This window comes from Erinaceus europaeus, chromosome 17 (genome assembly GCF_950295315.1).
Source record: "Erinaceus europaeus chromosome 17, mEriEur2.1, whole genome shotgun sequence".
In the NCBI taxonomy this organism is placed as follows: Eukaryota; Metazoa; Chordata; class Mammalia; order Eulipotyphla; family Erinaceidae; genus Erinaceus; species Erinaceus europaeus.
The window spans coordinates 78,170,860-78,314,120 of record NC_080178.1 but is presented as its reverse complement, the minus strand read 5'-3'; the positions used below and the strand labels follow the sequence as shown (position 1 = coordinate 78,314,120).

The 143,261-nt window shown below is 46.6% G+C and overlaps 1 protein-coding gene across 5 annotated transcripts; it reads left to right on the top strand.

Moving 5' to 3' along the window:
- The first annotated feature begins 27,214 nt into the window (after nt 1–27,214).
- TEAD1 (TEA domain transcription factor 1) lies at nt 27,215–110,329 on the top strand. 5 transcript variants are annotated; one of them, XM_060177174.1, is made up of 11 exons: nt 27,215–27,334; nt 29,802–29,864; nt 29,954–30,016; nt 46,343–46,477; nt 48,165–48,211; nt 49,006–49,067; nt 49,624–49,748; nt 70,230–70,403; nt 92,008–92,148; nt 98,921–99,073; nt 102,838–110,329. In XM_060177174.1, the coding sequence occupies exons 1-11, from the start codon at nt 27,221–27,223 to the stop codon at nt 102,949–102,951; spliced, it is 1,191 nt and encodes a 396-aa protein (XP_060033157.1). In that variant the 5' UTR covers nt 27,215–27,220; the 3' UTR covers nt 102,952–110,329. The 5 variants fall into 5 exon arrangements, with proteins under 5 accessions (XP_060033157.1, XP_060033159.1, XP_007521213.2 ...); XM_060177176.1 differs by lacking the exons at nt 29,802–29,864; nt 29,954–30,016 and adding an exon at nt 45,410–45,421; XM_007521151.3 differs by lacking the exon at nt 29,802–29,864.
- The last annotated feature ends 32,932 nt before the right edge of the window (nt 110,330–143,261 follow it).

Sequence of the window (143,261 nt, the reverse complement as noted above, 5' to 3'; positions counted from 1 at the left end):
AAGATGTCCTTGAGGTGTAGGTGGGAAACTTTTACCAATGTTTTCCTCTAAGTATTTGATTGTTTCTGGTCTGACATCTCGGTCTTTGATCCATTTGGAGTTGATTTTTGTTTCTGGTGAGATAAAATGGTTCAATTTCATTCTTCTGCATGTTACAACCCAGTTTTCCCAGCACCATTTATTGAAGAGAGCCTCCTTTTTCCATTTAATCCTTTGGGCCCCCTTATCAAAGATTAGATGTCCATAGGTGTGGGGATTTATTTCTGGGCTTTCAATTCTGTTCCACTGGTCTGTATGCCTATTTTTGTTCCAGTGCCATGCTGTTTTGATGATGGCTTTTGAAGAGTTTCCAGGTTGACTTCTCAGGCTGGTGTGTCAGGTTACAGTTCACTGTAGGATTTCAATAGCAGCATAACGCGGGGTGACCACACCAGTAACGATTTGGTTAGAGTTGACAGGGCTGGTATTTCGGTAAGGAATCATAAAAAAGGTATTTCAAGAAGTATGGGCATATCCTAGAGGTACCAGGACTAGGAGAAATGTGGGTCTTAAAGAGGATGCAAGGGGTTTCTTATAGTCGTAGAGAAAGTTAAAATATCAATAATTATTATAGCCAGGTTGGTAGGGGGGCTAAGCATCTGTGTTATTATACTTGACTTCACTCTGATCTGAAGGCTTCTAGTGGTATCCGAACCTCCGTGTATTTTAAATACTCACAAGGTCAAAAGGTCTTGACCTCTCTGGCCCTAAAGCTGGAATTGATTGAGATGTTTGAAGGGATTTATTTTCCGATACATTTTTAGAGATCTGTGAGCAATTAATCCCCTTATCAGAGCATGACCATTTTGCAAATCTAAGATAAATATTAGCAAGAACTAGTATTTGTGCTTAGAGCTGTAGACCACACTTCTTCCTGAAAAGATGGGGCTAGGGGGCTATGAGGACTGCAGAAGACTTCCATGCCTGAGGTTCTGTATTCTCTAGCTCAGCCCCTGCACCAGCGTAAGCCAGAGCTGAGCAGTGTGGTACTTTCTCTCCTCTCTCTCTGTCTCTGTATCTCTCTCATTAAAAGAAACAGATAAACTACTTTAAATTATGATTAGAATAAACTTGAGACTTCACTCCATGTCTGTCCAAATTAGTTTTTTCTGTCTAGCTGAGCACTCCGCATGGAGAGGGTGAGGGAAACCGCTCCACGGTAGAGACATACCTTGGATGCGAGAGAAGAGAGGTCATGGGTTCCATTCACAGCACCACATGAAATGGCAGGGTGGTGAGCTGGTCTTTCACGCCCCTCTTTCTCCCCCCCTTCTCTCTCTCTCTCTCTCTCTCTTTCTCCCTTCCCCCCTCCCAACAAGAAGAAAGGAAAATCATCTTGGATCTGAATCCTGTTGAAAGCAAAGTTAAACGTCGGTTTTACCCATCTGCTCAGTGTTAACGATCAAATACACTTCAGAGATAAATCTTAACATCTGAGTAAAAAAAAAAAAAAATCAATACAAAAGAAGGGATTATTATAGCTTGGTTTCAGCATGAGAAGTTCCTCAGATTCAAGAGTTTTCAGTTCTTTCCAACTCTAAACTTAAGTGGCTGGGCATTGGACATGCACTTTGACTTCTGTTGGCTTTAATTTTCTCATTTGCAAAAGAAAAAAAAAAAAACATGTTGAAATTGTTGGATAAAATTGCCCCTGAAGTGTCTTTCCCGAGACAAACACTTCTGACTCTCTGTAATTAAAGCTGGAAGAGAGTTCCTCTGAGTTCAGGAATTACAGTTACAAGTAATTTTATTGTTTTTAGGGGTTGGTTTTAGTGATCATATTTTGGGATCATGAGGCTTGGGTAAATGAGAAACCACACACATGGCACAAAAGGATTTCTCCAACAACAACAACAACAACAAAATGTGTGTGGCTCAAACAGCTGGAATGGGCTGAATTTTTTCTTGACAGAAAGCATGTCACTACACTAACTCTCGAGTGACTTGTGAGCACTGATTTTTGGTAGATGTGGGACAATTCCCCAGTAAATATTTAATTTCAGAATGATAGTTCCTTTCCAACTTGTTTATTAGTGATTTAATCTTGATTTACAAAATGACAAGATAACAGGGCTATAGCTCCACAGCATGCCCACCACCAGAGCCCTGACTCCCTTCACCGGGAGCTGCCGCAGTCCTCCCAAGGTTGCAGACGTGGCTTCATCGTGATTTCCACAGCTCTCTGTCTGCATCTGTGGTTGCTCATTTTTCTTAAGGCCCAGTCTTCCCTTCCTTTCCAGGTCACACCTACACCCATCATCCGTCCATCCGTCCGTCCATCCATCCATCCATCCATCCATCCATCCATCCATCCATCCAGGTGTTCTTCCCCTTTCCCTCCTCTCCCTCTGGTTCTGGGTGGAGTTCAGAGTCCTCCAGGCATCTCCCCCCCCCATCACTTCTCCCTCCCCCACGGGGAAGAAAGAGAACATACAGGGCTGAAGCAAATACACCTCCTTTCTCACTTTTCTTCTTCCACTCCTGATTGCTTTTCCTGTATATATACTCTCTGGGTGTGCTGGTTTGCTCTTGGGACTCAGCAGTAGGCTCTTAACTGCTTGACCTGTATCTCCTGTTCATTTTTAATTAACACTATATATATGTGTATATATATATATATACACACACACATATATATTTTTAGATAGGACAGAAATGGAGAGAGGAGGGGAAGACAGGGGGAGAGAAAGACAGACACCCGCAGACCTGCTTCACGGTTTGTGAAGCGACTCCCCTGCAGGTGGGGAGCCAGGGTATTTATTTATTTTTTTTTAAGATAGAGACAGAGTGGAATCGAGGGACAGAATAGAAAAGAGCCCAGTGCTAAGACTTCCTTCAGTGTGGTGGGGGCCAGACTTGAATCTGGCAAAGCAGTCCGGTATCCAAATGATTTATTTTGCCAGCCCCTTAACTAGCTGTTTTTTTTTTTTTTCCTTCTTTTTGCCTCCAGGGTTATTGCTGGGGCTCAGTGCCTGCACCATGAATCCACTGCTCCTGGAAGCCATTCCCCCGCCCCCTTTGTTGCCCTTGTTGTTGTAGCCTTGTTGTGGTCATTATTGTTATTGTTGATGTCGTTCGTTGTTGGATAGGACAGAGAGAAATGGAGAAAGGAGGGGAAGACAGAGAGGGGGAGAGAAAGACAGACACCTGCAGACCTGCTTCACTGCCTGTGAAGCGACTCCCCTGCAGGTGGGGAGCTGGGGGCTCAAACTGGGAGCCTTACGCCAGTGGGTCCTTGCGTTTTGTGCCACGTGTACTTAACCTGCTGCGCTACCGCCCGACCCCCTTAACTAGCTCTTAATCTCCAACCTGCCACATCCAGTCTGCATGGGTATCATTGCCGTTCACAGAGGGATTCATCTCTCACTGTCTACAGGATTTCTTCACGGCCTTAGTCTGTTATCAGCTGTAATAGGAACTATGGCTCCATTATCTTATCACTGCCTATCTGTGAGTGCACCGAGTTACGGCCCCCCTCCTGGACCTCTCCTTGGCTGCACTGATCCTTTCAGAAGCCCAGGTAGGATGTTTGAGATTCCCTTTTGTGGGCACATCTAAGGGCGCTGTTTCATCGTTTGCGGAAAGCTGTCTAAACTCTTGGCATCACCGTCTCATTATGGCAGACCGAGCTCATCTTTCGCTGGGCCATTAGCTGCTGTATTTCCTAAGTGGAGCTAAATAAATACCCCCAATTACTCACTTCCACCGAAGAACCTGTAATTAAATCGTAGCGCAAGGTCGATCAAAACTCATGTAGGATGGGTGGAATGTTTTGAGTATGAGTGTTTCTCTTTCCCGTCTAAGTATTAACCAGACTTGACTCTGCGTGGCTCCTGCCATCAGGTGGGACTGGGAGTGTGAAGGAGCATGAGTGGCAGGAAAATGGCCGTCTGCTGGCCCCTGATGCCTAGGGCTTGGGTTCAGCTGACCTCATCGTGACTCTGCCGGTGTCTTGTACATTAGCAGGGATGCCCAGCTCTCTGCAGATCTTTCCTCAAGGAGGGAGGGGCCTTATTTACATCGGAAGCCACTGGTTCTTAGAGGCAGGAGAAAGGACACAGACTCCATAATACTAAGAGCTCCTTTAGGGAGTTGGGTGGCAGCGCAGCGGGTTAAGCACAGGAAGCGTAAAGGGCAAGGAGCAGCGTGAGGATCTCGGCTGCCCACCAGCAGGGGAGTCGCTTCACAGGCGGTGAAGCAGGTCTGCAGGTATCTGTCTTTCTCTGCCCCTCTCTGTCTTCCCCTCCTCTCTCCATTTCTCTCTGTCCTATCCAACAACGAAGACATCAATAACTACAACAGCAAAACAAGGGCAACAAAAAGGAATGAGTAAATAAATAAACATTTTTTAAAAATCTTGAATTACACTATTAACCACAAATAAAAGGTGACAGAAATTGAGGGAGGGAGAGAAACACACGTGCTTCTCTTGAGTAGCATGACCTTGCAGGCGGAGCAGGGTAACCTGTACTGTGGCTTCTCCCCATGGACAGCGACCCTATAGCTGTCACAGGGAGCGTTGTGCTAGGAAATACCCTACCTGGCCTTCTCTGGTTTGTCCCCAAGCCAGATGTGTCTGAAAACAGAAATGGAATCCATTTTCTCTTGTCAGGTCATAGCTGCTCCTACCTGCTGAAGCTTCTTTTAGCCTGGAAATGTGCTAAGAGCAGTGCAGGTGTGAGAGCAGCAGGTAGGAAGCCCCGTTGTCGAGGAGCCGCCTCAGGAAGCGCAGCCACACTGGGTCTGCCTGTTTCCACGCACACCTGCGGGAGGGTGGGGCAGGCGATTATGGGAAGCTCTGAGATTTTAGTGCATGGCTTCTGCCTTCTTTCATTCCCGTTTTGGCTAAAGCTATGCCCATAGTGGCTACTCAGGAGCCTTTGACTTTTGTCTCTTTCATCTTCAGCACCGCTCTTGAGGTATGGTGAAGGGTGGATGCTGGCTTGGAAGTTATCCCTTCACCTTAGTCCGTGTAGATACTTTGACATTGCTTTTCCTCAGAGGAAACTGATAGTGCGTGTTGAGCTTGTGTTGTTCCTGAAGGAACTGGTTGAGAATTCTCTCGGGCTTTTTCCAAACCACCCATCACCCCCTGCTCCACCTTCCACTCCACGCTTTCTTTCCACAACCATCCTTCTTTGAAGCTACTCGTGCTTACTTGGCAAGTCTGCCCATCTCCCTTTGGTTCACACCTTGGGGACTCAAAAAGAGTTTTCAGATTTCAGAGAGAGATGGAAGGTAGAGGGACAAAAGCACACGGCGCTTCCCGGCTTCCTCTGGAGCGCTGGTGTGTGGAAGGGATCTGCAGGTAACTGGAGGCTAGGGTGGTGGCCCTAGGACCTCGGGGACGCACACGTTGGTGTGGGATTTTACATGACCGTAAACCAAGAAGATCTGATTGACATTTTAACAGAAGCAGTCAGAGATCGTCATGGAGGTGTCACAGGATGACATAGCATTAGATTGATTGTTCGGATAATCGAGGCCCAGGAAGGTTCATCATTTTCCGTAAAGTCGGTGACTAGCAAGAGTTCTGGATTCTACTTTTCTGTGCTTCCCTGTTCATATGAAGGAGTTAGAAGGAGCTTCTGGAAAAAGAAAAAAAAAGGGAAAGAGTAACATGGTCTCATGAAGTCTTAAGTTTCCGGCTCCGCATGTTTAAGAAATGTGGCCAGTTCTTCCGCAGGTGCTGAACTCTGATGAACAGGCTGATTGATCCCAACCCTCAAACAGTTTCTACAGAGCAAAGAAAAAGCGAGATTAATGTTAATCATGGGAGCCTATTACAATGAATGATCACTTGTCATAACACATTATAATATTACAGCAAATAGACTTAACTCACAGACTATTCTCAGAGGGCTCTTAACTCCTTTTTAAAATCATACACTGAGCTTCCAGCATGGCTGAGTTGCAGATTTCTGTGAGGCTGTCACTTTTAAAGATTTTATTTTATTTATTTTCCCTTTTGTTGCCCTTGTTGCTTGTTGTTGTAGTTACTAATGTCATCATTGTTAGATTGGACAGAGAGAAATGGAGAGAGGAGGGGAAGACAGAGAGGGGGAGAGAAAGACAGACACCTGCAGACCTGCTTCACCGCCTGTGAAGCGACTCCCCCTGCAGGTGGGGAGCCGGGGGCTCAAACCGGGATCCTCATGGCGGTCCTTGTGCTTTGTGCCATGTGCGCTTAACCTGCTGTGCTACCGCCCGACTCCCAAGGCTGTCACTTTTAACCAAGCCAGAGTTAGCAGAATTCCCTGTACTGCTTCCCATGACTTAAAAGTGAAGTTTGTGGGGCTGGGTGGTAGCACAGTGGGTTAAGCACTTATGGAACTAATCCAGGTTCAGATCTCCAGCTCCCAGCCTTCATGGGAGGTGAAGCAGGTCTGCAGGTGTCTTACCCCTCCCCCCACCCCTCCCCCAGTCCTCCTCTCCTCTCTCAGTTTCTCTCTGTCCTATCCAACAACAGCTATGGCAACAAATATATATATATTTGTCCTTTCTCAGGCACTCCCTCCTGGGTCCTCGTGCAGTTTCAGAATCACTAGTTTTTGTCTGGCAAACATGTGTGGGGAGGGCCTTCCCTCCCCTCCCCTCCCCTCCCCTCCCCTCCCCTCCCCTCCCCTTCCCTCCCCTTCCCTTCCAGCTTCAATTGTGTTTATGCCTGCCTGCCTTGTTCAATAAGAGGCTTTTTGGGTTTTTATGCCATCAAGAATGATAGGGATATAAAATAGGGGACAGAGGAATGGGGAAAAATTAACTAATCAAGTAAAAGGAAAACATTCATGCTGGACTTAAGGGAGTTAGAAGATTCAGAGCCTTCCCTAACTTTTAACAATCGAAACTGTGTTTGTCTAAAGGGAATGGTGTGTTTTCTTCCCATTCCAGCAAGCCGCTTTCAGAAAACGTCTTCTCAGTCAGATGTCCTGCAAAGTCAGTCTAATTTCACTAAGCTAACTGCCAGTCAAGTGTGTAGATCAAGAGTCTTGGAAGTTGCCCTGTGGGGGGGGGGGGTGTGTCACCAGGTCCCTCCCCACCTCTCCCCCTTCAGCTAATTGTTTATCTGGGAGGATGCAAATGGCGCTTTAAGTCGCCCATCCTGCCTGGCAGGCAGTCTTGCATTGTCCTCTGTCTCATTGTTGAGTTTGAGCCATATGAGACTCTTGGTCTCCAGAGGGAGACACATAGATCTGGCTATGTGAAACCTGTGTTCTGGGGGGTGCTTGAACCCCGCTTTAAAGAGAAGGTTATGTAGGCTGACTTGTACATCCCTCAGAGTAGGAATGGAGATGGGTCCCCATTTCCTGACTTTCACTGTTTTCACTGTTTGAGTAGAGGTGACAGGACTTGCCCCTTTGTTCTCCCAGTGTCTCTGAAGTGCTGTGAGTTCTTAAATACATTTTTTTTTAAAAAAAAGATGTAACCAAATACTGCTTATTGTGAGCAAAGTCATTATCAGGCGGCAAATGGAATTCAGCATACATAGCTTTGTCATGGTTTCTGAATTTTAATTAAACCAGTCTTAGAGTAAATTATAAATGTGTCTGCTTTTGTTGTGACAAGTGGCATTGGCAAACTATTAACCCGGTGGATTAATATTATTCACAGACGCTAGATGTGTTCTTCTGCCCAGGCTTTGGATGTCTGATATTAGCTTTAATTTTGGTTTATGCTTTAAAAAAAAAAAATCCAGAGAGAAGAATAAAGTTGTGTGACCACATGAAATAAGAACTCCACGTATGGAATATTCCGTTGTTGATATCTTGCTACCACAATTGTATGTGTTTCATCTGTGGCACTGAAAACTTTTTTCTCCCCCTCCACAAACCAGATGTCTCCGTGGTCACTTTTTGGGTATCCGTAAAGACTGGAGCTGGGCTAAGTAACCAGCTGTTGACTACAAAACCTAGTTGCAAAATAATGATCAGCCCATGTCCCCATTAGATCATTTCCATTTTACTTAATAAATCACCTTGTGGTTGTGCTTTAAATGGTCATTTTTGTTGTCTGTTTCTTTATATATATATCTATCTTTATTTATTCCCTTTCGTTGCCCTTGTTTTATTGTTGTAGTTATTGATGTCATTGTTGTTGGATAGGACAGAGAGAAATGGAGAGAGGAGGGGAAGGCAGAGAGGGGGAGAGAAAGACAGACACCTGCAGACCTGCTTCACCGCCTGGGAAGCGACTCCCCTGCAGGTGGGGAGCCAGGGGCTCGAACTGGGATCCTTGTGCTGGTTCTTGCTCTTTGTGCCACCTGCGCTTAACCTGCTGCGCTACAGCCCGACTCCCTGTCTGTTTCTCTCTCTCTCTCTCTCTGCCTTCAGGGTTATTGCTGGGGTTTGGTGCCTGCACTATGAACCTACTGCTTCTGGAGGCTATTTTATCCCTTTTTGTTGCCATTGTTATCGTTGTTGTTATTGTTGTTATTGCTGTCGTTGTTGCTGGATAGGACGGAGAGAAATGGAGAGAGGAGGGGAAGACAGAGAGGGGGAGAGAAAGACCCCCCCCCCTGCAGTTGGGGAGCTGGAGGCTCGAACTGGGATCCTTACGCTGGCTTTTGCGCCATGTGCACTCAACCCACTGTGCTACCTCTCAGTCCCATTTCTTTTAATTTTTTAAAATTTTTTAATTATTTATTTCCCCTTGTCTTTTTATTGTTGTTGTAGTTATTGATGTTGTTGTTATTGATGTCATTGTTGTTGGATAGGACAGAGAGAAATGGAGAGAGGAGGGGGAGACAAGAGAGGGGGAGAGACAGGCAGGCACCTGCATACCTGCTTCACCGCCTGGGAAGCGACTCCCCTGCAGGTGGGGAGCCGGGGGCTCGAACCAGGATCCTTATGCTGGTCCTTGGGCTTTGTGCCACGTGCACTTACCTCACTGTGCTACCGCCCGACTCCCCCATTTCTTTTATAACTAAATTGTGTAAGTTGTTTTCTTTGATCCTTTTAACCTGAATTTATGTAACCTGTAAAGATGGATATTTTATACACCTATAAATAATAAGATGTTACAGGTCAAAGATTTTAAATTCTTTCAAAAAAGTTTTTGAAAACTTGGAAGATAAAAAAATGGATATTTTTGGATTTGTTCAGTTTTCAGAAATTAATGTTCTTTCTGTCAGTTTATCTCCCTCTGATGTAGTTCAATGCTTTTCTATTTTAGTGTTTCAGGTAAATGTTAAGAATCTGATTAGCATCTTGGGCAGGGGTAGATAGCATAATGGTTATGCAAACACTCTCATGCCTGAGGCTCCAAAGTCCTAAATTCAATCCCTTGCACCACCATAAACCAGGGCTAAGCAGGGCTCTGGTAAAAACAACAACAAAAAAAGGAATTTAATTAGCATCTTTATGTTAGACATTAAGTAGTTTTTAATAAGACAAGTTTCCATTCCAGGATAAAGTCTTTGATTTTGTCTTTTTTCATTCTGCAAAAGGGACCTCAGATCCATGGGTTAGAGTGAAATCAATTCCACTTCAAAGCTTTTCCTGTAAGTGTGCAAATTCCTGTCTGACCAGCATAGTCAGAGGTGTGTGTGTGTGTGTGTGTGTGTGAGAGAGAGAGAGAGAGAGAGAGAGGGAGAGATATGAAGGGGTGCAAGATAATAAGATCACACTGTTTGTTTGGTCTCCAAGTCTGATAGTTGCTTGCATGTCTTAGCCAGGGATTAAATTCTTAACACCTCCGTGATCATCATCAGATCTTGGAGGCCAAAGGGTAGAGGAAGTGTGAGAGGAGCTGGATATCCAAATTCGGCAGCAGAATAATCTCGCCGACAATAAGGCAGTGGAGCCCTTGACGACTGCAGAGTTTCTAGATCAACACCAATATTTTTCCAGGGACGTTAAACCTCTCTTAACTTCTAAATTGGATTTGTCCCTGAATGAAGCATCAGCTGCTATTGGACAAGGCCATAAAAGCCAGCCGGCTGGTCCTTTGTAGGCAGGAGTTACCCAACGATTGATATGTTTTAGCACTTCTGGGATTATTGTGATTAAGAGGAAACTATTTTCAATGAGAGAGCAAAGGGGGTAAGGACACACAGGCACAGCCGGGAGAGCAGCATGCCTTTGCCCCAGAGGAAGTCACATGGCGGCTATTTCTGGGTCCCTGCCCTGATTGATGGGTATGAAATCTTTACATGAGGAAGCCGTGTCCTGCCTTCCTCCCGTGGCAACTCTCTGCAGGGCAGTAGCATTTGGAATGCCTTGGACTTGCGGACTCTTTTTTTTTTCTTCTTTTTTTATATTTATTTACTTATTCCCTTTTGTTGTCCATGCTGTTTTATTGTTGTAGTTATTGTTGTTATTGATGTCGTCGTTGTTGGATAGGACAGAGAGACATGGAGAGAGGAGGGGAAGACAGAGAGGGGGAGAGAAAGACAGACACCTGCAGACCTGCTTCACCACCTGTGAAGCGACTCCCCTGCAGGTGGGGAGCCGGGGGCTCGAACCGGGATCCTTACACCGGTCCTTGTGCTTGGCGCCAAGCGGACTCTTTTTTTTTTTTTTTTTTTTTCCCCAAGCATGCCCGTGTGCTCACACGGCAGCTGAATGCATTTGTTCGCACACACTGGTTAACCGAGTTAACGTGTAGGAGTCTCAGTGTCCTTTGGTTCCTGAGACCCTCACTTAAGCTCAGTAACACACTTTGAATATAGACCGACGTGTGGTTTGGGAATTGCTCCTACATGTGCGCTGGACAAATAGAGGCTTCAGGGCTAGTGGTGGCACACCTGGCTGATCCTATATTTTGCAGTCTGCAAGGACCCTGGTGCGAGGCATCAGCCCCCACCTGCAGGGGGAAAGCTTTTCAGGGGTGGTGAAGCAGGGCTGCAGGCCTTTCTCTCTCTCCCTCCCCCCCTCTTTCCTCCTTCCCACTAGATTTCTATCTCCACCCAATAAGTAAATAATGATTTTTTTAAAAGTGTACCACCTCACTTTTTCTTTCTCTTTTTTCTTTTCTTTTTTGCTCTTCCCTTCCCTTCCCTTCCCTTCCCTTCCCTCCCCTCCCCTTCCCTTCCCTCCCCTCCCCTCCCCTCCCCTCCCCTCCCTTCCCTTCCCTTCCCTTCTTTTCTCTTTTCTCTAGAACAGGCTTGTTCCAAGAACCACCTGCTCCCAGGAATGGTAGAGCCTTTTTGTACAAGTCTTAGAATAATGCCAAGGCAGGTCCCTTCCAAGAGCAGCTTGTGGGGTCGATGGAAGTCTGGACATGCGCAGGGAACGGTCGCCTCTCTGGCCGTGGCCGGAGGCCGAGCCCAGTTCACGCGTTTACGGGGCACACCGCAAAGGCAAGATGCAGCCCTGCCAGGTCCTGCAGAGCCCCTCTTGGAGCCTGTGAAAAGTAGGACTCATCGGCAGCAGAGCAGGCTTGCAGCTGGCCCCGTGCTCGCTTTGATCTGTGAATCAGGCCACACCATGAATGCCCTTATTGTCATGTTATGTGTACACAGTGTGCGAATTATTGAAAATAGGGAGGCCTGAGCCTCATCTGGTAGAGATTACAGTGCCGGCATGCTGGGCGAAGGTCTGTAATTGAAAATCCCCAGATGCTGTTTATTTGGCCTTTGTCACATGACCTACTGCAGGAAAATTGCCTGAACGAAACGTCGCCTGCATAGAGAGGGGGCCTGCCCTCCCCACCCCCAGGCGCTGCAGGCGCAGTCTGTCCACAGCTGAAACACCTGCCCAAAGGATTTTTTAAAGGCTTAGAATAGATTCAGTCATAGCATTTAAATGGAGAACATCTTGCTTGTTGGTTTAAACTGCTTAAGCAGTTGTTGACTTGTGGAACCTTCTATCCACACAAGGGTTTGCTGGATAATTTCATTTTGAGGTATCTTTGCAAAGAAACCTTCAGAGCTTGGAATCTGCCTTTTCTTTAAAAAAAAAAAAAAATCGAATTCTAGATTGAATGAGCTACACCATATAAATGAAGCCTCATCCTCTGTGTATTTCTTTTCTTTAAAAAATCGCCTTGCCTCCCCAGAATATGTCCTGGAGTTCATCTGCATGTCACCAGTTCTTTCTTACCTTCTCTACCAAAAAAAAAGAAAAAAGAAAAAAGAAAAGATGTTGCATAGAAAAAAAATTTTTTTTTCTTAACTGAATATTGTCATTCTCTAAGTGGGCCGTGAGTGGTGCCGGCTGCAAACTGAAATGGGTGAAGGGGACGCAGAGGCAGAGTAGACGGGCCCCCTTTTTAATGAGGAGGCTTCACAGGTTCTTTATACAAGGGAATAACAGACAGGCCGCGCACTGTCCTGTGTCTGTCTTGACTGTGACTGCCTCTTCTTTTCCTGGGGCTCAGAGGAAGCCGAGTCCCATGGGCAATGTCCTGCCATCATCCCATGACCATTCCAGTAGGTCATGAATTCCTTGAAGACGGGAAACCTGTCACCGTCTTCTTTATATCCGTACAGGCCTGCCAGCAAAGTGGCTTTTTTGTACTTTCTGTTCATTCCTTTCTCCTGTCTCTTCAAGAATTCAGTCACAGTGGGGGTGGGGGGGTGGCGATGCCATATTTTATGCAAAGACTTTCATGCTTGAGGCGCCAAAGTCCCAGGTTCAATCCCCAGCACCACCTTAAGCCAGAGTTGAGCAGGGCATTGTTTTTTTTTTTATATTTATTTTATTTATTTATTCCCTTTTGTTGCCCTTGTTGTTTTATAGTTGTAGTTATTATTGTTGTTGTCGTTGTTGGATAGGACAGAGAGAAATGGAGAGAGGAGGGGGAGACAGAGAGGAGGAGAGAAAGACAGACACCTGCAGACCTGCTTCACCGCCTGCTTCACTCCCCTGCAGGTGGGGAGCCGGGGTTCGAACCGGGATCCTTATGCTGGTCCTTGTGCTTTGCGCCACCTGTGCTTAACACGCTACAGCCCGACTCCCAGGGCATTGTTTTAATTTTTTAAAAAATGTGGCCACCACTTCCTTTGTATCGTGATGTCACTTCTTCAGATACCATTTTCTTTTAAAAGAAGGATCAAATCAGTAGTACCATTCATTAAGTAGCACACTCTGATTGTTGTTGCTTATTATCTTTATTTATTGGGTAGAGACAGCCAGAAATCATGAGGAAAGGGGAAGTTAGAGAGGGATAGAGACAGAGAGACACCCGTAGCCCTGCTTCACCACTTACAAAGCACGTACACTCAACCAGGTGTGCCACAGCTGGCAGAGGCACACTCTGAATACAGTGCTGGGGCTGTGGGCACGGCGTGTGGGTGCTGCCTGCAAGAAGGTCCCAGTTTGTCTGAGAAGATGAGCACGAGCCAGGGGCAGGCAGGAGAACACGGACCTGAAGTCCTGAGCCCTTTCCTTTGTAGAACATGCCACAGAGTGACGCTCTGGTCCTGTCTGTCATTATCAGTAGTAAATATCTGTTTTAAAAGTACGCACAGACAGACTGCATTCTGGCAGGTGCTGTGTGTTAGAGGGACACATGGCACAGAGGTACCAGGGAATTGATGGGGAAACAGGGTTGGAGCTGGATCTTGGCAACTCAACAGCTTGTTTGGTGGTGGTGGGGGGGGGGGGCAGTGAGGCAGTGGAGTGGATTGTGTCTATGACCAGGAAAGAGACAGGCAACGGAAACAGAACCCAAAGTGTCATGATAGCATCACACAGAGAGATAGGTGGTGGAAAGGCAAAATAAGTGGAATTTGTTCTTTTTTTTTTCTTTTTTTTTTTTTTTTTTTGGCAGGAGGGTGGTGGGCAGAGACAGGTCGATTCTTAAATCTAAAACTCAGTGGACAAAGGTGATGCGTTGGATTGGTTTGAGCCCCATTGAAAACAGGAGCACTGTTTCCTAAGCCCTCGCTTTCTCCTTGATGGTTGGCCAGGGCATCTTTGCTACTTCTGGTTTTGTGATCAACTGGACGAGAGCCTTTGGGTCAGTGCCAGCAAACATGACAACCACGGGAGGAAACAGCTTTTATCTCAGATTCTTCTGCGTTTCCTGTCATCTTGCCTTCTGTCTGCTTTCTGTTTCTGTTGTGTGACTTCCTGCCATATCCCCCCCCCCAAACAATAAATCTATTGGGGAGGGAGGGAGGGAGGGAGAGAGAGAGAGAGAGAAGGAGAGAGGGAGGGAGAGAGAGAGAGAGAGAATATGTACTATGGGAAAATACTCCATAGACTCTTGTAAATAATTGCAGGGTGTGCACGGGAGCTGGATAATGACATCCTTGGTGGAGTGACGAGGAGTTGAGCTTTTATCTCCTATTCTAGGTGGTGAATGGAGAATGGAAGGGTCGAGGCCAAGGATGTAGCTCAGAGGCAACGCGTAAGCCTCGCATGCCTGAGACTTCATCACCCCTCCCCACCAGTGCACACGCCCAAGTCAGTTCACTCCACGGTTGGGTTGTACCGGCTTCTAAGATTTTGTTTGCGTTAAGTACTAAATAATGATCTACGAGAATTTACCATCTTTTTTAAAAAACTGTTTTTAGAGCTATTGGTCTAAAGTTAGGAAAAATGAACTTGGAGGATAATAGTGGGTTCATGGCCACTCTACCACTCACCAAAGACTGGCAAGGGGCTCGCTTGGACAGTGTGCTGTTTCTCTTCCACTGTGCACAGCTCTCTCTCGTAAATAGATACATAAAATAATAATTACAGTTACTGTTTGTTGTCCCTGGGGCTTCCATCTGTGCTAACCATTTGAGAGAGGGGGAGAGAGAAAGAGAAATGGAGATGGGGAGAGATAGCAGGGGCGTGGGTGGGGAGAGGGAAAGAGAGAGAGCAAGGAGTACTGAAACTTCAGTACCCTAGCACCCCCATGGGGAGTACCAGGGGTCTTACTCTGGCTTTGAGCCCATAACAAAGCATCCCCCCCTCTGATCTGTCTTGCCAACCCCTTGAGCAAATTTCGTAACGTCTTTGGATCTCAGAATCAGCGTTTATTCAATGGGTGGCAAAGGTTCAATGAATCAGCATATAGACAGCCCTTGGCACAGTGCTGACTTTCGATGGGCTATTTGTGACATTGTTATTGCCTGTCTTCTGACTACCTCACTTGGTCTCTGCCCTCCCATATGATATTAATCCATTTAGCTCAACCCCTAGATGTCACTTTCTTCCCTTTGAATGCATTTTGATAAATGCCCTTTGCAATTATGATTTACATATCATTTTTAAAAATAATTTCTAAGTGCCTAGACAATCGGATTTTTTTTAAATTATGTTTTCTTAGAGTGGGTTTTACTATGTGTCATTTTTATTTAAGGCTTGCATAACTGACCTTTGCACAACTGTCATTGAAGAGTTACAGAAGTTGGTGCTTAGTTCTGTGTGATAGTTGTGTTTTTACACTAAGCACTAGATTCTAGAAATCTGGTAGGGGACAAACTATTCAGTGAGATGCTTTCAGCCTATTCACAGAGATAATTTTGCAACATGCCACAAATTAGGAGAATTCGGGGCTGCACTTAGCCCTTGGCAAAGACCTAATTCCTGTAATTTCATTCAACAACAAAAAAAAATCTATTCTAAATTAAAAGATGATTATAGCAAGTAAGTAGCTTGCATGATACCCTCTTAATGTTACAGTATCACAGTAAAGTGCTTTTTCTACTTGGAAACAATTTTGATGGCCATAGCATTTTCAAAATGTAGAGAGATGCAAAGATTGTGAGAACATTTCCTTTGCAGGATGGAAAAGACCCTCGATTCCGACAGCATGGGATACAGGCACTCCCGACTGGAATGGCCCTCAAGGCAAGGAGTGTCTTATCGAGTCCTGGTAGGTAGGGCCTTCTGGGTCTCAGCAGTAGAAACATGTAACATCTTAGTTGTAAGATGGGAGTCCTGAGTCCTTTTGTTGCTCCTAATGTAATGCACTGAATCACCCGCCCGGCCAGGTGGTGTTCTCTGGTTGACACAGGGGAGGAAATAGAGGTCCAGAGAAGTCACTCAGGCTGATCCCGTTCCCATGACTGATAAGTGAAGTTCAGTTTCCCCAGAAAGAGCAAGGCAGTCATCCCTTACATCTGAGCTCAATAAAAGTGAGACAGGTCTGTAACTGGACCTCCGTTACTGGTTCTCCGTGAAAGACCAGCAGTTTTTAGCATTTTGAATGTGTGGATTTCACACTTCTCTAAGGCCAAATAATTAATAAACAGAGTGTTCTGAGCAGAGTTTTTCATTAACAAGACTCTCTGGGTTAATGTTGAGATTAGCTCTTCTTTGGACCGAGGCCATATGACTGCGGCATCTGGAAGCTGGGGGAGGGAGAAGAAGAGAGAGGCCAGGAGGGAAGAACATGTACAGGTCACACTCGTGCACGGCTAAGGGCGCAGAGCAGAGGTCGGGGAGATCGCACCGCCTCTCACTGAAATAGCTGTGATTGTAAAAAGAGAAAAAGGACCTGTTGATTTCAGGGGTACTGGCAGTGGTGACCAATTTCCTTATAGTTGTTTTTAATTTTTTTTTTTTTTAGAGCTCATTCATTCATTTGTTTTATTTATTCAACACCTATTTAAAGGAGACGTAGCTGAGATCAGAGAAGGCCACATGAGTTCTTGCCATGAGCAGTCAGAGTTATAAGAAGGAGATACATAGTGACTGCCAGTGCGGTAGCCCCAGGATACATGCCGAGAACGCGAGAATCCGAGGGGGAGGAGGTGAGTTCGGTTGAGATGGTTCCCAGGAGACTTTGATCCCAAGATGGTGGAGACACAGACCCTCCCTTGAGAAGCTGACACAAGGAACCCTTCTAAGGATGGCAGCCTGTGGGTTAACATGCAGCAGTCAGATCTTGAGCAGCCACAGTTCCCGTGTGCTAATTTCCCAGCCGATTGATTAATCGAGATTGCTCCCCACATTACGAAAGATACTGTAGCCAGTGGCCTTTTGTCGCTGTCGTCGTTGTTCATTTCAGTTGGCTTTATCTGTTGTAGTCTTTGCCGCCCACGGATCCGGAGGTGAGCCCCAGGCGCCGGCTCTCTGTGCCCAGTGCTCTGTGTGTTACACATTTCAGATGGGCTCTCAGGGAAGAGAAACCACCTGAAATGAACCTTCGATTTTGATGGGAGTGTTGCCTCTGTGAGAAAAATCATTGCTTCATAGAAAATGAGCCACTAGAAAAAGATAGACTTCGTATGTATCTTCCTCCCAGAAATAATCACAGTGAAAATAACTTCTAGCCAGCGCACGGACTTTGCATTTAGCACATAGCATTACACTGCTTGCTTACTTCTGTTTCTCCCCGACATTCTGTAGTCAGTGACAAATAGGTAGTTTATTAGCTCGTCCACTAAGATGAAGGGCGAGTCCGTCGTTTACGGGGCCACCGACTTCATCATGTCATTAACTGCCGTTAACTGATAGGAACTTGGAGAAGGTGGGACTTGGGTCATTGCCAGACACTTTGTAAGCCAGCAAGGAGTCAGTTGGCTAACCCAGGCCTAGCACAGCCAGCCTGTGTGTTTTTTTTTTTTTTTCTTTTCCCCAAAGCTGTTCACCATATGCCCTGAACAACTGCAGACACGTGATTTCAGTGACTTGACACTGCCCCGCTCCTGAAGGCCGTCAGTTCAGTCTGTAAACCTTCAAATCAGGAACATATAATATCAGCCCCTGACAACCCAAAACTGACTTCCTGCTCCTTTCTAGTGATTTTCCATGTTGATGCTGAGGTGTTGGTCAATGATTATACTGGGGGTTAACCAGAACACCGACGTCTAAACTTCGTCGTGGCAGCACTGTGGGACCGGTTCAGGTATTCTTTCACTTCGTTCCACCCTCCCCCTACTCCATTCTCCTCATCCAGTCTTCAGCCCATCCACAGACTCTTCACCAGCACCTACTGTTCGGGTTACATGTGTGTCGGGGGTGCGAGAATGGGCAGAGACCTGATGTATGATCTCAACTCCCATGGAGAACATTCTCGAAAGTAGAATTCATCATGTGGTCTGTGAGCTAAGTAGAACATAGCAGTTGTGGCATGAACCATGAGTGAGTGCAGTCACAGTCAAGAGTAACTTGACCCCTGTGCTCATAGGTGAGAGCCTTTCTCCGTTGGTCTGGTCGTACGTGAGATCCTCACAGACAAAGATGTCATCTTCCTATTCCCATCATCATCCCTGCCCATCGCCTGTGCTCTGTAGGGACTGTTGGGGGCTGACTAGTGAGTGGAAGACTGGTGGACTTCAGTGGACTGTCTTTCTTTCTCAGGGCTGTTGGCACAAGGACAGCACTGTGGGAGAAAATGGTCAATGATTAACTCCTCACAGGTTAGTTAATGAAGACTCTCTACTGCCCGCAGCTGGCCGTATCCATGAAGATTAAGCCTCCCACCTGTGGGAAGTCAGGGCCATTAAACTTATGGGATCTGAAGTCCTTCCCCTAGCCCAGGGGGTGGTCCCAAAAAAACCAGTAGCACAGTGGGTTAAGCGTGTGTGGCACAAAGCGCAAGGACCCAAGGACCCAAGGACCAGCTTAAGGATCCTGGTTCGAGCCCCCGGCTCCCCACCTGCAGGGGAGTCGCTTCACAGGTGGTGAAGCAGGTCTGCAGGTGTCTGTCTTTCTCTCCCCCTCTCTGCCTCTCCCCCCCTCCATTTCTCTCTGTCCTATCTGACAACAACGATGACATCAACAACAACAATAACTACAACAATATAACAACAAGGGCAACAAAAGGGAATAAATACATGACAAAAAACTTAAAAAAAAAATCAGAACTTTCTGCACAGCTACTTTAAGTTGGTAAATTTGTATGGCCTGCAAATTACGTAACTATCTAGGATCTAGGTAGCGTTTGGCAGGGGGAGAAAGAAAGGCCTCCTACTCCTGCCTAAGCACTGGCGCTAATTTCCTGCATGTTTCTACCTCTCTGCTTTTTGGTTGTGCTGGCTGTCATATCCTGAGGTATTTCTTATATCTCAACTGACTGAAAAGTGCCTGAGACTAGAAAGTTTCCTCCCTTCCTTCCTTCCTTCCTTCCTTCCTTCCTTCCTTCCTTCCTTCTTACTTGAGAAAGTCCTTAAACTGCTCCTTGTTGGGCTTGGTGGCTGGTGTTGGATGACAGAACCATGCCTCCTGAAGTCACCTTGTGGAAGACATCTTAGTCACCATTCTTCTGTTTTCACATTATGAGAACAGATGAACACTGCCGGTTCTTGTTCGCAACGATTTTGTGATTTGGTTGATGCCGTGACATGTTACCGGTTAAGGACCAACAGCAGAGAGGTTCAGGTCAAGGGCAGTGAATGTTTAGGGGAAGGGAAGGAGGCCCTTTCCAAAAGGGAAAACGTGTGAAGGCTGAGGCATTTGAAAGGTGGGCACAATCGGACCACATCGAAGTGGGCAGAGATGGTATAGGACATGGGAAAGACGGTTTGCAGACACAGAGCTAAGAAGGTTCAAGGTGGTGAACAGGCATGGCTCTAGTAATTGAGTAGTGCCATTGGGCCACGTGAGGGTGTGTGCACGCGCAAGTAAGTAAACCTCGACTTGTGGGGCTGGGTGGTGACACACCTGGTCAAACGCACACGCTACTGTGTGCAGGGCCCCTACTAAGGATTTGGGTTCCAGCCCCCGTTCCCCACTTGCAGCAGGGAAGCTTCATAAGTAGTGAAACACATCTGCAGGTATCTCCCTCTCCCTCTCTACTCCTTCCCTCTCAGTTCCTCTCTGCCCTAGCAAACTAAATAGCAGGGAGAAAGGGGAAAAGGCTACCGCGAGAGGTGGATTGATAGTGCCAGCCAGCGCTGAGCCCTAGGGGAAAAGGCTACCGCGAGAGGTGGATTGATAGTGCCAGCCAGCGCTGAGCCCTAGTCATATCCCTGGAGGCAAAACAAACAACAGCCCAAAAAAAAAAAAAAACCCTAAAACCTGATTGCAGCCACAGCACTGGCTTTTCCTCCAAGTCCATATACTACAGTTCCTTCCCTGAGCAGTTAAATCCTCCAAGGGTGTTGGCCTTAGGACAGACTCCAGCCAAGGCAGAAGAGGGAGGAATCTATTGTTAATTTTTTTTTTTTTTGGCCTCCAGGGTTATTGCTGGGGCTGCACTATGAATCCACTGCTCCTGGAGGCTATTTTTTTCCCCTTTTGTTGTCCTTGTTGTTTATCATTGTTGTTGTTGTTATTGTTGTTGCTGTCGTTGTTGTTGGATAGGACCAAGAGAAATGGAGAGAGGAGGGGAAGACAGAGAGGGGGAAGAGAAAGACAGACACCTGCAGACCTGCTTCACCATTTGTGAATCGACTCCCCTGCAGGTCGGAATCCTTACGCGGGTCCTTACGCTTTGCACCGCGTGCGCTTAACCCGCTGTCCCCCTACTTGTTTTTTTTGTGTGTATGGCTCCCTGACTCTGTTCAGTTACTGAGTGCCTCTTACAATATCGAAGCTGGGTATCTCTGAGCTACAATTTTCAGCCACAGACCCTCTATTTGTAGCGCCTCAAACATGACTTTGAGGCCACATCCCATTACACGCACAGCCCACAACAACATTAACCAGTCTCCTGTCTGGGCCAGGCCAGACACAGTGCAAACTCCATGCTTTGCTGCCTGAATTTCTACGTTAGCAGGAAGTCTCACTGCAATCCACAGAGGAGCAGCCGAGGAGGGGCTGACTTTCAACTATGTTATGGTACTGAGGGTGGAGGAAGAAGAATAAAATAAAGGCTGAATTGCCGTGCCTGGCGAGGATCACAGGATAAACGTAGCAGGGCCGGAGCTCTGTTTGTTCTTCCTGCTGCTGACACTTGTGGGACAAGTCAGGCAACCACAACTGCAGAGTCAGTGGCTGGAAGAAATGATAGGTATGTGTTTCCAAGGAGACTTCATGCTGCGGAGAAGCATGGCGTCGTGACACTTGGTGGTGATGTTTTTATAGAGAAAAGGGACAAGGTAGGTGCTTTGAATATCAGGAGTTTAGAACGTAGAGACTCTTGGATTTAAGAGAAAGACATGCAGTGGTTTGAGGATCTGAGGGCTAACAATTGTTTGGTTATTGTTAAATTTTTTTTGGGGGGTGGAGATTTTGTGCTGTGAGTTTAAGAAAATGTTCTCCCCTCTGTCTAAAACTGCCTTCAAGGGGCGGGACGGTGTCACACCTGGTTGATCGCACATGTTACCGTGAGCAAGGACCTGGATTCGAGCACCCCACCCCACCCCACTTGCAGGCAAAAGCATCACAAGTGGTGAAGCAGGGCTGCAGGTGTCTCTCTGTCTCTCCCTCTCTGCCTCCTCCCTTCACTCTCGATTTCTGGCTGTCTCTGTCCAATAAATAAATAATGATAATAAAAGCAAATTTAAGATAAAAAAATGAAAGAAAATGGCCTTCAAGCTACCCCCTTTTTATTCTTCCACCAAGATCAGGCTTGACTCAAGTAATTAACAGGCACATGGAAGGTATTGGAGAAATGTATTATCATACTTGACATTTATTTTTGAAATGTAGCAACCAAATGATGTGAGTGGGTGTCTAGAGGATAATAGATGGGAAAATATGACAAAAGCATAGAAAAGGCAAGTGGTAGCATTGGGGGCGGGGTGTAGGAAGGCATCTTGAGGAGTTAGGACTTCAGGATTAGTGTAAGAATGTTGGAATTGGGCTGAGGTAGATAGCGTAATGGCTATGCAGAATATCTCTCATACCTGAGGTTCCCGAGTGCCAGGTTCAGTCCCCTGTACCACCATCAGCCAGAGCTGAGCAGGGCTCTGTTTCGTAATAATAATAATAATAATAATAATAATAATAAAGTTTAACATTAAGTTTCTTTAAAGTAATTTTTTTTGAAATGTCTTTTTAAATTTTTTATATTTATTTATTTTCCCTTGTGTTGCCCTTGTTGTTTTATTGTTGTTGTAGTTATTAATGTCATCATTGTTAGATAGGACAGAGAGAAATGGAGAGAGGAGGGGAAGACAGAGGGGGAGAGAAAGACAGACACCTGCAGACCTGCTTCACTGCCTGTGAAGCGACTCCCCTGCAGGTGGGGAGCCGGGGGCTCGAACTGGGATCCTTACTCCAGTCCTTGCACTTTGTGCCACCTGCGCTTAACCCGCTATGCTACTTCCCAACTCCCAAAACTAGAATATTTTAACTGAATCAACACTACAGCTATAATATTTTAATTTTCTTTCTTTATTTATTACCAGAGTACTGCTCAGCTCTGGCTTATGGTGGTATGGGGGGTTGAACCTGGAACTTGGGAGATTTAGGCATGAGAGTCTTTTTAGATAACCATTATGCTATCTACCCCCTCCCACTTTGATATTTTGAAGTATGTAATATATATGATTTTTCAAGTAAGTAATTACTTTAAATAACTTGACCCTTGCAACAGGGCCATTTATATTTCCAAGTTGAATGTGTAATGAAGTGACTTAGACTTAATTTGGGGCACAATTTGAGTCTTATCTGCTGTGTGAAGACTATCAGAACACTTAAGATTAGATTTAAGGGATGTCTTTCAAGCTAAACAATCCAAATATTTAAAAACTTAAATACTTTCTAAAGTTAGTACGTAGCTTAAAATATCTAATGGAGCCTAACTGTTGGTAAAATAGATTAAATGTAATCGAGTGGTGCTTTGAAAGTGACTGTAAAAATTATGAGATAGATAAATTGACTTTAAACATTAAAGATGTCACTTGGTGTTTACAATTTTTTTTCAAATTCTTAAACAAAACATTCATTCTGTTATTATTTTTTAATAGTGATTTACAAGATTATAAGACAGTAGGAATATAATTACACACACACACACCCCACACACACACACACCCCCGGCACCGGAGTTCTGTGCCCCCACTCCCTCTAATGGTAAACGCCATAGTCTCCCAAGGTCATAGATAATGGGGTGTGTGTGTGTGTGTGTGTGTGTTTCAGGTTCCTGAAATACACTTTTTTTTTTTTCTAGAAAATGAAGCGAATCTGAACACTGTGTTGTGTGCACATAACCACCTTAAGGTCATTTTTAAATTCCCTGTCAATAAAACAAATAACATTGTGTCTTCGTATTTGTCTTGTATTCCTTGCATTTGGCTGCTTTAAAGTTTGAATCCTCTGTGCTCTTTTTTTTTTTATTTTTTTAAAAATTTTATATTTATTTTCCCTTTTGTTGCCCTTGTTTTTTATTATTGTTGTTATTGATGTTGTCCTTGTTGGATAGGACAGAGAGAAATGGAGAGAGGAGGGAAAGACAAGGGGAGAGAAAGACAGACACCTGCAGACCTGCTTCACCGCCTGTGAAGTGACTCCCCTGCAGGTGGGGAGCCGGGGGCTCGAACCGGGATCTTTCTGCCAGTCCTTGTGCTTTGTGCCACCTGCGCTTAACCCGCTGTGCCACCGCCCGACTCCCACAGCTGTGCTCTTTATAGTGGGGCATGGAAAAAATATGTAGCCCCAAGGCAGTTGTTCTTCCTGACTTGAAATTTGCTATGAAGCGAGCTTAGGAGTTTCAAAGGCAGTCCTGGTCATGGGGGGAACAGGAGCACCGTGAGCTTGCAGTGAAGTGACAGGCAACTGTACTCACGCCCGGAACGTGGCAAGTTCACCAGCAGGGCTTGTCCGAGAAAGACATTTTTTAAGATCCTGGATCAGAGTGTGAGTTGACATTGTTTAGACACTTTTTTTTAAAGGTTTTTTTTTTTAAAGTTTTATTTATTCATTCACGAGAAGTGATAGGAGAGAGAGAAAGAACCAGGCATCACTCTGGTACATGTGCTGCCGGGGATTGAACTTGGGACCTCATGCTTGAGAGCCCAAAGCCTTATCCACTGCGCCACCTCCCGGACCACTGACATTGTTTCAAATTCTAAGGAATTCTGTTTTACAAGGTCTAGGGACTGGTTGGTGGCAAACCGGATGGCTGTAGAAAGACCCAGGTACTAGTCCCTGGTTCCCACCTGCAGGGGGAAAGGCTTCGGTCATGTTGAAGCAGAGCTGCAGGTGTCTTTCTTCCTCTCTCTTCTTCCCCATTTCGTCTCAGTTTCTTTCTGTTTCTATTAACAAAAGGAAGAAGGGGCGGGAGTCGGGCAGTAGCACAGCGGGTTAAGCGCAGGTGGCGCAAAGCTCAAGGACCGGCGTAAAGATCCCAGTTTGAGCCCCCAGTTCCCCACCTGCAGGGGAGTCGCTTTACAGGCGGTGAAGCAGGTCTGCAGGTGTCTGTCTTTCTCTCCTCCTCTCTGTCTTCCCCTCCTCTCTCCATTTCTCTCTGTCCTATCCAACAAAGATGACATCAACAACAACAACAATAAAACAACAAGGGCAACAAAAGGGAAAATAAATAAAATAAATAAATATTAAAAACAAAAAAAAGAAAGGGAGGGAATGGACTCTAGGAGTGGTTATCATTGAGCCTCAGTTATCATTAACCCTGGTAATGATTTTTTTTAATTTATAAAAAGGAAACATTGACAAAACCATAGGATAAGAGGGGTACAACTCCACACAATTCCCACCACCAGAACTCCGTATCCCATCCCCTCCCCTGATAGCTTTCCCATTCTCTATCCCTCTGGGAGCATGGACCCAGGGTCACTGTGGGATGCAGAAGGTGGAAGGTCTGGCTTCTGTAGTTGTTTCCTCATGTTTTTTTTTTTTTTTTAAGCCACATCTTTTAGGCAAATGCCGATGGAAATTAAAAGTTAGGCACATAGGTTGAAGTCGGACACATCAAGGTATTCTGTCAGCTTTCACGAAAATAAGCAAGTATGGTGTAGGAGACATCTTTGCCACCAGAACAAGGTTTAAATGAAATTGCACGTAACTGAGAAGCCTGGATTTAGCTCATCTCGACCACTCAGACAGCTCTAAGCAGGATGCACAGTGAGGCCTCTGGCTAGAGGATGCTTGGCCTGTCTGCAGACAGTGCCGTTCAGCTCTGACTTGTGGTAATTAGGTGCTCCTGGCTGGGCTCTGCTGTGGGCGAGCCTGTGAGACAAATTGCAAAGTCTCTACAGCCATCTGAGAGATGGAGAAGTAGACCCAGTGACACTACAAGGGGATATTGGTTGTTCTCAAAAGTTTGAAAGAGAATACTTAGGAAAGCAATCCTCAGAACTGAATTGTGAAGTCGCTTCCCTGTGGTTAATGAGTTAGTTCAGTCACAGAGCTGGGCTCTGAGAGATCCCCTCGCAAGCTTTTCATCTCAACTTTTCATGAAAAGGCTCAGAAGAGGAGTGAAGAAATCAATCTCTCTCTCTCTCTCTCTCTCTCTCTCTCCCCCTCCCTCTCTCTCTCCCTCTCTGGCTGGGCAGAGACACACTGTGTTAAGTGCACACAGTGTGAAGTTCAGGGACCGGCACAAGGATCCCCGTTTTGAGTTCCCAGCTCCCCACCTGCAAGGGGTTGCTTTGCAAGTGGTGGAGTAGGCCTGCGGGTGTCTGTCTGTCTGTCTGTCTCTCTCTCTCTCTCTCTCTCTCCCTCCCTCCCTCTCTATCTTCCCCTTTTAGTTTCTCCCTGTCCTGCTCAAAAAAAAAAAAAAAATGGCCACAGGAGCAGTGGTTTTTAGTGTGGGCACAGAGACCCATTGATAACCATGGAGGCAAATAATGAAATATTTCCCCCCCCCCATATGGAAAAAGACCACAGTTTATTGTGGTTCCCTAAAATTGAGTGCAGTGTTAGGCTGCACTAACAGAGGTAAAGTATTTGGGATGAGGGGCTCATAGATTTTCTCTGGGGGAGGGTGTGGACTTAACCTCAGCAGGACCATCACTACAGTTCTGGGCTGCAGGCCGTGGAGTGAAAATAGAGAAAGGACGACCGTAGAGTGGATGTGAGACTATCCAGAGCTCGTGACACATAAAGGAGTAAACTAATTTTAACTCATGTGTAGCAGGAGGGTCTAAAAATTGTCACAAATTTCTGAGAAGCAGTCCCGTGCATAAGAGACTAGCTTTCTTTCCTCAAAATAAAGGAGAACAGAACAAGTGGCGTATTTGTATTCTTGAGAAATAGAGACCACCACCTCTCAGACCTCTCTCATGGAGTACTGGGTATCCACCTGGAACTTCATACATGCAAGTCCTGTGCTATATCAATTCACAATCCTTCCGGGCCAGGTGGTGGCACACCCGGTTGAGCGCACACATTATAGCGTGCAAGGTCCCAGGTTCAAGCCCCCAGTCCCCACCTGCAGGGGGAAAGCTTCATGAGTGGTGAAGCAGGGCTGCAGGTGTCTCTCTGTCTCTCTCCCTGTCTGTCTCCTCCTCCCCTCTCAATTTCTGTCTCTGTCTAGTAATAAATAAAAAAATAAATAATTGAAAAAATTCACAATCTTCTAGGTCCTGTCCTTGTTCTCGTTAAAGGAAAAGATGGGGTGGAGTTGGGAGCCTGGCGGGTAGCACAACCGTTTGAGCGTCTGTGTTACAGTGCACAAGAACCCGAGTTTAAATCCCCAGTCCTCACCTGCAGTCTTCACTCTCCCCACTGCACGCCACCGCAGTTCCCCTCAGGCTGTAGACATGGGCCAGCCATCTTCTCTACAATTATCTGTCCACGTTTTTTGTTTTTTTTTTAAATTCACTCTTTTTTTCCCTTTTTTTTTTCATTTTTAATATTTATTTATTCCCTTTGTTGTTGCCCTTGTTGTTTTCTGTCCACGTTTAGATGTAGTGGCCCGCCCTTTCCTCCTGATTCACTCCTCTCTTCCCCTCCAAGCCACTCATGACAACATAACTACCCCCATATATGTCCCTCTCCTTTTCCTTCTCCCTCTTGAACCCAGGTCCTTGTGCGCTGTAATTCATGTGTGCCCCTTTATTTATGAGAGTGGGAGAGAGGGGGGGGAGAGAGAGAGAGAGAGAGAGAGAGAGAGAGAGAGGACCAGAGTATCACTCTGCGTGTGCAGTGCTAAGGATCAAACTCAGAGCCTCTTGCTTTGAAGTCCAGTGCTTTACCCACTGCCCCACCTCCCAGGCTACTCGGGTCCATGATTTTTAGTGGCCTCACCTATGGGGAAGTCCTCCTTACCAAGGAGGACGAAATTTGGAAACCACAACTTGCACAGCACCCTGTTTCTGTAACTCGCACACCCATCATTCCCTGTATTTTGTTATTTATGGAAGTGACGGCCTGTTACTGATTGAAGCTCAAGATTGTTGGTCTCTCACCCCAATGCCCCCTGGTAAAATGTCTGCAAGTCAGTCTGGTTTTATTTGCTAGCCTTCAAATGATAGCTACGACTTGGAAGTCCCTGACTCTGAATTCTGATAATGTCTTTAGTAAGCGACCTAGCTTATCATCCATTTTTCTTTCTTTCAGGTAGGAATGAACTGATAGCCAGATACATCAAACTCAGGACGGGGAAGACAAGGACCAGGAAACAGGTAAAAAGACCTCCCTGGAAGATGTGCATGTCCGTGAATGGCCCAGGAGGCATTTTTGGCTGCAGTGGCTGGCTGTGCTTTGGCTAGGAGCCTAGGAGCCTCCCACTGGAGTTCCCTGTAAGGACGTCTGTGTGCAGGTGTTTGGAATTGGCTCTGTCTCACTGCTGATCGTATCAGTATGTGATATACCTCAAAGTTCTTTGTATATACATATGGGAAAGTCCTAACTGCTAAGGACAGTGTACCGGACTGTTCCTGTACTGTATCTCGAATTGCTTTTCTTGCCCAAACTGTGCATCTGCTAGCATTAACCAAAGCTGCAGATACAGACACACTTGCAAGCTATGAAGCGTTGAGAATCGTGCGCATTGTCAAACGCTGAAACAATCACATATCAGTCATCATTCTGATGAAAAAGTAACACCAGCAGCCTCGAGAATTGGCCTGAATACAGTAGATACCGAATGATGTACGTCCAGGGAACTGTAGCTTCTTAACCTGTGGCTTTTCCTTAGTAGCGGCTGTGACTGAAATGATGAAGTTACAACTTTAATACCTTTGGGCATTATCATTCTTCTCGGCCCTTTGTTAGGGTTCCCTCTCTGATGGAAGGCTGAGGCCCAGTCTAGAACTGTAGTCCATGAGAAATTGATGTTTAAATGAAAACAAAACAGAGAGAGATAAGAAAAAGTGATCAAATAAATCTATCCAAGAAATCTCACGGGGGAGCTGTTAACAGAAACAAAAGAAGATGAATTTTTAACATTGACTATGCTGGTTGACACGGCATGGATTTTAAAGACTACTGTCATACAGGCAGGCGCAGCTACGGTCTCCTAACGCCTGGGCAACAGATTCCATTTCTCTGCTCAGCGATGAGCTGTTTTCATGATCGTTTATGATGGGGGGTGGGCCCCCCCTGGGCCCCCCCACCCCCACCCCCACCCCCACCCTGCATGCTCTATCTGCCCCAGCTTGGAGCCTCGCTGCTGAGTCAGCACTGAGGGGGTGCCGGTGCCCTCCTGCCACAGCTCTGAGGAGGAGGAGGAGGAGGAGGCAGAACATTGTCTACTCTGGGGGATAGTCTCCTCACCCCCACACAGCGGCCATCATCAAGTCAGACAGTCATAGAGCAAAATTTGGGTGAAAACAAGTAAAAAAAAAAAAAAAACCAAAAAAACAGGAGCTGGATGAAGGGGTAAAGAGGATGGGAATGTTCCTGCTTCTCTGTACTTTAGGGGGAAAAAAAAAGAAAGAAAAAGCAAATTGGGAAGAATAAAAAAAAAAAAGGAATCACTGAAACTTAAAGACAAAATGAACAATCTAAGATTTTGCACTAAAAAGAGCCAAGAAAGTATATGTGAAATGAAATAATGGCTTCACAGACTGAGTCACTAAATTTTCTAACGCAAGGTTCTGAAATTTCAGTTCTGATGGAAAGTGTTGGGCCTGGCTGGGTGCTGGTCTGTGAGCTCTGGGCATGTGCCCAAGCCCTCCACTGGGGAGCTCTTCTAAATTTAACCAAGTTCCACTGAGAGATGCAAATTTGTTTACCCAGTAGCTTCATTGTGTTTCTGAAGCTGGGCCTGGCTTGGGTTCCTCACCCCAGCATCCTGGGGAGATTTGAGGCTCCCGGCAGTTGGTGATACCTCTCCAATGCGAATCCATGTGGGTTTCAACCCAGATTTTGACAGGATGGCTGGCTGGCTGGCTGGCAGGCTGGCAGGCTATATTCACACTTTTTGCTTTATAATAACGTGCAAATCCACTTGGCACCCAGTCAATACCCCTAAAAAGTGGAAGGATGAATGATATGTATAAGGGCAAACAAACAAACAAACCCAACTCTGCTAACTGGGTCTTTCCGTTGTATCCCTTTGAGATCTCATTTATATGCCCGCATTATTTTAACATTTGCCACAGAATCCAAAACTCTGAATGAGATCAGAATACAGGCAACAGCCTCGGCTGTTGGATTCTGTAGAACATGTCTTCTGGATTGAGGAAAGGGGACTCCCCCCCCCACACACACTGATAACCTGATACGGAGAGAAGCTACAAATATTTTCATTTACCTTTCATCTCACCTTCTAAAGCTGTAACTCTGCGCTCCCCCTTTTTGAATCCCCTACCCGTGGTCTCTTCCCGGGTGACAAACGTGAGAGCAGCTTGAACTTTCCTCTGGAATCAAGTCACTGCAGTGGTGACCCTGTCTGAAAGCTTAGAGCAGGGGGGTGGGGGTGGGGGGCTTGGTCTGGCCGGGACTGTATTCCTAACTGCAAAGCTTTGTCAAAATGCAAATAACCTCCCTCCACCCCCCCCCACCCCAGAAACCCTCGCAAGGAGTAGCGATTTTATATTTGATTTCCTTTTTTGTTTTGTTTTTTTGTTTTGTTTTGTTTTGTTTTGTTTTCTTTTCTTTTCTTTTCTTTTCTTTTGTTCCCCTTCATAATCCCGAACAATGTAGGTGTCTAGTCATATACAGGTCTTAGCAAGAAAGAAAGTTCGAGAAATTCAAGCCGCCATTAAGGTACGTCTGGCTTGCCCAGTTGTAGGGGGCTTTTCATCTCCATGGTTACAGGCTTCTCCTTTGTTTTCCTCCCTTCCCCTACCCTGCAGGTGTCTAGTCACATTCAGGTTCTTGCCAGAAGGAAATCTCGTGATTTTCATTCCAAGCTAAAGGTATGCGCTTTCCTGCTTTCCTGCTCCTGGTTGCTATGCATCTCACTCCCTGTTTTCCATGGTGACTGGAGCATGCCTGGTGCTGGGATTCTTGTAACCTAGTTTCCTCGCATGTGAGAGCTGTTTACATTTCTTTGTGTCTAATCTCTCTGTTTCTATACTAGCCTCACATTAAGCTCAGGGTGCGTGCGTATGTGTGTGCGCGTGTGTGTGCGTGCGCGCGCGCGTGTGTGTGTGTGTGTGTGTGTGTGTGTGTGTGTGTCCCTAATAACAATGCAATGCAGCAGGCAGCTGATCTCGATAACTTTTGAGCATGGAGACATGTTTCTTTTTTTTTAATCTACCCACTAAGCAGCCCTGGGCTGGGAAAAGATAAAGAGTTCTAGGACGCCACGTTGATTTGAACAGAATAATTTCCAGAGTGGTTATCATGAAATCACTTAAAATGTTTTTGTTTTTTTAAATCATTCTTATTTGTGCTTCTGATACATTTTCAAGAAGAGTCATGGAAAATTGATCTGTTTCGTGTCTTCCTCTCAGACAGTATTTTCCACCAGATTTCTTGCACTCTACTTAATATTGCTCCTAAGCATTAGAGCAGAAAGCTCAAGTGTGGCATTAAAAACCAGATTGATCTTAGACATGGAAAATGCCTTAATCCAATCCATGATTAATTAATTCCATTTACACTTAAGTATAATTTTTTTCACATGTACCTCATTTTCCAGTCTTTCAAGGTTTGTTTCCAGCTAAACCAGAGGCATGAACAGATTCCCGTTTACAAAGTTTCCCCTTCCTAAAATGTGCAGTAAACAACATACGCATAACTCTCAGCTCTAGATGTGCAAAGTCTGCACAAATGAGGTCTGTAGTAAAAATGGATTTGTAAGTCCCAAGTTTATTGATTTTCTTTCCCCTATACATCAAATACAATTCCGCTTCTCGTCTAAAAAAAGCACCGTATGGTTCCACGGCACTGGGACCCGGCCCAGAGTCCCCCGCCATCCTCCCCATGCTAACCAGGCTGGCCGTGGAGTTGGGGCAGTGACAGGCAGGAACATTCGCAGTGGGCAGCATGCTGGCTCGCTTGCACGTGTGGCTGATGGTGGCTGGCTTTTCGCTGCACTGGCTGAGCAGTTGGAAGACTAAGATAACTTCCTAGACCCTGCTTTTTTTCTTTTTTTTAACCAGAGGTGCCACCCTTTCTATGTGGATGTAATTACCCCCTGTGTTTGCTCCAATTCTGACTCTGTTTTCTGTTTCTGAACTAATGACTTAATGATGGACAAAGAAGTTGACAGGCATCCATTTTCATGTTTTCATCTGGGATGTTACGAACGATTCTATTTCTGTGTGGTCCTGTGGTTCCTAGAGACTCCAGAGCCTCTGCCAGTGATGAATGAACCTCTCCTTTTCAGAAAGGGTCCCTGTGGGATGTGGGAGACATTTTCCTTTTTCCCCCTCAAGTGGTGTTTTTTCAGACTCTTCCTCATTGGAACGGTTCTGCCATACATACTCATACAAATTAACAGTTGTGGGAGTCAGGCGGTAGCGCAACGGGTTAAGCGCACGTGGCGCAAAGCACAAGGACCGGCATAAGGATCCCGGTTCAAGCCTCTGGCTCCCCACCCGCAGGGGGGTCACTTCACAGGTGGTGAAGCAGGTCTGCAGGTGTCTTTCTCTCCTCATCTCTGTCTTCCCCTCCTCTCTCCATTTCTCTCTGTCAATAATGATGACATCAATGGCAACAACAATAGTAACTACAACAATAAAACAAGGGCAACAAAAGGGAATAAATAAATAAATATAAAAAGGAAAGAGAAACTTTATTTAAAAAAAACAAATTAACAGTTGCATTTTTTTTTTTTTAATGATAATAAAAGGCCCCTGCACCACCTACAGCCCCGCCCTGGTTTTCTTTGGGAAGGGCTCAAAGAGGACACAGAGACAAAGCCAGCAACTCTGATAAGTGGCTCAGCATTGGAGCTTCCAAGAACTACCTCCATCTTCTCAGAGCTCCTTTCCTCCTGCCCGACTGCACCACTCTGGGAGAATTGAATTCTGTCTCTCCTGCAGAGCCAATGGCAGTTGGGCATGCTAGGTGCGGTACCTGTCATGCCCACCCCATCCCTAGTCAACAGAAACGGGATGGGGGTAGATGAGGATATGAAGGCAAGTCCACTGCTGGATAAGTTTAGCAGACAGAACCAAAGTAGTGTGGGCTGGAGACCCAGAAACATACCCCAGAGTTTGGGAGCCAGGGGGCAAGAGCTAATGTGTCCAGAGCCTTCTTTGTGTTTTGCCACTTCCGCTGGGAAACATGCCCCCTTACTCAGATTGTTTTTTAAAATCTCTTTATTGGGGGTTTAGTGGTTTACGGTCAGCAGTAAAGTACAGCAGTCTGTGCATGCGTAACATTTCTCAGTTTTCCACATAACCATTCAACCCCCACTAGGTCCTCCTCTGTCGTCCTGTTCCAGGACCTGAACCCCCCCACCCCCACCCCAGAGTCTTTCACGTTGGTACATCTTCATTCAGATTTCGATGGATAATATCATAACCAAAAAACGACCAAGAGGGCCAGGTGGGGGCGCACCTGGTTAAGTGCACAGAGTATGGCGGGCAAGGTCCCCGCCTGGCTCCGGCCCCCGGCCCCCACCTGCGGGGGGACAGCTCACAAGTGGTGAAGCAAGGCTGCAGGTGTGTCTCTCTGTCTCCCCCTCCTCTCTCAATTTCTCTCTGTCCAATAATAAATCAATAACTGATATTTAAAAAGAGTGAAACACCAAGCCTAGTAAGGGATACGTTTATTTTTGAACTCTGGTCTCTCTGAACTCCCCTTCTCTGCTCCTTCGGTCAGGGTTTCAAGCAGGGGGGCTGGTGTCTGTGCACCTGTAGCTCTGCTGTCATCTCCCCCCCACCACCCCCCCGTGCTCCATGGAGCCAGACACACAGCGCTGGCCTATGTCTAAGGTGAATTTTAAACCTGGAGCCTCTGATTTGGAGTTGCTGCTGTGCTGATCACTGGTAATGGGGGGGGAGCAGGCAAGGGAGCTCTGCTGGGGCCCTAGCAGCGGAGGCTGCTGTGCCACCACCCAGTGGGCACACAGCTGGCACACACACGCACACACATCCACACAGATGGTGCCGCCCTCACCTTCCTCCCAAGGCTGTTTTAGCCGCTGCTTCCTAAGCAGCCAAGACGACCAGGGAACGAACAGGCCTCGGTCTGTTAGCCTTGTGGGTAAGCCGGCTCCTCAGTGCTCCACCTGCATTTCCCCGTTCAGCCCTGGAGTCTGGCAGGCAGAGGCCAAGCATCCTCGCCGAGTTCACTGTGGGCTCAGGCTGACCCCCGGCTTCCCACACCAACCAGCGAGACCCCCTCACCAAGGAAAGTTGAAGCCATCTGTTCCAGGAGACAATCAGGACAGCTTCTGGGTGGGCGGTGAGGGTGGCAGGAGGAATTCATGACAGCAGGAGATACTGTGGAGTGTCTCAAAAGGTGAAGAGTGCTTCCCTGGAGAGGAGGGCTGGTGACTGACCATCTCTGGACCTTCCTGGGCAGGCTCCCCTCAGCCACACTGTCTGTGCCTTCACCTTCACCTGCTCAGACATCAAAGAGCTTTTCTTTTCTCGGGGGGTCAGGGGTGAGAGGGGGTGTGGGAACAGAGGTCTTGCCCCTCTGGTGAGGATGGAAACCAAGTCCGCATTTTCATGTCCTCCCTCAGAGGACATGAAAAAGTGTGCGCTTTACCGACAAGCCTCTCTTGACGTCCCAGGGAAGGATGTGAGCAGCATTTTTGGGTTGACAACTTTCCAGCTTTCCTTAAGTACAAAGAAACCTGTGTTTCAGAGAGAGGTCTTACTTGAAGTCTTTAAATCTGTGAGTGAAGGGTGTTTTAATAGACACGCACCCCACCACCATCACCCCACTCCCATCTCAGCAGTGGACTCTGACAGTTTATTGATGGAGGCTTACGGGATGCACGCTGCTTCAGGCAGCTTCTGCGTCTCCCTGAACATTCGTGCTGTCTAAGTTCTATAGCCTGCTCCGCCCCGTTCCTTGGAGGAACACAGACTCAAGGAGAGAGTGCTCCTTTCCACGCCACAGTCGCAAAAGAGCCATCCTCGGCGTGAAGCACTAAGTCCTTCTAGAACTCGGCTTTCGGCTTCTGCTAACAGCAGCTGCTCAGCTGGGGCCAGCTCAGCCATGGGTGTGTGAACTTCCACTTCTGTAAAATGACTAACTTTAATAAAAAGTTTTCACATAGCGCTGCTGGTTAAGCGCAGGTGGAACAAAGCACAAGGACCGGCATAAGGATCCCGGTTCGAGCCCCCGGCTCCCCACCTGCAGGGGAGTCACTTCACAGGCGGTGAAGCAGGTCTGCAGGTGTCTGTCTTTATCTCTCCATCTCTGTCTTCCCCTCCTCTCTCCATTTCTCTCTGTCCTATCCAACAACGACATCAATAACAACAGTAATAACCCAGCCTAACCCTGGCGGCAGAATAGATAGATGGATAGATAGATGGATGGATAGGAAATGACAGTCCCTAGAAAGTAACAACAGAAAAATATTTTATGTATACATACTTAAAAAAAAAAAAGGAATAGAAATCGTGGTCCAGGAAGTGGTGCAATGGATAAAGCATTGGATTCTCAACCATGAGGTCCCGAGTTCAATCCCTGGCTGCACATGTACCAGAGTGATGTCTAGTTCTTTCTCTCTCTCTTCCTTTCTCATGAATAAATAAATAAAATCTTAAAAAAAAAAAAAGAAAAAGAAATTTAACAGATCAGTGACGATATAGAGTGAAAAGAATGTTTACTTTTGAGTATGGGAGAATCACAGAGAGCCTCAGACGTCAGACGTAGAGGGAGGCAACAGATTTCCCAGAGGTGGGGAGGAGGGGGAGGCTCTGAGCAACCAGGGAGAACACCTAGGTGGAGGCAGGGCTTGGGAAGTGAGGAGTGAGGAGCCCAGTGAGAAAGTCTTGAATCCTCCCACTGAGGTGTCAGGTTTCTCTGTGGGTCCAGGGATGCACAGGGCACTTGGAGCCTGTTCAAACTTAACATTCTGGGCAGAGCTCTCCATCCATTTTCCCAAGATAGTTAGGAGGGAGCAAAGATGGAGTAGGGAGACTTAACTCAGGGACTGCTTCCAGTGTCTGCGTGGGAGGACTGCAGGCTGGACCAGGGCGGGGTGCACACCCAGCTTGGTCTGTGAGGCTCGTGGTCCTCATCACCATCTGTGACTGGGTCATGAGTGCAGCTTTTCATTCTTCTGTGTACACCCCCCGCCAAGTTTATTGCTGGGGCTCAGTGCTCACAGGACTCCGTCATTGTTTGTTTGGTTCTTTGGTTCTCTTTTTCTTTCTTTCTTTTAATTTAAATTATCTTTATTTATTGGATAGAGACAGACAGAAATCGAGAGGCAAGGGGGAGACAGGGAGAGAGACACCTGTAGCCAGCCCCACCTTAACACTAGCAAAGCTTTCCTCCTGCAGGTGGGGACCAGGGGCTCAAACCCAGGTTCTCCTGCATTCTAACATGTGCGCTCAATCAGGAGCGCCACCACCTGGCCGCCTTTTCCTTTTTTTGTAGGGATAGAGGGCAATAGAGAGGAGTCAAGGGGGAGGAGACACCTGCAGCACTGTTCCACCACTGGTAAAGCTTCCCCCTTGTAGGTGGGGACCGGGGCTTGAACCCGGGTCGGGTCCTCATTCACGGTAGCACGTGCACTCTGCCAAGCACACCCGCTCCAGATCCTCATACCTTACTTAGCCTGTTAAAAGTTGGGATCTCGGGGAGTCAGGCAGTGGCGCAGCAGGTTAAGCGCACATGGCACCAAGCGCAAGGACCGACATAAGGATCCCAGTTCAAGCCCCCGGCTCCCCACCTGCAGGGGAGTCGCTTCCCAGGCGGTGAAGCAGGTCTGCAGGTGTCTGTCTTTCTCTCCCCCGTCTGTCTTCCCCTCCTCTCTCCATTTCTCTCTGTCCTATCCAACAACGACGACAACAATAACAACAACAAAGAAAAAGGGCAACAAAAGGGAATAAATAAATAAAAAAGTTGGGATCTCAAAGCAGTGATGGGAAACTTTTTTTTTTTCTTGCCTGGGGCCACTCAGGTACTTATGTCCTCATTGGTGGACCAGACAGAATCATTAGCTTGAAAATTAGCACTTAGTGTTTTTATGAAAATAGCTCCTGGATTCCATGCATTTTGAAATGCGGTTACCCTGGCAAGGCAAGACGAGATGGTCTTACAGGCCATACACTGTGGTCTGTGGGCTACATGATCTCGTCTGCCTTAGAGTCGTGAGCATTAGCGGAGTATGGTGGTCACAGTGTGCTGTCACTTTTGTCCTGAAATTTAAACTGTAGCAAGTAAAACCATGTAGAAAAGAACATTAAATACTCAAGTTTGCAATTTCTTTTTTAATAAATTAATTAATTATTACTATTATATTACCAGAGCACTGCTCTGCTCTGGCTTATGATGATTGAGGGATTGAACCTGAGACTTTGGAGCCGCCAGGCATGAGAGGCTTTTGCATAACCATTATGCTATCTGCCCGCCCCCCCCCCCCCCACACACACACTCTCAATGTTTGCACTATCCAGAAAAGATTGATTTCATGAAGACGAGTAGATTTAAAATGACCTACAGCTCTGAGGCCAAGACGTAATTCTAGTACTAACTCAGAAAATAGAGCCATACACTTAGAATGGTCCGCAGGTCTCTGGAACGTGAGCTAAGCACTTGCAAGGGTGCTAAGGGCCTCCCTGGGGTCTGGCGTCACAGCTGTGCCACCCCCATCAGCCTCTCTGACTGCGTTTCATCTCGCCCTCTCCCTTCGTTCAGTCTCTCACTGGAAACTGATTTGAGCAATGAGAGGCAGCAGGCGGCTTGACACTATTTTGTGTGGTCTGGTGTTGAAAGTGGCCTGCAACTTGAGAACTGTTTCTCTGTATTCAGTACTTCACTCAGATGAGCTGGGGAACCTCATTATTTTTAAAGAATTAAGTTACACCTGTAAGTCCTATCCTGGGGCTGGGTGGAGGTGCGCCTGCTTGAGCGCACACGTTAAAATACACAAGGACCAAGGTTCAGGTCCCCAGTCTCCACTTGAGGGGGAAGCTTCTCCAGTGGTGAAGCAGTACTGCGGGTGTCTCTCCGTCGCCTCTCTCTCCCTCTTGTCTTCCCCATTCCCCTTCTTTGTCTCTGTCCAGTACATAAATAAATAAAATATTAAAGGTCCTGTCCTTATCAAATCTTGAAGAGTATGTACCGGGGCCTTTCGGAAAAAATTGTATAGCATTAACGACTGAGCTCATCATGACTATGAACTCATATAGAAAAGGCATCCTTCTTTCTGTTAGTTGTAGGAAGGTCATCCTTTTCTTCTTCTTCTTCTCTTCTTCTTTTTTAGGATTTTATTTTATTTACTTATTAGTGAGAAAGATAGGCGTGAGAGAGAAAGAACCAGACATCACTCTGGTACATGTGCTGCCAGGGATTGAACTTGGGACCTCATAGTTGAGAGTCCAGTGCTTTATCCACTTTGCCGTCTCCCAGACCACATGGAAGGCCGTTCTTTATTTGAGTCGCGGCCAAACTCTGCAGCCGTCACAGCACTGTGGACCATCATCTTCTAGCGAAGACGGCCCAAGCTGCCACTTTCTGGCCCCGAGTCCCTGAGCGTGGTTTTGTTTTGTTTAGTTTTTGCCTCTTGGGTTATCACTGGGGCTTGGTGCCATAGAACAGAGAGAAATCGAGGGAGGAGGGGAAGACAGAGAGGGGGAGAGAAAGACAGACACCTGCAGACCTGCTTCATCGCCTGTGAAGCGACCCCCCTGCAGGTGGGGAGCCGGGGCTCAAACCGGGATCCTTATGCCAGTCCTAGCTCTTAACCCGAGGCTCCACTGCCCTCTGAGTGTATTCTGGTGAGAGTATGAGTCCAGACAGTGCAAAGAGGAAAGAAGTCTCCGTCTGCCCTAACCTCAGCAGAAATGTATCTTAGTCAGTCCAAGCTGTGGCAGTCTGTGATTTTGGGGGGTAGCCTGTACTTGCTGACAGTGCTTTATCCCAGTGAAGCAGACAAAGCCTGAGATTCTGACTGTGTTCAGTCATTGGGATTAATTTCGGAGCTCAGTGCACTCCCTGGGGCCATTCTAGCCCTCATGGTCTTTGAGAGTTAACTTTTGAGTGAAGCATTCTTTCCCAGTCTGCCATCTCTTCCAATAAGCCGAGCCCTTAAAGTTCAAATTAATTTAATTCTCTTGGGGGGGGAGGGTCACTGCTTAAGTCAACACCGCTGATTCCAAGCAGAAATGGGCCTGTCCACAGGAAAAATAGGCTTCAGTTCACACAGTGGCACTCTGCTGCGTGGTCTCCCCGCCCCCCACTTTGCCCCTCGAGAATTAACTGTTAGCAGACCAAGCACCGGACCCCTTGAGATAACCACTGTCTTCATCTTAGTGCCAGCACCCGTCCGTCTTATGATCTGGGAAACGATACACGACCTTTCCCAGTATTCCCCATCTTCAAGGATATCTTTTGTATTCGTGACATGTGCCCTCTCTCCTCGAGGACATTTTCATCACCTTGCTTTTAATTTAATCAGATTAGAACGAAGAGATCAGAGACAGTTCATTCTCCTGCCAGGGTGTGAGGGAATAAGAACCCACTCCTTAGTTGTGTGGTGAAACATCTTAGAATGTTAGCAGAGGACTGGAGACATTGAACTTTTTCTGTGACTTGAGCCTGTGTCTGGAGTTTCTTGTTTTAAAGACTAGAGAAACAGATTTGTTCTCCATTGTTATCCCTTCCTAGAGAAATCACATTCTTAATTAGACAATGCCTGGGAACAACATTGATTCCAAAGAGTATGTGACTAAGACCAGAGCGCTTAGCACTTCAGTCTTGAGCAGGATTGAGCCCCGAAGAGACTCCAAGTGGCGGTGCTGCGGGCAAGGTTCTGAGTGCTTGATGCCGTGCCCAAAGCAGTCCTGAACATGGGCATTGAAGTGAGCGAGCAGAGGCGCAGAATGGCTACGTGACTTGCCCAAGGTCACACGTCTGAATTTCATCTCGAAGCTACCTGACCTTACAGCCCAAACTCTTATCTATACATGCTGCCCTAGCGCCTACTCCCAGAGACCTGGGCAGTGACAAGGGCTCCCTTCTCTGGCTTGATTGAGAAGTTTTTTCATTGGTTTCCTTGACTGGACCCTCCTCTCTCTCTCTCTTTCTCTCTCTCTCTCTTTCTTTCTCTCTCTCTCTCTTCTTTTTCTTTCTTTATTTATTGTCACCATAGTTAGCACTAGGTTTCAGTGCCAGCACTGTGAATCCCCTCCTCCTGGTGGCAATTTCTTTTTCTTTCCATTTGATTTGAGAGGACTGAGGAAGGAGAGAGAGAGAGAGAGGGAGGCAAAGGAAAGAAAATTAAAGGAAGGAAGAAGACACCTGCAGACCTGCTTCACCTCTCATGAAACTCTCCCACACCCCCTGTGGGGGCTCGCACCTGTGTCCTCGCACATGGTAACGTGCGCTCAGCTGTGAGTGCCACCACGCAGTCCTGCTGAGTCCTCTTCACCGTGTCTGTATGTGTGAATTAAGCAGAGGAAATGGGAGAGGGAGAGGGAGACAGACAGACAGACAGCTAGTGTCTCACTTAGGGCTAAAGTTGAGTCTGTAGTCAACTTGGGTTCCCGTAGCCTCTTAGGGGAGGCCTGATTCCTGCCTCTTGCTGTCACCTCTGCAAAGGGTAAAGTCAGAAAGAGGTCTCCTCCTCTCTAACATCCAGCTGGACATTTACTGTCTTAAATCCCAGCTTCCTGGGATAATGCTGTCTGGTACACCTACAGCAATGCAGAGTTCCTCATCTCCATTCCTTTATGATGCCAAAACCCCACCTCTGAATTAAATGAAACATTATTGGCAATTATAAAATACTAAATATAGCTCAATACATTTAAACGGGAACAATGGTAAAAAGCCTTGAGAATTTTTTTTTCCCTTTGATGTGAATGGAGTCTTTGGCATTTGGAAATAACAGTGAGATGAATTAATTGCTACTCATTAGACGGCAAGTCAGGAGAAGTCTGAATGTGGCCTCTTTTCTAGACATTAGCTGCCGCCTGACCGAAACAGCCCCCTTTTGTGTTTCATCCTGCTTTTTCTAGTAATAAGCAAATTAGAGATCATGGCTAGAAAAATTCAAGCGCCCCTTCATTGCTTCTCCAAAAGCATCATGGGCTTTCGTGTTGTTGATCTGTTCTGGGGCTACAGCTAATAATCACAGAGGTCATGTGGGTCTGCATAGTGCAAGATTAGAAACAACATCAGCAAAATTACTTTTTAGGAAAGTATTCTGGTTTTTTTTTTTTTTTTTGTCTTTTTCTGAAAAAGTGATTTTGCAAGCAAACTGTCTCCCTCACACTGTACTTTTTTTTCTTTCTTTCTTTCTTTCTTTCTTTCTTTCTTTCTTTCTTTCTTTTTTTTTTTATGGAGGGAGAAACATTTTAGTAGGCATCAAGAGTTTTTTAATCAGTGGCCTGTTTTTGACCGTACATATTTTCCCTGATGGATGACGGGCTTCCATGTGAGAACATTCGATTGGAGTTTCTATGTGTAGATTCTGCAGCGATGACCCCTGAGTAGACAGGAATATATTGATTTAGTATGGTGTTCATCAGTATGTCATGGACAGCCATAATAGCAGACATGCAAGCACACCACCTTTTTTATTAGCTTTACAGTTCGTTTATGGTCAGTAGTGAGATCGTTGATTTCCTAGAATAACACGAACCAGGGGAAGCAGAGGAGGGAAGGAGGAGCTAGACATGGGGCCATAAACCACCCTCAAGTTTGAAGCGAGACTACACTGACCGCGTGTGTGTGTCTGTGACACAGCTGCCTTCCTGCCATGTATGTTGGATGTAAACACTGTGTACATTTCAGCCAGAAAAAGGAGGCAGCCAGCGTGCAGAGCCTGGCTTGCTGTGCACCATGAAAGATGAAAGACAGGAGCCGGGCGGGAGTGCAGTGGATTAAGCACGCAAAGCGCAAGGACCCGCTCAAGGATCCTGGTTCGAGCCCCCGGCTTCCCACCTGCGGGGGGGGGGGGGTGTCACTCTACAGGCGGTGAAGCAGGTCTGCAGGTGTCTGTCTTTCTCTCCCCCTCTCTGTCTTCCCCTCCTCTTTCCATGTCTCTCTGTCCTATCCAACAATGACGACATCAATAACAACAACAATAATAACAGTTACTACAGCAATAAAACAACAAGGGCAGTTAAAGGGAAAATAAATAAATAAGATATAATATAAAAAAATCTTTAAAAGAAAGGTGAAAGCCTGTTTGTGTCATCACACCGATAGCTTGAAGGACTCTGTGCTGGCTTTCTTTGCCTGACGCAGCCTGCTGGGCCCTGGGTAGGAGAGCTAGTGAAGGCCAGTAGTAGGGTGGTTTGCAGGAAATCGGACAGCAAGGAGAGGAGGGGGGGTGACAAGACGTAAGCCCCGAGTTGGGCTGCTGTGTCTTTCTCCTCTCATGCTCCAGGCTCCTTCCTCCTGTTGCCTCTGTCAGCAGTCTGAAGCTGTGTTCCCTGCTCCCTAATCGCTTTTATGCCTTCCAGGTCAAACACAGGTTAGAGTTCAGAGAGAAGAGATCTGACTTTCTCTTCCCCACTTCCCAGGCATGCTTTCATTATATATGAAGGGTAGCTAGTGCTAGGGATCGAACCAGGAGCCTGGGGCATGCAGGAAGTAGCTTGAGCTATTTCCACGACCAGCAAACATGTCACTATTTTTTTTTGTTTTGTTTTCTTTTTGTGGCCTCCTTTGTTATCTTAGAGACAAAAGGCTAAAAGTCAGCGTGAAGTTGCCTGGCTTCTCCCTGTTACATACGTTTCTGATTCACAGAGAACATGTATCGCCCACACATATGTTGCAGTTCCTGTAATTTGAAGACACTGTGACTCAGTATTGACATAAAGCTCTCCTTCTTTCCTCTCTTCCTCTCTTTTTTTTACCAGAGGGCTACTCAGCTCTGGCTGACGGTGGTGCAGGGGATTGAACCTGGGACTTTGGAGCCTCAAGCACAAGAGTCTCCTTGCATAACCATTATGTTATCCTTACCCCCCACCCCCCACCCCCCCCCCCACATAAAGATTTTTCAAGATAGCGTAGTATGCTCTTCCTTTGTAAATCACAGCCACATCTCAGAAATGTTGGTGTGAAAACACCTCAGAGTGAAATGAATAGGGCATACAGAGGTGGCGTATATGTTTAAATGGACTTGAACTTGAACTATTTCAGTAGCCTGCCTCCCTTCCCCTTTAGGCTGGGCGTGAGTGGGGAGACTCGAGTGACACACAGAAGCAATTTGCTCAGGTCTGACACAGCTCCATCTCCCCCCCACCCCCCACCCCACCAGGCCAGGCAGCTGTCTCTGGACTGCAGACAACAGTTTAGAGATCCTCCCATTGAACTCACGGCTCGCATCCTTCTGCCTCCTGTTTCAGGATAAGTGGGAGTCTCTTTCTTCTGATTTTGAAATATCCCTGGGGAAGCCTATTATCTACAGAGCTACCTTTGATTTTAAGGGGAAAGAAATTAATTAGTCCTGCTAATTTCTGAATGTTTATCATAGATAAAAGGCAGCTGTGACAAATTAAAGAGTAGTCAGAGTGTCTACTACAATAGGTAGGAAATCGCTGGAACAGACATTTTAGTCCATTTGCAGAAAATTGCCTAGTCTCAAATAGGTCAAGTACAGAAAGAACCTCTACTTGAGAGAAAATTCCTCCTTCACGTGGCTTTCTCTCTACTAGGACAGTGGTTGAGAGCTATCCAAATTTTTAACATCTTGCTATCTTTTTCTTTTTTTAAACCACCAGTGGTTGAGAGCTGCCCAGATCTTAACATCTAGCTCTCTCTCTCTCTCTCTCTTTTAAACCACCAGTAGTGGTGTTTCTTGGCTATATGTATTGAGACATATTTTCTCACTGTGTTCCTCAATGCTCATAGTTATAAATACCAGAAGGCTTTCAGAAATAAAAGGCAAGTCCTTGCTTTCTAGTTGGGGGAAAAATGAGAACGTGGTTAGATGGCTTTTGCCCAAGGTAATACACTCACGTCAGGCTGAGGCAGGTTTGGAACCAGGTCTGCAGGCTTCTCTCGAACGGTACACCTTTTAACACCCTCAGATAAGCTGGTGCTTTGGAAGTGGTTGACTTTGTTCCTCTCCTTTTGAACTTTCGCCTTATTTATTTATGTATCTATTTGGGAACTCGGTATAGAGTACTGAGTGATAGGCTAGAGAAACCCTGCCCTAATAACCCGGAAGACCACTCTGAAGCTGTATAGCAAACAGCAACAGCTCTGGCCTCTCTCCTGCTCTCGTTGGCCCGTGGGAAGAGGAACTATGTGAGCATCTTATAGAGCTTTTCCAGCAAAGGGAGAGACATTTGAAGCGACTCCGTAGCGAGAGGGTGAGGTCTGGAGCCATAGCTGAGTTCATTTCCGTTGGGGGCTGGGCTTGGAACTCCTGAGTCCCCTCCCCAGGTGTGCACGTGGGCACTTTCACTGGGGGCAGACCTTTTGACGCACATCCTGTCCACATGTCGTAAACACCCCCACCCCAGAGTCCCAGGAGGAGTCCTGGGGTGTGTTTCTGATCTAGATGCCCAGCCCAGGGCCCTTTTGTAGTTATTCCTCAAAAGGTCTGCGTTCTAGACTGGGCCCTGGAGAAGCTGTAAGGCTTGTTCCCTGTGGCCCCTGAAGGCGCCTGTGGTCATACCTGTGCCATTACTTCAGTTTCAGAAATCACCTCAAGAGTTTTTAAAACCCCTCATTAGAGGTTAAGTGGCTTGGGGACTGGAGTCTAAAGAGAAACCGAGTAGTTTGCAGTGATGTCAAGGCGCTCTTGACAGAGGGGGTGGAGCTGTGTTTTCTGTTCACTGTTGGAAATGACAGACCCTGCTAAGAGCAGCTTGACTGGCACTGAGGTCTCTGCATACTGGCACACGCCCATTTGAGTTTTAAAATATTTTTTTAAGAAGAGAGAGAGATACACAGAGAGAAAGACCAGAGCACTGCTCAGCTCTGGTTTATGGTGGTGCTGGGGATTGAACCTGTAATCTTGGAACCTCAGGCAAGAAAGTCTTTTGCAGAACCATTATGCTATCTTCATATGCCCAGTTTATTACAAAATTCCCCCCAACTGCAAGATTTTTCATTTTTAAAACTTTTATTTATTATTATTTTAACCTTAATTATTTATTATTGGGTAGAGACAGAGAGAAATTGAGAGGTGAGGGGGAGACAGAGAGACACCTGCAACCCTTGTGAAACTTTTCCCCTCCCTGCAAGTGGGGACCAGGGGCTTGAACCCAGGTCCTTGCTCACTGCAGTGTGTGCGCTTAACCAGGTACACCGCCACCTAGCGCCTGTTATCATTATTTTAAGATTTATCTTTTTACCTGGCATCCTTGGCCTCTGAGCTTGGACAGGGAGGATAAGTGGTCCAGGTGGTGGTGCAGTAGATAAAACATCGGACTTAGAAGCATGGGAGGAAGTGCACATGAGGAAGATAGCACTCGATCCAAACGTTTGCTGGGACAGGACACCTCCTGAGCAGAGGCAGCAGGAGCATCACTAGCTGTCTGGGGGTCTGTTCTGTTGGGGGTCAGGGGTCCCACAAGCTTCCAGGATCCTTTTACCTGGCACCAGCACAGGCCTTTGCAGACGCTGATAATGGCCATACGCCTCCCTAAGTCTCACTTCAGTTGAGACCCAGAGAAAAGCCTAACATAAGATAAGAACTCATTAAAGTGTAGAAGTGCCTAGTCGATATGTGAGGCTTTTCTTTTCTTTTAGGCTTCTCTTAGCACTTCATTCATCACCTTTGGGTACATCTGTGAGCCTCGAAGCCACTTCTCAGCTGGGATTCTGTCTTAGTCTGAAGCTTCCCCCGGCTTTCGCTCCTTATCTGAATTCTGAAGGGCAACTCTAAGCGGTACCCTTCTAATTCTGCCCCCCCCTTTGTCCCTCCTTCACGGTGGAGTCTGGACCTGGGATAGATTGTATAGACCCACCTGCTGGAACCCAGAACCACCTGCCCTCAGTGCCGCTGCCCTCTTAGATCAAGCACTTTGCGGTCAGACATTCCTCCTGAGATGTGGAAAGAGAGATCAACCCACATTCTTACACGTTGTATTGTTCCCGGGTATTATTTGTTTGTATACATACATATATATATGTGTGTGTGTATATATATATATATATATATATATATATATATACACATACACACTTAACTGGAGAAGAAAAATAAGCCTGCCTTTGTACGCAAACCTTTTAACAAATGTGTTTATCATTGTATCCAGGTAACAAGCATGGTAAGTATCGTCACCAAGTTGAGTATTTTGTATTTTTAGCTGTGCTTGGCAGACTTTTTGGCTAGCTTTGTGTCATCATCCTTGGCTTTTCTAGAGAAGACCCATTTAGCAAGAGGCTACATGTACCACTTCTCTGTAGCAGCCCCTGTGCCCTCAACTTGAGAGAGGATCCACGTGGCCCCTCCCTAGAGCCTCTGCAGGGCTGTCTGAGACGCATGTGCCCCGCCAGCATGCCGCTTGGTCCGAGAGCGCCTGCCGCCCTGCTGCTTCCTAGCTGCCCTCACCTGGTGTCCTCAGGCTTCCTGGCCCAGCATGGCCCCCAACTGTGGCCCCTGTTCACACCCTGTTTACATACACGCGCATGCACACACACACACGCGCACACACACACACACGGCTAGGACCCCACTCTGTGTCTGGTCCTACCCCAGCCCCACTGCCATGTTTCCCCCTCCCTTCTCTCCCCATCTCTGTGCTTTTAAGCAAGACCTCTTTCTTTCATTCTTTCTTTTTTTTTTTCTTTCTTTCTTTCTTCCTTTCTTCCTTTCTTCCTTTCTTTCCTTCCTTGAGGGTGTTAACTCAAAGGAAAAAAAATCTCCCTCTGGACGTTGGAAAAAGACACAGGTTGTCCCCTCTACACAGAGGTTTTACATTCTATTGGGAAGTGAATTTAAAAAAAATAAAATAAAGCAAGTAAATAAAAGCAAAGCCTGACTACTGAGTCTCCTCAGTAGATGTTCCGAGTTCTGGTAGGCCGAGTATGTTTTGAGCCTTCTGGCTGTGTCTGTTGGTCTGTGCATGTCTGCTTTCCCAGCCCCCTTTGTGGCTCTGTATTTTAGTCTGTGCTCCTGGCTGTGCTGTCTGGGCTGCCCCGTAGCCCTGTGTTGTGTATTAAGTCCGCGTGTCACTGTCACCTTCAAGGATCAGACCGCCAAGGATAAGGCCCTGCAGCACATGGCCGCCATGTCCTCAGCCCAGATCGTCTCGGCCACTGCCATCCACAACAAGCTGGGGCTGCCGGGGGTTCCACGCCCCACCTTCCCGGGGGCGCCAGCGGTGAGTCACAGCCAAACCCAGAGCCGCCACCGGCCTCGGGGGGCGTGGGGCCTCCGTGGGTCAGCCAGAGCCTCCACCTGGCACTTCCCGGCACCCAAGCCAGACCCGAGTAACAGGGCAAAGACCACTTTGGGGAACGAGTGCTGGGTGCAGAGTGGTTAAAGAAGGGAGACAGGGAGCTAGAGAAACAGTGGAAGGAAGCTGGAGGAGGAGAGAGTATAGGAAGAGGAAGAAGCCTGTAGTCCCTGAAGCCGTGGGAAGCATCCCCTCTCCTGGCGCCCTTCTCATTTGTAGCCAGCCTTGGCTGCCTTACCATCTCTTGTTTCTGTGTCCTCAAGCCACTCTCTGCCAACTAGCCCTTCACAGGACAACATACCACCATCCTGCTTTTGTAGTTACCAAGAACTGAGACGCTTAGTGTTCTGGTCTCATTAAACCTTGACAGTACTCTTAAATGCCTCTTACTATCTTTTATTTGAAATTTTAAAATTTTATTTGAGCTTTGAAAGATGCAGTTGCTAAGTATTATAAGAGAATTTAGGTAGTGGTCTGGGAGATGGCACAGTGGATAGAGCATCGGACTCTCAAGCATGAGGTCCTGAGTTCAATCCCCGACAGCACATGTACCAGAGTGATATCTGGTTCTTTCTCCTATCAATTCTCATGAATCAGTAAAAAAAAAAAAAAAAAAGTCGTGACCCAGGAGGTGGCGCAATGGATAAAGCACTGGACTCTCAAGCATGAGGTCCCAAGTTCAACCCCCAGCAGCACATGTACCGGTGTGATGTCTGGTTCTTTCTCTCTCTTCCTGTCATTCTCATTAATTAATAAATAAATAAAATATTTTTTTAAAAAAGTCTTTAAAAAAAGGTAACTTGGTCATAATCCTATAGTTTGTGAAGGCCGAAATGTACTCCAGGACTGTCTACTCATAACCAACTGCCTCTCCAGAAGCCACCAAAAGACTGGAGGGCAGTGATGCATCCAGTTCAGCTTATGTAGTACTAAGCTCAAGGATCTGGGTTCAAGCCCCCGGCTCCCCACTTACAAGGAGAAGCTTCACAAGCAGCAAAGCAGGTCTGCAGGCGTCTATCTTTGTCTCTCCCTCTCTATCTCCTCCTTCTCTCTCAACTGACCACCAGGAGCAGTGGATTCATAGTGCTGGCACCGCGCCCCAGTGATAACCCTGGAGGCAAAAAAAAAAGACTGGACGAGGGGAGCTCATAGCAAAGGTGGTTCTACACTGTCTCTTGAGGCTTCTGGCTACTTGTTCTGAGCCTTGACAACTGCCTGGCTGGGCCCTCGGTGCTGAGAGCTGTGGAGGCAGAATATTGAACAGAAGGTGTCACAGGGTGGAGGGACAGGGAAAAGGGGGTGTGGCCCTTTATAAAGCCCCCAGAGCCTTCGTGCTCCCTCTGCGATGCACTGAGCTCTCCAGGCAGAGACTGGAAAACCCGGTCCCTGCCCTTGGAGACCCCTTTATGGGGCGCAGCTGGGGGGGTAGGGGGCTGAGTTGCCTGTCGACGACGTGGGCCCTGTAGCACCGACAGCCTCTGTTTGACTGGCGCCTGAGCAGCCGGCGTTTGGTCTGACCCTCTGTGCCTAGCAGGTCACAGTGCATAGACATCCTCTGCTGTGCTTTGCAGTGAATTCATAGTCCTGAAGTCTCTTGTCTTTTGCCTTCTAGTTCTGGCCGGGAATGATACAAACTGGGCAGCCGGGATCCTCACAAGAGTAAGTCTAGGGAGGGGCCCAGCTCTGGCTGTAAGGGACTGGTGACTGCCCACATGGGGGGGGGGGGGGAGATGGGATGGATCTCAGGGCTTCTGGGAAGAGGAAAGACATGCGGTCTGAGACCTAGCTATCTCCTGTTGCTATTGAGGCGAATCACAGGCTTAAGTGTTAGTAGCCATTCAGCTAGAAGCAGGAAGACTGTTCTCCACGGGTCCTGTGCAGTTGCAGTGCGGGGGGTACTGAACATCATCCAAGAGAAGCAATTGAGGGGACCCCATGACCCACATGAAACACCGACTTCCCATGTGGTCAGGGCAGCGTCCAGAGTTTCACTGATGCTCAGAGGGAAATGGAACAGAGCAGTGTGGGATAAAAAGCAGACCCTATGAAGGTTGATATAAATAGCAAAAATAAATAAATAAAAGCACACCAGAAATCATGCCCTTAGATCCTCAAAAGAACTGGAGCTAGTTGTCTTGGAGTAGGAGCAGGAAGCACATCCCAAGTCTCGCGTAGAAGCTGGCCTCCTTCCCAGCACGGGTGGGAAGGAAGAGAGACATCACGGCACGCGGGGAGTCGGGCTGACCTCTGTCCGGCTGGTACCATTAAACTTGCACGAGGCTGTGCTGGTCCAGCGCCCTGTAGGCCCCTTTCCCTTGGGGAGAGAACCCGGCAGGGCATGTCAAGAGCGGGGTTGTATCCAGAACACACAAGAAGGCCACAGCCAGGCCTGGGGATTCACCACTGTCACAGCTGAAGTTTCTGACCAACTGTCTTTCCCCCTCGGTCCCCAGCGTCAAGCCCTTTGTGCAGCAGGCCTATCCCATCCAGCCGGCGGTCACGGCCCCCATCCCAGGTGAGTCTCCGAGGGCCCTTGCCACCAAGAGTTGGGCTTCTTGCTTTTCTCCACACCCACGTGCTGTCTTCTTGCAGCCTCCTCCTCCAGGAAGGCGCCAGCCTGGTCAGCCTCAGGATCACGGGACAGGGGGTGGGGGTGGGAGACACAGATGCAGACACAGATGCCTGCTTGGCTCACTCAGAATCACCCCTGGGAGGGGGACTGGCTGTGCCTCTGTCCTCATGGCCACAGAGAGAGTTTGAGTTAGTGTTTATTTCTTATTCTTTTAGTGTCTTCATTTATTTTGGGGCAGGGACAGCCAGAAATTAAGAGATAGAGATGGAGAGAGACAGAGAGACACCTGCAGCACTGCTTCACCACTCGTGAAGCTTTCTCCCTGCGGGTGGGGACCAGTGGATCAAACCCTGGTCCTTGTGCATCATAACCTGTGCACTCAACCAGGTGCACCGCCACCCAGCCCCTTAGTCATCCATCCATCCATCCTTCCTTCCTTCCTTCGTTCCTTCGTTCCTTCCTGGCCGGGTTTAAAGGCAACAAACAATCGGTCTTTCAGGTTTTGAGCCTGCGTCTGCCCCAGCTCCCTCCGTCCCCGCCTGGCAGGGCCGCTCTATCGGCACAACTAAACTTCGCCTGGTGGAATTCTCGGCTTTCCTGGAACAGCAGCGAGACCCAGACTCGGTGAGTGTGTCCCCAGAGCTGTGTCTGTCTGACTCTCTGGTCTTCCTACTCCTGCCCACTTTCACCCTTCTTTTTCTTTTCTTTCTTCTTTATTTTTAGATTTTATTTAAACACTGTGCTTCTTTTCATGTGAGATGTAGAGAGAGGGGGGAGAGAGACCAGAGCACTGCTCAGCTCTGGTATATGGTGGTGCTGGGGATTGAACCTGGAACCTGGGAGCCTCAGGTATGAAAGTCTCTTTGCAGAACCATCATGCTATCTCCCCAGCCCTCTTTTCTTTCTTTTTAAATGTTACTTATTTTTTTATTGGATGAAGAAAGAAATTGAGAGAGATGGGGAAATAGAGAGAAACCTGGAGACCTGCTTCACCACTTTTGTGAAACTTTCCCCATGTAGGTAGGGACCAGGGTCTTGAACCTGGGTCTTTACACATTGTAACATGTGTGCTCAAGCAGGTGCGCCGCCCAGCCCAAATCCTTCTTTTCCTTACCCACCTGCCTGGCAGAGAACCTGAATGGGAAGAGTTTTGGGGGGAGTGGTGGTAGGTGGGGGGGGGGGAGAGATTTTTTTTTTAATATTTATTTTACTTATTTAGTCCCTTTTGTTGCCCTTGTTTTTTTATTGTTGTTGTAGTTATTATAATTGTTGTTGTTGGATAGGACAGAGAGACATGGAGAGAGGAGGGGAAGACGGAGAGGGGGAGAGAAAGACAGACACCTGCAGACCTGCTTCACCGCCTGTGAAGCGACCCCCCTGCAGGTGGGGAGCCGGGGGCTTGAACCGGGATCCTTACGCCGGTCCTTGCGCTTTGCACGACGTGTGCTCAACCCGCTGGGCTACCGCCCGACTCCCCCCACTAATTAATTGATAGATCTTTTAAGCTACTACGTAGTGGAGTTCCCAGTGAACACACACATTAGTGTGCCTGAACCTGGGTTCAAGCTCCCCGCCCCCACTTGCAGGGGGAAAGCTTCATGAGCACTGGAACAGTGCTGGGTGTTACCTTCCCTTCCCGCTCAATTGCTCTCTGTCTCTATACAAAATAAATTTAAATATTTGACCAAAAAAAATTAAAAAACGATAGAGCACTGTCTTGTGACTGGTACTGTGCAAAGCTCTTTATCTCTCTGAGCCCTTTTTTTTTTTTTATCATTACTGTTATCTTTATTTATTTACTGGCTACAGATAGGCAGAAATTGAGAGGAAGGGGGAGACAGAGAGACACCTGCAGCCCTGCTTCACCATTTGTGGAGCTTTCCCCCTGCAGGTGGGGACCAGGGGCTTGAACCTGTGTCCTTGTGCCCTGTAACCTGTGCACTCAGCCAAGTGCGCCACCACCCGGCCCCTCTCTGAACACATTCTGTCCTCATGGAAATCTCAGGAAGGGTAAGTCTGTCTGACAGATGAGAAAACAGAAGCTACGTATTTTTCCTAAAGTCCATCAGTTACCGTATTTCTCCAGTCTGAGCATACAGGTTTAGCCACTCACCTATGACTGCCTCTCCAAGTCAGCCTGTCCTCAGAACAGCCAGCTGTCTGTCTGTTTACTGTCCTCTCCAGATTGCACGGCTCCGGGCTTTCTGATAAGCACACCTAGGGAGACCATAGCCCCCACGCCTCCCCTGACGCTGGGCCAGCCCTGCGTGTGTACTGGGAACTTGGCCCTCAGTCCCCCTTAGGGCAAAGCAGTCACCTTCCCAAGTGAGCTGCGTCACTGGCACACACGTTGGCATCGTAAGGAAAAGTACCAGAAGAGTACCTCCCACCCCGCGGGGCTCACACATTCCTGTATACAAGGACCTGGGTTCAAGCCCCCATGGCAGGCCCCATTTGCAAGGGAGATGCCACTTCTCAAGCAGTAAAACAGTGCTGCACTTCTCTCTCCCTCTCTTCTCCCCTCTTTCCCTGCCTACCTCCCTCTCCCCCCTCAACCTCTCTTTTTATTTATGTATTTTTATCTTCTCTTTTTTAAAAAAATATTTTTACTTATTTATTTTCCCTTTTGTTGCCCTTGCTGTTTTATTGTTGTAGTTATTGATGTCATCGTTGTTGGATAGGACAGAGAGAAATGGAGAGAGGAGGGGAAGACAGAGAGGGGGAGAGACAGACAGACACCTGCAGACCTGCTTCACCGCCTGTGAAGCGACTCCCCTGCAGGTGGGGAGCCGGGGGCTCGAACCGGGATCCTTACACCATCCTTGCCCTTTGCGCCACGTGCGCTTAACCTGCTGTGCTACACTGCCTGACTCCCTTTATCTTCTTTTTTTACCAGAGCACTGCTTAGCTCTGGCTAAGGGTGGTGCAGGGGATTGAACCTGGGATTTTGGAGCCTCAGGCATGAGAGTCTCTTTGCATAACCATTATGCTGTCTCCCCCATGCACTTGAATATTTTTGAAGTATATATATATATATATATATATATATATATATATATATATATATATATATATATGATTTTTCAATTAAGTAATTACTTAATTTGACCCCCTCTGTGTCGCTCTCTGTTTTTACCCCCCAAAAAATAAAGGGGGGAAAAGGAAGGTAAAAGTGGCCTACAGAGGCAGTAGATTCATTGAGTCCCAGTGATGACCCTGGTGGCAATTAAAAGAAAAGAGAAAAAAAAAAGAGTACTTGGGAGCTGGGCGGTAGCGCAGCGGGTTAAGCGCACGTGGCGCAAAGCCCAAGGACCGGCGTAAGGATCCCGGTTCGAACCCCCGGCTCCCCACCTGCAGGGGAGTCGCTTCCCAGGCGGTGAAGCAGGTCTGCAGGTGTCTGTCTTTCCCTCCCCTCTCTGTCTTCCCCTCCTCTCTCCATTTCTCTCTGTCCTATCCAACAATGATGACAATTAAACAAACAAAAAAAAAACAAGGGCAACCAAAAGGGAATAAATAAATATTAAAAAAAAAAAAAAGAAGCAGCATTTTGACAGAGCGCAGTGCATCATGTCTTGAACACCAGTGACGTTGACATCTGGCTTCTGTATCATGTTTCCTCCTTTCTGTCTCCCCTGCCCCACCCAACCCCCCTCAGCCCAGCTCCTCAGCCAGAACCATCCCTTCTGATGCACATGTGAGTCTCCCTTCCTTGGTTCTACCCGACAGACCCAGGACCTGTTTCACTCCCACTCCTTGGCTGGGAGTCTGAGCCGCATGTGTGTGGGTGAGCCCGCCGAAGGCGGGAACCGAAGGGAGCCGGAGTCAGTCCGTGAGCTCTCCACCGGCACCTTCCCATATGTTCTCTCGCTCACCCCTGCCTGCCTGCTGGTCTCGGGGCTGTGGAGGCTCAGGGGTCCGGGTTCTATACGCCTGGCATCTGGCCGCCATCCTCACAATTGAGTTCACTGACTGGTGTCCATATCTGAAATACCGAACAGAGTCCACTGGAATGGTGGGATGGGATGGGGCTTCCACCATCCGTGAGCAGAGTGGGGGCTCAGGGGAACCCACGTGTGGCCGACGGACAGTTCTGTGAGTGTGAGCCTTGGGAGGCTGATGGAGTGTCTGCTCCGGCATTCTGAAGGTAGCGTGTGTGTGTGCGTGTGCGTGTGCGTGTGCGTGTGTGCGTGTGTGTGTGTGATCTGCTGGGCCCATCAAGGTAGCTCCATGGAAACCAGAAGACCAGGGGAAAGAAGAGGTGGCTTCCTCTCCTCAAGTGGTTAAAGGTGCTGGTAAATGGCTTGAAGACTTTCCTTGTGAGTCTAGCATTCCTGATTTTTCCGAGGTGTAGGGGGTTCTTGTCTGCCTGCCTGCCTGCCTGCCTGCTTCTGCTTCTGCTTCTGCTTCTGCTTCTGCTTCTGCTTCTGCTTTCTCTTGGTTACGTTTCAATGACTCCTTTTTGTGTAAAAAGGGGTTTGTCGTTGACTTTTTTTTTTCTTCTTTCCTCTCCTAATAGTGTGGGTGAAGTAGATTCTGTTTTCCTGATTGACAAAGAAATTGTAGTCCAGACCTGCTTTTACATGGATATTAGTTAATAACCAGAGGGACTAGAGCCCAGGTTTTTTCCCCTCCCTTTTTGTAAAATACTTTTAAAATTTTTATTTATAAGAAGGAAACGCTGACAAAACCATAGGATAAGAGGGGTACAACTCCACACAATTCCCACCACCAGAACTCTGTATCCCATCCCCTCCCCTGATAGCTTTCCTATTCTCTATCCCTCTGGGAGTGTGGACCCAGGGTCATTGTGGGATGCAGCAGGTGGAAGGTCTGGCTTCTGTCATTGCTTCCCCGCTGAACATGGGCGTTGACAGGTGGATCCATACTCCCAGTCTGCCTCTCTCTTTCCCTAGTGGGGCAGGGCTCTGGGGAAGCAGAGCTCCAGGATAAAACATTTATTTACTGATACAAAAGGAGAGAACACACACACCAGAAGATGCGATGCTGAGGATCAAACTCAGACCCTTGTGCTTCTAGTCCTAACGCTCTAGCCACTGTACCACCTCCCTGGTAATTGGAACCCAGGGCTTTTCCTCTGTACTCTTTCCACTACTTTAAACCACCCCCAGTTTTGAAGAGCTCTTGAGGTTTATGTTTAGATTGTATATCCCGGGAGTCGGGCGGTAGCGCAGTGGGTTAAGCGCAGGTGGCGCAAAGCACAAGGACCAGCGTAAGGATCCTAGTTCGAGCCCCCGGCTCCCCACCTGCAGGGGAGTCGCTTCACAGGCGGTGAAGCAGGTCTGCAGGTGTCTGTCTTTCTCTCCCCCTCTCTGTCTTCCCCTCCTCTCTCCATTTCTCTCGGTCCTAGCCAACAACAACGTCATCAATAACAAGAACAGTAATAACTGCAACAACAATAAAACAAAGGCAACAAAAGGGAATAAATAAATAAATATTTAAAAAAACAGATAAACCCTAGATTGTATATTCCCTCAGTGAGCATAGCTCTCTCTTTACTTTTTTTTTTTTTTTTTTTGCCTCCAGGGTTATTGCTGGGCTCAGTGCCTGCACCATGAATCCACCGCTCCTGGAGGCCATTTTTTCTCCATTTTGTTGCCCTTGTTGTTGTAGCCTTATTGTGGTTGTTATTATTACCATTGTTGATGTTGTTTGTTGTTGGATAGGACAGAGAGAAATGGAGAGAGGAGGGGAAGACAGAGAGGGGGAGAGAAAGACAGACACCTGCAGACCTGCTTCACCGCCTGTGAAGCGACTCCCCTGCAGGTGGGGAGCCGGGGGCTCGAACCGGGATCTTTATGCCGGTCCTTGAGTTTTGTGCCACGTGCACTTAACCTGCTGCACTACCGCCCTGCTCCCTAGAATATCTCATTCTTTCTTTTGTCATTGTTGGACATGTTGGTTAGGTGGTAGGTAGTCTTCCAGTTTCCCAGGACTGAACCTAGGACTGGACATGGATAGCTTTTGCATAATCATTATGTGATCTCTCCAGCTCACCGAAGTTACTTAAATCGTGAAGGTGTCTGAAGGACTAGCTTCTCAAATTATAAACTATCCACTTCATCCTGCAAGCACAATTTCTACAAAGCTGTTACCATGACTGTGTTATCAGCACTTTGAAAGCAAAGCCACACTGAGACACGTGTAGCATGTGAATGGCTACTTTGGCTCAATTACTTCCTGTGGCTTCAGAGTCATTACTTTTATGGTATTTTTGCTTTTAAAATTCCTTAATTTTTTCTTTCTTTCGTTCTTTCTTTTTTTTATTTAAGAAAGGATAAATTAACAAAACCATAGGGTAGGAGGGGTACAACTCCACACAATTCCCACCACCCAATCTCCATAACCCACCCCCTCCCCCGATAGCTTTCCCACTCTCTATCCCTCTGGGAGCATGGACCCAGGGTCATTATGGGATGTAGAAGGTAGAAGGTCTGGCTTCTGTAATTGCTTCCCCGCTGAACACGGGCATTGACTGGTCGGTCCATACTCCCAGTCTGCCTCTCTCTTTCCCTAGTAGGGTGGGTCTCTGGGGAAGCGGAGCGCCAGGACACATTGGTGGGGTTGTCAGTCCAGGGAAGCCTTGCTGGCATCCTGATGGCATCTGGAACCTGGTGGCTGAAAAGAGAGTTAACATACGAAGCCAAACAAATTGTTAAGCAAAAAATTCCTTAATTTTTTAAGGAAAATCCAAAGTCATCTAAAATAAACTCCGCGGGTGTATTTGAACACACCTGCATTCTGCTGTACTTGGAATTTAGTGCTGCTGCTCCACTGAGCATCAGTTCTGTTGAACTGGATAAGGAAGCTATAGAAAGTGCCCAACAGTTGAAGCTCCCTAAACAAACTCAAGTCTACACCTGGATCGTCACAATCCCAGCCTGCCACCCCTCCCCCCACCACCCACCCTGTCTTTCTTTGTGATGATTTAGGCTTATTGCAATCGTGGGTTGATAGGTTGTGCTGACAAACACCAACCAAATCCGTTCATGAGCTGAGCGTGGTTTCCCTCAGTGATGTCTTGTCCTCCTCCTCCCAGCCTGACCAGGGAGGCAGTTCTGTTCTTTTCTCAGAAGGGTTATGAAACGGTAGCTGTCCGAGAGCTGCGGATGCCGTGGCCTGTTGTGTGTCGTCCTCTGCTTGTACTCTCCCCACAAGTGCAAATGGTGACACACCTAGTTGAGTGCATGTTACAGTACACAAGGACCCGGGTTCAAGCCTCCAGTCCCCACCTCCGGGGGGAAGCTTCATGAGTGGTGAAGCAGTGCTGAAGGTGTCTCTCCCTCTTTATCTCCCCCTTCCTCTCCACTTTTGCCTGTCTCTAGCCAATATATGAATAAAGATTAAAAAAAAATAGTTGGAAGTCAAGGGGAGAGCCTAACTTCTAGGGGGACCTGTTTTAATCCTAGCTCTTCTAGAAACTTCTGGCTACTGGGCAGAATACCATGACCGCCTGAAGACTTAGTACCATGACCGCCTGAAGACTTATCATGGCAGCCGTCAGACCAATCGCTGTGAATGTCAGGGTGTCAGTGCACAGCCCATTCAGTCTGATGGGGCGACTCACACTAGGATATTTCCAGTTGCAGTTGGAATGGGAATTCAGGTCCAGGTTGGCTGACTCCTTGTCCCGACACGATAGCCAAAGGCCATTTGTATCAGTATCTGGTCAGCTGCCGTAGTTGCAGGCTGTAACCGTTCAAGGCTAAGGAGACATGAATCTGAGGAGTGGGCGCCCCTGCCGGTCCGGCATCATGTCTGAACCAGCTGCCAGCACTCGCTTCCCCAAGTTGGCTGTGTGTGTTAGAGAACCAGCAAGCCAGTCCCTCTGTTACCTTTGGCTCCACTAGCAACTAAGAGAAAAACAGCAGAGGGTGAAGAAAGGAGGGAGCAGAGGGAGGAGGAGGGAGTCTCAAAAACAAAGGCTATTTTAGAAGTGGTTAGCAATGCTCGAAAATACTCTTCCCATACCATTTCCAGCTCGTATATCAAAGCTCTTCAAGTGCTAAGTGCAAGCAGGGTCCCTTCACCCATCAGGCTGTTTAAAATAATAATAATAATAACTGTGCCCCCCAAATGAGGGCCCGATTCTTGAGCTAAGCTGGGTTCCATTCAGGTAAAACAGCAGCTGCTGGACTGTAGACTGAAGCTGCTGTGTGGGTGGGGATGAGAATGTGGCGTGGAAGGGTTGTTTTCCTGATAAAGCTTTGTGGAATCTCCCCTCTCCCCAATATAGACGGACAGTTGCAGAAATAATAGTTAACCCATACCTGTGACTTTTTGAGAACTGCTGTAGCTTACAGTGGAAGGAATGGGAATACAGAACTCCGGTGGTGGGGACAGAGCAGAATTATACCCCCGTTACCTTGTAACTTTGTGAATCAATATTAAATCAGTAATAAGATGTTAAGAAAAACGAGACAGGGAGTCGGGCGGTCGCGCAGTGGGTTAAGCACACGTGGTGCCAAGCGTAAGGACAGGCTTAAGGATCCCTGTTCGAGCCCCCCGCTCCCCACCTGCAGGGGAGTCGCTTCACAGGCGGTGAAGCAGGTCTGCAGGTGTCTGTCTTTCTCTCCCCCTCTCTGTCTTCCCCTCCTCTCTCCATTTCTCTCTGTCCTGTCCAACAACGACTTCTTCTTCTTCTAGCGTTTGCCCTTCTTCCGTAGCCAGTCAACAGGTCAGGTTGAAAGCTTTCAGGAGCTGCTTGTTGCTGGCTTTGAAAGTGACTGGGATCCATGTGGATTCAGTCGGCTAGGAAGGATCGTCCAACAACGACGACATCAGTAATAACAACAACAATAAAACAAGAGCAACAAAGGGGAATAAATAGTAAATAAATATTTTAAAAAAAAGAAAAAGAGAGAGAGAGAGAGAGAGAATGCATGAGGGTTTGCTTAGGTTGGAGTTACCAGAACAAAGTTAGAGAAAGGAGGCCTCGGGTGGGGAGAATGAAACCAGAAGATCGTTCTCTTTAGATCTTGAAGAATCAGTAAAGAGAGAGAAAGGCCCAACGCCGTGAAGCCAAAGCACCAAGATCCAACACCAGCAAGCGGCTGTGCCACAGTCCTCTTCACTCTGTTCACGTACCCATTTCACGGGGATTTTGAAGAAATAAAGACGTTCCTCCACAGCGTGAGCTCCTGAGTCCGGGTGAACCTAGAAGGGCCTTCCTTCCCAGCAGCAGGCTGGCCTTGTTTTCCTTTGAGCTCCGTCCCTACCCTGTGCCTCTGGATCTTGTGAGGAGGCTTTAGCTAGAGAAGTAAAGACTAGCCCACCTGAACTGCCCCAGGGGCAAATGCCGATCCTCGTGGATCAAGGGGATCTGGGATCTGAATTCCTTTTTTTCTTTATTTTACTTGATAGAATAGAGAGAAAGTGTTTGTGTGTGTGTGTGTGTGTGTGTGTGGGTGAAACAGAGAGACACCAGGGGCCGGGCAGTGGTGCACATAATACCAGGCTTAAGGATCCAGGTTTGAGCCCCCTCTCCCCACCTTCAGGGGGAGGCTTCACAAGTGATGACCCAGGTCTGTAGGTGTCTGTCTTTCCTTTTCCTCTCTATTTTCCCTTCCCCTCTCAGTTTCTCTCTGTCTTGTTGAATAGAATAAGAAAGGGGGAAAAAGTGGCCGCCAGGAGCAGTGGACTCGTAGTGCAGGCACAAAGCCCCAGCAATAACCCTGGAGGCAAAAGAGAGAGAGACAGACAGACAGAGAGAGAAGAGACCCACAGCTCTACTTCGCCACTCATGAAGTGCCCCTCCCCTTTGCAGGTAGAGACTGGGGGCTTGAACCTGGGTACTTGTGCATGGTAAAGCCTGCACTTAGCCAGGTGCACCACCACTAGGCCCCAGGGGTCTCAGTTCCCACCACCTGTGGGAGATTTGTCTTGTCGTGATGGAGCAGGGAAGCAGGGCACAGCTACATGAGATCAGGCTGGCATGATCTGCTCACCACGTGGCTTGGGCACTGCTGAGACTCAGCTGGGAGCCAGGGTATCTTTTGAATTCGGTTTTGTTGTTGTTGTTGTTGTCTGTCTGCCTTTTTAAATAAGGTAGCAGATTTCACATGGCCAGATAGCTAGACGTGAAGGTCCACAGTCTAGAATAAAAGCATGAGATCAACTTCCCTTCCCAGACTCCTACCCCACTGAAGTAGCGAGCGCCCTGCCACTGGCGTCAGCTGACGTGGTGCGGAGGAGATGCTCATGCAGACAGAGCCTGATAGGGACGCGTCTCCTCCCGAGAAGATGTGACCTGGCGTGTGTGTCAGGGAGCCGACAGCCGGGGTGTGTTAGAGGTCAGAACGGGACGTTAACTGGCCCGGGTAATGAGCACAGGGCACCAAGGACATGACAGAGAGGAGAGGCATCGTAGGGACGAAATTAAATTGGCTCATTTGGGGGCCAGGTGGTGGTGCATCTGGTTGAGCACACGTTACAATGCTCAAGGACTCGGGTTCAAGCCTCCAGTCCCCACCTGCAAGGGGAAAGCTTTTGTGAGTGGTGAAGCAGGGCTGCGGGTGGTCTCTGTCTTCTCCCTCTCTTTCACCCCCTTTCCTCTCGATTTCTGTCTCTGTCCAATAAATAAAGATAATTTTTTAAAAAATTAAACGTGTTAAAATGGGTATTGGAAACAGAGAGACTCAGAGTTCAAGTCCGTCCCGGGATATAGCTCATAAAAAATGACAGTGGTGGGGGCCGGACGGTAGCACACCAGGTTAAGCGCATACAGTATGAAGCACAAGGATCCCGGTTTGAGCCCCCGGCTCCCCACCTGCGGAGGGGGAGTCTCATCACAAGCAGTGAAGCAGGTCTGCAGGTGTGTCTCTCTCTCCCCCTCTCAATTTCTCTCTGTCCTATCCAAGAGCAGCAGCAACAGTGGAAAAAGATAGTCTCTAGGAGCAGTGGGTTCCTAGTCATGCAGGCACCAGGCCCCAGCACTAATCCTGGAAGCAAAAAAAAAAAAAGAAAGAAAGAAAGAAAAAGAAAAAAAAAAAGACAGTGGTCTGAATCCAGAACTCATGCTTTGAGGAATTTGAGGAAGGAGGCTTCAATAAGAATTTTTTGTAAGGGTCTTTTGTACCTGGGAAGGGCGAGTAGCAGCAGTGCTTGTTACTGGGTTACTGGTGAAGGAAGGTGATTGGAATCCTGGACAAAGGAAACTCTGAATTTGGACTCCAGAGGAGGAGAGAGTTCCCAAAGGGTGTCCGTCTAGGCTCATATAATGCCACTTCCTCCAGGAACCAAGTGGCTTTCCCACTGGAGTGACCTAGGCTTCCTTCCCTCCTTCCCTCCTTCCCTCCTTCCCTCCTTCCTTCCTTCCTTCCTTCCTTCCTTCCTTCCTTCCTTCCTTCCTTCCTTCCTTCTAGCTTTCTTTTTGCCTCCAGGGTTATCGCTGGGGCTCAGTGCCAGCACTGCGAATCCACGGCTCCTGGAGGCCATTTTTCTCATTTTGTTGCTATTGTGGTTGTTGTTACAACTGTTGTTGTTGGACAGGACAAAGAGAAATGGAGAGAGTGTGGGCAAACAGGAGGAGAGAAAGACACCTGCAGACCTGCTTCACCACTTTGTGAAGCGACGCCCCCTGCAAGTAGGGAGCCTGGGGCTCGAACCGGGATCCTTACGTCGGTCCTTGCGATCATGCCATGTGCACTTAACCCCCACTTTATTTCTTAAGTGACTGGACTAGCCCAGTGGTGTGGGTCCTGGACGTAGGGGAGTGAGTCAGCACTTTCAGTGCCCAAGGGCCCCCCAGTTCTCACAGTGCAGTAAGGGCCTGCACAGAAATTCTGCAGACACACCCATGGGGTAACTCTCTTTCCATACAGGAAGCTGGTCAAGCAGGAGACCAAAGATGAGTCCATTCGCATGTCTTTTAAAAAAAAATTTTATATTTTTATTTATTTTCCCTTGCTGTTTTATTGTGGTTATTACTGTTGTTATTGATGTCACTCATTGTTAGACAGGACAGAGAGAAATGGAGAGAGATAGGGAAGACAGAGAGGGGGAGAGAAAGACAGACACCTGCAGACCTGCTTCACCACCTGTGAAATGACCCCCCCCGCAGGTGGGGAGCTGGGGGCTCGAACTGGGATCCTCACACCGACCTTTGCGCGTTGCGCCACGTGCACTTAACCCGCTGCGCTACCGCCTGACTCCCCATTCGCATGTCTTTACCGCATCTTTCATTCCTCTGTCAGACCATAAATCCTGACCGTTTTGGAAACTGGCCAGTGCACCTCTAAGGAAATATGAGATTGGAGAAGCTTAAGGCTTGGGGGTGGGGAGAATGGGGAGAGGGAGAGGGAGCTGGTTAAGTAGAAGCAAGAAGGAAATGATCAGAAGGCAACTAAAAGCCGTGCTCTCAGGAGTAGTCTGCGTCTTAGACAGGATGGGAAAGGGCCGAGTTCTGGGGAGCAGCGTCCAGCCCTGTGGAGCAGTCAGTTCATCTCTGAGTGTGACCACCTCCCTGTTTATGTCGACAGCTATTTGGGCAGACCTGCTCTCTGGTCCTCAGAGAAGAGCTACCTTTCTTTGCCCTGACAGGGCTGCCATGGGAACCTCAGATCACAGGGCTCACAGGGACTGCCCACAGTTCCTGCTTCACCAGAGCGTCCTGTTGAGCCCCGAGAGGAGCAGGCCAGGTGTCACCCCTGTATTCAGAGAAGGCAGCCAAGGCCCAGAAAGGTGAGGCAACTTGCCTCCGGCCACAGAGCGAGAAAGCAGCTAAGCCTGGATTCTCGCTCCCCCCACCCAACCCCTGCCGTGACTGCAGCCTCACAAACCTGGAATTAATAAATGATTAGAAGGGGGCCAGGTGGCGGCGCACCTGGTTAGGCGCACACATCACAGCGCACGAGGACCCAGGTTCAAGCCCTTGGTCCCCACCTGCAGGGGGAAAGCTTCACGAATGGTGAAGCAGGGCTGCGGGTGTCCCCCTGTCTCTCTTTCTCTCTCTCTATCACCCCCCCTTTCTCAATTTCTGTCTCTATCCAGTAATATATTTTTCAAATAAATGAGCAACCAGGACAGCTTAGTCAACCAATCCACGTTCTTCGAGAAAGGCCTTGGCTGCTCTGATGAGCATTCGTGTTCCTCTCCGGTGTTACCTGCGCACGGTGTTACCTGCTGGCCGTGGTGTGCGCGTTTTCCCCAAGCCCTCCTACAGCCTCTCCCTGGCGATTCATCCCCTGCCCAGCCACACCCAAGAGCAGCGGCAGTGGTGGGTTGCTGGCTCTCTCTCTCCCTCCCTCTCTCTCTCTCTCTCTCTCTCTCTGCGTGTCTGAGCTGCTCTGGGCACTGAGTCTTTTTCTTCGTTAACATTTGGGCTCCAGGCAATTGAAAGCAGCTGGAAATCCGAGTTTTAGAGACGCTTCACAGAGGCCCCAGCTAGGCCCCATCCGCTTTCCTTGGCGGGTCAGAGTCTCACTGCCACTGCTCCTGTGCCGGGCGGGGGCCGGGCGGGGGCCTGGTGAGGGGCCTGGTGAGGGGCTTACAGCTGTGACTCCCTGGGAAAGACACACCTCTTTCTAAGAAAACAGGCACCCTCTGTGGTGATGAGGGAAGTGAGGGCCTAGAGTGGGTCGGGTCTGGAGGTGAGGATGCTGCGTCCTGTTTGGACATCCCAGCAGGGAAGGCCCCCAAATGCTCCTTGTTTCTTTGTTTTCAATGACTTTCTCAAGAAAATTCCACAAGGGGATGATGGTCCCAAGTAGCCAGGCGCCTTGGAGCTGAGCTGTTAGTTGAGGAGCGAGCTGGCTTCATCCACTCTCCAGTTCTTCTTCTTTTTTTAATATTTATTTATTTTATTCCCTTTTGCTGCCTTTGGTGTTTTATTGTTGTAGTTATTATTGATGTCGTTGTGGGATAGGACAGAGAGACATGGAGAGAGGAGGGGAAGACAGAGAGAGGGGGAGAGAAAGACAGACACCTGCAGACCTGCTTCACCGCCTGGGAAGCGACTCCCCTGCAGGTGGGGAGCCGGGGGCTCGAACCGGGATCCTTAAGCCGGCCCTTGCGCTTGGCGCCATGTGCGCTCAACCTGCTGCACTATACAGCCTGACTCCTCAGTCTCCATTTTTTTTTAACATTATTTATTTATTTTCCCTTCTGTTGCCCTTGTTGTTTCTCACTGTTGTTGTACTTATTGTTGTTATTGATGTCGTCGTTGTTAGACAGCACAGAGAGAAATGGAGAGAGGAGGGGAAGACAGAGAGGGGAGAGAAAGACAGACAGCTGCAGACTTGCTTCACCGCCTGTGAAGCGACTCCCCTGCAGGTGGGGAGCCGGGGGCTCGAACCGGGATCCTTCCGCCGGTCCCTGCGCTTTGCACCACATGCGCTTAACCCGCCGCACCACCGCCGGACCCCCCATTCTCCACTTCGTTGGGTAGGCCTCACCTCCTCCTTTCCCTAGTGCCCCGACACAGAACTTACTGGCCTCTTTGCTTGGTCCTGCAGCTCCTCCCAGTCCCCGTCCCCCCTTCACAGGTGTCTAACCAGAGAGTTCAGGAAGCTGGGACCCAAAGCCGGTGCAGATGGGTGGTTCCTCCTTGTTCTGTTCCGGCTGCTGCATTAGCATCTCTTCACAGGAGTTTTCCCCCTTGACTTATTTAAATTCCTAGGTGGATTCCAGTTTTTCTTCTTGGTATTACTTGACAGCAATAATTTTTCAAGTTTGTCCTGCGTTCTTCAAATACTTGTAATTCTTGCAGCAAGTTTAGGGAAAGCTTGCCCTCTTCAGGTCAGGGAGTGTAGTGCAAGAGATGGGGCTTTTCTAGGAGAGCAAGAAGGACTTTTCCACACAAGGGAAAAATGCCTCATCAGAGGTCTCTGGAGTAGAATATGTTAAAAAAAAAAAAAAAAAAAATCCATGGCGCCAAGCGCAAGGGCCGTAGTAAGGATCCTGGTTCGAGCCTCCAGCTCCCCACCTGCAGGGGAGTCGTTTCACAGGCGGTGAAGCAGGTCTGCAAGTGTCTGTCTTTCTCTCCCCCTCTCTGTCCTTCCCTCCTCTGTCCATTTCTCTCTGTCCTATCCAACAACAACGACAGCAGTAACACAATAATAGTAACACAATAAACTACAAGGGCAATGAAAGGGGAAAAAAAATAGCCTCCAGGAGCAGTGGATTCATAGTGCAGGCACTGAGCCCCAGCAATCACGCTGGAGGCAAAAAAAAAAATTCTTAAAAAAAAGAAAATGGGGAGGGGGTCGGGCAGTAGCGCAGCGGGTTAGGCGCACGTGGCGCAAAGTGCAAGGACCGGTGTAAGGATCCCGGTTCGAGCCCCCGGCTCCCCACCTGCAGGGGAGTCGCTTCACAGGCGGTGAAGCAGGTCTGCAGGTGTCTGTCTTTCTCTCCCCCTCTCCGTCTTCCCTTCTGTCCATTTCCATTTCTCTCTGTCCTATCCAACAACGACAACATCAATAACTACAACAACAATAATAATATAAAAAAGGCAACAAAAAGAGAAAATAAATATTAAAAAAAAAGAAAAAAAGAAAATGGTACCTAGATTTGGACCAGGAGGAGAGTCCCTTACACCACCGGGAAAGCTAAACAAAAGCTAAACAAAAGTGAAATCTATATATATATATATATATATATATACCCTTCTGAGTTGTTTATTATTTTTTCTTTATGGGGACTAGTGGTTTATAATTGCCAGTAGTTTATACATGTATAACATTTGTCAGTTTTCCACATAACACTCTCAGCCACCGCCCACCCCTGGGGTCCTCCGCCATCCTGTTCCGGGACGTCAACTCTCCCCCCCAGCCACCCCGAGTCCCTGACTTTGGTGCAGTGCACCGGCTCCCGTCCAAGCTCTGCTTTCTGTTTTCCTTCCTGTTCTGATTTTTCAACTTCCATCTCCGAGTGGGATCATCCGACATTCGTCCTTCTCTTTCTGGTTGGTCTGGTTCCTTCAAGCTCCATGCGAGGGGAGAAAAGCAAAGACTCAACTCGGTTGCGTTTTCAAGGTGACGTATCCCGTCGTCACCACTGGTTTGCAGCTGCCCTAAGTCGGAGCGGGAAGAGAAAGTGGGGCCCGGCCCTGAGTGAGAACGGAGGCCGTGTTTGATGCAGAGTCGGTGCAGTGACACTGCCGGATCTTTCCCATCTGTCTTTGCAGTGAGCCCTGCAGGCAGAACAGCACCCCGACTCCGGGGGCCCAGCTCTCTGCATATCTGAGCCTTCGGAAAGCTCTCTGGTCTGCCTCCAAGTGCCCTTTGCGTGGAATGGAACCGCGGCCCAGCCAGAATAATAAACATCTCAACGAGGGTAGCGCAGCGGGTTAAGCGCACGTGGCGCAAAGCGCAGGGACCGGCGTAAGAATCCCGGTTCGAGCCCCCCGGCTCCCCACCTGCAGGGGAGTCGCCTCACAGGCGGTGAAGCAGGTCTGCAGGTGTCTGTCTTTCTTTCCCCCTCTCTGTCTTCCCCTCCTCTCTCCATTTCTCTCTGTCCTATCCCACAACAATGACATCAATAGCAACAATAATAATAACCACAACAATGATTAAAAAAAACGAGGGCAATAAAAGGGGAAAAAAATAGCCTCCAGGAGCAGTGGATTCCTGCACGGAGCCCCAGCAGTCACCCTGGAGGCAAAAGAAAGAAAGAAAGAAGAAGCACATCTGAAAGCCCGGCTCGGGATGTTTTGTTTCCCTTTGTACAGTTCTCTTCCTTCCTCAGGAAACTCCCCAATAGGCCAGTATATTTCCCACTGAATGTTTATTTCACTGAAAACGGCAATGGATTAACTCCGCATGTAGGCCAGGCTGAACCACACGGGAGGCACCAGGGTTCCCCACTAGTCAGCCCTAATTCTTTGGATAATTGCTTATAGCTCTTTGAGCTGTTTCTTCAGGTGTTGTTGCCACATGTGCTACATAGGATATCTTACAAATATTGCTACACAGGGCAGCTTATCTCCACCCATCACAACTAGGCTTTAGCTATTGACTTCTTTTTATTTATTTTTTATTTTAGGAAATTAAAAAAATATATTTATGGGAGTCGGGCGGTGGCGCAGTGGGTTAAGCGCACGTGGCGCAAAGCGCAGGGACCTGCGTAAGGATCCCGGTTCGAGCCCCCGACTCCCCACCTGCAGGGGAGTCGCTTCACGGGCGGTGAAGCAGGTCTGCAGGTGTCTGTCTTTCTCTCCCCTCTCTCTCTGTCTTCCCCTCCTCTCTCCATTTCTCTCTGTCCTATCCAACAACAAAGCAACGTCAACAATGGCAATAATAACCGCAACGAGGCTGCAACAACTAGGGCAACAAAAAGGGGGAAAAATGGCCTCCAGGAGCGGTGGATTCATGATGCAGGCACCGAGCCCAGCAGTAACCCTGGAGGAAAAAAAAAAAATAGAAAAAAAAATTATTTCCTTTTGTTGCGCTTGTTTTATTGTTGTAGTTATTTATGTCGTCATTGTTGGGTAGGACAGAGAGAAATGGAGAGAGGAGGGGAAGACAGAGAGGGGAAGAGAAAGACAGACACCTGCAGACCTGCTTCACTGCCTGTGAAGCGACTCCCCTGCAGGTGGGGAGCCGGGGGCTCGAACCAGGATCCTTATACTGGTCCTTGCGCTTCACTCCACGTGCGCTCAACCCACTGCGCTACCGCCCGACTCCCGGTGATTGTTATTTTTAAAGTATTATTCCTGTGCCCTATAGAATTGACTTTTCTTGGTTTTGTGTTCCACCTTTAGTTTGGAGCAGGGGGAGGACGTCCCTGATTGCAGGGAAGTGACAGAATGGGAAGTAGTGGTCTGCCTCTCCAAATAGCTTTCATTTCATTAAAACTGGAGGCCAGGTACATCAGGTACTTCTGAATTTGGAAAGCAGAGTGATTCCTGAACTACTCACGTTGAATTAAGGGGAGAGGAAGGTCTGTTTGTCTCCAGGTTGTGGTCTCCAAGACACCTCCCTCAGTCCTCTGTATATTTAGAAACAGAGTCACCTCCTGGTGGGAGGGCAGCTGCCCAGATGCCAGCAGTCAGGGTTGGGTTTCAGGTCACCAGCCTTGGAGAAGGCCCCTGTCTGACTTCCTTTGGCAGGGGGTAGCCTGCCCGCCTCTTGGGCACAAAGGTAACTCCCTCAAAATAGAAGCTTTTGAAAACTTGCAGATTTAGGGATGACTCATTTGATTTGTCCCGAATTCTAGTTGAACTTCTTAGACTTTTGAAAACACATACTTTGACATTGTCGTCATCATTGCCCCCGTTCCCTCCCACCTCCCAACCCCTCAACAGCCTGCAGAAAAAAAGAAAAGAAAAAAAAAGAAGCCAACCTGAGCTGACTTGGGTCTTGGCGTTTTCTTCTAGACAACGTGGCCTTTGTTTGTGGCATTGAGAGCGCCAAGCTTTATTCTCAACTTCAGAACTATTCCTGGATCCGTGACCTCAGGGAGGTCCTTTCATCTCGATGCTTCTGTTTCCTCATCTGTGCAATTATTTTAATAAAACCCACCTACAGCAAATTGTTAATGAAAGTGAGGGTTAGTCTAGGTCACCACTGTAAACACTGCATCGTGCACAGCACTTTGTAGGTACAAGGTCTTCCTAAGATTTGTTTATAGAGGAAATATTTATTTATTTATTGCCTCCAGGGTTATTGCTGGGGTTCAGTGCCTGCACTGTGAATCCACTGCTCCTGGTGGCCATCTTTTTCCCATTATTGTTACCGTTTTTGTTGCTGATATTGGATAGGACATAGAGAAATCAAGAGAGGGGTGAAGACAAAGATAGAAAGACAGACACTTGCAGACCTGCTTCAGTGCTTGCGAAGCGACAGTAGCCCTACAGGTAGGAGCGGGCAGGGGTCTCGAACCGGGATCCAAAGTGCCAGTCCTTGCACTTTGCACTATGTCCCCTTAACCCAAGGCATCACTGCCTGGCCCTCATGAAATACTTATTAAATAAGAGACTAGAGTTTCAGGACACCCAGCACATGTGGTGCCAGGGATCAACCCCAGGACCTCATGCTTGAGAGTCCAACATCTTGTCCACGGTACCACCTCGCTGTGGCAGTAGGGGCGTATCTGTGTCTCTTACCCTGAGGCACAGTAAGGACCCACAGTCTTGGAAAAGCTGATTAGGAGAGGAGCTGCATTGAGATGTTGGATATGCTTCACCACTTGTTCCCAGCTCTTGGTTACGTGTGTCTAATGCTTCCTTACTGGCAGCAGAGAGAACTCACACAGAGAGATTCTTTCCTTCTGCCCTGGGATCTAGCACTACCACTGCAGTGCTGAAAGATGAGGAGGGTAGCCATCTCCCAGAACATGTGGGGCCCTGGTCCCAGTCCCCATATATGTGATTGTCAGGCTTTGAGTCAGGTGTCGGACTTTCTGCCTTTGGGCAAAACAGCCAGAGAGTCACCACATGGGTAGCAGGTCACAGAGTTAACCCACTTCCTCAGAAGATAACAGTTTTGTGACCCAAGTGAGTCTGGAGGACCGCAGAGTGAACGCCAACTTCAGAAGTGTCATGTACAGTTTAGCACTTGTTAAGGCAGTGTGTGTTTATTTATTTATTTTTAGAATTTATTCATGAGAAAGACAGGGAGGCAGAGGACCACTCTGGCATAAACAGTGCCAGGGATCAAAGTTAGGACCACGCACTTTCAAATCCTTTTGCTCTGCTGCTTTTCTTTTTTTTTTTTTTTTAATATTTATTTATTCCCTTTTGTTGCCCTTGTTGTTTTATTGTTGTTGTAGTTATTACTGTTCTTGTTATTGATGACGCTGTTGGATAGGACAGAGAGAAATGGAGAGAGGAGAGGAAGACAGAGGGGGAGAGAAAGACAGACACCTGCAGCCCTGCTTCGCCGCTTGTGAAGCGACCCCCCTGCAGGTGGGGAGCCGGGGGGTTTGAACCAGGATCCTTATGCTGGTCCTTGCGCTTTGCGCCACGTGCGCTCAACCCGCTGCGCTACCGCCCGACGCCCCCTTTGCTCTGTTTCTGTGCCACCTCCTATGCTGATCTGCACTGTGGGCCTTAGAGAAGAGAGACTTTGTAAAAACACTCCGCACTTGTCATGTGTCTGTTGCATCACGAGTCTCGGCGAAGTCTCCTGTACGCAGTGCTTCATCTAGACCCTAGAGCGGCCTTAGGAGGCAGGAGTCATTACTTTCCCTGTTTGAGAGGTGTCTCCCCTGTGTCGTGGGTGATGTGGAATGGGCACCCTAAGTCCTGTTTGAGTAGCCTGACACTGGGCTCCATCCTCTTCAGCAGAAGTATTCGGGATGCCTGGAAGGCAGCTGTGCTCAAGCCTGGTTTAATTTGGGAACCTCTCATTTCCTGTGGGATTAACTTGCAGAGTGACTCGGGGCTGTTAGGTAGGCAGGGCCAGGGGTCGTTGATTTCTGTCCACTTGGGAAATCTCTGAACAGCTTTTTTCTGCGCCGCATTAGGGACCGGGACCGTTTCGTCACAAGTGGAAGATGTGGAGTACAGTCTAGGCCAGAGTGTCTCCCTCTCCGTGATTCTAATAGAGTCTGAGTGGAGCCCAGGCATGAGTATTAATGGGTAAAAACTTGTAGTCTGTACACACTCCTTTACGGTCACTGTAGAGAGAGGAAAGGGCTTTATGTATTAGGTAAGTGACTTAGCATGGCTTTGCTGTTTTTTTTTAAATTTCTGTTTATTGGATAGAGACAGCCAGAAATTAAGACGGAAGAGAGAGATAGGGAGGGAGAGAGACAGAGAGATACCTGCAGTCCTGCTTCACCACTCGCAAAGCTTTTCCGCCTGCAGGTGGGGACCAGGGGCTCGAACCCAGGTCCTTGTGCATTGTAATAACGCGTGCTCAACCAGGTGCATCACCGCCTGCCCCCAAACAACTTTTTGTGTGAGGTACTTGGAAAAGTATCTTCCCTTGTCAGTAAGAGATAACAGTCATCATGCTCCCCCCCCCCCAACTCTCTCTCTCGGCTGTTACAGTCTTGCATGGCTCCTTCATCTTGTTCAAGGCAAAGACGTGTTCAGGGTTGTATTCCAGGACTGCAAGACTACTCTTCTCTATCCAGTTCCAGACGGAGGAGGTCCGGGCTGACCACAGGGTTTGTAATGGGAATGTCTCTGTTGGTCTCTTTCAGTACAACAAGCATCTCTTCGTGCACATTGGCCATGCCAGCCATTCGTACAGTGACCCGTTGCTCGAATCAGTGGACATCCGTCAGATCTATGACAAATTTCCTGAAAAGAAAGGTGGCTTGAAGGAACTATTTGGAAAGGGTCCTCAGAATGCCTTCTTCCTCGTAAAATTCTGGGTGAGTAAGAACCCCCATCGCTGTGCTTGGGGTGGGGGGGCCGTCTGTCTCAGTGGCCGCGTCCGTCCGGGAGCACGAGTGGCATGGGGTCAGAGACTCCCCCGGTGGGCTGTCCTCATGCTGCCCTCGCGGTACTGCCTCACTGTCCCTGCGAGAGAGAAAAAGAAAGGGCAGCCTCCTCGCCCTTCAAGGCGCACTCATGGCAGTGACTCAAAGCTGCAGAGATGACTGGAGTCCCGCCAGAAAGCGGGCGGCACCAGACCTCTCTTTCTGTGGCTTCTTACTCAGTGAGCAGAACTTGGTGTCAAGGAGACTAGGATCCTAGGCCAACAGGGAGCTGGGAGGAAGATCAGATCCCATGCTGCAGACTTTATGAGCATCAGGCACACCTGGTTAAGCGCACACACTACAGCGCACAAGGACCCAGGTTCAAACCCCTGGTTCCCACCTGCAGGGGAAAAGCTTCACGAGTGGTGAAGCAGGGCTGCAGGTGTCTCTCTCCCTCTCTATCTCCCCCTCCCTTCTCAATATCGTTCTGTCTCTAGCCAATAATAAATAAATAAAAATACTGTTTTTTAAATTTTTTAAATATTTATTTATTCCCTTTTGTTGACCTTGTTTTATTGTTGTAGTTATTATTGTCGTTATTATTGGTGTCATTGTTGTTGGATAGGACAGACAGAAGTAGAGACAGGAGGGGAAGACAGAGGGGGAGAGAAAGACAGACACCTGCAGACCTGCTTCACCGCCTGTGAAGCGACTCCCCTGCAGGTAGGGAGCTGGGGGCTTGAACCGGGATCCTTATGCCAGTCCTTGCACTTTGCACCACCTGCGATTAACCTGCTGTGCTACCAGCCGACTCCCAAAAATGTTGTTTTTTAAAAAGAATCTCCAGGATATAATGAATGTGCCTGGAGGCCAGGGGTGGGGGCACAGCAGGAAGCTAGATCTTCTTTGAGCATCTAGAACTCCTCAGTCTGCAAGAAGAAAGAGGATCAATGCAGGTGTCTGGGCTCCTCTGCTCAGCGGCCCAGGCCCTAAGGGATCTGGCTGCAGGGCCCTTTCTTCCCTCTGCATTCTGTGCCCAGTCTTCTCCTGCGTCTTGCATGCCCCTTGCCTCTTCCCCTCCCTCCTTCGCCTCCCTGGCCAGCTCCTCCTTCCTCTGGATCGTTGCTGCCTTAATTACAGCACCTTCCTCACTGAAGCTGACCATTGATTTTTTTTTTTTCTCTCTCTCAACTGCCACTGAATCTCGAATCTCTCAGTTAATCAGTCCCCCTGCCGTGCCATAATTATTTGGGTGTGTGTCGCCGGCCTCCAGGGGACCCTGTTGGTGGTGACGGCTTCTGTTTATTGGGCGCCTCTGTCCTGGGGCTCCTCTAATCTATCCCATGCATGCCATCCAGTCCGCCTGGTGTTGAGTGGGATTTGCTTCACTTCTAGCTAAGGAAACAGAGGCTCGGAAATTGCAGTGGATGGGCTGATACCTGATCAGTGTGGCTCGAATGCCTCTGCTGTGCTCTGTGCCACACTCCATAGACTCTGGTCTCTGGTCTGCTGACCTGACTGCCCGTGTCTCCTTCTGCACGAGAGAGGGCCTTCCACATGAAACTGAACAGCTGGAGGACTGAAGGCAGCACTCATCTATCCATCCGGCTGCTTGGGAGGAAATCGGCATATTGAGTTTAGTTCTGTTCCTTCTATCAGTGCGTGGTATAAAGGTTTCGCTCTGAAGCTCCTAGACTGAACTTGGCCTGTGAAAGTACCCATTCACTTAATAATAATCTTTTTATTATAATTTATTTATTTATTTATTTATTTATAAAAAGGAAACACTGACAAAACCATAGGATAAGAGGGGTACAACTGGGAGTCGGGCGGTAGCGCAGCGGGTTAAGCGCACGTGGCGCAAAGCACAAAGACCGGCGGAAGGATCCCAGTTCGAGCCCCCCGGCTCCCCACCTGCAGGGGAGTCACTTCACAGGCGGTGAAGCAGGTCTGCAGGTGTCTGTCTGTCTTTCTCTCCCCCTCTCTGTCTTCCCCTCCTCTCTCCATTTCTCTCTGTCCTATCCAAGAATGACTACAACAATGAAGCAAGGGCAACAAAAGCGAATAAATAAATAAATATTAAAAAAAGAGGGGTACAACTCCACACAGTTCCCACCACCAGAACTCCGTATCCCACCCCCTCCCCTGACAGCTTTCCTATTCTCTATCCCTCTGGGAGCATGGACCCAGGGTCATTGTGGAATGCAGAAGGTGGAAGGTCTGGCTTCTGTAATTGCTTCCCCGCTGAACATGGGCGTTGGCAGGTTGATCCATACTCCCAGCCTGTCTCTCTCTTTCCCTAGTGGGGCAGGGCTCTGGGGAAGCAGAGCTCCAGGACACATTGGTGGGGTTGTCTGTCCAGGGAAGTCTGGTTGGCATCATGGTAGCATCTGGAACCTGGTGGCTGAAAAGAGAGTTAACATACAAAGCCCAACAAATTGTTGACCAGTCATGAACCTAAAGGCTGGAGTAGTGCAGATGAAGATTTGGGGGGGGGGGGGGGGGTCCTCCGTTTTGTAGATAGCTAGTCGGCATATTTTAGTCATATTCCAAAGGGCCTGTGGCTATACTAGTTTTTTTTTTAATTTCCCTGAGCCTGAAATCTGATATGCAGGTAGACCCAAGTTATTGTCTGGGGAGATGATGTCATGGCTGGAAAAAGGACCAGAAAGCTGGATCAGGGAAGAGAGTAATCATCTTTTAAGGGGATTACTGATAACATACAGACAGCCTAAAGAAGCGTGAATAGTCACTCGTAATAACTCGGTCGCTGTGGCCTAGTGTTGTGAAGGGGGCTTGGGGCCAGAGGTAGCACACAGTTTCAAAGGGTAGCCTGCAGGCGTGTCTAACATCTTGCCGTTTTTTTCAGTGGATCCACAAAGGCAAAATTACTTTTGGTAATTTTACTATCTATCCAGCCTTTTGATGCTAATGGTTCAAAAGCCGTGCACGCCCAGTTGCTGAAATCTTAGCTTACTCAGGCTGGATGTACACAGTAAAAATAAAAATAGCAGTCGTGGGCTGGCAAGATAGTGTGTGTGAAGAGTTGCAATTGCTCTTACCACCAGCCATACCAGGGAAGCGCACCTGGTTAAGCACACACATTACAGTGCACAAGGACCCAGGTTCAAGTCCCTGGTCCCCACCTGCAGGGGGAAAGCTTCACGAGTGGTGAAGCAGGGCTGCGGGTGTCTCTCTCTCTTTCTCTCTCTATCTCCCCCTCCCCTCTCAATTTCTCTCTGTCTCTATGCAATAATAAATATATAGAGAAGAAAAAAATTTTAGGGGGCTGGGCGGTAGCACAGTGGGTTAACTGCAAAACAAAGTGTGGTGACCGGAGTAAGGGTCCCAGTTTGAGTCTCTGGCCTTTCACTTGCCAAGGGGTCGATTCACAAGCAGTGAAGCAGGTCTGCAGGTGTCTGTCTTTCTCTCACCCTCTCTGTCTTCCCCTCCTCTCTCCATTTCTCTCTGTCCTATCCAACAACAAGAATAGCAATAATAATTATAACAAGGGAAACAAAATGGGAAAAATGGCCTCCAGGAGCAGTGGATTCTTATTGCAGGCACCGAACCCCAGCAATAACCCTGGAGACTATACATATATATGTTTGTGTGTGTGTATATATATATATATATATTTTTTTTTTAAATGCAGTGTACCTGTCACATCGAAGAAAGCAATACTTACTGACAAAGATAAAATTCAGGTTTTCAAATAAAAACAAGAACTTTGGAAAGCGTGTAGCCATTTTGATGAAACTTGACAGTTTCTTGGTATCTACATGGCTGTTTGGCTGAAATCCACAGTCATATGAAAACTTTTTTTTAAAAATAGGCAGGTCAGGGAGTCAGGCGGTAGCGCAGCGGGTTAAACACATGTGGCACAAAATGCAAGGACCAACGGGAGTATTCCAGTTCAAGCCCCCAGGGGAGTCGCTTCACAGGCGGTGAAACAGGTCTGCAGGTGTCTGTCTTTCTCTCCCCCTCTCTGTCTTCGTCTCCTGTCTCCATTTCTCTCTGTCCTATCCAACAACAACGACAACAATAACTACTACAACAACAGCAACAGCAACAACAACAACAACAAAAAAAAAACAAGGGCAACGAAAAGGGAATAAAAAATAGGCAGGTCAGTGGGTTATAATGCGACAGAATTTAAAGAGTTCTTTGATTTCATTTCAGACTCCATGCTGCAGCTCTCCTTTCTAGGGCTAGCACTTGTTGAACTGTGGTGTTCTGTCAAAGAAAAAAACGAGCACAGCTTCATTTAAGGAGCCCACTAACCACAGCTTCATTTAAGGAGCCCACTAAAACACTCTTCCGTTTTATCCGTTTTATAGTTACTTACTGTTGCTGCTTTTTTTTTTTCTAATTATTTATTGGATAGAGACAAAGAGAAATTGAGTGGGGAGGGAGAGATAGAGCGGAAAAGAGACAGAGAGAAACCTACAGCCCTGCTTCACCACTTGCAAAGCTCCCCCCCCAACCCCCGCAGGTGGAGACCGGGGGGCTTGAACCCAGGTCCTTGCACACTATAGTGTGTGCACTTAATCAGGTGCGCCACCACCTGGCCCACTTCTAGCTACTTATTTACACATGGCAGGATATTTCATGGACCACAACAAAAACAGTATACCCTAAAAAACTGATTGTAGCAGCAGGTCTGAGAATTGAGGTCTTTCCCGCTGGGCCACATATGAAATAGGATTAGCACTCCTCCTCCAGTATTTTGTTCTTTAATTTTTGGAATAGATGTATCTAACTGAAAAACAGTGTCTTCTGGGACCCAGGCTGTGCGGCACACCTGGTTAAGCACACACACTACAGTGTACAAGGACCCAGGTTCAAGCCCCCGGTCCCCACTTATAAGGGGAAAGCTTCACGATTGGTGAAGCAAGGCTGTAGGTGTCTCTCTGTCTCTCCCCCTTCTCCCCCCCTCTCAATTTCTCTGTCTCCATCAGTAATAAATACATTAATTAAATAATTCCATTAAAATGTGTTTAAAAAACAATGTCTGTTAGCAGTTAATGAGCCTGTGATTTGTAAACAAGGCAACACTTTAGAAATGTCTCTGTTCTGATTTCTGAATAATGACAGATACAGCCTAGAGAAACAGAAGTTGTCTCAAGACCCTCAGTTAAAGTTTTCATTTTGGTTTTAATCACTGGGACTTCACTGCCCCAGGATGCCCTTTGCAGCTTGAGAGACAGAGATAAAGGCAGAAACGCACTAGGACACTCCAGCCCCCACTGCAGTAAAAACAGCTCTAGGGCTCTGACTTAATTTCCTTTCTCTTCTCACCTCTGTCTTACTCATCCTCTCTAAAAGAGCCAGGCTCCCATGGCTGTCCAACCCCAATTAATTGAGGTTAATCAGAAATGACAGAACATGATAGAAAAATCTTGCCTGTCCCTTCCCGTTAAACAATATCAGTTTCTCATGGCCTTCAGGTGTGTTAGGATGAGTGTATTCGCTGAATTTAAAGCCTAATGACAAGTGCTTAGGAAATAATTTGTGTTTCCCCTTCCAAAACCAGCCCTGTTGGACTCAGCGGGTGATAGAGTGAACACTGAGGAACTCTTCACTTCGGGGTTCCAGATTATGAGGGCGACACTGCAGATGTCTAGAGGAGGCTGAATGGTAGAGATGTGTGTATTTAGAAATAATGAAACTAGAATCAGATATTAGCTTGCTAAATGAAGAGATGCAGGATTCAAATTGAACGTTTCCCTGAACATGATAGAAGGCATCGCTCTTTCAGTGCAACTGTTGGAAGTGCTTAACCTTCTATAACGAAATTCAGTCCTAACGACGTTAAAATAAATGAAGAAAGGCAATTTGAATTAGCTTTTCAATTTGCCATAATTTGAAATCTCATTGGCTTCCCTGATGACTCAGTGCGAATGAGTTACACTTGGATGCCATGGTGGGTGTTTCTTGAGATTTAACACTCCCTGTGAGACATCTTTTTCAGGAGCAATTTGTTTAGCAGCTTCGTATTTGAGTGAATTTCATAATTTTTTTTAAACAGATCTCTCTCTCTCTCTTTTTTTTTTTTTTTTTTACCAGAGCACTGCTCAGCTCTGGTTTATGATGGTGCAGGGGATTGAACCTGGGACTTGGAAGCCTCAGGCATGAGAGTCTCTTTGCATAACGGTTATGCTGTCTACCCCCCCTACAGGGATTTCTGTATCCAGTCCCCTTCTTTATTTTCCCTCGAATAATCTTCTAGTTACTTATTGTTTCTGCTTTTTTTTTAAAAAATTATTGAATGGCTAGAAAGAGAAATTGAGAGGGTAGAGGGACATAGAGAGGGAGAGAAACAGAGAGACACCTGCAGCCCTGCTTCACCACGCATGAAGCTTGAATATATACTTTTAAAAAATATTTATTTATTCCCTTTCGTTGCCCTTGTTGTTTTATTGTTGTAGATATTATTGTTGTTGTTGTTATTGCTGTCATTGTTGGATAGGACAGAGAAAAATGGAGAGAGGAGGAGAAGATAGAGAGGGGGAGAGAAAGACAGACACCTGCAGACCTGCTTCACCGCCTGTGAAGCGACTCCCCTGCAGGTGGGGAGCCGGGGGCTCGAATTGGGATCCTTACATTGGTCCTTGGGCTTTGCGCCACATGCACTTAACCCGCTGTGCTACCGCCCAACTCCCAGAATATATACTTTTTAATTGATTCCTGAATGCATCGTGAATATAGCCAACAGTGATACGTGTGTATGTTGTTTTAATTCAGGGATGCTTAAATCTGACACCCTGCTTCCCGTCCTTAAGCAAACACCCTTCCGTGTGGCCACATGTCAGTATGTCGCTAATTGCCTTGTTAATCTCAACACAACACCCTACTTACTGGGCATATCAGAAACTAACCATCTTGGTTTTATTAAGTATTGACAGTATGGCTTTTTCAACACATGTTAATTTACATGGATAAACAGCTATGCGTTTTTATTATGTGTGTAAATAGAGATAGTCAGTCCGCTTTCAATAAGACAAAAGCAGTGAGTGACTGTACCAATCTTGTCTTCATCAGCCTTGCATGACATAATTTAAGAAACAAAACACAACTTTTTTTTTTTTTTTTGTCTCCAGGGTTATCTCTGGGGCTTGGTGCCAGTACTACAAATCCATTGCTCCTGGTGGCCATCTTTTCCATTGTTTTTTTGTTATTATTTAATAGAACAGAAAGAAATAGAGGGGGGAAAGACAGATACCTGCAGACCTGCTTTGCTGCTTGTGAAGCAGTCCCCCCTGCAGCTGGGGAGCGGGATCTTGAACCTGGATCCTTGAGCGGGTGGGTCCTCATGCTTAGCACTATGTGCGCTTAACTGGGTTAGAGTTAGGGTCCCCAAAACACAACTCTTCACTGTCACTTTGTCTCTGGAATTCCTCCATATCTGCAGCTATTATTTTCTTTCTACTTCAAGTCCATAGGTGGCCTTTATCCTCTACAGAGCCAACTATGAATAAGGCCAGACATGCCATGCTTCCTCAGTTCTAAGATGCCGACTTGTTCCATCTCAGCAGTTGCAGAGGTGGGATGCTTCTTGCCGTTGGCATCACGGGCAGCATGGCCGTCTCAGCACAGAAGAGTAAAGCTCGATGTGGCTGCTGCTGCCGCCTGCCCCATGGAAGGCATCTCATCACCTTGTTAGCTCAGACACTACATACTAGTAGTCCAAATGTCAGCTTAAATTTGAATCCACAGCGAAAATGACAGTTGGTGCGCCATGGAAAGTGTTGCTGTAATCAAGGAGGCATGCGGAAGGAACCAGGTTGCTGCTGTGAGGCCAACCTCTTGCTCTCAAAGACAAGCACGCTTTTATCTTTCTCCCTGTCTGACAACGGTCGGGTGCTGTGCAGGCCCAAAGGCAGGAGGTGGACACCCACCAGTGGGCAAAGCCAGGGGAAGGCTGGGAGGGGGGCTTCATTGCCGCACCGGGACTCCTGCAGGTGGGTTGCAGGACGGCATGGAAGCTCATTTCAGGTAAAATGTCAGCTCTCTTGGAATGGATGAGAGGATTCTCAGAGCTTGAAGAAGCCGGTGTGACTGAGGCAGGCCTCCTGAAAGACGAAGGCTTGGCACAGCGGCACAGCTTGAAACTGACTTCCCAAAGAAGTCCCATTCCAGCCACATGCTGATTGCTTAAGAAAAAGAACAAAGTTAATGGTCTTGGCCAAATCATAAATGCAGACAGAACTGATCTTTGGAGGAGTCTCAAAGCTCCTTCTCTGTCCTGACGGGGCTCAACAGTATCAGACTTGGGCACAGTGGTTCAAAGAGAGCCATGGCACTGACGTGTGATATAAATGTTAGAGCCTAAAACCGTAGAGAAGAAGCGTTCGTATATTGAATTTGAAGTTGACTTAACCTCAAAAACTCTTGCATTATAAATAGTGTTTTTATTATTTTATTTTTATTAATTATGTAATAATGATCAATAAGCCTGTGAGATAAGAGGAGTACAATTCCACACAACTCCCACCACCGGAGTTCCGTATCCCATCCCCTCCACCGGGAGGTTTCCTAGTCTTTATCCCTTATTCAAGTAAGGACCCAGGATCGTTATGGGGAGCAGAAGGTGGGAGGTCTGACTTCTGTAATTGTTTCTCCGCTGGACCTGGGTGTTGGCATGTCAATCCACACCCCCAGCCTGTCTCTGTCTTTCCCTAGTGGGGCAGGGCTCTGGGGAGGTGGGGCTCCAGGACACGTGGGTGAAGTCGTCTGCCCAGAGAGGTCAGGTTAGCTTCCTGGTAGCATCTGCAGCTTGGTGGCTGAAAAGACAGTAAGCTATAAAGCGGAGCAAATTGTTTGATAAACAGGAACGTAAAGGTAAGAACAGAGCAGTGAGATTTGGGGTATTCATGTTGAAAAAGCTAGGAAGCCTATTTTAGGTCTATTCCGAGGGACCTGTGACTTCACTAATTTTTGCCTGAGCCCAACCTTTAACATGCAGGAGGGCTGAAAGTCTTGTCTGGGAGGCGGTGCTAGAGTTGGGAATAAGACTAGAGCTGGGTCAGGGCAGAGAGTAGCTGCCAAATACGGGGAAAGTCTGTAAATCCCGTTACCTGTAAACCTCATCGACCTGACCTGGGGCCCATGTCTATTCATATTTAGTCGACTCGTATTTTTAACCTCGCTTCCTAGGGCAAGGAGAAAGAATTGCTAAGTTTACTAACCAGAACAGACGTGAGAAGGTCTTGATAAAAGAGAGCTCGAGTTATGTGGAGAGAGGGCAGCCCTTAGTTTAGTAAGAAGGCACTTTGATCTTGGTAGGAATGAAATGCCATTGGCTGCGCACAGGGACAAGCACTCTAAGCACAGCGGCCAAGCTTTATATGAAAATAAGCCTGATGCACGTGACATGACAGCTATTCAACTGGGCCCCCTTGAAGTGGCAGCTTCTTTTTTTTTTTCTTTTTTCTTTCTTTCCTCCCTAATTGTACTCTGTGTGATTTGGGTTGGAATTGTAGACCGGAGGCTGTCATTTGCAACCAAATGTCTCTGTTGGCTATTCACACAAGGAGAAGTAAGTGGAAGGGAATAATTTGCTCCACACGTGTTTTAAGCTGCTGTCACTGAGGAAAAGGGTCTCTGGCTTCAGTTACCTCTCCCCTCACCCCAACATTTCTCACATCTCAAAATGGGTTGAGTTCTGAAATGACATGGTCAGTGAGTAAGAAATGCCACCATATCAAGAGGGGCTCATGGTCCTAAAACACATCCGATTCTCTTCAGTTAAGCTGTGGTTACGCCATTATCTTTACCACTGTTTTTGTTTTTTTCCATTTTTTCAGACTTATCTTTATTGGATAGAGACAGCCAGAAATCAAGAGGGAGGGGGGTGATAGAGAGGAAGGGAGAAAGAGACACCCGCAGCACTGCTTCGCCACTTGCAAAGCTTTCCCCCTGCAGGTGGGGACCCCGGGGGCTTGAACCTGGGTCCTTGAGCACTGTAACGTGCACTCAACCAGGTGCGCCACCACCCGGACCCTTGTTTTTGTTTTTGTTTATTCATTCATTTCTCAGTAGGCAGATAGCTACTTCACATACAGGGACATGGTGGTCAGCAAATGGACCTGTCCACACCTTTTTTTCTTAACTTCCTAAGAAAGATATCTGAAGCCTCTTGGTACTTTCTGTGCTTACTGCCATCTGTTCCTGCTTCTGTTTATTCCCATGTATATGTAAAGAGCCTTTTGTCCTCACTTCTTAGTAGGCCTCCCTCGGGGAGCCAGGACTGTAATCCTCATCCAGCAAGGCAGTGTCACTAACAGGTTTCCCACCGATTTTGTTTTTGATTCACAAATTGAAAATGTGTTTGACTCTACAGATTAGCCCTAGAGAAATTGCTGTCACTTTGCCAGCTCCCATGTCATAGGCCAGTGGAGTAGGCATCTGACAGTCTGTTGAATAACCTTCCTCAAGGAGACTGAAGCACCTCAGGAAGGTCACACAGGGAGTCGGGCGGTGGCACAGCGGGTTCAGCGCAGGTAACGCAAAGCAAAAGGACCGGCAGAAGGATCCCGGTTCGAGCCCCCGGCTCCCCACCTACAGGGGAGTCGCTTCACAGGTGGTGAAGCAGGTCTGCAGGTGTCTGTCTTTCTCTCCCCCTCTCTGTCTTCCCCTCCTCTCTTCATTTCCCTCTGTCCTATCCAACAACAACGACATCAACAACAATTATAATAACTACAACAATAAAACAGCAAGGGCAACAAAAGGGAATAAATAAATAAATAAATATACTTTTTAAAGTATATACATCATTCATGAGTTTGAAAGAACATTCCACCCAATCTCTCCAGAGCCCAACCCCACTAGGGAAAGACAGAAACAGGCTGGGGGTGTGGATCCACCTGCCGACATCCGTGCTCAGAGGAGAAGCAATTACAGAAGCCAGACCTCCCACCTTCTGCACCAATGTAAAATTCTGGTCCGTAGTCCCAGAGGGGTAAACCGGAGGGAAGTAAGCCAGAGGGCTGTGTACTCCCATTCCACCAGGACCCGAAACATTGATCACCAGGAATCTTGTCTGGCCCATCGCTGACAAATCAGGGAAGCAAATCTGGGAAACACCAGAGGAAGCCAGGAACGATTTTGCTTATCTGAGAGAGAAGGAGAAAGGAGAGACACTTGGAAGTAGTTGTAGGGGTGAACTAGGAAGGAAGTGAAGGCAGGAGTGCTGAGACTGTTAAATGGGAGGGAAGTGTATATATGGACAGGTGATTATAGAATGATTATATAGATTATTATTATGTAGACAGATGATTATAGAGTCAGCCCGTAGCAGCCACCTTGGGAGAACCACTGCAGTTTCCAATGGAGGGGATGGGACACAGAACTCTGGTGGTGGGGACAGTGTGGAATTGTACCCCTGTTATTTTACAATTTTTTAAATCAGTATTAAATCACTTAACACAGACTAAAGAAAGAAAGAACATTCCACTGAACTCTGCTTTGCTCTTAAGGAGCTGGGTACACAGACCTAAGAGAATCCACCTTGCACATCTTTTGGTGTGACTGGCAGCCCCACAGGCTGCTCAGCAGTGGCACTGAGGGGCAGGTGACTGTCATGGGGCCATGGAAGAGGCAGAAGCAGGTCTTTTTGCCTGAGGACATTTAGGATGGTCACACAAAGACACAGGGACACAGATGACATTCGAACTGAATCTGTTATCGTCGCCGTCGTCATTTGAATGAGGTATCGAGGACTGAACGCAGGACCTCACACGCAGGCTGGCTGCACTCCCACGGACCAGCGTTCCCACTCAGCTTTCTTTTTATTATTGTCTGAGCAGCGCCAACTGTGGAGCTCCCCCTGCTTTGTCTCTGTCGCTCTCCTGTGGTGTCAGGGACCTAGCCCAGGGCCTCCCAGTGCAGGGCATGCTGTCTGCTGCTAGCTACCACAGTGACCCCGAGCTGAATTAAAAAAACAAAAACAAAGGGGGTCGGGCGGTGGCACAGCGGGTTAAGCACACATGGCGCAAAACACAAGGACCGGCCTAAGGATCCTGGTTCGAGCCCCCGGCTCCCCACCTGCAGGGGAGTCGCTTCACAGGCGGTGAAGCAGGTCTGCAGGTGTCTGTCTTTCTCTCCCCCTCTGTCTTCCCCTCCTCTCCCCATTTCTCTATATCCTATCCAACAACGAACAACATCAACAACAACAATAATAACCACAACAAGGCTACAACAACAAGGGCAACAAAAGGGGGAAAAAACTGCCAAGTGGAAGGGGCTGGGGAGACAGAGCAGGAGTTACCTAGGAAAGTGGACGCTTCTGCAGCAACAGCCCCACTAGGAAGGAACGGGCCCCACGCCCTTGCAGGCCTTGGAGAACTTGGAGAAAGTGAGAGCTTCTGTGAAGATCCCATAGCAGGAACTTTCCGAGTCTCCTGAAAACATAAGGCATAATAATACGACCTGGGAAAGGCTTGCAGAGCTGAGTCTATGCTGACTGACATATATCCCTGAACCTTGATCACATGAGTACTTTTTTTCTTCAAACAAACAAACAAAAAAAAACCCTTGAACTCTTCAGGACAGCTAAGGCAAAAACTAAATTGGGAGTTCCCTTGATCTCACGTGAGAATCCATCTGACAGCTGTTCCTCCGATGCTTTTGTTCCGAGCCTGGTCACTAACAAAGCCAAAGTCAGACGGGGTCCGTCCTTTCCTGTGAGGGACTTTTTAACTCAGCTCCCTGCCATGACTGCAGTCAGGGATGCTAAGCCTCTGTCCAGGAAAACACACAAACGGTACGGCCGCAGTGCCTGGCGTCTACCCGTTGCTGGAGACCCGATTAACTTCACCCTGAGACCATCACTTGAAGAGAAAAGCCTGAGGAGACAAGATTTGAAGCTGTCCCTGTCCTCACCCGTCTCCGCAGAGGCTGAGTGGATGATCGTGACGGTCACCGACCCCTCTCAGACTGCAGCCACAGGCTTCTCCTACTAGACCTCCAGCCTTAGTGATGGAGGAGAGCCCTTTGCCCCGTGTAGGTGGGCATGCAGGGTGCAGCCTACCCACCTGCTCCACTTCCATCTCTTTTGCAAACCACGGAGCTATATAAGCTTCATATAAATAGTTCAAGCAGTTCAGAAGGCTTGAGAAGGTAAAAAACATCCCTTGGGGCCTATACCCCTCTGGGCCATTTATTGCTATCGACAAACACTGTGCAGACATAGGTTGTTTTCATTAATAAAAAAGGTTTATGCCTCATGTGTTATTTGGTGACTTTTTTTTTTTCAGCACTTCAAATACCATGGGCTTAAGATGTCTGTAAAGCATGAAACGTGGAGCATGAGTGTCAGCTTTTGTTCCTTTTTTTGGTAAAGACTTGTAAGCAGAGTTGCCAGATTTAGTGACTAAAAACATAGGTCAGGCCAGGCAGGGTCACAAGATACCATGTATAAGGATCCGGGTTCAACCCCCCCAGCCCCACCTTCAGAGGTGAAGTAGTGCTACCTACCACCTGTCTTTCTTCCTGCCCTTCCCTCCCTCTCAGCTTCTGTGTCTGTCAAATTAATAAGTAAAAATTAAAAAAAAAATAAGTCAGGGAGTTAGATTTGAATTGCAGGTGACACTGTGTTGTGTGTGTGTGTGTGTGTGAGTGTGTGTGTGTGAGTGTGTGAGTGTGTGTGAGTGTGTGTGTGTGAGTGTGTGTGTGTGTGTGTGTGTGAGTGTGTGTGTGAGTGTCAGTATGTGTGTGAGTGTGTGTGTGAGTATATTGTCCTGTGTGGTGCTGGGGACTTGCGATACCCAAGGTTACTTACGTATATAAGAAATCACATTTGACTTGGTGTCGTTCCCTTTATGTAGCACCACTGCCTTCAATGTGAACTATCTTGTTGTTGTTGTTAGACTTTTAATGTCCAGCTCGACATCAGAACAGGGCTGATTCCCAGGTGCGGCAAAGATGGCCCCATGGCTGCCGTCCGTCCGTCTGCCTGCACACCTGATGAACGTGGCACGGACCGACCCGGCTCGGCGGCGGCGGGGAACCTAGTTCGCTTTAGCCGCCTCTCCTGGAAAGAACCGCGGCACAGCTGCTTTGTACTTGGGGTGGGGACCTTGGCTATTTCACCGCGGTTCTGTGTGAAGTCACCAGCGGCGATTACCTGAAGTTATGTGGGTGATATTAATTGAATTTCTTTAACGAGCTGGCTAATATTTTCTAGACATTTGCAATGCAAACAGCCAGCCTTTCAGGCAATGCCTATTGTGATTAGAGCAAGCTTTTATGAGTCTTTGAAGTACTGAATGTTTATGAAATTCAAATAGGGGGCCAATCTGCACAATCAAGGGAAACTTGGTGGTGCTTTTTTTTTTTAAAAAAAAAAAAAAAAACAACTTCTATTTTGCAGATGCAAATATATGCTGTAATTAGTGAGAAGTAACTTACAGAGCTGCGGCTGGGTTCATTCCTGTTCTTATTGGAAACAGCGGTGGCAGAAGTCCAGCTGCTGTCCTGTGTGCTGGGCAGGGGTACAGGGCCCCCACGTGTACAAAGACTCCCTTCCCGTGGCTGGAGGCCTCCGTGTCATCTCGGCTTCTCCTGCGCTGGCCTCCCAGAGACCAGAGTGGTGGGGAGCCTGGGGGGGTCTGGCAGAGGGGTTGGGAGCAAACCCTTGTTTGCTGCCCATGCTCTGGAGGTGGGGGGACTTGTGCCCAAAGACTCGAGGCCCAGTTCGGCGAGATGGTCCTGTCCTCTCCCTGGTGCCTGGCCGGCCCGCTCCATGTAACAAACCTGGATGGCTGCCCACAGCAGGGCCCAGCTCCCAGCTCCCGGCGCTGCCTGCCAAGGAACCAGATGCTGCCATTGGAAAAAATTGCTTCACAATCTGAAATCTTGGTCCTTTGATCATTCCTCAGAGAGGATGGGGAGGAGAGGTTCAAAGTGGCGGTTTGAAAACGCCATCGTCTCCTTGTATCCATCAGTGCCTATCAGACCGTCTCTTGTCAGGGGACAGCGTTCTTGATACTTTCATTTTTGCTACCAAGTAATTCTGCCCAGCCCTTGCAAGCCCTCAGGGTGGGAAGGGAGTGCCCACAGCCTGCTCCTTTCCTGAACTTGTGTCCTGTCCTTGCCCCCCCCCCCCCCCGCCTTTGCTTCCTCTCTGTTCCAGCAGGTTTTTTTTTTTCCCCCTGCAAAAGTGAGTGACAAAGTAGTTGTCACCAGCCAGCCGCTGCCTCCTCTGCACTAAAGACACAATTTCATTCTGTACTGAACAACCCTGACACTCACCGCTGGGTCCTTCCACGCCTAGAGCCAGATTTTCAGAGGCTGGAAGTTGTGCAGGGATGGTCCCCACCCCACCCCACCCCTCACTTCATTCAGAGAACTCTGGACCCTACATAACTGCACCACATGTCATGTCCACACCCATGAAATGGGAAGGACCTTTTGTTAGAGAGAGAGAGAGAGAGAGAGAGACAGACAGACCACGGCAGTAAAGCTTTCTTTAGTGTGGTGGGGGGCCAGGCTCAAGCCTGGATTAGTGCCTGGCAAAGCAGCCCTTCTGCTGGCCCTAGGAAGAGTCATTCTTTGAAGAACGTTTCATCTTGAATCTTGTTTAAATTCAACAGCATGAAATTAGACAGCGGACTCTATTTGTGAAAACATGAGGTAACAGAGGGAAAAGAGTGTAACAAAAGAATGGCTTGGGGTTCAGGTGGTGGCGCAGCGTGTTAGCGCACGTGGCACAGAACGAAGTGCAGTGCGGTGACCAGAGTAAGGGTCCCGGTTCGAGCCCCCAGCTCCCCACCTGCAGGGGGGTTGCTTCACAAGTGGTGAAGCAGGTCTGCAGGTGTCTGTCTTTCTCTCTTCCTGTCTTCCCCTCTCCATTTCTCTCTGTCTTGTCCAGCAACAATGACAGCAGTAATAATAACCACAACAATGATAAAACAAGGGCAACAAAAGGGAAAAAAATAGCCTCCAGAATTAGTGGGTTCCACTGAGCCCCAGCAATAACCCTGGAGGCAAAAAGAAAGAAAGAAAGAAAAGAATGACTTAGGGGAGAAATTGTGATTTTTTATTGTTTCTTTGCTGTCTGATACAGTAAGTGTTCTCTCTCTCTCTCTCTCTCTGTCTCCTTCCCTCTCCCTCTCTCCCTCTCTCCCTCTCTCCCTCTCTCCCTCTCTCTCTCTCTCTGGCATTGTAAACTCTCTCTGCTTTGACCTTATATGATTTTCCAGGACTTACCCACAGATAGACCTTAAAGTCTTGAAATCATTCAGCACTTTGCCTACATGTCTGTTCAAAGCATTTATTATTTAATGATTGCCTTCTTTCCCCCCCAGAAATAATTCTGTGTTAATATTTATTAACATGCATTATTGGATAGAGACTGAGTGACACTGAGAGGGGAGGGGAAGATAGAAAGAGACAGAGGCACCTGCAGCCCTACTTCACCACTCAGGAAGCTTTCCCCCTTGCAGGTGGGAACTGGGGGCTTGAACTCAGGTCCTTGAACACTGTAACGTGAGCACTTAATTAGGCGCGCCACCGCCAGGTCCCCCCCCCCCCCCGCCATAAGTAATTCTACACCATTCATCCTTTGAGTAGTTATATCCAAAACCTTAAGACTTGCCAGAAATCTGCAAATCAGCAATGTCTTCAGGTTTTGACTGAAGAAGTGGAGGTTACTTCTTGGCCACATACTGTGTAAGTGTGGATGGGGCTAAACAGCCCTTTCTGAGTCAACCACCAGGAATCCCCCATTCCTTGAGGGAGGGCCTTCCCCATAGTCATCATCTCTGTCCTCAGCCACTCATCCAAGCAGAAAGGTAAAAGCACAGTCGGCAGCCGTCATATCCGTGGTCTCTCCCCGTCAGCGCAGTGGCCGCTGGAAATGAGGCTTCCCCACAGCTGCAGGTGAGGACAGTGGCCGCTGCCCGTGGTCTCAGGAAGCTACACAAGCGGCAGGCGACGGCTCACAGCAGAGCAGCAGTCCCAGGGGCACACAGGGCCTGAGGGTGCTGTGGCAAGAAAGAAGAAGAAAGGTGAGGGAAGGGGAAGGGAAGGAGCCATGCAGGAGTGTCTCCGAGGTTTCTCAGGCCTGTGGCATTCCACAAAGCGGAGGAAAGTCCAGAGAAGGTCCGTTGCAGCTGGGTGGCGGCCTCAAGTCCACATTGCTGCCCAGGAGATTTGAGAGACAGCTGTCACCCCTCACCCGATAATGTGTCCGTTATCTGAATGTAGTCAGATACATATGATCCTTTTTTTTTTTTTTGCTATTATTTTTACTTATTTAGAGCCAGATAGAGACAGCCAGAAATGGAGAGGGAAGTGGTAGATGGAGGGGGGTGGGGGGATGAGGGTAGAGAGAGAGACCTGCAGCCCTGCTACACCATCAGTCATGAAGCTTTCCCCCTGCAGGCGGGGACCAGGAACTCGAACCTGGATCCTTGCCCATTGTAACATGTGCGCTCAACCAGGTGCGCCACCACCCGGCCCCTTGCATATGAGTCTTTGCAAGTGTAGCGTGGTGGCCCGGGAGATGGCACAGTGGGTGAGCCTCAAGCATGAGGTTCTGAATTCAGTCTCTGGCATATCTGTCACCAAGTATCCAAGTGGTGCTCTGGTTTTCCTCTCTCTCTCTTCCTCCTCCTTCCTCTCTCCCTCTCCCTCGTTAAGAAATACAATTTCTGAAAAAGAATGTAAAAATCAGGAGTCGGGCGGTAGCACAGCGTTAAGCGCACGTGGCGCAAAGCACAAGGACCGGCATAAGGACCCGGGTTCGAGCCCCCAGCTCCCCTCCTGCAGGGGAGTCACTTCACAGGCGGTGAAGCAGGTCTGCAGGTGTCTGCCTTTCTCCCCCCCCCCATCTTTGCCTTTTCTCTCCATTTCTCTGTTCTGTCCAACAACAACAACATCAATAACAATAATAATAACTATCACAATAAAACAACAAGGGCAACAAAAGGGAATGAATAAATAAATTTTTTTTTAAATCTTTAGAAAATGAAAGAGTGGCATTGAGGAAAAAGAAAAGACCAAGCAAGGGGCCAGGAGGTGGCGCACCTGGTTGAGCGCACATGTTACAGTGCGCAAGGACCCAGGTTCGAACCCCCAGTCCCCACCTGCAGGGGAAAAGCTTTACAAGTGGTGAAGCAGGGCTGCAGGTGTCTCTCTCTCTCTCCCTCTCTATCACCCCCCTCCCTCTTGATTTCTGGCTGTCTCTAGCCAGTAAACAAAGATAATAATAAATAAACAAAATAAGAAACTGTTTAAAAAAGTAAAAAGAGACCAAGCAAGATGGCAGCTATCCATGTCAGAATGACTCTGGCTTGAAAATGGCCACCAAAAGCTAAGAGTCAGAAATATAGGAGCCCTCAGGAAACTAGACCAGACCCCTCCTCAGAGCCTCCAGAGAGGAACGCAGCTCTTATAACACTTAGATCTCTTGCAACCAGTTTTTGATATCCTCCCAAATAGAACTGTAAGGTCATAAATAATCTGTGTGAGTGCAGGTCACTTTGTTTGGGCAGGCGAGATCCTGTTTGCAGTGCAAGTGACCTCCACCCCACTCCTAAGGCACAGGAGAGAGAACCAGGGCATCGTTCTGATATATGTGATACGGGAATTAAACTCAGGACCCCAGGCTTCAAAGTCCACCATGTTATCTGTCCCCTGTTCCACTTCCCAGGCCCACTGTCTCGTTCTAAAAACACCCACTGGAGCTAGAGAGCCCCAGTGATGACAACAATGATTACAAAATTAATAATAATAATAATAATAAAAGAACCATTGGGGCTGGGTGGTGGCACACCTGGTTGAGCGCACATGTTACAGTGCGCAAGGACGCAGGTTCAAGGCCTCAGTCCTCACCTGCAAGAGGAAATCTTTACCAGTGGTGAAGCAGGGCTGCAGGTGTCTCTCTGTCTCTTTCCCTCTATCTCCCCCTACCCTCTCTGACTGTCTCTATTCAATAAGTAAAGCTAATAAAAAAATTAGAAAAATAAATAAAATAAGAACTTAAAAAAAAAAAACAAAGTCTATCTAGCAACATAGGTTTTGGGAATGGTTTTCCAGAATCTGACAATAGGCAGATAAGGCAGCTATAAGGCAGCTCAGGCCAGAGTACCATCAGAAGAATTCTTTTCTTCAAATTATTACTAAAGGGGTTAATGCTTTACAGGGCAGTCACTGACATATGTGTACAGTTTTATTATGTAATAGACTGCCAGAGTTTTCCTCCTGTCCTCCCTCCCTCTGCCTCCCCAGAGTCCTCTGCTTTGGTGCAATAAGGATCTCTTTATAGAGTAGTTGGACCAAAAGTTAACAGACCAGTTTATATGTCAAAGTAGGCAAAGATGTCTTAGAAGGACTTGTTCTCCCCTGTTGCGTTTGAACACTTTGGAACCTGTCCCATAACCAGCTGTTTTCAGGCCTTAACTTAGACCTAAGGGAGAGCATGTAATTTGAATTTGAATCTGTTGGTGAGATGACTGCTGAGTCTTTAGTTGTGTTTTGTATGTATTTGCCTTCAGAAAAATACCCTGTGGTGTGTGTGTGTGTGTGTGTGTGTGTGTGTGTGTGTGAGAGAGAGAGAGAGAGAGAGAGAGACTGAGCAGCAGCCTGGGAGGTGGTACGGCAGGTCGAGTGTCTGGCTTGAGGTCTGAGTTTGATCCCCGACACTGTATATACCAGTGATGCTCTGGGGAGTGGTGTTTCTCATCCTCTCTCTCTCTCTCTCTCTCTCTCTCTCTCTCCTCTCTCTTTCTCTCTCCTCTCTCTCTCTGTCTCTCTCTCTCTCTTACACACACACACACACACATACACACACACAAAAGAACTAATTAGGCAGAACTCTCTGGAGCCAGCACACTTTTTCTCATTTTCTTGCCTTGAGAACTATAGGAAACAGGTTTACTCTTGAGGCTTTTAGTTGGGAAAAGTGACTCAGGAGAGTAGGCAAGGAGCTCAGCACGAAGCCCAGACTCCTTACAGTTTTCTTTGTTGCTGACTCTTTCTTACCAATGCTGACATTCTTTCTTTGATATTACCTTTGCTTTGAGGGAGTTCAGTGACCACATTTTTTTTTTTCTGGGATAATCTGTAATATCATCGGCTGAGAGATAATTATCTTCCACATCAAAAACGTCCTCCTAGAAAATTCTCAAAGAGCAGCTGTTATACGTTTAGGTGGCTACATGATTATTTTCCATGTTTGAGAGTAATTGTAAAGGAGTTATAATAGCAAATTTGTTATTTACTATATCTGAGAAGCCTCTTGGAGTTTAAACTACTAATTTTACACTAATAATTACAGGGTTTTTTTCCCCAACTGTTAGCAATTAATTAATTAATTAAAAATTCACCCTTCCCTCTTATCTAAATGCAAACTAAGATGCCACTGAACTTATAACCCAACAGTTTGACTCCTGAGGACACCCAACAGAAATGCATATACCTGTCATCAGAAACATCCAGAGACCGGTCAGAGTAGCATTCTTCGTGGCGGGTCTAGTTGGGAGACGCCACGCGTCCCCCTAGGTAGCAGAATGGGTAGGTTGTGTTTTGCACGACAGTAAGGGGAGGAAATGATCACACACAACACCAGGATTGAAATTTCAAAAACAAAAAACAAGAAACCAGCCCAACAACCGTGTGGTGTTTCAGGATCGCGATTAGCCTCGTGCCCCGTGCAGCTGTGTGTCCTCTGAAGCCCTCTCGCCTCCCCAGCTCTTCTGTCCTTGTTCTGGGCAGCATTATCGTCACACACTTCCCGACCCCCTGGCTTCCTGCCTGCTTTGTTCTCCTGACTCACTGCCTCTCCCAGGGATGTCATCAGTGCTGCATGGCAAAGTCCGTGAGAGCAGGGCTAGCTCACTTCTTGCCTCCCTTTATCTCTGCCTCTACTCACAGAGTCAGGGGTCAGCGGAGGGCAGGAGGAAAGAAGCCATCAGCCAGCGACCTAGACCTTAAGACGGCCTCTGTCTCCCTGCTCACATCGCACCCTGTGCCACAGCTCTCCAGGGGTACCTTTGCTGTAGGAAGCAGCATGGGTGCCTTGTCTGCTCTCCATCACCCCTTGGTGGCCTCTAATTGCATCTCCAAACTTATTTCTCCCAATCTCCTTGGTCCTCGCACCGTAGCTAGAATGAAGCTGTCAGCCCACCCACCTGATTCCTCCAGACCTTCTCTCGTCCCACATGGCTCTCTTTCTCTCCCTCTCATCTCTGAGAACCTTTGACGTGCTACTTCTTTTCTGCCAGAACCAGAGCTACTTTCTGTACATCTCTCCAGTATTAGGTGGTAGTCAAGCCCTCTGTTTACTATCTAGCCTGAGCTTCCTGTAGTAGATACTAAAATAAAACAAAACATTGCCTGAGAGACCACCAGGCTGGGGCACCTAGTAAAATCGACACCTGCAGCTGTTGCTAGGAGAATATCACCTCCCAAGCGCCCCCAGCCCTGTGCCAGCCCTGCCCACACTCAGCCAGGACGAGGTCCTCCTCTGCCAGTCCACTGCTGGTTGCAGTGACTCTGACTCTCTCTCTCCGATGAGAGAATAACCCCACCTCCCTTTCCTTCCCAACAGGCTGATCTGAACTGCAATATTCAAGACGATGCCGGGGCTTTTTATGGCGTCACTAGTCAGTACGAGAGTTCTGAGAACATGACAGTCACCTGCTCCACCAAAGTCTGCTCCTTTGGGAAGCAAGTCGTAGAGAAAGTCGAGGTGAGTGGGCCTCTGTGTGCCGGTGCTTCCCCCCAGAGGCAGACTCTGGCCTCTCTGTAAGGCGTGACCAGGAGACCCAGCAGTTCCACTCCTAGGCATTCACCCAAAATGGTGCTCAAAGGTACAGTGGGAGACACAACACAGGTAAGTGACTGAGCTGGTCAGTCTCAGTAACCTTGAGGAGGGTGTGAGCATTCCAGAAGCCCAGAAGTGGGAATCCAGTGAGAGATTTGGAATGCAACTTAGAAACTTGATATTGACTGAGGAAGAAGCAGAAATTAAAAAAAAAAAAAATGCTTCAGAAGAAACAGGCAACAACTAGAGTTGCAAGACAAAAATTTGGGAGACAGGTGAAGGTTGAAAATACCAATTTGGGGAGTCGGGCGGTGGCGCAGCGGGTTAAGTGCACATGGCGCAAAGCACAAGGACCGATGGAAGGATCCTGGTTCGAGCCTCCGGCTCCCCACCTGCAGGGGGGTCGCTTCAGAGACGGTGAAGCAGGTCTGCAGGTGTCTGTCTTTCTCTTCCCCTCTCTGTCTTCCCCTCCTCTCTCCATTTATCTCTGTCCTATCCAACAATGATGACATCAATAACAACAATGGAAAACAACAAGGGCAACAAAAGGGAAATAAATAAATATTAAAAAAAAAAGAAAATACCAATTTGGTGGGCCAGGCATATGTTAAGAACCTAGGGAGAGAGAGCTTTGTGAATCATGAAGCCTTGTTACAAATGTATGTGTGTGTGCCTGCCTTTCTCCCTCTCCCTTTCCCCTCTCTTCCCCCTCTGCCTCTCCCTCTCTTCCCCCTCTGTCCCTTCCCTCTTGATTTCTGACTCTATCCAATAAATAAATCATTGAGATTTTTTTAAAAGAAAAGAAAAGATCAGTTGCGATGAGGGGGAGGGGAAACACAGACCACAGCACAAGGTGGAGGCGGAGGGTAGGGAGCTGGCCCAGGAAGACGGTGGGTGGGAAAGTGGTTGTTCAGAGACCAGGCTGGACGGCCTAGGTCCAGATGATCCCCATCTCCTCTGAGAAGGACAAAGTCAGATCAGCTGTTGGTGGCGGGGATGTGGAAGGTCGGTGTTAGGCACTGCTACTAGTCATGTTTTCGGGACGTCTCTGTGGATGAACTTCCTGCCTGAACACGTCGGTGTGAGCAGAGGTGGACAGATTGGCTCAGTTTCTCGGATTCCAGTTGTCTTTCCTTGTGGCCTCCGCTAACATTCAAAGCTTTGTAGCAGTTTAGGGAGCAAGAAACGGAACTTCTGTTTAATGGAAGTCGAGAAATTTTCATGGAGAAAGTCATGTGAGTGGGGCAGGTGCAGTTTTGTTTGTTGGTTTGCTTTTATCACCATCAGGATTATTGCTGAGGCTTTTTTTTTTTTTTTTTTTTTTTTTTTGCCTGCAGGGTTATCACTGGGAGCTCAGTGACTGCACTACGAAGCCACTGCTATGGTGGTCAGTTTTTTCTATTTTTAAAAAATATCTGTTTATTCCCTTTTGTTGCCCTTGTTGTTTTATTATTGTAGTTATTGATGTCGTTGTTGGATAGAACAGAGAGAAATGGAGAGAGGAGGGGAAGACAGAGGGGGAGAGAAAGACAGACACCTGCAGACCTGCTTCACCGCCTGTGAAGCGACTCCCCTGTGGGTGGGGAGCCGGGGGCTCGAACCAGGATCCTTACACCGGTCCTTGCGCTTTGCGCCATGTGCGCTCAACCTGCTGCGCTACCGCCCGACTCCCCAGTTTTTTCTATTTTTATTGGATGGGACAGAGAGAAACTGAGGAGTGAGAGATAGAGAGGGAGAGAGAAAGAGAGACACCTGTAGGCCTGAAGCACCCTCCCCAACCCCCGCAGGTAGAGTGCTGGGGGCTCGAACCCAGATTGGGTCCTTGTGCTTCATACTATGTGTGCCTGACCTGGTACCCCCTCGCTGAGGCTTTGTACCTGCAGCATGAATCCGTCACTCCTGATAATTTTTTTCTCTTTGTAAATTTCCTTTCTTTTTATTTGATAGGGCAGAGAAATTGAGAGAGGTGGAGCAGATAGGGAGAGAGAGAGAGGGACACAGCTGCAGCATTATTTCATTGCTCTTGATGCTTTCCAGCTGCAGGTGGGGACCCCGGGCTCAGGCCTGGATCCTTAAGCGGGGCAACCTGTACAGTCAGCCAGGTGCATGGCCCCCAGCGCCCTGGCAGGCCAAGTTTTACAATGAAGCCTTTAATCCAATATTATACATATGCATTTGGTATAAAATGAGACTTCCATTTCAGTTGTGTAAAGAAGTCAATGGATTAAAAGTAGATAGGTTGGTAGGCATCTGTTAAATAGATTTATTAATGTATTAGATTACTCAGCCTAAGGTGATAAAAAGTATCTTTCCCTTCGGTTACAGGATACATATGTCAGAGTCGCTAGTCACTCTGTCTCTTTATGGCCCAGTGCCCTCTGGGTTTGATTATAACACCCTGTGTTCTGATGTCCGTTGAGACAGTCTTATTATTTTTCTTCACATACTTGAAGATAGTAAATATTAAAACCCTTCCAAGTAAGATAATTTCACAATATAAAGAAAAACGGGAGTCGGGCGGTAGCACAGCGGGTTAAGTGCACATGGCGCAAAGCACAAGGACCAGCTTAAGGATCCTGGTTCGAGCCCCCGGCTCCCCATCTGCAGGGGAGTCATTTCACAAGCGGTGAAGCAGGTCTGCAGGTGTCTGTCTTTCTCTCCCCCTCTCAGTCTTCCCCTCCTCTCTCCATTGCTCTCTGTCCTATCCAACAACAACAACATCAATAACAACAATAATAACTACAACAATAATAATGACAAGGGCAACAAAAAATGAATAAAGAAATTAAAAAAAAATTTTTTTAAGGGGGGGAGTCAGGCGGTAGCGCAGCAGGTTGAGCGCAGGTGGCGCAAAGCACAAGGACCGACGGAAGGATCCCAGTTCGAGCCCCGGCTCCCCACCTGCAGGGGTGTCAATTCACAAGCGGTGAAGCAGGTCTGCAGGTGTCTGTCTTTCTCTCCTCCTCTCTGTCTTCCCCTCCTCTCTCCATTTCTCTCTGTCCTTTCCAACAACAATAACTACATCAATAAAGCAACAAAAGGGAATAAATAAATTAATAATAATAAAAGCTTAAAAAATATAAAGAAAAACAAAAACCTTGTTTGAGCAATCTTTTCTTATTTAACTTTTTCGTTTGTGAGTAATTGCAGGCTATCAGACGATAGGGTACAGTGTATATGGCATCACACCGCACCCACCAACAAAATTCTGTGTCCCCCACCCTGCCACCTCCCAGAGAAAACCACCGGAGCTCTCACGAGTCTTAGGAACAGTTTGCTTGTTTCTGTCTGTTTGGTTTTTACCGGAGCACTGCTCAGCTCTGGCTGATGGTACAGGACTGAACCTGGGACTTTGGAACCTCAGGCATGAGAGTCTCTGTGCATAACCACTATGCTGTCTACCCCTGGAACAGTCAGCTTGTTCAGCTTTTTTTAATTGCATTAAGTTTGGATATTACTTTGGAACAACTTGAAATATAGTTGATACTCTTTCTGATCCAGGACTTCCTGATATTTTCATTTCATTTGTATCTATTTTAGTAAGATTTTGCATTTTTATGTAGAGGCATTTTCCTTTCTTGTTAAATATATTTATAAATGTTAATATAATTTGTTAAGACAAATTTCCCACTTCTAGATCTTAATTACTAAAATAGAGAAAAACCATTTCTTTCGATATATGTGCTCTGTCTCTACTGTCCTCCCCACACGCATCTTCATGGGATTTCTTTCTATATAATCTTAGCAGCAAAGAGAAAGGGCTTTATTTACTTCTTTTTTAATTATTAGGCCAGTTTATTATTTTTTTTCCTGACCTTTTCATTTGTTGATACCTTTTCATTTGTTGGTTGTAAAACATAAGACAAAGAGTGATGTTCTTTGTATAGTTACTGATGTTAATAAAAGAAACAGTTTGGGTGTTTTGCCATTTTGGATTTTGTTGTTACCAATTTCTAAAAACGGCCTTTATAAAGTGCTTGAACACACATGTTACAATGCTCAAGGACCCAGGTTCGAGCCCCCAGTCCCCACCTGCAGGGGGAAGGCTTCTCAAGTGGTGAAGCAGGGCTGCTGGTGTCTCTCTGTCTCTCTCCCTCTGTATCACCCCCTTCCCTCTTGATTTCTGGCTGTTTTCCATCCAGTAAATAAACATAATAATTTTTTAAAACAACTTTAAAAAATAAAATAAAGTGCTTTCTCATAAGTGTGATAAGTGTTATCCTATATTTTAATTTTTATAATTTCCTTTTCAAATTTCAGTTTCAAAAGTACAGCATTTTGTTAAAAAAAAAAAAAAAAAAGGGTGGTCTGGCATAGTTTGAATGTCACAAATAACTATTCTTTAAGGACTACATGAAACTTAGTTGCAAAGCCATGTGGTCTCTATGCCTTTTTCAGTAGTAAATGTCTAGACAGCCTTCTGGTCATTTCCAAGGGTTTGGACATTTCTACTGGTTTTTGACTTAGTATTAGCAATTTGTACTTTGCTGGGGGGAAAATTTCTCTTCTCTTTTGGTTGTGGGTTTCTTCTTCCCATAAAGTTATGCAGAATAACCTCTTGCAAATCTTCTAATCTCTACTGTAATTGTGGCTTTGTTTCTTTTTCCTTCTTATGGCTGTAAGGGTTTATTTGGTTTATCTTCTGAAAGGATCCGTTTTTATATTCTGCCTACACTGACTTGAGCTTTTATCTTTATTGATTCCCGGTTCCCGGTTTCCTTTGGTTGCTTTGTGGTTTGGTTTATTTTGTGGTGTTTAAAATCTTTTCAAATGTATATTTAGTGCTGTAAGTTCTCATTTTTAATGAAGACGTGAACCTGCTTCATTTTGTTTCCTCTAAATATTATGTCATTGGGCCCTGTAAATTTTGATATAAAGTGTTTCTGCTATTTATTACTTTTTGGGTAGTTTGTAATTAATTTCCTTTTTTAATTCCTCAGTGATTCAAGGTTATCTCCATGTATGATTCTTATTTCTGAGTCCTTCAATGGAATCTTCAAACTGCACTGATTTTTTTTCCTGCCTTTTTTTTTTTAAAGATAAAGACATCAATATTAGGAGTCGGGTGGTGGCGCAGCGGGTTAAGCGCACGTGGCGCTAAGCGCAAGGACCAGCATAAGGATCCCGGTTTGAGCCCCCGGCTCCCCACCTGCAGGGGAGTCGCTTCACAGGCGGTGAAGCAGGTCTGCAGGTGTCTGTCTTTCTCTCCTCCTCTCTGTCTTCCCCTCCTCTCTCCATTTCTCTGTTCTATCCAACAACGACGACATCAATAATAACTACATCAATAAAACAACAAGGGCAACAAAAGGGAGGGAATAAGTAAATAAATAAATATTTTTTAAAAAGACATCAATATTGTAGAAACATAAATGATGTAATTTTTCATAAACTACATAAGTGAGCTACATTGCTTGCCTCTGAAGCTTATCACAGTAGAGAAGGACTTTCTTTTTCTTCTTTTAATTGGTGGTTTAATAATGAGTAACAAGACTGTAGGATTAGGAGTACAATCCCACACAATTCCCACTGCCAGAGTTCTGTATCATTCCCATTTCCCCATTGGAAGCTTCCCTATTTTTTATCCTTCTGGGGATATGGACCAAAATTCCTTACAGGGTGCAGAAGGTTTTTTTTTTTTTTTTTTTAATTATCTTTATTTATTTATTGGATAGAGACAGCCAGAAATAGAGAGGGAAGGAGAAGGTAGAGAAGAAAAGAGACAGAGAGACACTTGCAGCCCTGCTCCAGCACTCATGAAGCCTCTCCCCCCCACCCACAGGTAGGAACCAGGGGCTTGAACCCGGGTTCTTGTGCACTGTAACCTGTGCGATCAACTAGGTGCACCACTGCCTGCCCCCTGTTTGTTTGTTCGCTTGCTGGTCGGACTTCATTCACTGGGGCTTGGGACCAGCACTACACGTCCACTGCTCCCGGCGGTCATTTTCCCCATCATTTATTCTGTATGACAGAGAGAAATTGAAAGGGGAGAGAGAGAGGGAGAGAGAGACCCACCCTCGATTTGCTTCAGCATCTTGTGAAGTGGAGGAGAACTGTATACGCTTCTGGACTCTGGGCTCTTCTCCCATCTCCAGGGAGAGGATCTCTAAAGTCAGGAGTCCACTTTTTTTTTTTCTGACTTTTGCTGAAAAGTAACTACACATCTCTTCTTTAAAACCATCATTTTCTCACTTTTTAGAAACATTTTATTGATTTATTTTTCCTTTTGTTGCCCTTGTTGTAGTTATTGTTGTAGTTGTTATTGTTGTCATCGTTGTTGGATAGGACAGAGAGAAATGGAGAGAGGAGGGGAAGACAGAGAGGGGGAGAGAAAGACAGACACCTGCAGACCTGCTTCACCGCCTGAGAAGCGACTCCCCTGCAGGTGGGGAGCCGGGGGCTCGAACCGGGATCTTTAAGCTGGTCCTTGTGCCTTGTGCCGCGCTCACTTAACCCGCCGCGCCACCGCCCACCTCCCATTTTCCCACTTTTTATAATTTTCAGAAAAATGATAAGATCCTGAATACGACATTAGTTTGAAGAGAGAATTCTTTTTAAGTGAACTACATAGACCACTCATAACTGGCGATTTATGTTCAAATATAAGTTGCTTTTGTAGGCAGTGATAGATGTTTCATGTATTGTGAAGTCAAAAGTGTCAGAATGCTAAGATATACATATACACATATATCCCCCACAGACGGAGTACGCAAGGTTCGAGAATGGCCGATTCGTGTACCGAATAAACCGCTCCCCGATGTGTGAATACATGATCAACTTCATCCACAAGCTGAAACACTTACCAGAGAAATACATGATGAACAGTGTTTTGGAAAACTTCACAATTTTATTGGTAACTATGTTCTCTCTCTTGTTTTGCCTGACTCAGTCATGAAGCTGGAGGGGGAAGATGATTTTTGGTAAGGGAAGGGGGCCTGGACCAAGGGAACTGACCACTTGGTCAGGTTCTAAATGGTCAGTCGGTCAGCATAGAATTCACAGCACACATAGATCTGACTTTAGGTCTCCGGAAGAGAAAGGGATCTTGTTCCACTTGGCTTTCTAATTGGCCAAGCAGCGGAAGTCGAATCCAGGTGGGCATTGAGAAATGATCATGGGAGGTTCTCCATTCTGACTATATATTATAAAGACCTGGACAACTATTTCAAAATCCTAATATTAAGACACCCTGTATCAGATTTAAAAAAAAGAAACCAGACCCAGGTATGTGTATTTTGATAAGTTCCCTAAGTAATGATAACATTAGCCAACTTTGAATCTCAAATAGCAACTTGTATGCAAATCATCCATGTGGAAGGGGGAAGAAAAAAATGAGGTATCAGGTTTATGCGTCAGGCAGACTGAGTCAACTCATGAAGACCATACGAGAAGTAGTCTGTATGGATATAGCAAAATAGAAACTCTCGGTACATAAAGAAATATAAATGACTGGTCTGGAGATGGTGCAGTGCATAAAGCACTAGACTCTGAAGAGAGCATGAGGTCCCAAGTTCGAGCCCTGCCAGCACATGTACCAGAGGGATGTCTGGTTCTTTTTCCTTTTCCTCCTATCTTTCTTATTAATGAGTAAATAAAATTTACAAATATAAATGTATATGAATAGAATGCCATGACCAGTAAGAGAATACTTTTCATAGACTGAACAGTAGGGTCAAAACATAATAGGGTTGGGGAAATAGCTCACTGAGTAGAACACCTGCCTTACCATGACCCATATTTGAGCCCTGGCACCATATGGAGGGATCACAAAAGCATAGGGGAAGTTCTGGTGCTGTGGTCCTTTTGCTTTCTATCTGGGTGAACAAGTAGGCCCTTTGATCAGGAGCAGTGAAATCATGCAGAAGGCCCTGACTTGGCAACTAGTGAAAATACTAGGCAGCTCAAAGGCAGGGGAAAGACTGGTACTCCAGATTCATGTGGGGGAAGCTCTCTGACCCCCTGGGTGATATGAAGGGATATGAATCTGCTCCCCTCAAACGTAACTTGAAAGCAGGTTTCTCACAGGGACTTCTTTTTAGGATGTAGGAAGGTCATGAAGTGTTCACCTCAAAACAGAGCTAGGAGATACCCAGTAATGAGTTTCCTAAGGCTTGTTGGTTTTTTTGTGTTTCATTTTGTTTGGGTTTGGTTTGTTGTTGTTGTTTTTAAGACAATAACACTCCTTGATTAAGTAGGAGGGGGGGAAATGTCAAAACTCGGTGGAAACAATTTTGCTGAAAGGAGCACTAAGGCAATATTGTGGTCAAAGGCCTGAGCTCTCTGAAGGCGTGCTTTGTTACTCTGCCCCTGGGAGTGAGGGCTAGACCACTTGATTCTTGGCCTGGAGCGTTTGAATCAAGTGGAAGGACGGCTGTTAGTCATTGGTACAGCACCTTGTTGGTCTCTACCTCAACCTTCTTAAAACCCTGATTGACAGATGATGATACCTACACAGAAAAACAGCAAAAAAAAAAAAAAAAAAAAACCACCTTGATGGATAGTTTTTGCTGCTTCCCGTGGTACCAGTACATCTCCCCAAGAGAGTTTCAGACAGCCACCTTGTGAAATTCTTTTCTATTTATTAACTTGCATGAACCAGTATAATGAGCCAGTTCTCACACATCACTGTAAAAAAAAAAAAAATTAATACAAGTGTGGGCTGGGCAGTGGCACATCTGGTTAAGTACATGTAACACCTATGCACAGGACCCAGGTTGAAGCCCCAACTTATCTCTGACCTTCCTCCCCAAGTCTCATGGTCCCAGTCTGAGTATAAGAAAAGACCAGACAAATGCAGACTGAAGCTACTGGCAAGTAGGAACACTGCCAGCAAGGACCAAACACTCATAAGTTTAACTGGGAAAGAGCCTACTTCCCTAATATATGAAGTACTCTAAAAATGACGACTTCCGGGAGGTATCACAGCAGGCTAAGCACATGTGGCACGAAGCGCAAGGACCAGCGTAAGGATCCTGGTTTGAGCCCCGACTCCCCACCTGCAGGGGGGTCGATTCACAGCCAGTGAAGCAGGTCTGCAGGTGTCTGTCTTTCTCTCCCCCTCTCTGTCTTTCCCTCCTCTGTCCATTTCTCTCTGTCCTATCCAACAACAATAATAACTACAACAATAAAACAACAAGGGCAACCAAAGAGAATAAATGAATAAATATTTCAAAACAAAACAAAAAAAACCTCTTGACCTCGGTTTGGTTTGTTCCATGATTGACAGACAAAACTCAAATCTGCACTATTGGTCTCAAAAGTTACTGAGATGTTTTAACTTAGCTAAGCCAAGAAAAGAGTCTACTAGCTGCCAGAACACAGTGTAAATAATATTACCGGTTCCTGTCTGGGCCTGATAGGGGGAAATAAAACAATTACAGTGGGGGGGGAGGGGGGCAGAGCAGCACTGTGGGTACAAGCCAGGGCTTAAACTCAGGACCGTACCCTCGCAAACCCCAAGCACCCTACCATTGCACAGCCTCTCCCCACGGAACAGTTTGCTTATTTGGGCAGGTCCTTGTTGTTGGGGAGAGGTGGAGAAGTCTCACGATGTTAGAAGATATGGTCCGAGTGAGGTGGGAAGGCATCTCCAGGGCGTGCCTGAGTGTCTGCTCACCTTGCAGTGGTGGCAGGAGGGGCCGCCGTTTGGAGTCTGGTGAGGGGGGCGGGGTAGGGTTCAGTGTCATCCCATGATAGCGGTGAACTGCATACTGAGGCTGGAGGCCTAGCGCCAGGGTCTGACAGAGAAAGACTTGCTTGGGGAAGAGGGAAGGAAGAGAGACCCATATTCCAGACCTGTGGCATGACACAAATTGGAGACTTGAGAGCGGGCCAGTGTAAGAAACCACTCAGGTTTGGTTTCCTTCGGAGGAACTCATCATTGTCAGATTGGTATTTCTGGTGGTTGCTGTGTGGGGACGGGAGTGGAGCCAAGCAGGGGAGGACCCAGGTGTCTCTCTCATTGCTTCCTTGAGTACTGTTGAAGACAAAACCCAGAAGAAACGACTGTCCTACTGGAGAGAATCCTAAAAGCTCATTGTTGTAAAGAGGTGGCGTTGGGGATAGGTGGTGACGCACTCGATTAAGCGCAGGGATCTAGGTTGAGTTCCTGCTCCCCTACCTGCAGGTGGGGTGCTGCACGAGCAGGGAAGCAGGTCCGCAGTTGTCTTTCTCCCTTCTAGTCTCCTTCTTCCTCTCTCAGTTTCTCTCTGTCCTAGCCAATAAAATGGGGGGGGGGGGGAAGGCCACTAGGAGCAGTGGATCTGTAGTGCCGCCCCCAGCCCCCAGTGATCACCTTGGAGGCAAAAACAAAACAAAAAAAGAAGTCACATTAATTTTTGTGCTGATTTCTTCCTGGCCTTAGATTATGGATTGTGCCATATCTGTTAGGTCTTTCCAACATACTGTAAAGCCCAGATTTTGACAGGCTTTAGGTTGGACCCATAATTTCCTGAATTAATGCTAAAATTAGGGTATATCTCTAAAAATCCACTTGTTGAACTCTAGTTTATCCCTCTCCACTGAAATCAGTCCTCCTGGCATAGATGGGATGGATTTTTTTCTTCCATTTTTTTTTTTTTAATATATGCACGTGTGTATACTTTTGTGTTTTAACAGGTGGTAACTAACAGGGATACACAAGAAACCCTTCTCTGCATGGCCTGTGTATTCGAAGTCTCAAATAGTGAACATGGAGCACAACATCACATTTACAGGCTTGTAAAGGACTGAAATGGTTATTTATATAGAGATATCTGTATATACACACACATGCGCACACACACACACACACACACTCTCTCTCTCTCTCTCTCTCTCTCTCTCTCTGTCTCTCCATTATCAAAGGACTGTAAACCTCATCACACAGGGGTAGCCCTGACACTGACCCTGTGAGGTCACTCCCAACTTTTCTAGATCCTGTTTGAGTGAAGTCATTTTTTTTTTTTTCTGTGTGTTCATACTGTCATGCTAGCTGTGAAGTTCCGGTACAGTTGTAAAAAGAGAAATGGAGTTATTTTTATGTGTTCTTCAGACCTGCAGCCCACAATGCCTCCGGAAGGGTGAACCTTGAGAACCCAATTATCTGCCAAGACCTGTTTCTAATTGTGGCAGAAAATACTGAGACAGTGCATTTGCCATGGGACATTTACAGCCTTGATAAAATGTATCTAGTTCTTCTTCTTTTATTTTTCTCAACATAAAATTCTTGTTTTAAGATACAAGTAAAATTAATCTTTAAATATAAATGTAAACTAGTACACAAAACTAAGGGTCTTGAGACTTACCTTTGTAACTAATGAGGATGGAAGTTATGAAAGGATGTAATTCACTAAATTATTTTTTAAATGAAACTTTTCTTTCTTTTTGAAACCAAATGTTAAAATATAGCCTTAAGAAATGCTTGGTAGAAATATCCTAATGAAACAAATTTGTATTTCTTGCCTGAAGGTGAAAAATTAATCTTCTAATTCATTAAACTCTTGAACAGGTTATTACAAAGGAAGAAAAACTTCACCCCCTATCCTTAACATATATAGTATATTTAAAAATATGAAATTGTATTGTACTAATGTGATGACTATTTAATGAAAAAGAAAAGATGGCTCTTTTTTTGCAATAAGTAGATAAATACTGAAAAATCTAAACTTAAGAAAATGTTTATAGTCTTGTGTGTGCAGTTATATTTTATATGGACAACCAAATTTTTTTTTTATCAAGACAAGTAACTATCTGAACCACTTAAATCTAATAACAGAAATGTAAAATTGGCATGAATACTGCACTGTGAGCTGCAAAGTACAGAGAAATCCTATAGCTGGGAGAAAATGTCATGAACCAAACCGGATAAAGGCTCATCAGTTTTAGCATCTGCTGCTCAGAAAAGTACAAGCGTCCTCACTAGCCTGTGGATAGATCCCTTACTTTCGGTGATCCAAAAGCCCGTGAGTCTATTAGAATTCTGTGTGTGTGCGCGTACACACACACATATGCACAGATAGTAGCACACTTCATTCTCAGTCAATACCTAAGTGGTGTCTGCCACTGAGTTTGCTTGGTGCTGCTAAGTATCCTCAATCTCTTTTCTGTAGATCTTATTCTATTCTCTAATGACAGCCATTTCTGTACCATCTCTTGATAAGTCCAGGACTTGTTTGACTTGAGGCTTAAGAGGTCTCTCTCTCTCTCTCTCTACCTTCCAGCTCAAATATTCCAAAGCGTTGCCTGGGCAGATTTGGTTTGATGTTGCCACATGTCACGGTTTCCTTTCCTGAATGCTTCACTGGGAAGGAAATAACTCAGGCCACCCAGCTTCCCCCTGGAAGATGATGCTACTTCTGTAGTCATGTGGAATATATTGACACAATAGATAGTAAAAAGTAAATAAAGTAAGTTGCAAGGCGTATGAAGACATTTTAATCAAGCCAGAAAATAAGACTTTGTCCTGTAACACCCAAGTTAACTTAGAAATCCTTTTCCTAGTCCCATCATCTGCTCTGATCCTTCATGTGTGTTAGTGTCCAGTGGTCATGAGCATGAGGGTGTGGCTGGCCCATGGCAAATAGAACATTGGTCCAAGCCTGACTTTTCCCAAACGCATGCCCCTGGGAAGACGAGAGGACAAAGTGCAAAGCCCCCTCCCCTCAAAGGATCTGCAGCTGTCTCCCTGGTTCCCAGTGGACCTGTGGTATTTTTGCGCCTGTGTCTGCTCCCATTGGTCCAAGCACTTGGCCTCCTTCCTTCAGCATATTTATGACTTAGATGGTCACCTCTCTCATGGGTATTTTTCCTTCTGCTCCTAAGCTCCTCCGTCATTCATTAAGGGAAACCCCACTTGGCCAGAACACCCTAGAATTTCAGGGAGTGAGGCACTGCTGGTTCCTGTGGCCGGCCGCCCATGAGTGAAAGCTCTTGAGATAAACTTTTCGAAGCACAACCAGACCAAGAGCTAAGACCAGCTAGAGAGTAGTGCTGCTGACTGCAGAGAAAGGCTTATCCCAGTGTGCCGAGCTCACAGGCTCAGCTTAGCTCGCTCTTGGAGACTTTTGTCTTTATCTTCTTTCTCTGAATCACTTTTTTATAATTCAGTTTGGGGGAATTTACCTGAATGGCCTTGAGGACTGCTTTTTGTTCATAAAATATTTCTAAACTCTTGTAAAGCCTACTACTTGCTTTGTTCTTCTAGACATCTCTGAAGGGCAGATAACTTTCTCTCTCTCGTAATCATTGGCCTGAACTCTCAATCTTCTGTCTGTCCTGCTCATACTAGACCCTCAGGTGGATTTGTGTGAAAACATCTAATCCAAGTTTCTTGGGCCTTTCACCTTTGATAGCAGAATCTTCTTACCCTGCATTGCTTCCTTCAACCAAGTCCTTTCCAAAGCTTTGTTGTCAGAGATCCCCTCTGGCTACTCTTCCCGGTGGCTCCTTTGATAAGGGACATCTTGAACATTCACAGGAGTTTGGAGACCAGTTTGTCACAACTGAGGGACTGAGGAGCTGAGCTCTCTTGTTTTATCTTTCATCTCCATCTTCCCAAGAAACCTCAAATAAAATCCAGACTCTTTCAGAATCTGTCCTAAGGCCCAGTAGGTCCCAGCTGCCATTAGAGCAGAGTTTCCAACTACTAGTGTCCACTCTTGACATTCTGGGCCCGATAATTCTTAGCTGTGCGGAGCTGCCCTGCACGCTGCTGAAGATTCACCAGTATCTCTGGCCTCTGCCCACCATGTACTAGTCACACCTGCTCTGCTATCTTGTCACAACCCAGAATTACTCTGGACATGTCCAGATGTCCCATGGCCACCTCATTGAGAACCACTGGCCTAGATTTTACAGCCGCAAATGCCATATCGGAGTTTGTATTTTTCATTCCCTTTCAGTCTGAGAAGACTCCTAGAAGTCTTGTTCAAGTCACCGAGAGGCAGTTCTGACTATGACTCCAGTGACATTGTGCCTATTTCTCTTCCTGTTTCAGAGCCTCTGTTTTTACAACAGAGTTTCACTGACTACAAGTATCTTTTCAACTCGTCCTTGGAGAATTGGGGACACCATCATCTCTCTTCTCTGCCCACACTACTTAAGGGGTATCTCTATCCCAGCACTTTTCAGTATTTCTCATAAGCTAGTGAGTCTCATTATCAGACCTTTGTTTCAGTAAACTTCCTTCAGGCCTTCTCATTTCTGCCTTAACTTCAACAGAATTAATGGCAACTTCTAGAATTTCTCTTCGCTAGCTGGAGAGGCAAGAGATTAGTTCTGAAGAGGGCTAACAGGACTTTTCTTTATCAAGCAAGGAGAAAACTCAGTGTCCCTTCTTCTGTGTGTAGGTGAGAAGACCAGGCCAAAGTCCCAAGGGAGACTAAGTAGCCCAGTGTCACAGAATGAAGTCCCCCTGCCCCCCGCCACCCTGTATCTGGGGTGTCCTCTGTGGTGCTCATGCTTACACAACCTTTTCCAAGGTGAGGACGACAGGGTCAGCTCAGCAAAGAGAGAGACGAGAGACAGGTTCTGCCAAAGTGACAGCTTTGTCACCACACTGCTGCTGCTGCTGCTCAAGCTGGCGTGTCCTCTCTGAGGGTGTCACCAGTGGTGGCCACAGCAGACGGAAAAACTAATGAGCCTTCCTTTTCACTTACTCTGAAGACAATTCACCTGCCACAGTCTTGGAGTCAAACTTCAATTTGCCATGCATCCCAGCAGCAAAGTTCATCATTCAGACCAGCCAAAAAAAGAAAGAAACAACAGTATCCCCGTTCCCAGTCCTTGGTATAAGTCCCTGAATGACGTTAAGCCCAAGACGAGTGTGGCTTTAGCAGTCGGTTTTTTTTTTTTTTTTTGGACCACCATCAATTATTTAAATCATCCAAGATGATAGTCAGCTTTGCAAACCAGGTACAAAGAATTCGTATCCTTTTGTTAGACGCTCTGGTAACTATACCTGTCCTAATGAAGGGTAGAGCCAATACTGTCTGTTGATGTTCACTCCTGTGACAGTAAGAGGACTGTCCCTGTTGCTTATTTCTTTTTGTTGATGTTTCTGTGGCCAAGCCCTGCACACTGTCATTTCTGAAAAGGCCTTAAATCTTTGAGATGTTGTGTGTAGGGTATGCAGTGCAAAAGGCTGCCTCAGAACTGTGAGCCCTTTTGTAAGCTGGAAGCATTTTTCTTACTACTGTTACTTTATTATTATCATTATTATCTTTAGGAAATTTTGAATTCAGAGCTGCCAAAGTGTTCCAGTAAGCAGTGCCTTAATGATACCTTAGTCATACCGTCAGCCTTTTTTTCCTTACACCGGTTCTCCGTGTCCACTTACTGATTGGCTCAGTGTTTAAATCAGAGCAAGGAAAAAACTGCCCCCCCCCTTTTTTGTAAGCCCATCCCCCCACCCTCCTGCTCTATGGGAAACTGACTACTTGGTCTGAAATCTGAAACTGAACTTTCAACGTTTCTTTGATAGCACTCTCAAATGTATATACCAAAAGAGAAGGTGTTTTTGCAATTCGTAGTTTACTATGAAAAGCAAATTGTACTTTTTTAACGTTGCCTTTTTAAATCCACGACCAAATACTTAGCTATTTGTGAATGTCTGCACTCTCGCATGGAAGTGCCTTTGGTTTGAGATTCCAGCTTAGAAAAGCGCCACCAATAACAATGATCATTTGTAGAGAGACCAAAAATATCCCAAGAATCACCATAATGCCTTTGGGTTTACCGGGAGGAGAAGCCACCCACAGGAGCACTCGTGTGGCATGGAGCCTGCCTGCTGGAAGTCTGTGCGCTGTGGAGAGCCCCCACCACCACCACCCACCAGGAGCACTCTGCAGCAGGAGGACCCCAGGAACTCTGTGTGACCCAGCCTGTCACGTCAGCTCATCACCTAGCCGGCGTCCACCTGAGGAAACTGCCACGCAGACGCCAGGATCTCTGCTGGTCCTTCCTCTCGCATTCCCCCCCCCTTCAGTCTCTGTGAAGGCTTTGTGGCCCACTCAAAGGACGGTGCGCACCTAATCTGGTTTACAGGATGATAGACCCTTCTGAAAGCTGGAAGCCTCAAACTGAGATGACAGTGCAGAACAAAACAAAGTTAGGGTCACTGTAGAATCCAAGTGTTCTTCTAGGGCCAACATGTTGACTCTGAGTGTCGTGTGTGAATGTGCCCTGCGAAACGTCCACAGAGCACCATTCCCAATGGGTTATTTTCTCAGAATGTTCCAGCCCTCAGAAGGGGCGACTCTGTAAAGTCCGTGTTGGCTTTTCATCAAAAAACAAACAAAAAACCTTGTTACAAAGTAAGGAAATTGATAGCGATAAGGAAGAGGGGTGAAAAAGAAAAACCACCAGCCAAACAAAAGCCAGGGGGGAAGTAACACGTTTTTCCTCTCTGAATATACAGACATCTTGGAACTCTGAACTCTTAATGCATGTGTGTCCTATCTATCTCTACCTGCTGTCTTTTAATACCCTGTCTGGCCTCTGAAATTTCGGGAATAATTTCTAGCCACACTAAGTTGTATTCCTAGAAATTTCCACAAGGGGGGAAAGAAAAAAACATCCAACGAAAAGTGACTTAACCCAAGTTACAGTTCACTGGTTGAATTCAACCCCTCTCTCTGTCTTAAAGTCCGATAACACAACTTGGAAGACTAATTAGTCAAATGCTTGTCTAGTTTCTCTTTTTCGATGGTCACTGTGCTTTGTTTGGCAGGAGTTTTATCTCATGAACTCAGCACTTCTCTCATTAAGAGTGAACGTCTTGTGTTAAAAAAAAAAATACTGCATTGCAAAGGATAGTTTCACTGAAGACCTGCACCATGAAATAAGGTGAAATACTCGTATTTACTGTCCTGCTTCCTCTGCCCCAGCTTGTTTTATCCTCTGTGAATTTTGCATTCACAGTTGGCCGGCCATCTGCCCACAAGACAGCATCTTAGCATTTGAAATCCCCTCTCCTCAGTGAGTTTAGGGGTGAGATTCCAGAAGTTTTCACCTCACCGGTTGACTTATTAAGTATTCATTTTTCCCTTCCTCTTTCTCTAAGAAAGGTAGGCAGAATCCAGACATACATATATCAGTAGGAAGCCAACCTGAATTTTTTTTAATTGTTCCGTATTAGTCATTTTCCGTGATTAGTTCCACTGTGGAAATCAATTATTAACTGCACTTCTTTAAAAAAAAAAAAAAAATCTCCCTGTTACCTCCTTGAAAAGTTCACTTCTACAGGCCTTTTCCAGTAGGCTCATGACTGCAGATAAGGAAGAAAAGGAAAAAAAAGTAAAAACAAAAACAGTATGTGCCTGAAAAAAAAAAACAAAAGAATTTTTTTGTAACATTAAAAAAAAAAACCTGAATAGCCTTTAATTCTTGAATCTGCTTAAGTTTTCTGTAAAGCAGTCTTTGCCATGTGTGTTTGTTCACATTCTCAACGACTTAGTGGGATTCTCACGGTCTGTGTCCTCATGTCACGTGTATAAAATGGGCTCATGGTGTAAACGTTTCATCTGGTCAGTGGTTTCTTTGATATTGTACTGCTGCTGGGAGTGAGCTGGGACCTTCCTCTGGATGGAAAGGTTCCTTCGGGGGGTAAATCGGAGACATGGGGTGGGGGCAAGGGGGACAAATCTTCACATAATGTTTTCTTAACCTATTTGCAGAAACCTTCAAAAAGCATTTGGTTAAACCTCTCGGCAGTACAGTATTCTTGTATCTGTTAACGTCTGTGTTTAGGTACTGGTAACTTTTGGTTTAAAAATGTGTTGGCTTTAAAGTGAATTTATCTTTAGTATGATAGTTATATGAAAATTAGAAGGTTTGTGTGCAGAGAATTTTTTTATAAAGTGCTTTGTAAAAAAAAAAAATGTATTCTAGCTTTCACGGTACATATGTGCGATAACTTTAATATCCATGACAGTTAAGTGCAATTATTCCATCACTCTAAAAATGCTATTTTTGTGTCAGTTCCTGCAGGTGTTTTCATGTCTTTGCAAAGTGACACATTTTGATGCCTTCTTGATAAAGTGGTAGACATTTTGTAGCTTTCTAGAAACTTTGTATTCATACGGTATCAATGACAAATAAAGAAAAAAGTGTGGGTCACTTTTTCTTTGAATCTGTAAACGTGTATATTACTGAAAATGAGCCGTGATTTCTGCGGGTGACTGGATGAGGGTCCCCGTCAATGAAGCTGAAGCTGGTTCCTCTCCAGGTGTTTGTGAAGCCCAGTGGTGGGAATGCTAATTGTTCTGTTTACCCAGATGTTTTATTTATTTTTTTAAATTTAATTTTTTTAATGTATTAGGTGCTTAATGGTTTACAGTCAACAGTAAAATAGAACAGCTTGTACATGCATAACATTTCCTAGTTTTCCACATCACAATTCAACCCCCACGAGGTCCTCCTCTGCCATCCTGTTCCAGGACCTGAACCCTCCCCACCCCTGACCCCCCCAAACCCAGAGTTTTTTACTTTGGTGCAATAATACACCAACTCCAGATAGTGTTTTCCCTTCAGATCTTGATTTTCAACTTTTGTGAGATCACCCCATATCCATCCTTCTGTTTCTGACTTATCTCACAAAAATGGTATCTTCTAGCTCCATCCAAGGTGGGGTAGAAAAAGTGGATTCATCATTTTTAATAGCTGAGTAGTATTCCATTGTGTATACAGACCACAACTTTTTCAGCCACTCATCTGTTGTTGGACATCTGGGTTGCTTCCAGGTTTTTAATATTTTATTTGTCCCCCCCCCTCCTTTTTTTTTATTTTTCCTTTTTAACCAGAGTACTTCTCAGCTCCGGTGTATGGTAGTGCAAGGGACTGAACTTGGGACTTTGGAGCTTCAGGCATGAGAGTCTTTTGCATAACCATTATGCTATCTACCCCTGCCCAAGCCAGAGGTTTTTAAAAAATATCCGCCAGTCACACTCTATACGTGTCTGTCTCCCATGCTTCCACAAAACTGACAGAAGTTTTATAAAGCCGCTTTTCTGTGTCTCCAAAGTCTGTCCTAAGAAACCGTGCTCCGTGGCCTTGCCGTGTGGGACCTCAGAAAGCCAAAAGGCAGAGCGGACTAGCCTCTGAGCATCTGTTGTTAACCCAGCTTGTTGCGAACATGCCAGGAACAAGCAGTCGAGCAGACCAGCCCCGTAGGCGAATGCAGCCTGGTAATTAAATTCTCAGTCGTTGGACTGCAGTTGGGCTGTAGCCTCCTGTCCTCAGCATCACTCTGGGACTGGGGACGCTGCCTCTGTCACACTCCTGCATGACTGTGCTCTGGGTTCATTAAGCACTTACTGTATTCTGGGCGCTAGGCCAAGTGGATTGGTACACTTGTTTCAATAGTGTTGCCTTTAGTCCTTACAATAGCCCTACAGTCAGTGACACCATTTACCCCGAAGTTGTTACAGGGTCGGTAGAGGAGTCACCCTGTTGTCAGTAGCTAGGTCACCCTGACTCCTTGGCCCTGGCATTCCAGTGCACTAAAACATCCCTGGAAGCAGCACAAGGTTTTAGTGTGTGGCGCGAAAGGCTAAACAGTGCCCAGATAGGAGGGCAGAATGCCCAGGGAGCTTCTGTTGGTGAGCGGGATCTTGGAGGCTCTTCTGCTTCCTGTCGGTTTGAAGTCGAAGGTGAAGCCTGCCTGCCTCAGATCCTAAGAGGCACTGTTTGTAACAGAGCAAAGTCCACTGCTCAGCGTCACCATTAAAAAAAAAAAAAAAAAAGATGCTTTCTGTAAGCCGTGACTCACGAGGGAAGGAAGTGGCAGTTTTGTAGAGACCCTTTTATGTCAGGCACCTTTGCACTCGCTGTTTCCTTAAACCCCAATGCCCTTGAATAATGGAGTCCTTGCCAGTTTCCAGGAAGGACACCGAGGCACAGAAAGAAAAATGTTTTTATTAAGTGTTTAATAAAGATGAACAAGATGGTAAGATAACGGGCACAGTTGCACACAGTTCCCATCGCTAGACTTCCATGTCTGATCCCCTCCACTGGAAGTTTCCCTGTCCTTTATCCCTCTGGGAGAATGGACCCAAATTCTAAACCTCTTTTTTTTTTTAACCAGAGCACTGCTCAACTGCTCAGCTCTGGTTTATGATGGTGCAGGGGATTGGACCCTGGGACTTTGGAACCTCAGGCATAAGAGTCTCTTTGCATTACCATTGTGTTATCTACCCCTGTCCTGGACCAAAATTCTTCATGGGGTGCAGAAGGTGGGAGTCTGGCTTCTGTATTTGCTTCTCTGATGTACATGGGTGTTGGCAGGTGGGTCCAAACTCCCAGCCTGTCTCTGTCTTCCCCTAGTGGGGCAGGGCTCTGGGGAGGTGGGGCTCCGGGACACATGGGTGAGGTCGTCTGCCCAGAGAGGTCAGGTTGGCCTCATGGTAGCATCTGCAACTTGGTAGCTGAAAGACAGTAAGATATAAAGCGGAACAAATTGGTTGATAAACAGGAATGTAAAGGTAAGAATAGAGCAGATGAAGAGGCCCAGAGAATTTAAGGCCAGGTTGAAGTCATGCAACGTTCGTGGTTGCAAAGATGTTGAGTTGGGGGAAGCCCTCCTCTCCTTGCTGTGCTACTGGCTGTGTGACACCCCTTCACCCACCACCTCCTCAAAAGGTGTTTCAACACATCACAAACCTCCTTTGTTACTGCCTGTGGTACAGTCAACTTGAGTAGCGCTAAGAGTGATACATTAAGTAAGCCAATACCATTGATGGAAGGGATTGAAAGAGGAATGAGGCTAAGGAGATTAGGCAAGCAATTTTTGCAGAGAACCCTGGTCATTTCTTCCTGCCTTACTCCAGAAGGGGAAAGGTAACTCCTTCTCCACACTGAGAGCCAAGTGAGCTGCTGAAGACTCAGTGAGTAACTGCCATTAATTACAGGTTTTTGTTACCTCCAGGGTTATCTCTGGGGCTTGCTGGGTGCCTGGACTACAAGTCCACTGCTCCTGGTGGCCATGTGTTTTCTTTTTGATTGCCTCGAGGGAAACTGCTGGAACTCTGTGCCTGTACTACAAATCCACTGCTCCTGGAGGCCATTTTTCCCCCATTTTTGTTGCCCTTGTTATTGTGATTGTTGTCACTGCTGCCATTGTTGTTGTTGGATAGGACAGAGAGAAATCGAGAGAGGCGGGGAAGATAGAAGGGGGAAAGAAAGACAGACACCTGCAGACCTGCTTCACTGCTTGTGAAGTGACTCCCCTGCAGGTGGGGGTCTGGGGGCTCGAACTGGGATCCTTGTGCTTTGCATTATGTGCGCTTAACTCGGTATGCTACAGCTGGGCCCCCTATTAATTCCAGTTTCAAAAAGGTGTTGGGCAAACCTGTGAAGACTTAAAAAACTAAAGTTTTTAAAACTGCCTTTGGGAATAAAACAAACACTTAACCACTGTTGTGTTTAATACCCCAAGTGTCAAATCTGTCTTGGTTGTCATAACAGGCAGGTGGACTGCCTGCAGCTTGACTGCGTGTTCCCCCAGTGAGTGTCTTCTCATTTGCTTTAACACCAAAGAAGTTCAGAGCCACGGCTGTGTTCTGTGCTGATGACAAGGAAACGGCAAAACCAATTCATTAGATTTTTCTTACTTGATGGGGGAAAACATTTTATTTGACCTCATGTGAATTAACTTCAAGATGGGGGGGGGCAGGTGGTGGCACACCTGGTTGAGTGCATGTGTTAAAATACACAAAGACCCAGGTTCGAACTCCCAATCCACCACCTGCAGGGGGAAAATTTTGCGTGTGGTGAAGCAGGGCTACAGGTGTCTCTCTGTCTCTCCTCTATCTCCCCCTTCCCTCTCAATTTCTGGCTGTCTCTATATAATCAATAAATAATTTTCAAAAAATTAACTTCAAGATGATTTCAATAACCCAGGAAAAGCAGACTGTAGATTTGTCAGTACCTAATACTATCAAACTTACATTGGATTTTTGTTTTCACGTTCATGACCTTAGTGGAAGAAATTTTTTTTTTTAACCAAGATTATTGCTGGAGTTCAGTGCCTGCACAACAACTCTACGACTTGTCAGATGAACAATGATAGAAACGGAGAAAGAGAGAGAGAGAGAGAGACATGCACCTGCAGTCATGCTCCATAGCTCATGACTCGTGAGTGGGAGCTGGGGCCTTGAGCCCAAGTTTGCGTGATACGAATAGGTACATCGCACCAGTGCATCCCCAGACTGCCTGGTTCCCACAGTGGGAGAGAGAGAGAGAGAGAGAGACAGAGAGAGGGGGGGGGAAGAGTGACTATGTACAGTGCTATTTACAGGTAAAACATTTCCCTACCTCACCCCCAATGCAGGACACAGATTCAAAGAACATTATTTACAGGTTTTATAAGATACAAGGTAATTACCCCGGCAATAAAGACTACATGCTTTATACAGTCAAGCACACATGAAGTTTTGATGACCGTTGACCATGACTGAGTGTGTCAAACCTGGCCAGCTGTAAATAAAACTTAGCTGGGACACAGCCACGTCTGCCTGTACGTGTCTGCTCCCACGTGCAGCGGCAGAGCTGATGACATCTTGTAGCCTCAACGCCTAGAATAACTGCCACCTGACCCTTCACACATATGCCAAATTCCAAATTTCCTAATTCCCTTCCTTAACCAAAAGAGCAAGGACTCTGATTCAACCGCTCTAAAAAAAATATATTGTGTTTCCCTTTCTTCCAGTCTATAAATAGTCATAGGCCTGAAGGGGATAAAAGGAAGTGGGTTTTTTTTGTTTGTTTTTTATCAGCTGACACCTGCTCACCTCATCTTGATATTTTATGATAGAAACAGCCAAGCAACACCTTTGCATGGACGGACATGACGGTCCGTCCATCTAGCTTGTTCCTATCTTGCCGTGGATCTGCAGATCCCTGCGGGGCTGGCCTCCTTGGCTGCGGTGTTTCGCCACCTAGTGTGTTCTATCATGATAATTACTACCTGGCCTCTGCCAGCTAAGTGCTACCACCTGGCCTCTGCTGGTCTAAAATCCTCCTCTCTCTCTGTGAGGGATCCAGTCCAGGCCACTACCCCTGCATCAACCTTGATTTGGAACCCACCACTAAGCTTCTCAGCAGTGCCCTGCTCTCTCTCTCTTTCTCTCTCTTTTTCTTTTTAAATATTTTTTATTTATTTATTATCAGATAAAGACGGAGAAATTTGAGAGGGGATGGAGAATGGAGAGACACCTGCAGCCTTGCTCCACCACTTGTAAAACTTTCCCTCTGCAGGTGGGGACCAGGGGCTTGAACCTGGGTCCTCGTGTACTGTGATGTGAGTGCTTAACCAAGTGTACCACCACCTGGCCCTTCGTGCCTCATTCTCTAGTCGCTCACTGTTTCATTTTAAGATTTTATTTATTTTTACTTTTTAAAAAACTTTATTTTTTTCCTTTTTGTTGCCCTTATTGTTTATCATCATTGTTGTTGTTGGATAGGACAGAGAGAAAATGAGAGAGGAGGGGAAGACAGGGGGAGAGAAAGACAGACACCTGCAGACCTGCTTCACCGCCTGTGAAGCGACTCCCCTGCAGGTGGGGAGCTGGGGACTCAAAATGGGATCCTGATGCCGGTCTGTGTGCTTTCCACCATGTGCGCTTAACCTGCTACACCACCGCTCAGCTCCCCTTATTTTTACTTTTTAAAGATTTTTAATTTTTAAAGATGTGCTAATTTTCAGCTCTGGTATATGATGGTGTTGGGGAATGGCCTGGGATCTGAACAGGGAGATAGCATAATGGCTTTATAGAAAGACTGTTAAAAGTCTGAAGCTCTGACATTCTAGGTTGAATTCTAATTACCAAGCACAGTGGACCAGTATGCTGGTAGCGAGAGAGAGAAAAAGAGAGAGAGGCCCCCGGCTCCCCACCTGCATGGGGGACTCTTCACAAGTGGTCAAGCAGGTCTGCAGGTCTCTCTCTCTCTCTCTTTCTCTCTCTCCATCTGTATCTTGCCCTCCCTTCTCAATTTCTTTCTGTCCTATTCAATAAAATGGAATAATGGGGGAGTCGGGCGTTAGTGCAGCGGGTTAAGCGCACGCGGCACTAAGTGCAAGTGGCGCTCAGTACTATGTGCGCTTAACCCGCTGCGCCACTCCCCTGCACTGAGTAAAACCTAATTTTTAGAAAAGCATTCCACTGATCTCCTCTTGATTTAACCCAGTTCCATATCCTCAAACTTCACTCCCAAGCAAGCTCTCTTTGCTCCCATTGGGAACCGAACACAGACTAGCAACACCCTGTGATTCTTGGAGGTGAGACTTTTCCTCTCAAAACCAGACTTCCCCATTGGACCCTGCCGACTAGGGATGCAAGTCTGATCTTGTGGGACATCTCTTTCCACTAAGTTCCTATCCGGGTCTGCAGGCAACGGAGGCTGCTCTCCCCCTGCAAAGGAAGTAGACCCCTAGCCCAGAAAGCTCAAGGAGGCCTCAGTGTCTGTCCAGATGTTCCCACTCACTGCTGTCCATTCAGTGAGATCTCAGTCAACCCTTAGTATAAATGAAAGTCCTAAGACAGTGTTGTAGGGGACAAACTCCCCCTGCATGTTTCAAGCTGTTTGCATGGGTCTCCCAGTTCTGCTGTGAAATCGATATGACATCTAGTGGTTTGATAAAGGAAACTCAGACTGGTTTCAATCCATTACATCTGGATTGGGGGCTTCCTAGTTGTTGAAGAAAGGTTAGTCAGTGGGCATGATAAGCTTTTTTTGGGGGGGAGGGTGTCTTTTTATCTTTTTTTTTTAAATTAGTGTTTTAATATTGGTTTACAAAATTACTAGATCACAGGGGTCTAATCCCACACCATTCCAGCCAGAGTTCTGTGTCCCCATTCCCTCCACTGGAAACTGCAGTGATTCTCCCAAGGTTACAGATACAGGTCAGTCATGATAAACTTTAATGTGTGATATATGTTTTCACACCAGAATTATCACTGGGGCTCAGTGCCCACACACCTCTACTGCTCCTGCCAGCTATTTCTTTTCTTTTCTTTTCTTTTCTTTTCTTTTCTTTTCTTTCTTTCTTTCTTTCTTTCTTTCTTTCTTTCTTCTATATGGGGGGGGGGGAGAGAGAGAGAGGGAAGGGGAGACACTGCAGCAGTGCTCCATCACCTGCAGGATGTCCCATGTTGTGATCCAGGGCTCAAACCAGAATCCTCACATGGTAAGGTGGTAAGGTGTGCACTCTACCAGGTGAACCACCTGCCAGTCCCTTTTGTTTGACAGGCTGACTCCTATTTACTTTATTTTCCACCAGGGTTATCACTGGGGCTCAGTTCCTACACAGTGAATCCTCTGTTCCCAGTAGCCATTTGTTCATTTTCTCTCTTTCTTTCTCCCTTCCTTCCTTCCTTCCTTCCTTCCTTTCTTTGATAGGGAATAGAGAAATTGAGAAGGTAAGGGGAGATAGAGGAAGAGAGAAAGAGAGACACCTGTAGCACTGCTTCACCACTATGAAGCTTCCTTCCCCCTACAGGTGGGAACTAAAGACTTGAGCCTAGTTCCTCTCACATGGTAATAGTGCACCACTGCCTGGCCTCTTTATTTTTTTTCTTAAGAATATATATATATATATATACATATACATATATATATGTATATATATATATATATATCCTCCAGTGTTATTGCCGGGCCTCAGTGCCTGCACCACAAATCCTCTGCTCCTGGAGGCCCATTTTTCCCATCTTTGTTGCCCTTGTTGTTTTTATTGTTGTTGTTATAGCTGTTGTTGTTGTTGTTGTTGTATAGGACAGAGAGAAGTGGAGAGAGGAGGGGAAGACAGAGAGGGGGAGAGAAAGACAGACACCTGCAGACCTGCTTCGCCGCCTGTGAATCGACTCTCCTGCAGGTGGGGAGCCGGGTGCTCAAACCTGGATCCTTGAACGGGTCCTTGTGCTTCGCGTCATGTGCGCTTAACTCACTGCACTACCACCCTTAAGAAGTATTGATTGAGCAACCCAGAAGGGTGTGTAGTGGATAAAGTCTTGGACTGTCAAGCATGAGGTCCCAAGTCTGATCCTAGGTATTGCATGTGTCAGAGTGGTGCTCTGGCTTTCTCTCACTGGCTCTCTCATTAACAGATCAATAAATCTTAAAAATGTCAACTGGGGGAGGCAGGCGGTATCACAGCAGGTTAAGTGCACGTGGTACACAGCACAAGGACCAGCTCAAGGATCCCGGTTTGAGCCCCTGGCTCCCCACCTGCAGGGGAGTCGCTTCCCAGGCGGTGAAACAGGTCTGCAGGTATCTGTCTTTCTCTCCCCCTCTCTGTCTTCCCCTCCTCTCTCCGTTTCTCTCTGTCCCATTCAACAATGACGACATCAATAACAACAACAAGAATTACTACAGCAATAAAACAAGGGCAACAAAAGGGAATAAATAAATAAATAAATAAATGTTTTAAAAAAATGACCATCAGGAGATGTGAATGTGTAATGCTGGCACTGAACCCCAACGGTAACTCAGGTGGCAAAAAAAAAAAAAAGAAAGAAAAGAAAAAAAGGAAGGGAGGGAGGGAGGGAGGGAGACTTAAAGAAAGGAAAGAAAACACCTTACTAGTTATGCTTAGTAATTAACCCAGCAGCTAACTAAGCTACTTGTATCCAAGACTAAGCGTCTACATGTATGAAATAAGAAAAAGGAAGTGGTTTGTCGTGCCTGGCCTCAGAAATCCCTCTCATGTCTTGGAGCAGAATTTCCAGGTCACGCAGTAGGCAGTGGGTAATTAATTCTCTGTCGGTGACCGTGCAGGGAATGCTCAGGTCCGGTCCTGACCTCTCTCCTACTCTGTGGAGGCAGCCCTCCAGGTGGGAGTGTCTTCTGGTTCCTGTTCGTCTTGGCCTTCAGCTTCTGGTTCCCCCACCACCCGTGAAGGCAGGTCCTTCCACACCGAAGTGCCTTTGTTGTAGACCCCTGCAGTGGTTTCTGTTTTCCTAGCTAGCCCATGACTGAACACAAAAGGGAGTGCTTTCTCTCTGCTGCTCTGGCCTAACCCTAACCGTTCTTGGCATCTTGACCCTTTCTTTCCCTCTTTCCATAGAAGCGTACTGAATGACCTGGTCAGTGGGTCACACTGTTCTTAGTCCACTTGCTCACGTGGCTGGATCTCTCCTGGTGGAACTTGGGAGTGAGTTCTGGAATATTCTTTTTAAAATTTTTTAAATTACATTTATCTATTTATTGGATAGCCAGAAATTGGGAGGAAAGAGGAGAGAGGGAGAGAGACAGAGAGACTCCTACATTCTGGCTTCACCACTTATGAGGCTCTTCCCCTGCAGGTGGGGACCGGGGGCTTGAATCCAGGTCCTTGCGCACTGTAATGTGAATGCTTAACCCGGTACGCCACCACCCAGCCCCTGAAATACTCTTTACTTGTGGGTAAACTTCATTCTTTAGTATAATCAGCCCCATAATGACGGTGATATTTGAATCTCTAATTCCTGACTATGAATTGGTTCCCAAGGCTGGGACAAGGATGCTTTTAATTTTTAATTTTTTTTTTCACAAACTCCACCAGTAAAGACAGAGGTTAGGTTCATGATATGAGTGCATTAAGCCAAGGGGAAGGGAGGCCCGTTAGCCTCAGTTTTTAGGGGAGACCCAGCCCCTGCTTCTTTCTCCAAATTGTTCTACCAACTTTCAGTTCCCAGTGGGTGTTCTTGAGATGTTGTCATGTTTCTGGGAATCTGATGTCAAGGCAGGTGATAATGAGCTCCATATAGCCAGCTGCCTTCAAAAGTGCCCGTCACTCAGTCCAATGCTGTCGTTGCTGTTTTAAAAATTGTTTATTTAATTAATTAATTTATTTATTTTGGTCCTAGAACATGATGGAAGAGGAGGACCTTGAGGGACCTAGTGGGGGTTGAATTGTTATATGGAAAATTGAGCAATGTTACATGTGTACAAACTACTTTATATTACTGTAGACTGTAAACCATAATCCCCTCAATAAAGAAAAAAGGGTTTTTAAAAAAGATTTATTTAAAAAAAATATTTATTCATTTTCCCTTTTTGTTGCCCTTACTGTTTTATTGTTGTAGTTATTATTGTTGTTGTTATTGATGTCATTGTTGGATAGGACAGAGAGAAATGGAGAGAGGAGGGGAAGAGAGAGAGGGGCAGAGAAAGAGAGACACCTGCAGACCTGCTTCACCGCCTGTGAAGCGACTCCCCTGCATGTGGGGAGCCAGGGACTAGAACCGGGATCCTTATGCCGGTCCTTGCGCTTTGCGCCACCTGGGCTAAACCTCTATGCTGCCGCCCGACTTTAAAGATTTATTTATTTACTTCCATGAAAGAGACGTATACCAGAGTATCTCTCAGCTTTGACACATGGTGGTGTCAGGGCTGAATTTGTGACTTGAGCCACAGGCATGAAAACGTCTCTGTGTATCTCCCTGGTCCTGTCTTGAAATCCTTAATCAATTTCTGACTAGACCCCTTGCAGTTTCACTGAGCCCTTCAGATAATGTATCCAGTCCTGGGACTACCCCATCCTGGGAATACAACTTATTGGAAAAGTTAGGCAAATAAATCCTAGGCTGCAAGCTCCTTGGGGTCATGGCCCTGCCAAAAGCATCCTGGGAGTTCTCCAGATGGACAGCAGAGGGCAGTAGACTGCCACTTAAATACCAGAAGTGTTAGGCATGTATTTATCCTGTAGACTTTATTGAAAGGATTTTGGGAAAAAACGGGCAGGTGTCTGTCTTCCCCTCCTCTCTCCATTTCTCTCTGTCCTATCCAACAATGATGGCATCAATAACCACAACAATGATAAAAACAACAAGGGCAACAAAAAGGAAAATACATAAATAAATAAAATACTGTTTTAAAAAAGGCAGTGGCCAGCATGTGCAGAATCTTTCTGCTAACAGTCAGGTCTATAAGGGACAGCCTTCCATGGGGTCCAGTGGGGAGTGTTTCTGATGACGTCTGACCCCTAAGGTGCCCAGCAAAGTATTAAAATGCAGACGTATTTTCATGGTAAAGCCAGCCAGGTGCACTCTTCAGACTATGTAAGGAGCCGGGTTTGAGCCCCCAGTGACTCATGGGAGCAGCACGCAAAAGGGAAAGCTTCCCAAGCAGTGAAGCAGTGCTGCTGCTCTCTCTCCCCCTCTCTCTTTAAACTTTATTATCTTTATTTATTAATTGGATAGAGACAGCCAGAAATCTACAGGGAAGGGGAATAGAGAGAGGGAGAGAGACAGAGAGACGCCTGCTTCACCAGTCATAAAGCTTTCCCCTTGCAGGTGGGGACCAGGGGCTCGAACCCGGATCCTTGCGTATTGTAACGTGCACTCAATGAGGTGCACCACCACCCAGCCCCGCTGTTCTCTCTCTCTCTCTCTCATTGCTACCAGGGTTATTTTGGGGGGCTAGGGGCTGTTATCTCTCTCTCTCTCTCTCATTGCTACCAGGGTTATTTTGGGGACTAGCTACCAGCAATACGAATCCACAGCTCCTGGCAGCCTTTTTCTTCTTTTCTAATTTTTATTAGATAGCACCAAAAGAAATTGAGAGAGGAGAGGGAGATAGAGGGGGAAAGATAGATATGTGCAGACCTGCTTCATTGCTCATGAAGCATCCCCAATGCAGGTGGGGAGCTGGAGTTCGAACCCGGGTCCTTGTACTTGATAATATATATGTGTTTGCTTATGCAGGTGCACTGCCACCCAGCCTCCTCTGTCTCTTACTCTCTATCTGAAGAAGAAGAAGAAGAAAAAATAAAACCAATATAGCTGCTAACAATAGATGAGTGGCTGAGTAAATTGAGTTATATATACACAGTGAAATACTGCTCAGCTATTAAAGATGATATATTCATGTTCTTCACCTCATCTTGGATGGAACTTGAAGGAATCATGTTAAGTGAGATCAGTCAGAAAGAGAAGGGTGAGTATGGGATGATCCCACTCATGGACAGAAGTTGAAAAATAAGGACAGAAGGCAAAACACCAAGCAGAACTTGGACCGGAGTGGGTGTACTGCACCAAAGTAAAAGACTCTGGGGAGTGTGTGTGTGTGTGTGTGTGTGTGTGTGTGTGTGTGTGTGCGTGCGTGTGTGTGTGTGTGTGTGTGTGTGTAGGGGGGTGGTTCAGGTCTTGGAACATGATGGCAGAGGAGGACCTAGTGGGGAGTTGTACTGTTATGTTGGAAAACTAGACGCTATGCATGTACAAACTACTGTATGTTACTGTTGACTGTAAACCATTAATCCCCCCCATAAAGAAAAAAAAAAATAGTGGGAGTGTTGAAATCCTGTTGAAAAAAAAGGTAAAAGCTCCAGGAAAATCCTTGATAGTAATAAATAAATCAATGAATATTGTCTATCCATAGTACCATAGCTATGAAGTCAGAAAATAGGAATTCAAATCCTGATCTGTCCAGTTTTAAAAGCCTAGCTCTGTTTCTCCGTTTATTCTCTCTCTACGGCAGGTGGTGGTGGTATGTATGTGTTCTGGGGGGGGGGGAGTACACCATTTTTTCTTGTCACTGTTTTGTCAGGGAGAAACGAAATTTCAGCCCAGCCCTCTCCAGGGCCTGGTGGATGAGCTCAGACAGGAAACTTGCTCTCACCCAAGAGCTGTGACCTGGATTGCAGCTCACCAGGCAGAGAAAGGCTTTTTTTGAATCTCTCTGTTCTTTAACCAATAATCTAACATCTCACTCTGCTTTCTCTGCAACTCCGTTGTCCCAAGCCATTGACTCAGACCCAAGGAGAACTATATCCCTGGCGAGCACCCTTCCTGCATGCCCCGTCAGCTTCTAACATTCTACGGAAGTAGCTGGCATTTCGAACGAGAAAGAGAGCTTTGTAACCTCCTAAAGCAGGCCTCAAAGTAGACTGGCAACCCCCCACCCAATAATAATAATAATGATAAGAGCTGAGTTTTTTTCATAGTCAAGGGTAAAGATTACAGCCCAGGCATCGCAAACTCATTGCACGTTGGCATCGCCTGTGAGAAGCAGTGTTTTCTTGGCGCTCAGAGAAGTTCCATACATCTAACTTGTGTGTCTCTTGGGTGGGTTTTTTTTTAATTTTTAACTTTATTTATTTTAGGATAGAGACAGAGAGAAATGGGGGGGGGGAGAGGCAGAGAGGGAGAAAGACAGACACCTACAGTCCTGCTTTACCATTCACGAAGCTTCCTCCCAGCAGGTGGGGACCAGGGGCTTGAACCCCAGTCCTTGTGCACTGTAATGTGTGCACTTAACCACCACCTGTGTGGGTCAAACTAGTGGAGACACCTATCAAAATGGCCATGAGAGCATATAAGACTTTCATGTGTAAGGCCCCAGGTTTGACCCTGCATCATATATGCTGGAGTTCTCTCTGTCTCTCTCTTACTTTCACACATACACACTAAATAAATGAATAGATATGTAGTGTTGGTTATCGCCACAGCTTCACCATTGTGGGTAGACTTTTTCAAGTTGAGACAGACAGAGAGAGAGAGACAGAGAGTGAGACAGAGACAGAGACAGAAACCGTAGCACCAAAACTTTCTGTAATGAGGTAAAGGGCAGGGACCTTTATATGGCAAACAAATTGCACACGTGAAGTTTCAAGTGGGGTCCCCAGTACTGCATATGCCTGAAAGGTGTTCTCTTCCCCTTACCCCCACCCCTCAGCCCCTTGTCTGTTTGTCTATCTGGCTCACCCTCTGTAAGAAGAAACAGCAGAGTTGCTGTGCCAGGCAACAAGCCCCAGCAATAGCCCTGATGGCAAATAAATTACTAAATTTTGAATAAAGGACTCAAAGGAGTTAGAAACTGCCTCTCCTCTTCTACAGTGGCCAGAGAATGCAAGACTGAGAGGCCACAGGTGGGAACCACAGGAGAAGAAGGTGTTTTTGCACAAGTAAGTGAACTCAAAAGAGCCTGAACCTGAATCCTAAATGGGATTCTACCTCTGATCAGCTGTGGACCTTTGGATAATCAACTTCATGTTTATGAGCCACGGTTTATCCATCAAATTAGTGGTGACATTGACCACCAGGCTGTTGTAAAAACAACAAGAACAACAACAACAACAACAAAACAGGATGATGGATGCCAAGTGCTGCCAAAGAAGCACTTTTGTTACTTGTTTCCTCTGTGCTTCCTGGGATTTGAGAGCAAATATTCCGCAGGCTGAACAAGCTACTTCTCTTGGCATTAAATGGCTTCTCCTGTGTCAGGCTCTTTGGAAGCCCTCTCTGATGTTTCCAGAAGGTATGGATCTTTTTTATTTATTTATTTATTTATTTTCCCTTTTGTTGCCCTTGTTGTTTTTCATTGCTGTTGTAGTTATTGTTGTTGTTATTGATGTCATCGTTGTTAGATAGGAAAGAGAGAAATGGAGAGAGGAGGGGAAGACAGAGAGGGGGAGAGAAAGACAGACACCTGCAGACCTGGCAAACGCTAGAAGAAGAACCTGCAGACCTGCTTCACCGCCTGTGGAGCGACTCCCCTGCAGGTGGGGAGCTGGGGGCTCAAACCGGGATCCTTAAGCCGGCCCTTGCCTTTGTGCCACCTGCGCTTAACCCGCTGTGCTACCTCCCGACTCCCAGGTATGGTTCTTAAACTGATAAGTAACAGCAAAAATGAGAGAATTGTCCCCCTTCACCCCCTGTTTTGGTCACAGCCCTCCTGTTAGTCCTTTGGGTGGGCAGAAAACAGGTCCAGCCTGAGTGACCGGACAGAGGCAAAAGCCCCAGTCCTCAGCCCCATGGGGAAGTGAAAACCCAGAGCAGGGAGTCCTCTTTTTTTTAATTTTTATTTATTTTTTTTATTTAAGAAAGGATTAATTAACAAAACCATAGGGTAGGAGGGGTACAACTCCACACAATTCCCACCACCCAATCTCCATATCCTACCCCCTCCCCTGATAGCTTTCCCACTCTCTATCCCTCTGGGAGCATGGACCCAGGGTCATTGAGGGTTGCAGAAGGTGGAAAGTCTGGCTTCTGTAATGGCTTCCCCACTGAACATGGGCGTTGACTGGTCGGTCCATACTCCCAGTCTGCCTCTCTCTTTCCCTAGTAGGGTGGGTCTCTGGGGAAGCTGAGCTCCAGGACACATTGGTGGGGTCTTCAGTCCAGGGAAGCCTGGCCGGCATCCTGGTGGCATCTGGAACCTGGTGGCTGAAAAGAGAGTTAACATACAAAGCCAAACAAATTGTTGAGCAATCATGGACCCAAAGCTTGGAATAGTGGAGAGGAAGTGTTAGGGAGGTACTCACTGCAAACTCTAGTGTACTTCTGCTTTCAGGTATATATTTTGCAGTAGTTTATGGATACGTGTGAACATATGCTCTCTCTCACAGAAACTGGTGTATATCTAGGTTTTGGGACTTTGTTAGAAAGTGAACCACCTGAGATGGAATTAGAGTATACTATGAAAGGAAAGGTCTCACCCAAGGAATGAAGCTGAAGGGTTGTCATTCCACATGTGAAGTCTCTGGACACAGTCTGAAGTGAAGCATGTTGAGGTGGCAATCCTTGTGTTGGTTAGGTTGTGATCGGCGGATGCAATATTATTTGATATGGATTGGGAGAGGCATGCGGGAAAGTGGGCCCTATCCAAGGGTTCCAGGACTGGGGGAAGTAGGGGCTCTATAGTGGAGATGTGAGGTTCCACAAACTGAATCTTTTTAATATATTGGCTGTGTATTTGATATGCGGACTCTCTCAAAAGCCTAGACCAAGTAGATTAGAAGCATCCAATAGCACAGCTATATACAAGATACTGGGTACTGTACAGCAAACCATAACAAAAGGACTTTTCAAAGTTAACCCAATTACCAAATAATGTGATGATAACATTAACTATCGATTGTCTTTTTGAACCCTAAGGCAGGGAGTCCTCTTGCAGCCCCTCAGAGCAGCCTCTAGGGACGTGAGGAGGGTGCAAACTTGGTTCCCACAGCACGAGAACCCTCAAGGGTGGGAGCCCACAGCAAGCTGGCCAAAAGTTTCACCCTCCTCTGATGAACTAGGCTTTCATACGGCCCAAGAGGCCTTTTTAGTAAAGGACTTCAGGCCCAGTTCATTGGAATTAAATCCGTTCTGACAAGGGTGCGTGTGTGACTGTGAAAAGTCTTAAGTTGGCATTGGTGGGGTGAGGACGGGGGGCTTTCCTTAAAAAGAGGAGGATACAATTCCACACAATTCCCACCACCAATCTCCATATCCTACCCCCTCCCCTGATAGCTTTCCCATTCTCTATCCCTCTGGGAGCATGGGCCCAGGGTCATTGTGGGTTGCAGAAGGTGGAAGGTCTGGATTCTGTAATGGCTTCCCCGCTGAACATGGGCGTTGACTGGTTGGTCCATACCCCCAGTCTGCCTCTCTCTTTCCCTAGTAGGGTGTGTCTCTGGGGAAGTTGAGCTCCAGGACACATTGGTGGGGTCTTCAGTCCAGGGAAGCCTGGCCAGCATCCTGATGGCATCTGGAACCTGGTGGCTGAAAAGAGAGTTAACATACAAAGCCAAACAAATTGTTGAGCAATGGACCCAAAGCTTGGAATAGTGGAGAGGAAGTGTTAGGGGGGTACTCACTGCAAACTCTAGTGTACTTCTGCTTTCAGGTATATATTTTGCAGTAGTTTATGAATACATGTGAACATATGCTCTCTCTCACAGAAACTGGTGTATATCTAGGTTTTGGGACTTTGTTAGAAAGTGAACCACCTGAGATGGAATTAGAGTATACTATGAAAGGACAGGTCTCACCCGAGGAATGAAGCTGAAGGGTTGTCATTCCACACGTGAAGTCTCTGGACACAGTCTGAGGTGAAGCATGCTGAGGTGGCAATCGTTGCGTTGGTTAGGTTGTGATCGGCGGATGCAATATTATTTGGTATGGATTGGGAGAGGCATGCGGGAAAGTGGGCCCTATCCAAGGGTTCCAGGACTGGGGGAAGTAGGGGCTCTATAGTGGAGATGTGAGGTTCCTGCTGTCTTAGGGTTCAAAAAGACAATCGATAGTTAATGTTATCATCACATTATTTGGTGGGAATTGTGTGGAATTGTACCCCTCCTACCGTATGGTTTTGTTAATTAATCCTTTATTAAATAAAAAAGAAAAAAATAAATAAAAAATGAAAGCACAACTCCACTGGACTTTATATACTAAACGTGAAAATTGACATACTAATTTTAGAAAAATCACCAAGCTTTAGATTATCAAACTGTTAGTTAATTTAGGGGATATATAGAATGACTTGCTATTATGGGAATATTTCTATTTCAGCAATTAAAAATAAATTGTGCTGCTTGAAAATTTTGAGTATTTAAAATAAAGGCAATGGATACAACTGTATTTACTAAAAAAAAAAAAAAGAGGAGGATAGGGAGTTGGGCGGTAGCGCAGCGGGTTAAGCACACAAGGTGTGAAATTTGGGGGATCCCGGTTCAAGCCCCCGGCTCCCCACCTGCAGGGGGGTTGCTTTGTGAGCGGTGAAGCAGGTCTGCAGGTGTCTGTCTTTCTCTCCCCCTCTCTGTCTTGCCCTCGTCTCTCCATTTCTCTCTGTCCTCTCCAACAATAGCAACAGCAATGACATCAACAATGGGGAAAAGATGGCCTCCAGGAGCAGTGGGTCCGTCATGCAGGCACTGAGTCTCAGCAATAATCCTGGAGGCAAAAAAAAAAAAAAAAAAAAGATAGGGGCCAGGTGGTAATGCACCTGGTTAAGCACTCACATTACAGTGCACAAGTAACCGGGTTCAAGCCCCTGGTCCCCATCTGAAGAAGGAAAGCTTCATGAGTGGTGAAGCAGGGCTGCAGATGTCTCTCTTTCCCTCTCTATCTGCCTCTACCCTCTCAATAGCTCTCTGTCTTTATCCAATAATAAATAAATAAATAAAGGTTTATAAAACAAGAAGGTACCCCTTCCTCAAACGTGGCTCTCTGCAACACAATATAATACTTTACATCTCTCTTTTTTTTTTTCTTTCTGCATGCAACAAATAAAATCAAAGAGCTCATCTTTCTATAAGCCCCAAACTCTAAATGCAAACTCCAGTGTGAGGGCAGCAACATGTGGGGGCTGGGGGCAAGACTGGGGGAAGGCCCGGTGGAATCTATCAGCTCCAACTATCACCCCCCAAACCTGGCTTCCCATGATGAGGGTGCCCAATACTGTTCCTGATACTGTCTGAACCTGTCATACGGTGCTGAATAGATGCTACATCGGTGAAGCAGGGTTTCCAAGATGTTTTCTTAGAAAGAGGCTGGGAGGGGGTCAGGTGTTGGTGCACCTGGCTAAGCAGGCATGTTACAAAGTGCAAGGACCCTGGTTTGAACCTCCAGTCCCCACCTGCAGGGGGAAAGCTTTGCAAGTGGTGAAGCAGGGCCGCAGGTGTCTCTCTGTCTCTCTCCCTCTCTCTCTCCTCCTTTCCTCTTGATTTCTGGCTGTCTTCTAATAAATAAATAAAGATAATGAAACAACAAGGGCAACAAAAGGGAAAATAAATATTTTTTAAAATCTTTAAAAGAAACAAAATTCAGTCACTACAAGAGAAGTACTAGCACGGGACAGGAGTCCCCCGTGCATCTCCCCTGCACAACCAGCCTTCTCCTGCAGTGGGCTGCAGCCCCTCCACGCTCCACCCTGCAGGATCCCACCCAACCTGCAAGGGGAATCCAGGGAATAATTTACAAGCTTGCTCCCCTGACATGGGCTCTGGCAAGTCCTGGCAGGTGCCTGCTGGTGTGAGGTAGGGGAGCAGCCCCTCAACACCTGCGGGCCTCCCCACTGTCCCCAGCCCACCCACCTGCCCTCCCTGCAATCTCCTGCTGGATCTCCCAATTCCAGCTCAGATACAGGAGAGCAGAGATCAGACAGAAAATTCCAGGGGCTGAAAAATTCCTCCCAGGACATGCCTGCCCCTCCTCTCCCCCCCACCCCAGCCCCGCCCCCCTGCCACTTCTAGTTTCCAGTGAAGCAGAAATTTTAACTCTTCAGGGCAAATTTTCAAAGCTGAGTAACTACCTATTATACACTTAAATCCTGTTATTTGTTAACAGAATTTAAATGAGTAACTTGCTCCTGTTGCTTTGAAAGCGTATCTTTTAATAGGTGGCCAGGAGTGATTAGAGATGAAAAGTGCCTATGAGCCATGCCAGAGGCTGTTCTGAGCTGGCATTCCAAGACTGGTGAAAATAACTCTCTTGAGAGGAATGTAGGAGGAGGTGGCTTGACTGGGAGGGGCAGACCCAGGCTGCAGAAGATTGGTTGTTTATAGACTTTTTCTCATATTTGGGAGCTACTCTCTGCCCTACTCGAGCTTTCTAGTCCTATTCTCAACTCTGACACCATCTTCCCAGACAAGACTTTTAGTCCACCTGCATGTTAGCTGTCAGACTCAGACAGGAATTACTAAAGGCACAGGGTCCCTTGGAATTTACCTAAAAAAGACTTCCTAGCTTCTTCCCACACAGAGATACCCAGTCTCATCTGCTCTGTTCCTACCGATGGGTTCCTGTTTGTTAAGCACTTTGTCCTGCTTTATATCTAGCTGCCTTTCAGCCACCAAGTTACAGACGCTACTATGATACCATCTTGACTTCCTTGGGCAGAAGACCTCACCAATGTACCCTGGAACCTCACCTCTCCAGAGCCCTGCCCTGCTAGGGAAAGATAGAAACAGGCTGACAAACTGGAGGGTGTGAATCCATCTGCCAACACCCATGTCTAGTGGAGAAGCAATTACAGAAGCCAGACCTCCCACCTTCTGCACCCCGTAATGATTCTGGGTCCATGCTCCCAGAGGGATAGAGTATAGAAAAGCTTCCAATGGAGGGGATGGGATGTGGAACTCCGGTGGTGGGAATTGTGTGGAGTTGTACTCCTCTTATCCTATGGTCTTGTTGATCATTGTTAAATCAATTTAAAAGAAAAAGAAAAAGAAAGGAAGGAAGAATAGAAGGATGGAAGGAAGGAAGAAAGGGAAGGAAGGAAGGAAGGAAGGAAGGAAGGAAGGAAGGAAGGAAGGAAGAGGGAGGGAGAGATATGCTTCCATCTCTTCCTTTGGAAAGGGAACTCTAGAGCTTAGTTAAACTTTTGAGAATGTTTATGGAACTTGGAAATTTCTTGAGAAATATCTTCACACTTTGAATATGTATAGATCTGTATAAGTGTGTGTAAGAATGTAGGCTATATATCTATCCATAGCCATAAAGGTAAATATGTCTACACACACACACACACACACACATCTCTAGATATGCATGCCTATGTATATACAATGTCTACACACACATGCGCACGTGTGTGCGCTATACAGATCTGCTTCGGAACTATTTGAGGTTAAAGTGTACACATCATCCCCCTTCCCTATGTCCCTACACACAAATGCTTCAGGATTTAGTTCCCAATACTACACATCCAAATCTAGCACATTGCCTGTTTTTGAAATAAGTTTGACTGGAGCATAGTCATCCTCAGTCACTGACATATTGCACGTGGTTATTTTTTATAGTACAATGGTAAAGTTAATTGCAAAATTAATCAATAAATCCTACGGCCCAGAACATGGAAAATATTCCTCATCTGGCTTTCTATAGACAAGCTTGCTGACATCTGCCAACTTAGAATCCGGAGGCTTGTAGACTTCTCTCCAAGTTACTTCATGTCCATAGCACTCAACTTCTTGCCACTGCCACCCGGACTAATGGCTAAGCAAATGGCATATACTTTAGGTGTTTTCAGTGGAAAAGAGATGGAGATAAGAAGCATGGACTGGCCGAGATGCTGTGTGGGTCATTAAGGAGGAGAGATACGTGTTTTCTCTCTGGTCAAGAAGGCCCTGCAAGAATGCAGGTGCTCCTCTGCCCTCCAGCCCCCCTACAAGAGGGGTCTGATTCTGGAGCCTAAAAAAGACTCACCTACCTCAACAAAAAAGATACCAAGATGAAACTGGATCTCTTGATTTGCATTTTCTCACATCTAGGATGGTTTCTGCCTACGAGAAAATCTATCTGTGGATCAGAAAATGTATTGTTACTGGGTTGGTAAAAATCCCCATATGCCTACGTGGAGGAGAGCTGTGTGACTTTAAATTGTTAATAGGATATAAATTTCTCCTCTCTGGAGACTTGCTCAAGCAGATTCTACTGCTTACAAGCTGAAGCCCATGGAAGGGGTGGGGGAGTAGGGACTTTCCTCTGCACAAAGCTTCAGCACCTATTCTGAAATCAAATGAAGTTCCTTCTTTTGTCCTACGCAGCAGAGAGATTTTAGTTAACACTTTGTTAAGGCAATATTCTATCCAGTGTGCTAGTTAAGATCATTGACACCAGCCCATCCAGTGCAACACAAGAGTGTGCATCTTCTGCTTGTTTTTTTTTTTTTTTTTTTTTTAGTGATTTAATAATGATCGACAAGATCAAGGGATAAGAGACGTACAATTCCTTACAATTCTCACCACCAGAATTCTGCATCCCATCCCCTCCACTGGAAGCTTCCTTCTTCTTCTTCTAGCATTTGCCCTTCTTCCGTAGCCAGTCAACAGCGTCAGGTTGAGCCTGATGTAAGGTTTCGAGACCTCCTTTGAATCTGGAGAGGTGGAAGCTTCCTTATTCTTTGGGTCAACACACTCTGCCACTTCAGGAAGACTGTCCCTGAAGTGAGTGCAGCCTAGAATGTTCCTAGCTGTGACCAGAGACTGCGAGCTCAGACCAACAAGGATGCAGAGGTCACACAGGCTCCTGTGCTGAATATGAATAGACATGGGCCTTCTGTCAGACCACGGGGTTTACAGTTAACGGTATTCATAGACTTCTCCCACATTTGGGAGCTACTTTCTGCCCTGATCCAGCCTTCTAGTCTTACTCCCAACTCTGACACCATCTCCCCAGAAAATACTTTTATTTTTTTTAATTTCTTTATTGGAGGATTAATGGTTTACAGTCAACAGTAAAATACAATAGTTTGTACATGCACAACATCTTCACATAACAATAGAACCCCCACTAAGTCTTCCTCTGCCATCATGTTCCAGGACCTGAACACCCCCCTTACCACCACCAACTCCAGTTCAGATTCTACTTGTGTTTTCCTTCTGATCTTGTTTTTCAACTTCTGTCTATGAGTGAGATCATCCCATATTCATCCTTTTGTTTCTGACTTATCTCACTTGACATGATTCCTTCGAGCTCCATCCAAAATAGGGTGAAGAAGGTGAATTGACCATGAACCTGAGACTTTGGAGCCTCGGGAATAAGAGTGTCTTTGTATAACCATTATGCCGTCTACCCCTGTTCACATTTCTCAGTTTTCCACAGAACAATTCAACCCCCATCTAGGTCCTCCTCTGCCATCATGTCTCAGGACATGAACCCTCACCTCCCACCCCAGGGTACTTTATTTTGGTGCAATACACCAGACCCAGTCCAAGTTCTGCGTTGTATTTATTGTTCAACTTTTTTTCTTTTTAAATTGGATTTGTTTCATTGAAGATGTCTTTAAAATTCAGATGGAAAAGAGTTCTGTCAATATGTTCATCTAAATATTTGACAGTTTCTGGTCTAACATCCAAGGGGTGTTGAAGTCCCCTACTATGACTCTGTTGCTGTTAATATACTGCAGTAGCTCTTGCAGTGATGTTTGATATATTTCAATGGCCTCTCACTGGGTGCATAGATGTTAATAATCATTAAAACCTCTTGATTGGCTGATCCTCTGAGCATTAAGTAATGTCCATCCCTATGTTTTAAAATTTTGTTTGGTTTGAGATCTATCATGTCAGATTGAGAATAGTTGTCCCTGCCCTTTTCTGTGATCCACTGGTCATCCATTCATCCTTTCACTTTGAGTATGCCTTTGTCTTGCTGAGTTAGGTGGGATTTCTGCAGACAACATATAGTTGGGTTGTGTTTTCTGATCCATCTTCCAGCTCTGTGCCTGATCAGGTCTCTGCCCCCCATGTCAGCACAGGGCCTCCCCGCTGCTGCTCCAGCCTCCAGGGACAGTAGCAATGGAGACTCACAGCTGCATTTGGTGAGACTTAGGGGATCCTTACCTCCTGTCAGCAGCTCAGACTGGGGTGGCGCCTCAGGTGGCAAACTGCCCGACTGTTACCAGTCACTCCTGAGTAGGTACAGGCTTTCAGCCCCAGGAGTCTCTCCTTAGGCCCCTCTCTGTCCACAAACAGCACGTGTTTGCTCACCTGTGACTCGGTGGATTCCCAAGTATTCCGAGTCTTGTCTTGTGTTCTCAGGTGATGTTCTGCTTTATATCTTAGTGATTTTCAGCCACTAAGTTCTAGATGCTACCATGATGCCAATCAGACTTCCCTGGCAGATGACCTCACCAATGTGTCCTGGAACCCCACCTCCCCAGACCCCTGCCCTGCTAGGGAAAGAGAGAAACAGGCTGTTGGTATGGATCCACCTGTCAATGTCCATGTCCAGTGGAGAAGCAATTACAGAGAACGGAACTCCCACCTTCTGCTCCCCATAAAGATCTTTGGTCCAAAAGTGTGCTTCTTCTTGCTCTGGTGAAGCCCATAGTTCTGGTTCAGGGGGACCCTTCACTCTGCCGTCTGCAAGCTACATCCTTTAGTCACTCACTCAGCAAGTCAAGACAGTGGCTCTGAGAATACTGTTCTGGGGCCACTAATAGAGCACTCACTTTACTATGCTCAAGGATCCAGGTTCAAGCTCTGGTCCCCATCTCCAGGGGCAGAAGTTTTGCAAGCAGTGGAGCAGTGTTACAGATGTCTCCCTGCCTCCTCCCTCTCTCTCCCCATCCCCCCTCTGCCATAATTGCTCACTGTTATGCACTCCATTGGTGATCCTGGGCCCATACTCCCAGAGGGAGAAAGAATAGAAGAATAGTCTTCAAGGCAGGGGATGGGATAGAGCTCTGGCGGTGGGAACTGTGTGGAATTGTACCCCTCTTATCCTATGGTCTTGTCGATATTTCCATTTTATAAATACATTTTTAAAAAATTAAAAAGAAAAGTAATCATATAAATACTGTCCTCAAACTGGTTTTCCGTTCACTGGCTATACTAGTTAAAAGGCCCCAATATAAATATAAGGAGGTCTGGGATATATATTTTTTAATTTCTTTATTGGGGGATTAATGGTTTACAGTCAACAGTAAAATACAGTAGTTTGTACATGTGTAACATTTCCCAGTTTTCCGCATAACAATACAACCCCCACTAGGTCCTCCTTTGCTATCATGTTCTAGGACCTGAACCCTTTCTTCCTCACCCCCCCCCAACCCAGAGTCTTTTACTTTGGTGATATATAATATATATTACATTGATATATCATATATTGCCATATATATGATAATACATAATATATAGTATATTAATATATATAGTATCAGAGCATTGCTCAACTCTGGCTTATAGTGGTGCAAGGATTGAACCTGGGACGTTGGAGCCTCAGGCGTTTGCGTCTCTTTGCATAACCTTTATGCTATCTATGCCCCCCCCCCTTACCCCCCCACCCCTGTCTGGGATATTTTGAAGACCATTTGAATGTTTGATGAATTCTAATCAGTCTTTGTAACTCTGACCCTTTATCTCCAAGTAAGACTGAAATCTAAACTTAAGCCTCGTAAGAGCCTCTTGGAATGGGATTATACCCCCTAGTCCAGAGGACCTGGAAGACTGTCTGCAAAAATCCAGTGAGAGCAAAGAATTTCTTTGATCTTGAGAGCTCCTGATACAGAGAAAGAAATCTTTTTGATGAAAAGAAAGGGGTGTGTGTATGCAGGAGAATGGGGGTAGCGGAAGGACTGGTGAGCAAGGTATACTTGAAGTCACGAGAGAGGGGTAGCACAAATGACGAAAGGTTGTCAGAAGCCTGTAAACTGCAGTGCTTTGCGGAGCTCAGGCACCATTTAATTCCAAGCTATCATGATGACAACTAAGCTATTTACTTATTTCAACGTTATTATTTAATGTAGTGAATCAAGCATTTTATGACTTGAAACAACTTCAAAAATAAACTTGAGAGTTTCCCCGAGTCATTGAAAGTGGGTTCAGAGTTCATTTCTGCTTAGTAGATCAAGGTAGCAAATCTCATTTTTCTATCAAAAGGAAATGTGTCCAGAGCTTTGGAGGAGGGTTGAGTTTCTGCCCCGAGAGACAGGAATTTGGGCTCTGTGCCCAGCTTTTTCTTCTGACCTTGTTCATGACCTAAGAAGTCATATAAGCTCAGAACCTCAGTTTCTCCCTCTACCGCTTGCTTCCTTGGGCAAGTTGGATGATTAATAATGACAGTGTTAGCAAAGCTTCTTTGAGGTCTTCAGATGAAAGACAATCTATAAACCTTGCTGAAGATTTACAGTCTTATTAAAGGAATAGCAGCACACAGCACCCCACTAGTAAATGTCGTCAAAAGTAAACATTCTCCATCTCTCTTGGCAAAGACATGCTATTCATCTATTGCAAGTCTGATGAGAGAGAAGGTGTGTTCCAAAGTCATAAAACTTTATATGTTAATTTTGTCCAGAAACATATTCTGGATCTATTGAATACATTTATATTGTCACCTGAAGTTATATCTTGTGGAGTCAGCCACCTAGACATAAAATTATGTACTATTAATAAAAGATAAAACAAGTATATAGAAGCAATGACCCTGAATGTGGTTATGAAGAAATAATAAGGCACTTAGAGGTTCCAGGTTCAATCTCCAGCACCGCCAAAAGCTAGAACTGACCAGTGTGCTGGCAAGACAGAGAAATAATAAAGTTTGCTACTCAAAAAATTAAAACCAGAATCCCAGAAAAACAAAGAAAGTTAGGTGTCTTGGGAGATAGCACAGTGGATAAAGTGTAGGGCTTTCAAGTACGAGGTCCTGAGTTCAATCCCTGGAAACACATATGCATATTCCAGAATCATACTCCAATTCTCCTTCTCTCTCATTAATACATCTTAGGGTGGAGAGTGCAGTATTGCAGCGGGTTAAGCACACATGGCACAAAGTGCAGAGACCAGAGCAAGGATTCCGGTTCGAGCCCCCAGCTCCCCACCTGCAGGGGAGTCGCTTCACAGGCGGTGAAGCAGGTCTGCAGGTGTCTATCTTTCTCTCTCCCTCTCTGTCTTCCCCTCCTCTCTCCATTTCTCTCTCTCTTATCCACCACCACCACCACCACCACCACCAAATAGAAAAATGGCCTCCAGGAGCAGTGGATTCATAGTGCAGGCACTAAGCCCCAGCGATAACCCTGGAGGCAAAAAAAAAAAAAAGGGGGAGGGTAGAAAAAGCAGAGCAGAGCAGAGCAGATAAAGCAAAGCTAGGAAGGGGGAAATGGAGCATTATGTGAGAATGACCTTGGCTAAGCAACCCCACAGACTAGACTGGGGACTACTTAAGATGGCCATGGAGGATGGCCATGGAGAGACTGAGTTGACTTTGACTCCTGGTATCCAGATCTGTCATCGACTCAGTCATCTGTAGAAGTTCAAATGCAACCCATCTTTACCTTCTTTCCCCCGCCCCCATGATACCCGGAAGCTTAGAGGTAGAGCTCAGCTTTCCCCAGCAGTGCAATTCAGCGCATGTTTCCCCAAATATAGTCTACACTGACCCCCGCTTCCTCCAGGGAACTTTGGTTGATCACTCATTGGACCCGCTGTGACCCCAGGGACTAAGTTACAATTATTTGACTGGTGCTGATTCCAAGACTGTAGCACTGATTAGATACCTTGATGATCTCCCAAACTTGTCATTGATCCAGTACCTAATCTAGAGTTACGGTCTTGGGGGCCAGGCAGTAGCACACCCAATTAGGCACACATAGCACTAAGTGCCAGAACAGGCACAGGGAACCCAGTTCAAACCCCCTAACTCCTCATCTGCAGGGGATGCTTCACAGGTGGCATCTATCTTTCTCCCCATACATCTCCCCCTCCTTTCTTAATTTCTCTCTGTCCTATCCAATAAAATGGGAAGGGGGGAAATGGCCACCAGGAACAATGGATACATAGTGCTGGCACCAAGCCTCAGCAATAACCCTGGAGGCAAAATAAATAAATGAATAAATAAATAAAGTCTTGGTACCATTACTAGGTACGTTTTGCATGAGCTTTTTCCTCCGTCCTCTCTTAATTCAGCTTGAGTTTCTCTATTCTCAGCCAACCAACCCATTTTGGACAAATCCTTCATTTACATGCTCTGGTTAGGTGACTGTGGCCTTCTCATTCTCCAGCTAAAAACCTTCATGGGCTCTTTATTCCCTGCCCAGGAAAGTCCAAATCCACTAGCAGTCAAAGCCCACATGGCTGGCCTTAAAAACTTCTCTCAGCTTAATACGCAGGCAAACTTACACATAACCATGCCTGTCACTCCCCGAGAACATAGCGGTTAGAAACAACAGGAGTGAAATAAACAGCTTCAGGAAAGGCCTGCTGATTCCTCTTTCATGGGGGACATTTCAATGGCTGGACATTCTGCAAACCCTGTCTTAAATGAAGAGTGTGTGTTTCCCTCTTATGCCCTGTTGAGTCTTTTCTCTTCAATTCTTCAATGAATGTTCAATATATTTCAGTGGAAGAGCTTAAACTTTGAGTCAGGTAGACATGAGTTTATTACCAACTCACTCTCTCCCTCTCTCTCTCTCTCTCTCTCTCTCTCTCTCTCTCACTTTCTCTCCCTCTCTTGGTTATTGCTGAAAGTTTCACCACTCCCAGCCGACATCATCAGCTAGAAAGAGAGAAAGAGACACGACACAGAGGATGGGAAGGAAAGACCTTCCAGCACTGAAATTGCCTTCGATGCATTGGGGCCAGGTGCAAACCTACGTCACGTGCATGGTGCAGGCAGCCTCTCCCCAGGTGAGAGCTCTCACTTGCCCACCAGTTCTCTCTCTTACTAGATATGTGACTGTGGGCAAGTCTCATAACATAGGATCTCAGTTTCCCTCTCTGTAGACTGGGGGTAGCTGATAAGATGCTATAGGAATTGGGTATGACACCATATGTAAAACTGTCTGAAAGTGCATGGCTTCAATAATTTTTGTCTTTTCTGTGCCCTTCTTGCAACCTTCCACACAGCATATTTTTTTTTAAAGTACTAATTTTGTCTGGAAACTATATGTCTATTGTTAATCATGAATAATTAGAAAATGTTGATAGGATAAATATGGACTATTTCTGAAGTACACATAGGTAAAAGGAAACAAGCAAAACAAAACAAAATAAAATAAAAAAATAGGAGCTGCTCAGGGTCCAAATTAGAGTGGGAGTGGTCCGGGAGGTGGTGCAGTGGAGACAACGGACTCGGAAGCATGAGGTTCCAAAGTTCAATCCCCAGCAGCACATGTACCAGAGTGATGTCTGGTTCTTTCTCTCTCTCCTCCTATCTTTTCATGAATAAATAAATAAAATCTTTAAAAAATAAATAGGGGCTGGGTGGTGGCACACCTGGTTGAGCGCATGTCTTACAATGCACAAGGACCCAGGTTCGAGCCCCTGGTCCCTACCTGCAGAGGGAAGCTTCATGAGAGGTGAAGCAGTGTTACAGGTGTTTCTCTGTCTCTCTTCCTCTCTATCATCCCTTTCCATCTCAATTTCTGGCTATCTCTGTCCAATCAATAAACAGATATAATAAAATTTTTTTAATTTTTTTATTTAAGAAAGGATAAATTAACAAATCCATAGGGTAGGAGGGGTATAGCTCCACACAATTCCCACCACCCAATCTTCATATCCCATCCCCTCCCCTGACAGCTTTCCCATTCTCTATCCCTCTGGGAGCATGGACCCAGGGTCATTGTGGGTTGCAGAAGGTGGAAGGTCTGGCTTCTGTAATTGTTTCCCCAATAAATTTTTTTTTAAAAAAAGTGGAAGCTGCTTAAAAGGATTGTAAGTCGTAGCAGCAATGTCGCCCTTAGGACTGAGTCATCAAGTTTGCATCTCTCAATTCAGGCACAGAGAGAAGACCTGAGCATGCAGCCTTTTTAAGAACACAGTCGAGAAGAATTCTGCCCATGTCTAAGAGACCTCCAACTACGAAAGAATTTTTCCTGGGGCCTGGTGGTGGTGCACCTGGTTGAGCTCACATGTTACAATGCACCAAGACCCAGGTTTGAGACCCCGGTCCCCAACTGCAGGGGGAAAATTTTGCCAGTGATGAAGCAGGACTACAGGTGTCTCTCTATCTCCCCCTCCCCTCTCAATTTCTGACTGTCTCTATCAAGTAAAGATAATTTAATTTTTTTAAATATTAAAAAAAGGAACAATTCCCCCCCTGAGAAACTGGACTCAACTCCAGTTGTAACTAACAGATTCTACTCACAGGAGTTTGAGATTCACATCTACACTGTGTTAGTGGTGGGGAAAATCCAATAGATAGCATGAGAAGCTCCCAGAGCTGGTAACAAGATTAACAGAAACCAATGCCAACAACCTCTTCGAAGGTCATCTCTTGGCCTGCACAGGAATCAATGCCACAGCAGGAATCAGCAGACACACACAAGCCACAAAACAGTAACAAGAGCATCAAACTTAGACGCTGAACTTTGACTGTAATAGCTTAGACGCCAGGTCAGACTCCACAAACAGCAGCCAATCAGACTGGGAAAATAATTCATAAACAGAGTAAGGCAATCTGGACAAAGTTCCACAAAGTAACTGGAACATGTCATCCAGCTATCTGAATGCCATTTCCTTAGGAATATTTTACCAAGTAGATCAATAAAATTGGGGGGGGGGGGACCAGCACAACTCTCCCAACCCCCCCTCCCCGCCCCTGTCAACATAGGTAAGTGACTTCCTAAGTGAATGAATGAGACTCCTTAGAGTTTCCTAAAGTGAGAGAGAGAGAATCCAGCAAGCAGCGCTCTAGTACAAGCTGGGCTGGGGGGTAGTATTAGGAGTTTCAGGCAGGCAGGGTTTGTGCTTTATAAATTGCGTTTTCTTTTCAAAGCACAAGCTTAGCCATCTGGGAAGTTTGTAGGTAGGTAGGGGGCCGTTTATGTCAGGTGGCCTGCCACTTTCTACTCGGGACGGCTGTTCCCCTTGGAGAAGCTGTAGCTCTTCAGAGGATCATTCTCAGCTGACAGAAGCTTCATCTGAACCAAGAGCTCTGGTTTCAGCCTGAGTTGCTTCCTTCTTACTCCGATCTCAGTGGTTCACAGATGACAATACTGTGGAAGAAAAAGACTTTTATACTTGAAAACCCGTACAGGAGAGCTTTGACTTTCTACAGAAGAGGAGATGGGGATACACTATTTTTATCTTATTTTATTTTATTTTATTTTATTTTATTTTATGGGACAGAGAGAGATTGAGAGGGAAGGGGGAAAGGAAGAGAGAGATAGACAGAGACACCTACAGCACTGCCCCACCACCTGCAGTTTTCCCCTGTAGGTGGGGATCAAGAGCTTGAACCTGGGTACTTGAACATGGTAATGTGTACTTAACCAGGTGTGTTAGCACCCCGCACCCAGGATACAGCTTTTTTTTTGCCTCCAGGGTTATTTATTGCTGAGGCTCAGTGCCTGCACCATGAACTCACTACTCCTAGAAGCTATTTTTTCTCCTTTTGTTGCCCTTGTTTTATCGTTGTATTTATTATTGTTGTTGTTATAGCTGTCGTTGTTAGATAGGACAGAGAGAAATGGAGAGAGGAGGGGAAGACAGAGAGGGGGAGAGAGACAGACACCTACAGACCTGCTTCACTGCCTGTGAAGCGACTCCCCTGCAGGTGGGGAGCCGGGGACTCCTTGCGCTCTGTACCATGTGCGCTTAACCCGCTGTGCTACCTCCCGGCTCCCATTCTCTCTAATCCATGTATTTCCCCCTTCTTTACTCCCCACGTCCCGTACAACTACCAGATGATTTCACTCATGTGTAGAATCTACAGGTCTGGTTTACATGAACTTGCCAAAAAAAAAAAAAGTGAGCAAACCGAAGCAAGTAAATTTTAAGGCCTGTGAGAAGCATGGTGGTTGTCTTTAGGAGGTAGGAGGGTGGGACTTTGATGGTGAGTGTGGTGTGGAACTATATATTGTAACTTACAACCTTGTAACATGCTGTGAATGACAAATAACAACAAAAAAACCTATGGAAAATATCAAGTTCTCCAATATATGTAACAGAAGCACCTTCAGTAGGCTCATAACGTCGGTGTGAGCAGCCATCAGCACAGTCCATTTCTACTGCTCTCCATCTAGCAAAACTGACACTCAGTGCCCATGAAGCCACTTCAGGTGCATCTGGTAGAGTGTACATACTACAATGCATAAGGTCTCACGGTTCAAATCCCCAGCCCCCCTACTTCCCCACCCCCATCCCCTACAGAGCGAAGCTTCATGAGTGGTGAAACAGAGCTGCAGGTGTCTCCTTTTATCTCTCAATCTCTATCTCCCCCTCTCAGTTTCTGTTTCTATCTAAAATAAATAAATCAAACAAAAAATAGATTTAAAAAACTTCCCATTCCCTTTCCCCATGCCTCAAGCCTCTTGTAAGTATCTATTTTACTTTGTATCTCTATGAACTTGACCACTTCATGGTACTTTACCGAAATGGAAGCCTGTACCAGTTGTCTTTTTTTTTTTTTTTGCCTCCAGGGTTATCACTGGGGCTCAATGCCTGCACTATGAATTCACTGCTCCTGGAGGCCATTTTTTTCTACTTGTTACTGGGTAGAACAGAGAAAAGTGGAGAGAGGAGGGGAAGACAGAGAGGGGGAGAGAAAGACATAGACACCTGCAGACCTGCTTCACTGCCTGTAAAGTGACTCCCCTGGTAGGTGGGGAGCCGAGAGCTAGAACCAGGATTCTTGCACTGGTCCTTGTGCTTCACACATAGCTCAACCTGGTGCGCCATCACCCGGCCCCAGTTGTCATTTTTTAATGACTGGTTAACTTTCCTTGGAATGATATCCGCAAACTTCACCCATGCTGCTTAGCACGTGTCAGCATCCCATGAATTGTATGTGCTGGATGCATTTCACTCTCCATAGAAGAACGTCTGGGTTGCTTTGGCTTTCTTCACTGTTATGGAAAATGCTGCTGTGGATGTGCAAATATCTTTCTGAGATCCTGCTTTTTAAAAAAAATTTTTTATCTTTATTTATTTATTGGATAGACAGCCAGAAATTGAGACGGAAAGGGGGGAGAGAGAGAGAGAGAGAGAGCTGCAGCCCTGCTTCACCACTTGTGAAGCTTTCCCCCTACAGGTGGAGGCTGGGGGCTCAAACCTGGGTCCTTGCAAACTATACCATACGCTCAACCAGGTGCATCACCACCCGGTCCTGAGATGCTGTTTTCTGTTCTTTTTTTTGTTGTTGTCGCTTTGTTTTTATCCATCATTTTTTCCTTTGTTGGGGGGATTTGTGGTTTGCAGTTGAGAGTAGTTTGTATATGTGTAACATTTTCCAATTTTCCACATAACAGTCTGCCCTTCCCTCAGGTCTTTTCTCTGCCATCATGTTCTAGGACCTGAACAACCCTCACCCTACCCCCTTCAGAGTCTTTTACTTTGGTGCAATACACCACCTGCCTTCAATTCCTTTGAATATATTCTACCCAGCTGTGAACTGCAGGGTTAAACAGATGAAATACTTTTTTTTTTTTTGCCTCTAGGTTTATTGCTGGAGCTTGGTGCCTGCACCATGAATTCTTTGCTCCTGGAGGCCATTTTTTCCCTTTTGTTGCCCTTGTTGTTATGGTTATTATTATTGTTGTTGGATAGGACAGAGAGAGATGGAGAGAAGCAGGGAAGACAGAGGGGGAGAGAAAGACAGACACCTGCAGACCTGCTTCACCACCTGTGAATCGACCCCCTGCAGGTGGGGAACCAGGGGCTCAAACCCAGATCCTTACACCAATCCTTGTGCTTTGCACCATGTATGCTTAACTCACCGCACTGCCGCCTGACCCCTGAAATACTTTTTTTTTTATAGCACAGCTGCTGTTTTTGTTTGTTTTGGTAAAGTTTTTTTTTCATGTATACTTTAAAGTAACAAATACCCAAGGGCCAACAATTCAGTGATTCATTTTATACTTTAACAATAGATATAAAAGAGGAAGCATCCAGGCCCAACTTTGGAAGATCGAGTAGCTTCTTTCCTCTCCAAAGAGAT

Coding starts and splice junctions, on each gene's coding strand:
- TEAD1 (XM_060177174.1), top strand. CDS start 27,221: ATGTCTTTAGTAAGCGACCTAGCTTATCATCCATTTTTCTTTCTTTCA. Junction 48,212..49,005: donor CAGCCGGGATCCTCACAAGA/GTAAGTCTAGGG, acceptor CTCGGTCCCCAG/CGTCAAGCCCTTTGTGCAGC. Junction 49,749..70,229: donor AGCAGCGAGACCCAGACTCG/GTGAGTGTGTCC, acceptor GGTCTCTTTCAG/TACAACAAGCATCTCTTCGT.